The following is a 144179-nucleotide window of genomic DNA, read 5'->3' on the forward strand; positions in this document are numbered from 1 at the left end:
TGTGGCTGAACTGGGTCCCCAAACAAAGCGCTCACTCCCAAAAGGAAAGGGGAGAGCGCAGGACCGGGTTCCTTTAACAGAGAGTTACATAACCCCCTGCCTTTATCTTTGTGCCCGGCCCGGTGACGAAGGCCGCTCTTTTTAAAGCTGTTCCTTTCACTGCACCGTGGGCGGGGTGTGCTGCCATCGCCGGGCACCAAGCCTTCCTTTGGACTTGCACGAAATGGTATTCACCCCGGAGGGGTTTTTCTTTCATGTTTCCAAAACATGTTGATTTAGCTGAACAATTCACATAGGATTTTTTTTTTAAAGGCGTTCCTTTGTTTTTAAAGGTTGGGGTCAATGCACTTTTGAGCACTACGTTGGCACAATTAATTCCCGAGACTATTTATCCATGGGTAAAAGGCATATTTAAAGTCATCAGCAGGATAAGGGTAAAGTAGAAATGTCATTTCAAAGCTCTATACTAGACAAAGGTTATACACTCCAGGAAAAATATTTTCTCTTCAGAATGAAAATGAGTAGCATGTAAGAAAGTAATAACTTTCTAGACTGCTGTACCTCCATGCTATTCAATAAGTGTTTAAAACAGAGACATTTTTATCCTACCACAGGATACTTTATGCCTTTTTTTTTCTTTTTAGTTTCTGGCTGATCCCTTATATCCTTCCCATTCTCCTGATTTTCTTTTTATGAGATCATTAGGATTATTTTGTAAAGATGTTTAGCTAAATATATTAGCAACCCAAAATTCCCTGTTTCCTCAGAGGTGCATCTTTGAAGTAGACTAAATGCATGCTAGTCTAACACACTTTTGTCTTACAGTTTAATCCTCATATATAAGGTGCTTGCTCATATTTTATGTTACTTCCTTAGTGCTCTTTGTTTGCAATCTCTAAAATAAAGTTAAACAAATTTAAAGAAGCCCATCCAAGAGTTCCAGAGCAAAGCTCAAAACCCAACCCTTTTGTTTTACGTTTTTTGGCTCTTCCCACTTGTGTGCCACAAATTATAGCACACAAGGACAAGAGGTACTCCATATCAACTTTAGAGAACAACAGTCAAATAAATGAGAGAACAATTATGAGTTTTCATCATTCACAGAAAACAAAAATGGCAGCAATGCTTACAGAACCTTCTCTCCACTAGAGCTGCTTAACCACATTTCCACTTTCTTAGTCATGTGGAGATAATTATTTATATGAAAGACTATTTCACTTTACCTTGATATTAAGGTTAAAGTTTGGAAACAGAACTCCTTTTGATTTCCTGTTGTTTCATGTTCCTTGATAGGCAATCCATACTGATTTTTCACTGAGAAGTCATACCTTAATTCAATACATCCACAATCTCTGTACATGCATTTGGCTGCACTTCACAATATAAACACTCACCTCTTTCAGATCTCTCATTTCCAATTCCTACTCAGAGACTTACAGTTTTATCATGAATATTTGGCTGTACTTGTAGGAACCATAAAATATGTTATATATATTATACATATATTAAAAATACACATATATAAAATACACATTTATAACATAAAAAAAACTATGATAATATGGTTCAGTAGCTGTCTACCTTTTCATTTCACAAAAATACTGCATGTCAGTTTGTTTTTTTTTCTTTTTGCTTAGTCACAGTGTTAGTGTTGCAGTTCACATGCGATTCCAGAATTTATGAATGACTGCTGTTCTCTAAATAGATGTCCTGATCGTCCTCTCCCACATTAACAAACCTTCTAACACTAATGGAACACCATTAATGTGGAGTGATCAGTGTTTGACGCTGGGGTAAATTAAGGCACAATACACTTCCAGACTTCTGCATTCTTCTCCTGGAAAATAAGTGTTATGACAGCTGTATCACCCAGGAAACACCTGCATTTATATTTTACAGATAGGTGGTGTCACACAGGAAACAACAGTTAATCAGCAGTTTCAGGTCAGAATTCTCTGAGGACGTCCCCATAAGAAAGATGTAGGACCATTAGGAACACATAAAGTAGGAACACATTAACAATCCCATTAGGAGAAATACAGGTCATTAGTACTGTTGACTATCTTTACATGACAGACATCACAATAAATATTTCTCTGATGGTATATTTAATTGGAGAGACTGTCATTAGTAAAATTAAGACTTCCCTAACTTACATTTTTCTCCCCATTTAAATGATATGCAGTCTTTATCTGTAGCACTGAAAAGGTGAAAAGGGACACACTCATGTTTGGTTTTCTAATAGAGGTACCTGATGAAGATATGAGGTAGCTGGGTTCAAACTAATGATCACGAGCCTTTCTCCCTCTTTAATTATGAGGCATAATTAAACCATGGAAGTCACAGTCACAAAGTGAGCTAGAGCTCAGCAGCTCAAACAAATTCCAAAAGGGTCTGGCAAAGCCACAGACTCTTGGTCCACCAGTTTGACACAGTTGCAGGAGTGGCATTAGAAATTTCTAGCTCAGAAATCCCCTGAAGCACAGATTGCCAGGATGTCTATCAAGGCGGGATATTCCTTACTGCTGGCCACAAATGGAGGATGGGTGCTGAGGAGGATACAATCTTGAGCTGATGAGACATGGAGAATTGTGTCGTATCACTGACAGAAAAACTAAGGAACAAGATATATAATGAAGAAACATGGATTGTTTTTGAAATGTGGGATTCCTTTTTCAGGGAGCAGCCATGGTTGTAAGCCTCACATTAAAATGTCCTTTCTGCACCTTGCAATGCACACTTCAATTCCTAAACTGGTCAGTTTAGGAATCTATGGTGTTTCACTGAGCCACAGGGAAGCCAAGAAAGTAGAACCACCTCTGAGTAACCTTAGCCACAAATTTTGAAAGATGTGTGCTCCCTTACATCACCTGCTAAACACACATCTGCCCCCAGGCTACAAGTCAAAAAAGCTTCATCTCTCTGAATGAGCTTCACCAAGCAATGTGTTTGTGTTCCTAAATTTTGGGCTTGTGATTTACTTGGAACATAAATGAACAACAGCCATACTACACAGATTAATTTACCTTTAGTCTAATTTCAAACATTAATATGAATCTCAAGGAACTCAAGGAGAGTATTTCAAAGCATGTTAAAGCATGGCATCCATGTTTGCATTCAGATTCTAGAAAATTTGCTAAAAGGAGGCTCCCAATTGCAAAGACATGGACATAACAAAGGTATTTCCTATGTGAAATATATGGCAGTGCCACAAACACTATAACTGAACAAGAAGCCTCTAACAGACACATTTGGATGCAATTTATCACATCCTGCATGGTTTATGGGTTCCTAGACCAATAGAAAAAATGTCATACAGCAAAGGATAGGTCCCTGAGCAGGGTACTCCAAAACAGCAGTGGAATTCTTATGAAACTTTTCTACTTGGGTTAGTAAAAATATTTTTACAAAAGAAAGATACTTTAAAAATACATATCGGTAGATAGACAGATTTAATTCTTTGCCTAGGTTACATTAGCCCTTCTATATCTAGTTCTACTTTTATCCTTGTTTTTTTATTTTTTTAAATCTTCAAGCACTATTAGGAGGCTGAGTTTTAACCCACAGTTTAGGATGGAAATTAAAACATGCAGAAATCAAAGATGATGGAGGCTATTAGCATATTTGATGAAGGGGAATTAAGTAATCTTTTTCATCAAAAATGAAAGATTTAGGGTTCATGAGATTGAATATATCATCAGAATCTTTGATTAGTCCTAGAAAACATGAAAACAAAATCTTCAACTGACATTTTAGGGGAAATCCAGACTCAGATAGAGCATTCTGCTTCTGCAGTGAGAAATTTTCATATCTCACACAATATGTAGCCATACATATGAGCTTTATTTTGAAGCTACTGGTATCATGGTTCCTCAAAAGATACATTTCTGGAATAAAAATCTATTTAAGCCCATTTCTTAGTATAGACAGAATATCTGAATTAAGACTTCAAAGATATCTTCTATGCATAGAAACTTGAATTCTTTCAAACTGACTGGGAGAAACAATGTTTTAGTAAGCAGTCCAAAATGTACATTCTGAGAACATCAGGAAAGGGCAGCTCAGCTATCCCAGCTTCTTGAACAGAACACAAAAGGAAAGCTGGTGTTGAAATAAAGGAAACCAGTTGTTAAAACAACTGCAATCTAACTTTACAGAGCAGCTACAACAAAAATAACACTCTCTGCTCCTGGGTGAAGTTCTGGCTCTGCAGTATGCAGAGCAGTAGTAAACAGGAAAAAGGAAGCTAAATTGGGAAAGTGACCCAAGGACAACATGTATGTGTGTCCAGATCCAAATTAAGGACATGTCTGCTATGACCCTTCCAAAACTAGGAATGAATATCCTCACCACCCTCTTCTTTGCATAGTACCCTTCCAACTCTGCTAAAAATATCTCTCTTCATCAGGTGATAGCCTCATTTGAAAAAATGATGCTGCACCAAGTGTTTGGGCTACCCAACAGGCTTATGCATGTGTACCTGCTTGTAGGACATTCTTGGATTTACGTACCACAGAGAGATGCACCAGCCTTTAATTCTAAGTGTATGATCATCAGGTGACCTACTCAGCACCACTCACTCAAAAAACCAATGACTCCTAATTTATTTGCACCACACTGCTCCCTCAGGTGTTTCAAACCAGCATCAACTTCTCTGGGACATGTAAGGAAATGCAAATCGAGCGACCACAGTAAAACCAGAATCCGAAAATACGAAAATATAGAGGTGCATATATGACTGTCACCATATTGTGCTGCTACTATATTTTCTTTTGCATACTTTAAATAATTAATTATTTCAGGTAAATGTTAGAGGTCACTAATCTGATATCATCAGAAAGAGAAAAAAGATATCTCAATGGGATTCAATAAAAAAAAGCAACATAACTACATCAAAGAAAACCTAAAAGGATGGATTGGAAAAGGATGGGTATTGATTACACACCTACCTAAGAGTTAAAAAAGCTTGCCATTCTGGGAGAAGCTGGACCAGGTTTGCTTTGTAAATTTTGACAGAAAAGTAGTATAAACCTCTCTGGAAAATACCACTTATTAGCCAGTGAAAATGCTGACAGTAACAGTAAGCTGTCATCTGGAATATTTGTTGCAGGGAAGTCAATGTAACAAACATGGTAGATGTTTTCAGAACCTACAACCTGAAAATACATCTTGCCGAGATGCTGTGCTCTGAAAACACCCGTTTACCCCTGTAGCATGTATCACCGTGCAGAGACAGTAAAGAGAAAGTATTGCTGGGAGCTGGGTGGCAGTTCAGGCTTTTATATCACCTCCAGGGCTGTTCCCAGCCTCAGTTCCTCACCCCCTTGGGCACCAGTGAAATTCCCCAATAAACCAGCCTCCAAAACACAGCGTTATCTGCCAACACACAAACACACACAACAAGCAAATTAAGTGCCAAGAAATTCCTTCCTGACTAGAGCTGACACTTGAAACGTGTGAATTGCCTGTAAGAAATGCCAGGCAGCACCCAACCCTGCCTTCCCATTGCAGCAGACAGGGGGCAGATTCCAAGCTAAAAAGTTTCCAAGAGAACTGACCCCTGTGAGACAGAAGCACTCTGGAAATGGTCCAATTATGTCTCCCATAACCTTCTCACCAAATGCCCAAGCTCAGCAACCTTCAATGCAGCTACTCCCAATAATCCAAGATATTTGCTCTCCCAGGAAAGTTAATTAGTTTGGCCTCTAATTAGTCTGACCCCTTCTCAGGGCTGCCTTGCCAGCAGCTCCCCTCTCTGTTATTAAGGCAGCAGAGCCTGCTAGTGACAGGTCTTGGCTGATAAATGTGCGGGCAGTGCTGCACACAGGAGGGGTGTAATACTCCTCCTGGCTCCCACGTTCCTGGGGAGCCACTGGCCCTCACCCTGCCTGGTGATGCAGCCGTCACCGCCCTGGGGGCAATTACACACTGCTGGGAAAGTTCTCTGGCACAATCAATAACCCCTTTCTCCTTTCCATACAGCGCCTTAAAGGATCAGTCTGTTAAACTCAGTGAGACATCAGATCAGAACTGTGGTTTCTCACGATTTGAGTCCATGAGCACTTTTAAACTCGGCTTCTTGAAGCACAGGAAGCAACTTGTGTCAACAGCAGAGGACAAAAATTCTTCACCAAGCCGCTACTAAGAAAGTTGTCCTTCAGTTCTCTTCAAGGCAAAATCATTGATTCCATCCACTTCTAGGAAATCGTTTCAAAAGGCTACTTTTGCTAGTGTAGCTAAAATAGCTACATCCAATCTCAAACAAAAACAAAAACAAAACAACAAAAAAAAAAAAACCACAAAAGAAAGCCCAAACCAAACCAAATAAAAAGAAACCAAACAAAAAAAAAAGTGGAAAAAGGCAGTTTTTGACAGCAGCAGGCAATGTGATAGCTATTTTACTTGGTATTTTCCTGCCATCGTAAGTTTTCAGCCAATCCTCAAATTCAGACCACTCACCAGAAAGCATCTAAACTTCTGTTCCTCAAAAAAGTCTGGGCAGCTGGCTCTGCCCACATAGACACAAAAATCAAAATTGATTTAATTAATAAAACACTGAGATTTTTGGGGGGCCCTTCATTGCATGGAAGATTTCTATCCAGACATTTTTTCCTGAGAAAGTAATGTTTCTAAATAACATTGTTGCCTATTCCACAGAAATACCTATGAGCGTTAGAAAACATTTACATATACCTATAAATGCTTTTTTCAATGACTAAACCACAAAATACACTCTGTGATACAAATCTGGAAAAAATTAATACTCTTATCTATAGTATTTAACCTGTTCTTCCTGGGTATCCGTAGCATTTAACCTACTTTTGTGCACATAATTTGAAACTATACGCAGTATAGTTTCAATGCATGATCTTGTAAAAGATGATAAAACTCTGTCCTGATTACAAGAAAATTACATTTTGCATACAACATATAGCATTTAACCTAAATCCATCATTGATGAGTTCCATGTAAACCAAGACAATTACATAAAATAGTTGTTTACTACAGGGCACATGGTGAGGCTTACTTATGAACTAGGAAAAAACCAGAACAACAGACGCCTGATGGACTGAGGTCAGCAAAGAACAAGTGAAGGGAAACTGTGTGGGAAGAAGGGGAGCAGTGTTTTGCTCATCTGGTGACTGGAAAAAGGGAAGTGCAGCAAGAGTCCACTCAGCACTGAGCTCCTGAATCACAGGATGCAAACCCCGGATCAGGGTGACCTTGGCTGAAATGCGTCTCATGACCAGCAGCAGCTGTGGCTTACTAGTGGAGGACAGAGTTTCCTAGTGCAGAAGGGACTCTGGAGGCTGCCATCACTAGGTCACCACCAGGTGTTGCTGTGTGGAAGCAATGGAAACAGCAATCATCTTTCACTTATTGAAATGTCTTTGGCTCTCTCTGTCCCCAGACACACCTCATGGATGTTATTGAACATGGTGAAATGACTGGATCAGCTGGGCCTAAATCAGGCTGAAGTATGTTGCAATCATTTCTTTTTCTTCACCTTGTTTGATCATTTCTATAATTTCTATTAAAAAAAAAAAAACCAAAAAACTAACAGTGGCACCCAGAGCATAAATGTATTTGGAAATGTATAGGCAGAACTGTGCAGCCTTTGCATAAGAATCTGTCAGAAACACATAGTGCTTTGAAAGTGAACCTTCCCAAACCCATGCAGAAGAACAGGTTTTCCCACTCAAACTGATCTAATAATGCAATAGTAACCATCAGGCTTAGTATGGCCTCTGAAATGGAGTTCCCATAGCTCCTCAACCCATACTGCATTAGGAAAATCTGTCTATTTTCCTCTCAGTAAGTATTGATGCACCAGTTCAGCAGCATCTTGGAAGATACATCCAACTTCTCTTCATTCAGACACTGCTGCCTGAAAACACTCAGTTCTCCTGAAGCCTTCTTCCCTTGACCACCACATTCTTAACAGTTTGGGTGGAGGGAAAGGAGGTATCCCAAAAACAAGTATGGCAGAGCACAAATCGTAGGGAAAATTTGCAAGGTAGTATTGAAAAATACCAATTGATCAGACATTGGGCACTCTTGACAGAGCAGACTCTTGCTGTAACAAAGCAGCACAATGTCATAACAGTGATTTGCACAGCTTGAAGGGCGTGTGTCCATTGACAACATTTGCATTTGATCACAAGACAAACAGACTTCCAAACACAGAGCAGAAGAGGGGACATCAGGAAAGGCAGGGAGCAGACAATAGACCCTTGCATTGTTCCAGTGTTTCAGTAAAGGTAGAGGTTTTTTCTCCAGAGACAGTGTCTCCTCCTTGCAGTGCCACAGACAGATCTCAGCCACACCACACCTGTCTGGTGACATCTGGCTTCCCTTATGCTCCATAGGCTCAGGACATTAAAGGCACTCTCTCTCCAAACCAGACTTCTACAGAATCATGTGGAGGTTTGCCTTTTGGTACTGCATGCCTATTAAAAGCTCATATGAATGTCTGTAATGTATAAAGCAAATGGAGTACATTGTGCCATGTCCAATTATTGCAGGATTTTTCTGCATTTTGCAATTTCACTGTTGCAGGACATGAATTGAAAATTAATATGAAAGCTTTGAAAGGGGTGGAAGATTGTATGTAATATCCATTTGTGCATATGGACCATTCATATGCACATATTCAATATCATATTCACAATGTATTACATTCATTCATACTTCTGCTGATGGAAAATTTTAAAAATCCCATCATATAACTCAGATTGAATGACTTTATTTTTAAAAGGCTTGCAAAAACAGAATGCATACATGTGTTTCAGAACACACTATTTTTAAAAGCCACCTCACTTTGCTGGGAAAATAAGCAAAATCACTTTTTAGTGCATAGTGTTTTCAATATTCTACACATTCTGTGTGTGCAGTCACTTCTTATTTAATCAGCAAAGAATGAAGGAAGCATGCTATACTCTGCCACTCTACACAGCAATGTTCCTCTTTGGGTCTGTATTATGGAAATATATTGCTCAAACTGCCCTGGTAATAGTTTGTTTTCACATATAACAGTTCTAATGTAAGGCTAGAAATCAGAAAGAGTGGGATTTCTTGGAAAATAAAAGATTTCTTACATGTATCCATTAGTTGTTAGCATATCAGCCATGTATCTGGTGTTTGGGAGGTGCCGACCAAACATATCATGAATCACAATCACAGATTTGCCTGTGCTGGCAGGTGCTTTGCAAAGGTACACCTTGATGTGCTCAACTTGTACTTCCTGCCCCACAACCCTCATAGTCAAATCTGCTCCAGTATCACACGGGCAGGGCCTCATTCATCAGCCATCTAGGAATCTGCAGGAGAGCAGAAATGCAAACCAGTTGTTATCTGCAACAAGAGCTGTGATTATGAGCCAATCTTCATGCAGTCCTCCCAGCCCCCTCCAGACACCTAATGATATCCACTTGGTACAGCAAGGTTGGAAGGGAAATTCCAGGTGTTTATTGTAAACAGGCTGTTGACATGTTTATGACATAAATATTCATAAATTTCAGGTCAGACAGCATAACCCATGAGAGTGTTAAGGGCAGAGGAAGGGTTTATGTCAGCCCACCGCTCCTAGCTTTGTGCCTGGAGCAATCCAGCATGTGATAGCTACATTTCCATGTGATGTCCCCACACAGTGCTTCATAACCACTCCTCTCATGTGGTCTTACAGTTCCTCCTCACACACTGGCACCTGGTAACCTCTTGCAGTAACTCCTGTGGGACCCCACTGTCATCCTGCTGTTTTTCTGTCTGCTGTTCACTTTGAGCTTTCATTCTGTATGTCCCCTTTCCCTTCCTCTCCAGGGACTCCAAAGCTGCTGCTTCCTGCATGCACTTTGCTGGTCTCTTGTATCCCCTCCATACATAATCCTTTCCCAGGGAACCCATCATTGACTGGCATCTCTAAAGGTTCTAATAAGTCAGCTTGAAGAAGGTAAATCAGCAGAGGATTTTTTGCAAAATTATACACAGTGCAATTTGAACTGACAGTGGTCAGAAGAATAGAGACATACACCAGTGCTGTGCATATAACATATCCTCATACAGCACAGATACATAACTTCTCCAGAGCTATGCATTTTAAAGGACAAGCTGGAAACGAGTCCATTTCTCCTCAAGTGAAGAAAGGCTTCTATAGAGTTCATGACCTGGGAGGTCTTCTCAGATGAAACTCTCAAGCTCAGTTTAGTTTCTTGTATCTTTCAACACGAAACAGGCCACTGTAGCATCTTTTTAAAACGAACAAACATTTGATGATCCCTCCTCTTCCCCTTCACAGGTATTAGGTAGTCATACAAAGAGCATTTATTTTACCCTAGCCTGAGAAGCTGTTTAAAAGCTGTTTAAAACCTTGCTCTGCTGTCACTCTTAACTGATCAAAATGGAGCTGTTTGCTTACTCCCATGTAAATGCATGTACTGGAACAATATTCCTTGGTCTGGCTGGTCCCCTTACTAAAGTGAAATGCAGCATGCTGGCAATAAAAATCAAATGTGCTCTTCAATTCTGAACTGGTTTTTGTTACTTATCTTAGTTACTTGTCCCATTCTAGATTTTCTAACTAATTAAAGTAGATGCTAAATAAGACCTCTAGTACAGTTCCAATAATCCCACTTCAATTTCTCTCCTACAATTGTAATGCAGTAAATGGTATTAAAAGCAGTTTCAAGATTAATTAATCACATAAACCCTCTCTAGAAAATAAAACCAAATAGAAAAACAATTTGGGTAAGACTCATTTTGGACAGAGTCTTATCTGTGAACTCCTAATATTGCAGCCAGAGCATAACAGCATCTGTGCCGTTCTCCCACCCACAGCAATGAGCCTGGGGCTGTAGCATCAGCACAGAAATAGTAACAAGACTCTAAACAGCACTAGTTTGAAATGCTTCTCTGCCTTCTCCTTCACCCATCTATTTATTCTTCTCATTGCTCATCAGTCCTTGTCCAGTTTTATTCTATGGCATCAAGGTGGCTACTCCCCACTTTCTCATGCAGCACAGGAGTGCCAGACACAAATCTGTCTCCACAAGACTTTGTTCTGTAGCAGAGGTTTCTCCTACTTGAGCACTGGTGATGCTTGGATGGCAGAAATTCAGATTTACCAGCTGCTATTCTTTGAAGGCTGCTTTTCCAGTGATAAATATTTGGGCTGCCCTTCTCAACTGAGTTCTAGTTTGCGGAGGAATTTTAAAGTGATTTTGCACTATTTGGCCAATTAAGTTTAACAGAGATTTGCAAGGAGATTAACTCAGCATTTTGGAATTAATACTGTTTGCCACAGTTAAAATTTCTTTAAGCAGCTTAGTGTAACTCTATTTATACTTGCTTATGTTGGAAAAAGAAAGGTCTGGCTCATGTAGAGCAAGCATAAAGAGAATACCCTTGGGTTAAAATTCAAATCACGCTTCTTCCAACTTATTGGAAGAATAAGTTATTCCAACTTATTGGAATAATAATAATATCCAAATTACCTTTGGGATATCATCACGCTCTGATGATATCCCAAAGGTAATTTGATTTCGCTACATACAGGAGATAAACTGATAAATATTCAGTAGTGTGATGATGCTGTATGACAAGCCTGGGTTTTCTCTGAATTACAGCAGACTTCTAACAAGCAGATGACATTCTGCCTTTTATCACACCCCAACAGGTTGGTGCCTTGCTACATGCGGAGACAACATTCAACAGCTTTGCTCGCTACAGCTTCGACTTACTAGGAAGCCAGGTTTCCTCTGACACTGGTGTACTTTTACTGCAGGATTTGACAGGGACCACTCAGAGTGTTGATTACTGTAATTAGAGCCAAAGTCCCTAAAAGTCTACTTGGTGGCTGTCAAGAAAACGGGCCCCATCTTGTGGACATTTCCTGGAGCAAGTATGGTCTGGCTGTGAAGCTGTTAACCACGGTGCTGTTAATGCAGTGCTGAAAACAAACTGTGATAACCAGCTGCAGCAGATCTCGCCTAAACCAGAGTTATGTCTGGGCTGAGAAATGCAAAACTGACCTCATTTCCTTCTCTCAAGGCAAACCATCCTCCAGTTTCTGTAGGTATGAGGCATCCTGCCTCAATACAGCTTTTAAAGGAAGACCTGAAGGACACTTTTCCATACTACGTGCAAACTCTTTACCTGCTCACTGAAGAACGGGAATGAGAAAACAGAAGGGTGAGCAGAGATGAGGTCAGGGCATCCACCACCAGTGAGATCAACCAACCAACCAACCAACCAACCAACCAACCCAAGGAACAATTTCTCAGGCATCCCAGAGGCCGTGGCACATGTGGCCACATGCTGTGTGCAGCAGGAGAGCCTGGATGCCCAGAATAGCTGGAGACACCCTGTGCCACCCTGATAGCCCATGTCTCGGTGCCTTTGGAGAAGAGTACAAGCAGGCTTTCATGTCTCTCCTATAAAATCTGTTTACACAATGTGCAGCTGCATCCCACACATGCTATCCCACACCCACGACACCTGGATTATAGGGACAAGTGTCACCTGAAGAGGCTCCCCACTGAATGCTATTTTTAAGATGAGTAGTATTTGGGAAAACAGTTTCTATCCCACTTCAAACTGGTTTTAACACCAATAATGCAACCAGTATTTTTCACTTCAGGACAAACTACAGCAGACACTGCTTTTACAGCTCCCTCAAAATGCTATTTTCAAGGCCTTCATGACCCTTGTCCCTTGTCTCCTTCAAAGATGACAGTGTTTGGTGCTGCCTTCACAAAGCCATGACACTTGGAGAGTTTTTCTGAGTTTGTGTAGGCACAGGAGTGGTGCCAAGGGCCTGGAGCTCTCCTTGGCACACATGGAGACATTGTGGGACTGGGGCCTCAATGTTTGGCAGCATAAGATGTAGTTGTGGGGATAGCATCTGGGGACCCAGAGGTACCCTCTGGGGACATGGTAACAGATTTGTACTGAAAACACCAGGTCAGGTCATCATGGGCATTTTAGGGATCAGGAGAAGTTGGAGGCTGCAGGTGACGTTGGAACTCACCTTGTCCAATCTCCCACGGGCCAGGACAAGACCACACCATTCGAAGTTTCACTCACCCTGAAGGTGTTGAACCTCTCCAAAGAGGGAGATCCTGTCACTTCTCTGGGCAGGTTGCCCTAGAGAAGTTGTGAAACATCTCAGAGCTCCATGGTTCATTAGTGCCTGCTGCCTCCTCACCTTCTGCTGTGCCCTCCCAACATGACCTTCTCCTCTGCACCCATGGAGGGTGAAGATGGAGGGAGCCCCTCAGGCCAAACAACCCCAGCTCTCTCCCCCTGTCTCCACAGGAAAGGTGCTCCAGCCCTCTTACTATTTTGGTGGTCCCAAGGTTATTTTGGCCCACAACCTGCTTCTGATGCCTTCCTTCATTCCTGAGAACCATGAAGGGAGTCATTGGCTAGGTCTAGTAAATTATTTGTGTCAACACACTGCCAGCCACCATCTTCCCAGGGCAAGTCAGAAGCATTTCAGGACATGTGTGTCCTTTTTGCAGCGAATTAGGCTTGCTTAGTCCTAGGACTGTGATCTAGGCATGTCTGCACGCACCTGTTTTTCAGTCATCTCAGGCACATTCATCTCCTTTACCTTTGGAAAACATTCTGTTCCTAGTTTGTCTGGAAAATTTGTGCATCCATTTTCTATGCTGTCCCTAAGAATTAAAAAGCAAAAGCTTAAGTGCTTGAATGTAGTGAATCTAAAGGAAGACAAATCTAACAATTCCCTGCGTGACTAAGAACTGTCTAAGTGCAAGTATTACATAAATAATTAATGTCTTCAGTCCTAACTCTTCATCATGCACAACAAGCCAGTAGACCAGGCTTATTTGCCAGTACTGGAAGAGGAAAAGAGTCTCAATTCCAGCATTTTTTGGATGGCAAATAGCAGCAAGTCACACTGATGATGCATGTATTGTATTGTACCTTACAGTGTACATTTTAATGTACAGCAGTGACCTTGGTTGTGTAATCTTGTCGGTCCTTGAGTTTAAGAGATAACCACTTGTGTCATGGATTTCAAGGTCCCCACTACAACTGAAAAGAAAATTTACAATGTTCACATACCTTAGAATGCTCTTATTTACACAAATATACACACAAAATCCTTTCTTCTTCCACCTGAAAACTCATTGACTGCAAAGCAGAACCTCAGACTTGGGAAATAAGCAGCACAGATTCCCCTATTAGTTAAAGTTCACGGATATAAATATTTTCTGTCTGAAGTGGGGTCACAATATAATTTTTATGACTATGGCTCACAATTACCAAGAGATGGCTCACCATCTTCACCAGAGACGAAGGCAGCAAATAGTCTTAAGAGACAGTTCCCTGGCAAGGCAGGGCAAGGCAAGGCAACTGCTGCCAAATCCAAGCTTTCACTGTCAGGGTTCCATTCCATAAAGAGACAAGGTTCTCCAGATTTCTTATGGCACAGTAGTGATATTTCTTTACACACCCACACAAGATGATTGCATGTGGATCAGACTGTGTCTGGGTGTCTGGATAACAGAAGGCACAAGAAAGGGTACTGCAATGTCAGCTCTTTTGCAAGCAACAGAGTGCTAGAGGAGCTCCTGCTCATATCAGAAAGAATAATTATCAAAATCAGGACCTCACACACAGAAATGGCACCTTTCCTGTAATTAAACAGGACCAACTACTGACATATTGAATAAGGACTCTAAAATATTTAAATGCATTAATTCAGCTGGGCATGCAACTGTGAGGGACTGGACACTGCTGGAATTAGAAATGGTAGCTATACTTGTTCTTTTCTATATCTTTTCTGTCTTTGTCTCTTTCTTCTTCTAATTCCCTCTTCTTGGAGTTTTGAATAATTTAAAATTAGATGGGTTTGGAGTTTGGTAAGTTGAATAGACAAGTGAATAAGACTTTGTGAGATGTTTTATGTTGATAGAATGCTGCTCTAAACCTTTTGCCAAAGTTCTCTGATTTTCTATAGCTGCCAGTGAAGTTGTTTTTTATTATTTTGGCCTCTTAATAATATCTTGTTGGTATTTCTCCCATGCATCTAACTCAGAGTATATAAAAAAGCCCTTTTTGGAGGCTCATCAAGAAAGAATTGTTTGACATAGTCGGTGTGTGGAGGTGTGTGGACAGCCAGCATGCCGTGACCATATAGTTACACCGACAGGATAACAATGTGTGAAACTGCCAAACTGCCTGATATCAAAGGGAAAGTCATGTTAATGTAGCTAGCTAGCCTTAACTTATGGCAACATTAATGAGGTGACAGGGTGAGATACTGACAGATGTAGAAAATAAAAAGGGCAGTGGGTTCCTTAGAGAATCTCTGAGTAAACACTAATTGCCAAGTCATTACCAAGGCAATGAAATTCAAAAAACACACCAGGGCAGAGTGTATATGGGGATGTTTTATTTATATATATATATATATATATATATATATATATATATATATATATATATATAATGTTATTGGGAGGATTTGAGGGTGATAAAGGGGAAGAACTTAAGAGAGGAACAAGGATATAATGTGAAGCAAAAAATATAATCAGGATTGCATGAGCCCTGTGCCCGATCACCACAATTTCACCATGACATAAAACCCACTGTTTCTGCAGTGTTAGTGTCTAGGTTGCTTCCACAGGAGGGACTGTTTATGTTTTTCCTTGATGTTGATGAAGGAATACCAGAAATACCCTTCTGAATAGTGCCAAGGGAATACCTGGAGGGTGTCACTTAACAACGTCATTTCTTCCTAACTCCATAGTATAGCCAAATGTTTGTTTCATGCATGGGGAATTCTGCCTATTAGAGCTGAGAAAAATACTTTGTAGGTAATGAAAGAAAATGTCTGCAATGTCTGCAAAAAAATGTCTGCAAACCCAGGGCACTTCCATGTGAACACCTATGACCACCAAACGTCACACCAAAATAAAGCCTGAAATTATTCAAGTAAAGTCATGATGAAGTCATGCTTACTAGCAATGAAAAATGGATAAGCACTATCATGAGTATCAAGGTCATAATGTAAAATAATGCAGCAAATAAAAAGCAAGAAAACTTCAAAAGACTTTTTAATGCCTAATCATCCTTTAGTCTGACTTTTATTTTGCAATCTTCTGTAAATATTGTCAAAAATAATTTAAAGATATAAATTAAAGTGTTCCTATTTTAGTTTATGTCAACTTTCAAAATGAGATCATTTTCCCTTGACTGTTTTCTTCTCTCAAATTAAATCAATCACTGATCTTGAAGCCTACCATTTCTTTCTGCTATTGTCAAACGAACATTTTGATCCAATCAATCATATCCCTTCTAGCTTCTTCAATATAAGGTTTATCATCAGGTTTCATATCTTCTGGCTTCAGTTGTGCAAACCCATGAACTTGCCCAGGATAAACTTTAATTTTATATGGAACTTTACAATACTGTTTCAGCTTGTCCTCCAATAGGAAGATCTGAAAAAAAAAAAAAAAGTATTTTTCCATTACATTATGGGGTTTTTTTAAGTCTGCCAAATTTGCAGTTTCTCATAGAGAAAATGCCTCTTTTGGTGTAAGACTGATACTTTTTTTTTTAAGTATGGGTGAGTCTAAGAACCTCAACAGTTGTAGCAAAGATGGTTTGGTAAATCTCATTGCCATAAAGGAACGGGTGTGTTTCTGTTCAGACTCAGGCTTGTAACCTACACTTGAAGCTCTGATCCTGAGAGAGCATGGACCATAAACCTTAGTGACCATCAGTCCAAAACATTTTGGTAGGTTTAGTAACAGAGTTTAAGAAAACATGGAGGGTTTTTTTTTTCTTTTGTTAACTGAACATCAAATTTTGCTATTGCATAACATTTTGGTGATTAGCATGCATACAAAGTACTAACAATGTGTTCATGTACCCATATAGATTTGCTGGCACAGTTTGTGCTTATTTCCACTAAAAGTCAGAAAATAGAAGAATGAACACTTATTTTGCCCCAAAAGCTTACTTCCATCCATTGTGAAGATTAGAGAGAGTATTGTAATTTATTTCATGGTTTTTTTTGTCATTTTGGTTTGGGTTTTTTTATGAAGCCCTTTTTTTCAGTACAGAAAACTACATATTTGAGGGTTGTTTTTTGTTTCATGCAGAAATTTTTACTGATACAGTCTGCACAGAAAGAAAGCTTCAGGAGAAAAGGGAGTGGTTTCAATGTGTAATACATGACAGAAAAAATGCATTTGCCAAAAGTGTGCCCCTGGGAGAAAGGCACGTTCGCCATAAAACGAGGACAGGGGGTGAAGGATTTGTTTTCCTCTGCAGAGGAGACACATATGAGGTACAGATAAATATGCTGACTAATGCAGTTAGAAGTAAATGTTGAATGACTTCTGCATTCCCAGAGCACACTGCCAGTTCTCCAGTCAGACCCTACCTAAAAAACAAGCTGTGCTAGAGCTTGTATGTTATCCTTGTCACTGAAGAAAAAGAATTTATGCACAGAAGAGGGCACCAGTTTCCTACCCATATATTTATCCAGCCTCTCACGTATGCTTACAGTAGGAGTTATATCAGAACATAGATGGCAGCCAGGATTCAAAACATTTGAGTCTAAGAGTTGTTGTTGTCTCAGCTAAAGTTCATGGCCACTCTTTTGACACAGTTCATTTTGTCTTCCTGTGACAAAAGCAGTTAGTCATGAGACTAACTCAGTCATCAGAAAATTCAGTTACTAAGCTGAAAATACTTTGAGACTAACTCAGTCATCAGAAAAAGTTAGTCATCAGAAAATTCAGTTACTAAGCTGAAAATACTTTTTTTCCCCCATTCATTGTCCAAATTCAGTGGTTTAGCTACCTGATTTCTCACCCATAGCTGTAGCATACAAGTTTTTGAGATGCTTAGCTCATACCAATTTGGATATCCCTGCCCAGTTTCACACTCTGCTTATCTAGCCACTCCGAGACTGATGACTGTTCTTTACTGTATTTCTTATCTCAAAAAAGAAGATTTGAATAACCTAAACAAGATAGAGGGGAAGTTGAAATATAAACAGAACTGTCCAACCTAATATTTTGTATGTGAAAATGGTTTCTAACAAGGATTTCTGTGTAGGATAAATGAGCTATGGGAAAAGAAGTCTTTCCAGAACAACAGCTTACCTGATCTAAAGAAATCGTGTGGTCTTTCTCACCAAAAATGAAAAACGTGGGATTTAGTAAACGGTATCTTTCTTCAGAGTCTCTAACTATTCCTGTAATGTTTTGAGAAACAGTCCATTAGTGAGGTTAGCATTACTGTGAGATAAATGGCAAATTAAAAGAGAACATTGCTATTTAAATTTACTCATTAGGTACATTACTTAGATGAGGACACTGGCTATGGAGAATAAGCATTTGGAAAGCATGTTTCCCTGCTCTCCTAAAACAAGGAATGAATTTTTTTTTTGTTTACAATATCCTTAATATTTTTGTACCAATATAGCTTATGGCTGAAATAACCATAATTAAAATCTGCAACTCACCTTTGAGTTGAGCATTTATAGAAATTGTTACAAAGCAATAAGTAGAATTACAAACAATGCATAGTCATGTGAACCCAAGTAAGTTTTCATGTGTTCTACACTACCATAGAGGGACACCCCAGCGGCTAATTGAGGATTTTTCAGCATCAAGTGATGTACTGCCATTCCACCCCAGGAAAACCCAACGATACCAATCTTCTTTGCACCGCATTGTTCCTTTAGATACTTCAAGACAACATCAGCTTCCCTAAGACATATAAAGAAAAGTAAACTAAGGAATCTATTGCAGAGCCAATACTTGACAATTTAAGAAGTAAGTTAAAAGACATACATTGTATTTTTTCTGTGGCTGCACCCTCAATTGTTTAAAACAGAGTTTACTTTTAAAAGCACATTTCAGGCTAGAGCAGTGGCTTCTATTATTAAATGGGAGTTAACATCTCTGGTCCAAGTTTAGGGAAGCACAGGTGTAGGCACTTAAATACTTACCTGAATTTTCACCTGCTCCTTTGTTTTCAAAATTAGTAAATTTTTATTTGAATCACTTTGTCTAGGACAGGACAACTAAAGACAAGACATATCTGCAAGTAGAACAACATCTTGCATTATGGACTGTAGGAATAGATAAGCTTCACTGTACTATCTCTACAGAGTTCACCTATTTAGATAAAGATTTTTCCTGTCATTCCTGTTACATGAGTTAATAGTAAAATATCTTACCAAGCCTACATGCAAGAATGTTATGCTAAAATAGCATTTACTCGAATTACATTGTCAGTAACAACAATGTTTAAAAAAAAACTTTTGCATGAGGTGCAATGAAAAAAAACATGAAAAATATTTTTACTATTGTAGGTGAGAGCAAGTAATTTTTTTTTAAATTGCTGACTTCTGAGGTCTCAATAATTTTATCTTCTTCATTGCCTACAGAGTTTTAAATTAAGTTTAAACGCAGAGTTCATAAACTATTAATTGCATTTTCGAACATTAGGTAGAGTTGTATGGTCATTCAGGTTTGGTTAGGCTGACCAAAGAAAACCCAGTATGACAGTGACATGAGGAAGACATTATCTCCTAGGCCTGTGGCCATGCTCTCTCAGGTTTGGTTTGTTTGAAAGGAAACTAAGAAAGCCATGGATATGTTGGGTTCCATGTTCTCTGAAAGAGCAATGGATCTGGACTGGAATGTTCACCTACAAGTGATCCCTCAGAAGACAGCAAAGGCATGTCCTGAGATCTTAATTTTTTAAGACAGTGCCCACACATCTGCTCTTGTTTGGAGGGGGATTTTTTACAATTGTTAGTAATTTGTGTCTTAAAACATTTGGTCACAGTTTCTGGAGTTATATGGTCAAAATCTTTGCTGAGAGACATTGAAGATAGACTGTGGCTGCTGAATATCTGGACAGGGTCAGAAGAATACTTGTGGCTTGCAGGATGGTAGCTGAGTAATAGGGTGTCACCATTGCCTCACTATCACCTGAAGTTTTGAGCTGTGGTGAGAGATGCTGAAGAAACAGCAATGCCTCCCATGTTTCAGGGAAGCCTTGTTACAGGCACTGTTAGGTTATACAGATAATGATCCCTCTATTTCACACTGAAAAAACAAATTTATCAGATGTTTCTTAGGTTTTGGTCAGTTTAGCAAATTTTTATGTAGTGCTGCTCAGGAGAATCTCGTCAGTATCTGTCATAATCTGCAAGGCAGAGAGCAAGATGGGCATGTGACAACTGGCAGATAGCATCTGCAGTTGTAGAAGAATTTTCCTCTTTATCTTGAGGAACTGAGTGCAGAATCAGCACTTGTGGGTGAGTGCTGGGTATTTTGTAGCCTGTGAAACACTGTGAGCCTGCATGGCCAGTGTAACATAGTCAGAAAAGGGCTCAGGAACACAAGATGGGGACAATAAGCAGAGTGATGGGCAGAGCAGATGATCCTATTCAAATCTCAGACAAGGCAGTGCCCAGAACCACAGAAGAATCACCCAGAACAAGAAACTGTGGTTGTGCAACTAGCTTGCCCTGCTGTGAGGCGCCATTTCTAACATTTCATATAAATTCTCCTTGTTTGCTAGATGCTTCTTAAAGTTCAAGTACAAATATGTATCTTACTTGTCTACTTTCGTAGGATCATGATTTTTCAGCCAGTCAGGAAAGTCAGCCCAGTGATCAGTAGATGTCCAGGGTTTTGTCCCCTTGAAGAAGTCTGGGCAGATGGTTCTGTGTGAGATATGGAATTCAGTCAATTTTCATTAAAACTGTCTAAATGTCTCTTAATATCTTCTAGTACAGAGTACACATCTACATGTTCACTGTCTGAATCATGTTTTACTCGTCCTATTCTGGTAGTCAGCTAGCTAAAAGTATATGTCTTTGTATGGACAACAAAGACACAAATTGCTTCCTTATTATTTCCTTAGACACGCTTAATACAAACATAAAGGGATTAAACAAACCTCCTGATTCTATGTGTTACAAGGTAAAGCAAATGTTCAAAAGGTTTGGTTCTGAAAAGCTAATACAAATTAAAATAGATACCACTGTTTCTCTTTGGACCACCCATGTTGCTTCATAAGCACAAGCACAGGCGCTTCAAGACTCCTTGTGCCTTTGTGCTCAGCTAGCCATTTTCCTGAGTCAGTTTTAGCATCTTTGGTGGCTCCATGGAAATATTTTGTCCGTTTTCTTTTTTATTTGCTCAGGCTGAAGTGGTATGGTTGTCTTATGTCTGTTAGAAACATCATATGCTATGCCTGGCTTTGGGCTTGGTGGTCTATCAGTGCATTTAAGGGGAAGATAAGAAAGAAATTTGCTTACATATATCCATGACCTGCTATCAAATCGACTATGTATCTAATGTCTGGGAACTGCCATCCAAATACATCATGGACCACAATCACAGCTTTGTCCGTGGAAAAAGATGGTCTGCAAACATATGCCTTAAGGTAGTCAATTTGTACTTCATGGCCAAGGCACCCATAGTGAGACCTTTCTCCAGTATTATATAGAAAAGGATCAGCCATTTGAAAACCTAAAAAACAAGAAGAATATAGCAAGAATGTAAAAATAATTTGTTAATAAAAATCACTTAGGACAAAAAGACAAATATGGTCTTCCAAAAGTAGTTTAATAACTTCTGTAAATAACATTGACGTCCTTGTATGAAGAAAATAGAAAAAAGCAAAAGCAGCATTCCAGTGAAGAATGCCTCTTCATCTATTATGTTATTAAGCTGAGAATGAAGAGAAATACCAAAATCAAAGTGATCAAACTACAAACAACCTGGACATGTAGATCTTGACACTCATGTCACATTTGTTTTGCTGCCATGTGGCTCTGTGAGCACAGATGTGAAGCACTATGGCTTCCCGTGTCACTGTCTCCTGAGGTATGGGGCCACCACCCATGTCTTCATGGGGAATCCTGTGATGGTTCCTTTATTTGCAAGGAGCACAGCACTCAACTGCTGCATTGAAATGTAGTGTTCAGTGCTTCTCTTGGTGCTGGTGCCTGGTAGCTCGTCTGTAGCACCATCACAGCTCTTCTGCTCTTCTGCTCCTCTCTGAGGGCAGGAGGACTGGGCACAGTTAGTGAAGAGCTGCAGGATGGATTTGTAAACTAGATTCCAACGCCATGTGCCCCTATGCCCTTGAGAGGGATTGCAAGAAAATAAGTTTGTGTGCAAGCCTCATTCAGAATATTTGAGAGTATATGGTTTTGTCCTTCCTGCAAAAGTAGCAATTAGAGACAATGAGCCAGTAGATGTGCTAGACAGATTAAAGTCAAAAGTTGTTCTGACTCTCTGTGTCAGGAGCTTGGAATGGACTCTGTGCAAAAGGTAGATTGTGATCCTGTAATTAAAAGTGGTGTTACAATGCATCTATACAAGGAATCCAATTAAGTCTGCAGGGGCAGTGATAATAGTAGCACTTCCTAGCCATACACTGACTTTGTGCTGACTTTGAAACTGTCCTTGGGCGTGCAGTACACAGGCACATACACTATGACTGTCTCCATCATTTCTACATCAACCTGTTATTTTAGTTTGTGTTGTAACATGGACTTCATACAACTATCTAATCTTCATGGAAGAGCAGCAAATTCCCCTAAAAATACATGCCTTCCTCAGCCCTCCATTGACTAGTGCAGCAGAGGGCTGCATTTCACAGAGTGATGGGAAATCTTGCCTGGGCAATGCAGACACATTTGGAACCATGGTACAGACAGACTGAAGAACAGAGAGGTGGTGCCACAGAGACTCACCACTTGCTTGTGTCCTGCACAACACTTCCCAGTTTGCATGATTCACTCTGGCACAATAAAAGGATCCATATTTTATATGCATTTAGACTGCTTTATACCAAAATTTTATATGCATTTAAACTTATTAAATGCTCCTCAATGCATAGTGCAGAGACACTGTTCTTCCCCATCATCTCCCAAGCCTGGGGCTGCTGTCACCAGATCTGGCAGGGCCAGCACTGAGTTTGAGCAAATATGCTTGATTACAACCATAACCCTGGCTAATAGTGGTGTAGACATACAGGAACTGGGCAGACATGGCTACACTGCTCTAATCAAGCTCATTCAGATAAATCCACAAGATGGATGATCTCTCATCACCAGTAATCCTCTGTGCTGATAAATGAGAATTGACTACATGTGTAATTTTCATCCCACCTTTCTCAACATCTGTCAGGCTTGGTTCTAGGAAGCACAAAGTAGCCTAATCTTAAGACCTCCATTGTTTTGGCATTATATGAAAGGGAAGGTGTGTCACACATGGGAGATTATCTCCTAGTTTAAGCCCCCCCATAATGCTTGAAATGCCCGAAAATGCTTGAGGGAGGTCTGTTCATACAAAAATGCTTCCTACCTCTCTTTTTTGTAACCTGAGGTGAATGAGCTGGTTGAAGCACAGGAGGCTGCCTGGAGAAGCCACAGGCACTCCCAAAGATAGCTAACACTGCTGCCTTCTGAGATGGCAGCCACAGTCTTACTCCACTGTGGTGTTTTGTTGAGAAGGGCACAACCTGTGTCCCCTTCAAGGAAGTGTTGCTTAGGAGTCACTAAACTCTGCAAAAATTGTGAACCAGCCTACTCCCTATCCGTTGGTTGCTTCCCAGAAACCATTTCTTTGGCCTGTGCTGACTGAGGCCGGGCCAGCTGGCTCCTTTCCAGGCACCAGGCAGCAGAGAACGTTAGTAAATAGTCAGCCACACCTGAACTGCTTAGAAGTTTGATGGGATCCTGTTCAGTCAGGAGATTTATTTACTCCCGCCTGCTTTGTCCCACGCAATGTGGTGTGGCAAAGCAGCACGCCAGGATATTTCCTACTTTTCCAGTCTCACCTCATTCCCTCTTCCCACCAATTTCATCCACTACACTTTTCCTTTTCCTGCTTTCCCCATGGCACAGTTCCAAGCCGGCAGCATCTCACCTTTACGCCCCGCTCTGCATCACTGTGCTGCAGCACAGAGGGGATGCAGCGCCTGCTGGGAACAGGGAGAAAAGTTATGCTGCTCATGGGGAAAACCACAGATATTGATGAGTCTTGTGATATCCTACTGCTCCTTGAGAGAAAGGCTTCTTAGACCTTCTCCTTCTATCCAGTAGTTCTGCCCTTCTTTGGATGTCTTGATATAATTCAGCTTTCATGCAAGTAACTCAAAAACTGACGAGAGTTATTTACACAACACAAAGGTGGGCTCCACAAAAGGTGGTAGGACAGACCCGAACTACTGCATTTCTGGGAGCAGCAAATCACGTAGTTATATTCTGCTGAGTCTTAGTTTTCATCAGGAAAAAACAAATCTCTGCTTGAAAAGTGAGGTTAAAAATATTTTAAAATGCAATCAGGTTAAACAGAGGCAAAGATCCTGCTAAGGACAATCTCCGCTTCTCAGAAAGTGAGTATGAGCACGTGATCTTAAAGTGCTGTGCTCTTTGGCAGGACCTTGAACTACTGATGCCAAGATGTGACATCTCTGCCCTTTTCCCGGGTCGAGTGATAACATTTTAAGCTACAGCAGCATTTCATTTCAACACTAAGAGCTCAGTGGACCAAACAAGGAAAAGAATGGAAATTCATTATCATAAGGGTGAAAAAAAAATTATGGTCCTTTAATGTGAACTTGATACTTGATGAACATAAATTATCAGTGTCCTCAGAACTATCACTGTACCACAATTTGTTGCAAAGACTCAAAATGAAATTTAGTCTTTCTCAAAGTTGACAGCCTTTATCTCCATCTTATCTGCCCCTTGATATATGTCTTTATGCATTTTTTACTGAAACCAAAATAATAGTCTCTCTTTAAAGGAGTAGGTTTTGCTGGTTGTTTCATGCCTTTTCAAAGAGCTACATCTACTTGCTTAACAATTTCAGATTTTCCCTTTCAGCACAGGTAAAAGTAGTTATCCTTTTCTGCTGTCAACTCAGTCTGCATGGACCAGTTTGCCCTCACATACCTGGAGTGCAGGATCCTGTTTCAGCCCAGCTCACTTCTTCTGCTCAGTGAGACACCAGCTAGATTTCTCTAAACAGAAGAAGAAGAAAACCAGTTCTTGCTGACAGTTTTGCTCCTGGTGTTGCCCATCCAGTTTTCAGGTGCTCTTCAACTCTTCTGCAGATTTTGGGATTGGGAAGCGAGGAGGAGAGGCTTCACTCAAGAGTCATCCCGAACGGAAGGGGTGGGGACAGATCATGCACAGAGGCAGTCTGCAGCAGGCTCCACATCAGTTGCCTTTACTCTACCTTTCATTTATTTATTATCTAAGGAGTTGAGAAGGAAAGATGCACCCAAACACTGTAATACACTGTGATGTGTGTAATGCAGACAATGAAGACACTGCAAAGGTTTTAGACTTCAGTATTTATAACTGAGAAATTTAGCATCAGTTGTGTGTTTGCTGATGCATTTTCTTGAAGAATATTCATATACTTTCTTGACTATAAAAAATGTCATTAATGAAATTTGAGGTGAATTAAGATGAATCTGTCCTGGCAAACTTGCAGCTTAAAATACTTACTAAGTCTCCCTAGCACACATATTCAACATACTACAACCACACCCATAAGTATTCTCAACAAGTTGAAAAGTGTTCCAGGTTATTTGTGATTAGACTTGCATTTGACAAGCGAGAAAGACTGCAGTCTGTGGTGCCTCATTGAAATTTTCCATTCCTATTTCTACAACAACACTGTATGCAATGAACATTAACTTAGCCCTTGGTCTGACATACACTCCTTTTCTCTGTGTGTACACATGGTCTGGGGTGTGTGCATATTGGGGGGTATGCAAATGAGAGAGACAAAGAAAATTATAATGTAATTTCATGACAGAGGTCAGTAAAGAAATTTTTATTCTTGGTGTATATGACAAACAAGTTCCCCAGTCACCCAGCAGATGCCCAGAAGTACTCTGTGAGGTAGGGATCCTAATCCGAGGACTGTGTTAAATAGGTGATAGATGGACTCAGTTTGCCAAATTTCAGACATTTACAATGATGATGTCTTCATGTCAGCAAGGTGTCTGACTCCCACAGTGTCATCAATATTTAGAGTATGACTCACACTCCATGGGTGTCTTTTTTTGAATGAAAATAGGTAGTCCCCTAGATGACCCAACTAGTGCAATAAGATTGCTGTGCTGAGTGCATAATAACCCAGGCAAAAGGAGTCCTACCTCTCTGTGCTCTGGCAGCTGCACACAACTCAAAATTAAGGTTTGTCATGACCAGAAAGAGGATGTTTGTCCTGTTACACCCGTCAGCAGATTTGCACATCAGGATTGTACAAGAAACCATTAAAAAAATTGCTTGTGTTGCAAGGGAGGGAGTGGGGAGACTTGACTGAAATGATCCGGTTTGTACTTTGATATTCATGGCATCTTGCTTGCCCTTGTGTAACCCCTCCCAGGTGGGTATCTTGTACTTAGAGCCACAAGACTGAAGTATTGTCTTCCTGCCTTGCCCCCATGGAATGTGGATTCATCCAAGCTGCAGTCCCCTGGAATAGACTGGGTCAGCAGAAGTGTGTACCTGATCCCACATGCATCTCATGACTGTAAACCCTGTCCTGGTGCCCAGCCTTGCTCTCCTTTTACCTTTGTCTAGGGTAAAAGGAGAGCAAAGGACTCACTCTGCTCTAATGCAAGCCTTTGCCTGCTCATGGTGTTTATGTTCAACCTGCAAACCCTGTATCATTCAGATCTCCTGTACTTGATAAGACTTTTTCCCTGTCAGATACAATCACCTATGTAATGGACTCAGGACTATGCAGATCATTGCATCCATGAACTTCCTACAGTCTCAAGGAACTTATGTATTTAATTTTTTATGCCTGCTGTGAACATTTCTATTTTCAGGGTTAAAAAAAAAAGAAAGAAGACACATAACTGAGTTGGAATGAGCACAACAGATTTACTTGTTCAAACACACAATGGTGGAATTTCTCATTCACCTGAGGCACACAGCTGGTTTTTGTCTGGTTTGACTTCTTTTGCTCCTTAAGGCTTGCACCAATACTTCTGCAACTGCTCCTCCTGGTTTTATAGAAATGGGCATAGAATAAAGCCCAAAAGTTAATCCTCCCAGCTGCTGGCTGCAATTTTAGTTGTATGTCAATAAAAGAAACAAGATCCTAGGACATGCAAGGCTGCTGCCCTGAGGCAAAATAGAAAGGTATTCTCTCTGAGATGACTACTGATATCTAAAAACCCAGATAGGCAGGCACTCTGGTGGCATCTAGTGCAGAAGTGCAACAGTCAGGTGGAGAAACCAATGAGCAGGCTTAAACATGCCCAATCTACAGTCATCCCATACAGTATTTGGAGTGCTGCTGGTAATAACAGACTTTGAAGTTGAAATCATTGCAAATGTTGTATTTTATGTTGTGAAAAAGCCTGTTCAAAACATCTCTGTTGAGTGACAGGATTGCAGCCTGGAAGCTGCAGATGAGGCAAGAAGGACAGCAGGGCTCCCTCTCCTCTTACACAGTGCCAGCCAGCAGCAGCAGCCTTGTTCAGGGGCTACCCCTGCCCAGGTATCTTGTGAGGAACCGCTGGGGAGGCTCCTGGGAAGGGCCACAGCAGAGGCACAGTGGGATGGAGACAAAATGCAGCTCTGGGGAGCCAGCTGTAATGCCACTGGTGAGTCTGTACCCAAGATCTGCCTTCATAACAAGAGAAATCCTTTGGGATCTGGGTCTCTTCGAGAGGGGAGTGTGGAAACTCAGGGCACTGGGAATATTTCTCTGTCTGCTCTGGGGTGTCCTGACCCCCAGGGGAGCACTGACTTTGGCCCTCATTCATGGAGAAAGTTCCCTAGACTTCAAGATAGACTACAATCCACAAAAGTATAAAATAAGTTATAGAGAGTAGTGTAGGCATATCACTTAGTGAGAAATTTATATTTAGGGATTTTTAGTATGTTGTGGATGGAAGCAAGATGAAGGGCATAGGGTGTCATCCTGGGTTTCTTCTTCATACTTCTTCTTCCTTCTTCTTCTTGGGTTTGGGTGGCATTTTGTAATTGGGCAGAAAAGTCCACATTGTGGGATCTTTGGGATCAGTTATTGGGTTAAAAGGGAAAATAATCTAGGTGTCAGTTCTTAATTGGATAGTTTAGTCTCAAAGGAGCTTGTAACAAGAGATTGTTCGCCATTTTGTGCCTTCTAATGAAAAGCTGCCAAACTCACAGTAGTGAGACTGTTTTACTGAAAAGAAATAATAAACACCTGAGTCCAAACATGAACTGCCATCTCAAGTGCCTTCCATCCAGACCCAGAGGAACCGACAACTAGAACCACCACAGGGGCGCATAGCTATTCCTTCTAATAAAGCTTCACTGTGAGAACAGCCTTCCCAGTGAGCTTGTAATTTGGAGCTCCATTTGATGCATTTTCTTTTCTGAATGTTAACCCAATTCCTTTCCCTCCATCCAGTAAAGTGGTTTGTAGCTAAAGATATCTGCTGAGTCATCACGTGGGAGGGAAGAAATATTTTTTAACAAATCTGATTTAATACACCAGGTTTCTTTCTTGGGTGTCCAGTCAGTGTTTGAAAAAAGACCCTTGGAAATCAGGCCAGCTCTTTTTACTGTAAATCAAGGCTTGGCAGGAGGTTTACATGTACAGATACTTTCTTTATCATCAGTGAGAACGTCTTACACTTACAATTCTGTTCTTTACCATTTACCTAGCATGGTACTGTGGAGTTGGCAGCTGCCTTTGCCTAGACTACTACAAAAATTCTCCAAGAAATCCTCTGATTTGGTTAGTAGTGAACCATATCCCCACTCTTTCCCAAGCTTCCCCATGTGTCTAAGAAGAAAGGCTCTGAAGTCTGTCCTCTGTGGGAGTGAGTGACCTTATCTGCTCCATCTGGTGCATCGTTGGCAGGCACCACCGTGTTCCCTGCACTGATCAGAGCACCCGCTGCTCCTCACAGGGCTCCAGGACCAGGGTGATTGCTGCTTCTGCCCCATAAATCTTCGCATCTCTCACCAGGCTTCCACTCCCTTGTGATTTTATTTGCTGCTAAAAAATAATAGGCTCAATCTGTCATCATCTCTCCTTTTGGCCATCTACCCATTGCATCCACCCCTTCTTCCTCCTGTTCCACTCTGTTCCATTTATGTAAGTTACTTGAAGCCGCTGGTTTCAGTTGGTTTCTGGTTATCCCTTTCAATGTTCCAGGGTTTTTCTGGGGTAGGCTAGGGTCAGCTCTCAAAGCGTACAAGTACTTATCTATCTAAAATAAATATTATGACTTTCACCACAGGATGATCTGCAAATTATAGTTTTCCATAGGCATGTTGCTAGTTTGTGACGTAGAATTGGTTGACCCCACAGCTTCTGGGTTTCTTACGCCTGCCTTGGATTGATTATTACTTAAAAATAAATTGTTAATGTTTATTCTCAAATTTTCTATTTTTCCTAAAAGTGTTTGTGGGATTACAGAGGGTGTGCATTGTGAACTTTATAGAAATTGGGTGGAGTACTTTAGGTATGCCAAGCAATAACAGGAAATCTATTGTAATGTTGTGGGTGACATGCAAAGAGGGGTATTAAAATCACTTATCACTGGGCAGGTGTTTCTAGGTTATTCATTTGCTCTTCATTTTATTAAGGAACACTTCCAATGGACTTTCAATACAAAGCAAATTATTCCAAATAATAATAATCTCTATTAATAACAGTGTACAGGGATAATAGTACATTCTGGAGCAATGGCTCAAAACCAGGTACCCCAGATCAAAAGTGGCATCTGTTTTTCACTGAAGACTAAATGCAGCCATGAGCAAGACAATAGAATTAAGAGTACATGGACAACTGTGTGGACTAAGAACTGATTGCCTTCTCTAAAAAACTAAACATCTATTTTGTACATGATTTAAGAATATGTCTTTTGTCTTTCTCCTACCAAAAATTTTATCTTCTCTAAAGTAACAAAAATTTTAAATCCAGTAATTAAAAACAAAAAACACTTCTTTTTTTTTCCAGTTATCCTCCACTCAGAGTACTACTTTCAATGATGAATTAATTCAATGTGTTTAGTCTTTGAAATAGAATTTTATATCCAGTATTTTTCTCATAAAAATACATATATTTGATCAGTTTTATTCTAGGGCACAGGTCCTTCATTTTTTTTTTCCTTCTATTCCTTTATTTGGTATGTGCTGTCTCATACAAAACTCATTTAATGTTCATTTTCTATTTCAGAAACTTTCTGGGATTAATCATCTGGAAGGGAGTGATTTTGTTTCCTTGTATTTGAGGCCATATCTGCATGGAGATGTAAATACTGTTTCAGTCTTCAGTACAAATAAGCTGCCTGGACAAAAAGCTGCACCTTCTGCCCACAGAATTTATCTTCATTTTCAAAAGTGGTAACTTGCATGTATAGAAATCTGGCTTCTCCTCTGTAAACTCCGAGCATGCACTTGAACAGCTTCATTTAACTGGGATTTTCCAAACCATCCATTCTAAAGCCAAGAGGACCCCAAAATTTCCACCTGCATATGATCCCCTACAGGTTATACGTCTTTCAGATGAACTTTTAGGGTTTTTTTTTTCCCAACTGGAGAAAGGGAAACAATCAGGAACACGGATTGTTAACAATCCATGATTTCTACTGTCACTGACTATTGAACAAATCTGGCATAAATTGCTATGCTAAACAGTGTTTTAAACTCCAAAATTTTAAACAAGAGTGCCAGGAAAAAAACTTTTAGTTTTTTAGTTTTAAAGTTTGCTCTTTAAAAACATGACTTTAAAAGTCCTGTTTTGCAAATATGTCTATGCATTAGTAATCTTGGAATGTATCCAGACAGCTTTGGACTCTATCCCACAAAGTAACACAGACGCCCAAGTACAACATCAAAGCAACAAGTTTAAGGAAAGTATATTTAAGAGCTTCTAATTATATAACAAGATAATTAACATACATAATTCAGAGCAATCAAGGGGCTTTATTAAATATGTTTGCAGAGAGCACCTGTCTCACCCTTTTTCTAAAATGAGATAATGAACTTTGCCCTAGCAGAAAAAAAAATTACATTGTGGTGTAACCCTGCAAATGTTTAAGACTGTGCTAGAACTGTTCTAAGTCTGTGCCAGTTGACAAAATGAGTTTCTAAGACTCCCTGAGCTGCTGCAAACATGTAATGGGGCATCTCAGAAGACAAAAGGGGTCCAGGCAGGAAGGGGGCCAGCCCCCTGTGTGAATGCTGACCTGCAGTGCCGTGTGCAGGTACAGGAAGGCACACAGGCAATGTGCATCTCATGTGGGAGGGAGCACCTGGGCCAGGTAGGCCAGCCAGACTGCAGTCACTGCCCACCCTACCTGGCTCTGATGCTTGTGGCATCAAACATCATGGTTTGGAAGAGGTTCTCTTCCCCTGCTCACTGGGCCAGTTCAAGCATTTGCTAGCTCTGTGTGTGCCAAAGCAGGTGTGCCAAGAGTGAGCTCCCAGGCTTGCTCTTCCACAGCTTGGTTGTGAACTAGCGAGATCCAAACTGGATGCCACAGCAAGTAGAAAACATGAGCTTAAGCAGGAAATTCAAGGCCTGATCAGATTTACTCTAAAGGGCTGATATTGGCACTTCCAGACTTCACATTTTCCAGCACGTTGCTTCCTTCTGGTCTGAAATTGGATCTCAGTTTCCTCATAGACCCACAACAAGATCACAGAGAGCTGAGGTGTTATAAGCCATGAGACAAAATGTTTAGGCCCATCTTATTTAATCCTTTACAAGGTTCATCTCCAAGGTGCTTTGATTTTCGCTTTGTTCCCTGGAAGCTGCAGAGGTGATAGCCTGTCTTTACTTGACATGGCAGGTACCTTAAGGCAGGTTCCTTCCAAAGACCTGTCTTGGGCTGCAGCTTAGACCTCAGGACAAGCTCAGGTGTTCATTACAGCCTGTTCTCCTGGTTCAGGGGGAAAACCAACCCAAACCCAAAGCCTCAAGCTGAAATCAAATCCCCAGTCACCTTCCTCTTCAAAGGGAAATTAGTCATCTTCTCTGCAGAAGGAATTCACAGTGTGTCTCTACCATCACATACTTTCTCATGAGTGATAGACTGACATTCATGGGAAGCATTTGTCTGAATGTGCATACAAAATATAAAACTCAGATATAAAGCAGGTGGGATAATGTTGTGAGAGGAAGTCTTGGACAGAAAGAAGGACCCAGGACTTTCCATCTAAGACATGCCCTCAGTGTAGACCTGAAGATTTAACATAAATATGCTGGGTTAGATGTCTGTGCTCAAGCTACTGCTCCACCCTGCTCATTTGTGCAGAAACTGCCGTATCCACATGGCAATTTCTCTGCTTCTGTATTCTCTGGAAGATTCTGCCTTTGTACAGCCACTTCTGTTTTTATGTGAGCCAGAATCAGAAACCTGATTCCTCTTATTCCAATCAGATACCAGTACTATCAGCTATTCCAACACTCCCTCTCTGGTTTTAAGCAGAAATTGCTGCCTGCTGAAGATATCTTCTCCAGATATTTGTTCAAAAGTGTCACCAAAACTGAATTTTGACTATGTGGATTTTTCTGATGATGCATATTCATCCTAAAATAATCACATCTAGATAATTTCAATTCCTCAAGAGTTAAACCTCATGATTTAACTGGGCACAACCACTGCTGTATTTATTCAACAATTGTGAAAAGTTTATTCCTGTGAGAAAAAAGACATAAATGCCAATGTTTTCAAACTTAAACCTCTGAGAGCTAAATTAATTTCCAGGGACAATTACACATGTGAATTGAGAGAAAACAATATGCATGGCCTGACTCAGAAGAACAGCAATGAAACTATACATCCCTCAATGAAGTTGTAAATTATTTCTGTAAACAGAAAATCAGAAATTAAACAGGCTCTTCTTGGCGTGGCAATTAAGGCTCTTGGTTACCATGCAAGATGCTGTTATAATAAAGGTTTGTTAAGAGGCCTATTTTTGTTTCCTGCTTTGATGGGATAAAAAGGTTTTGTAAAGCTTGGGAAACAACTGGCTTCCCTAAATGCAATCTAGATCTTGCACGTTTCACCTGGGTACACTTCAAAGTAATTTTTGCTGTGTTTATGTTAATCTTTCAGGCAGCTGAACTACTGGCAGTTGTGTTGATTACTTCTGGAAACCTCCCAGAGAATCAGTGAACTTCTTTAAAAGGTTGTTAGGAATTCGTCATGTTCTCTAGGTATGGTGTCTTTCCAAGGAATTCTTCTTTCAATGCTCTCCCAACAACAGCTGAAAATCAACAGCTTTAACCTCCTCATCCCACTTGTAACTTTCTTTACTCTTGTACTAAATTACTTTCCATTAAATGGCTCTCTATTTATCTTAAATGAAAATTTTACAAAGAAGAAAATACTTTTTTCTGATTTTTATTATGAGAGCAAGAAATATATGGGGATTTCCAGTTTGTTATCTCCAGATTTAAAAGAAACACAAACATGACTGCGATGCTGAAGAACAAACCATGTTCAAGTCAAGCTCAGAAGAGCCAAGTCAGTACAGGTCCCAGTTCCACAACACACAGCACTTGCCCAAGGTCCCACTGATTTTATTCCCTGGGCTCCAAGGAGAGCTTTGATTTGTTCATGAGCACAGCACTAAATATATGTGGCAAATTTCTAAGTACAGTGGATCCAAGTGAGTGAGAACTTATAACTTTCAGCTTTCAACTTTCATTAAATATGGTCATAATAAATAACTGAAAATGAGTAGGCAAAGAATCTTATTAAACATCTGTGATTGTATATGATACTAAAGCATAGTTCATTATTGCTCTGCATGTTTTAAATATGTTTTTTCAAAAGCAAAAAGGGATTGTTAATGTCTTCCTTCTCGTGTGTCTTCAAGAAACAATCTAAATTCACACCTTTCATTGGTTGTGATAGCTGCTCTGGAATTGATTCCATATCCAAAACCTACAGGCCAATCTGAAGCATGCTGCAGGTCTAAGAATATTTCAGATATAGTCATTAAAGATGTGTGAACATAGCTGAATTGGAGTACTTAACATAAGTACACACTCTCAACCCCAAGTTTTGGACTGCAATCAGAAAATCTGTAGTAGAAAATCAAGCACAAGCACTTCTTGGTGCACAGATTTCCAGCTCACCAACATTAACAGATCCTTGTTGCTTAGATGATTGGAGAGTTCGGGGTCACCTCTCTTGGCCTCTAGGACTTTCTCCTGTCATTGCAAGGTGCAGGCTGCTGCTGAGAGCACACCAATTCACAGAGGCACGCTGCCCCGTAGGGCTGGGCTGGCATGCTGCTGGACCAGCTCCCATCCTTTGTGTCCAGGCTCACACAGCAGGCTCCTTGCATGAGACCATTTGGTGTGTCAGTGCTGAAGCACTCCCGTACCCCTTCCTGCCCCCTGCCCCCTTCCTGGTGGAGAGCTAAAGCATATCTCTTTCCTCTTGGCTTCAGACCACTTGATACTGCAGACAGGACATTTCAGCAGTTAGCATTTTGCATAGAATTTAGACCAAAAATTCATTGAATGTCTATATTTAGACAAAAAATTCACTGAATGTCATTGGAGTGACAGGTACCCCTACCTAAGTCCTCATCAATAAAGCCAAATAAGAAATTCATTATATGTTCTTCCCCACATCCCCCTGATGGGGGGGGATGGTTAAGGGCCAGTCCTTGGTATGGGAGCTGGGAATGGTCACCTCTGGGCCTCAAGGAGGGCAGCACTTTCTGCAGCTGAAGCAGAGGCCATCAGCCACTGTCACCCCTGGGCTCCCAGGGAAAACCCCAAGTCCCCACGTCTTTCTCCCAAACCACTCCAGCCCCAGCTGAACACAGGCAGTGACTGACCCAGCTCAAGGGACTCTGGCAGTCATGGGATGTGATCTGGAGACTATTCCAGTGATTATTCAGGAAGATATGGCAGCCTGAGACAAGACAGCAGCTTGGCAGCCCCTGGTGACTCAGTCATTCAGCTGCCACCAGTGCTAGTAGCAAGGTGCAGGGCAGCAGTGCAGGATGCTGCTGCAAATGTTGAAGGCTTTATACAGCTGGAAATGCCCAGTGGCCTCTCAAGCAGAAGTCTTCCTTAATCAGGTGGCAGCATTCAAGGCAATAAGTTTCCCCAAATGAGCAGCTCCTTGTTTGATGGCCCATCAAATTGTCGGGTGGCCCCAGCTTGGGGGCAAGCCACCATGGTCCCTGCCTGACTGGCCACTGCAGGCCCCAGAGATGTTCCTTCTCTGCCACCGTCTTCTCAGGGTCCCCAAAATCCTCCTGGGCCTGGAGTAGAGGTGCCCTCTGGTGGCACCCTTGGAGCTCTGTCACCTCTCTTCATCGGTCCTTGCTCCTGCTCCTCGTGTCCAGGTCCCCGTTGCCATGAGATTCTTTCAGTGCACATTGCATAATCTTGCTGCAGGTTGAGATAAGGCTGACTGACCTGTTGTTCCATGAATTCTCTTGTTTTGCCTTGAAAATTGTTGTGACACTTCCCTTTCCCCTGTTTTCAAGCATCTCTCCCTATTACCATTTTTTACTTCATAGGATCATGGAATGGTCTGGGTTGGAAGGCACTTTAAAGATCATCTTGTTCCAACCCCTCCACCATGGGCAGGGACACCTTTCACTAAACCAGGTTTCTCAGAGCCCCATCCAGCCTGGCCTTGAACAACACTTCCAAGGATGGAGCATCCACAGCTCCTCTGGGCAAATTCTTCTAGTCTTTCTCTTAGCCCCACTTACACTCCTCCCATCTTACCCTGCTCATCTTGGCCATGCTATTCACCATGATCCTTTCCACCATGATCCTTTCCACCATGCATCTCTCTGGCTCCTGGCTGGTCTTCCTGCACTCTTGCATGGTAGCACACCTACCCACAGAAGAAACTGTATTTGCCCAACTTCCCAACCCTCATTGGGAGTGAGTTTGAGGGAGAAAAAGAGTTGTCCATGAACCTTTGCTTTCATTGAAGCTACTGTGAGGTTGAGGCATCCCAAAGAACTCCCCGCTCTTTACTGTATGAAATTCTCCCCAACCTTTCCATAGAATCAGGATCAAGAACTTGGCTCAACATGACTAGAAACATAAGGAAAGCAGAAATAAATCAATCCCCTCAAGAATCCATAAATAATTTGAAGACCCCCTGATTTCCTTCCTGTAGAAGATCAGTAAAACAAGAGGTAAAAGGAGTTAGAACAAACTTGGAGATCCAGAGAAAAATGAAAGAGGAGAACACAGTTTATCATCATCAATATGTAAGACCTTACTGGAAATTTTGGTAAGAATTTTTGACAGCAGCTTCTGCTCTCAGGGCTGATGTGATAATGAATCAGAAAAGACAGGCTCTCTTTTCCACCTTAAACAGTGATAAACTCCATATTGATTTTTAAGGTGGGAGTTTTCCCACGTGTTCTCAATTGAAAAGTGCATATTCCAAACAAGGTTGTTCTCAGAAGCTGAAGGATGATCCTGAATGCAGCTGCTTAAATAGTCTTCAGACCCTCTGAGGACCAGGCCATCAGAATGAAATACCATGCACTGCCATTTCTCTGTGTGTTGTCATCTTTGTGAGATTACTTCTTCTTTAGCACCTCTAACCAGGCTGAGGCCCTGGCTGAGGCCCATGTTACACGACTACACTAAAAAATGAGTCTAAAAAAAAAGTGTAATTGATACACAAAGGGGAGTGAAGAGAATATACCTTTTGAGTAGTAAGCATGTTTGAAATTCCATGTCAGTCACCCAAGTGAAAATCTACTTCATTGAGCCAAGCATTTTTATTAGACAGCAAAAACATTGAATGGTTTCTTCACTGTGTTCTTTGACCCCTGCAGCACACACAGCAAATACATTCTTGCCATAGGGAAATGAGTAAAAGCTGGGGGGGTTGGCTGCCCCATGATGCACATTCTGTGTGCAAGCTACTGGGAAGCGAAAGTCACCACAGAAATCAGACAACCTCACAAAACAGAGGTCATTGACTCTGATCGCCCTGTAATAACTCTGACCTTTAGACCATGCCTCACAAACATTTGAGGAAAAGTAATGACAAAGTTACTACAAATCGAAGCCCTTCTGCACTCCTTTCCCAATCAGTGCTGCAGAAGTGCAGGCAGTGACACAGGTGTTTTTACAGAACGTGTAACTATAGTGACTATGTGTATCATTCTCCCTAGCAGATACGTTTTCTTTTTGGCAACTCTCGCGGTTTTAAATGAAGTGGAACTGAACCTTGCCCTGAGGAATTAAATTTAATTTGGTTGGCAGTCATAATGTTTAATATTGCCTGGAAGGTCAAGATAAAGGTTTCTGGGAAAATAAGATTGTTTCTTCTAAATACTGAGGATAATCCTAACTGCTGCCATCTGCAGGGATATTTTCACAGAATTTTAAAGACATGAGAACCAACATGTCCTCAGAAGCACTCATACGCAGTCACTTGATGATGGTAGTGTTTCACACCACACCCTCTATTACCCAGGAGATCAAAGTTCTAGAAGTAGGAAAAACAATCTTTCTAATCTAATGACACAAATATCTAACTATCTAAAAGATTCACTTGGACATGATGAAAGTGTTTTAGGTGAAGAACTGTATACTTCAAATGATAAGACAGTTACTAGGAATGGGATATTCTGAAAGACCAATACAGCCTTTTCTTTTTTTTTCTTGAATGCAGGAGGCCTCCATCAAGTAACCACAGCCACAGAGCTCTGGATCCCAAGTAGATTGAATAAATTTAAAAATTAAAAAAAAATAACAGCCATTGGCTCCATTCTCAGCATGAAGGCAGCATCCTAATCAAGCTGATGGGGCCTATATTTCAAATAGAAAATCCACCGCAACACGTGTGAAAAGATCCCTGCTGTGCTTAAGAGAAATAATTTGGTGAAGCACATTCTGCAGATCTTGAAAAGAGCCATGAGGTTCAGCAATGACTTCTTTACTCCATGGAAATGGCTTGTGTTAATTATCAAAGTATTGCCTAGGTTCTTAAAATCTAGACATATATAAACAACCTTGTTTGTCTTTTCAGTCAGACTCATTAAACAGTAGCATCATCTAGACTGGGTTTATTTACCTCATCTCTCACTTAAAATGCTAGTGGAAATAGGTTTTTTTCTTGGTTGAAATATTAATAATCCATAGAACAAACAGGAGATGCATAGCCAAGCATCTCCTCAGAAACAGTTTCTGAAATAAACAGGTCTGGAGCCTGTGTCATGGCTGTGTCGGATGATGCTCAGCCATTATGCCCATCCTTTAATTTATGTTTAGTGCAGTACTAAACATTTCATAGCACAAAACATGAACCACAAGTCACACATTCATTCAGGAAGTTAGACTCCTGCATTAGCTACTAATCATAGCCCAGGTTTAGTAAGAAGCAAGCACCAGCTGAAGGGAAACACGGTTCAGTAGTTCACATACTGAGGTGTCAGAGTCAGTATTTAGCACCAGGGCAGCAGCCTGGGCCAATCTCATGGTGCAGCAGCAAACACCATTGCATTCACAGTACATCTGAGAGTACTTCTCTCCATCTTCATTCCAGGAACCCATGGCCACAGCAGCTACCTGCTGGTTTGGGATGGTTCAGGAGATGTCACGGCAGAGCACCACTGGCCAGGAAGCACGTGCTCTAAAGCCTCTGCAGTGCACAGGGAAGATCCAGGCTGGTAGTGTTTTTCACCAAGACCTCTGTGCTTTCTGATTGTGTCAGGCCAATTTTCTGTGGGCCATACTTTGTGCTAACCACCAAAGAGCCTGTTTTGATGGCTTTTCTCCTGCCAGGCAAGCTCTGGGCCTCCCTAGTGATGGTGCATCATTTAGGTACCAGATACATGTTCACTCCAAATACTGCTTGGTTTGTCAAGAAAAGCTGACATCCACTTTATTTTACTTAAGATAACCCACTGTGTTTTCCACATTTCTGCAAGTTGCTGTTCATAACTAACTGAACCAATTTTGCAGTGCAAGTGAGGTGAACAGCTGAGGGAAAAAACTAGGACAACACTGAAAAAACCTCAAAACCGCTGGTTGAGAAAATAAATGCATTTTGAAGTGTTCATCTACAGAAAAATTGAAAAGCAGTAGCTTTTGCTGTTTGGTTTTTTCAATGCTCTGACCTTTCAAAATAACTAAGAGAGTAAGGGAATCATTTTTATGAAGCCATTTTAAAATGACAGGAAAGATGGAAATGTCAGTACAAATGTTGAATAGTTTTCATTTTGCAATTATTATTTTGTATTCTCTTAATAGAACTCTTGAATTAAAATGCATTATCTACACATTTAAGTCATGTAAAACCAAAACAAGACCATTTTGAAAAGAACCTTGTCTTTTTTTCTACTCTTACTATCCCCACTTATAAACACGCCTTTCCTTTTGCCATGACCTTCTGTCGTTTGGGGTTATATCTATTACTGTCTTCAGTTTACGCCTGTACAATTACCACATTTCCTCCATTATCTAGATAATAACTTATACGGATCAGAGACTTTGTTTTTTCAGCATATTTGTTCAGTGTCTGTTTGCAGTAATTCTTGACCTTGTCGAGAGTCAAAAGCTAACAATAGCCCTCTAATGTCCTTCTTTATCAAAAAATTAAAAGCTACATAAGCCATGAGTATTTCTTAAGCAAAAACCACCTACCATATTACTAAAAAGACAGGGCTTAATAACATGTTTGCCAAAAACACCAAGAAGGCCTGAGAGATGCTTAATTTAATTTACCCTACAATAACATACCACAGGTTTTTGGTTTTTTTACTGTTTAAATTATAATAGCCTGCTTCCAACTCACATTTACTGGTAAGCTGCTGTATAGCCTATACTGAAACACTAGGTATGAACAAAATTTTGGGATAAATTCTCTCTAAATGCTGAGAAGATGGTACATATGAAATGTTTGGTAAGTAATTTAAATGGCTGAACAGACAGATACACACAGGCATGAAATTATTCACTGGCAACAGACAGCAACTCCTTTCAAAAGCTTTAATTGAATTTCAAGAAGCCTACCATGAGAGACTGAAATTGAAGAATTATATACATTAATCTTGCCATGGTCTTTGAATGCAAATTATAATTTAGAGACTTTTATTGATATTTAATTTACATTTATCACAGCAGAGTAACCATGTTGTAATGAAGAATGGTTAAATGTTTGGAAAATAAAGAGTGGGAATTAGGAATATACTGGGAAATTGAAAGTCTCCGTTTCTTGGCTTTTTGTCCTGTTTTTTTCCATTGACTTTTCCTTGCTTTGGCAAAATTAGTATTGCAGCATTTCTCACATTCTTAGTACTACGCTGGCAGATTTTTAATAGGCCAAGATAATTTGCTGACACTGAGCAAAGTGAAACTCAAAAATGAGCTTATTTTAAAACAAACAGATTTTTGTTAAAAGTTATAAGCTGAAATTTTTCCACCTTGCCTTTCAGAGCAGAGGGACACAGAAGAGCTGAGTATGGTAGTCTAGCCCAAGTGTATTTGTTGCAGGACATTACTGTACTTTTTCAGCTATTGGAGAGCTATATGAAGCCTTCACTTTTTCCTTAATTTTTTTGGTTACACAGGCCAGTATCATACACTCCACCAGCTTGAAAAATGTAATTTTGAAGGAATGAACATGGTTGCACTTTAGGAAAATAGAGTTATAAAATCACAAATTGGGCACGTGCCACCTCTGCCCTCTAAGTTCAGACTTGAACTTCCAACCACTCTGCAGCTGACACGGAGCCTGAAGGCTGAATGCAAAGGATTTAATGACTGCCTGGACACAAAGGGTCATGTGCTAAAGAGAGCTGAGGGTTGCTGCGACTCATTGATCAACTATAGGGGTTGAAACAGCTGCCACAATGGAACGCTAAAACAAGGCACGCATACATTTCATCAGGATGGAATTCATCCCTACCCTGAGTAAAATTAAATTGTTTTCTTCCTTAACAGTATTCCTGCCAACTCAGCAGAGCCTGAGCGACAGCTCTGAGCGCACGTGGCAGAGTACAAAGTTTTAATGCATGCTGCCCCGGCTATGTAGGGCAGCAAGACATGGAAACATAAATGATTAAGCTAAGAGAGAATTTTGTGCTTTGCTGTGCGGTTTATAGCTCGGTTGAAAAGGCCCATCTCTGGAAGGGGCGGTGAGATGTGGCAAACAGCACAGGTAACGCTGAGGAAGAGCTCAGCTGTTTCCAGGGCTTACACATCCCTGATCCCTGGAACATTGATCCTCTCAAAATCTGGCCGACTTCACCTAGGGATGCAGCTTTTCTCTCCGGTTTGGAGTAGAACTTAAAACCAGTTTTGGCTACATTTTGTCCGACTTCCATGCTCTTCCCCTGCCCTCCCGCTGCCCTCGGCACGGACCTGCCTGAGCGGCGCTGGCAGGGCTGCAGGGACAAGTGCCGAGTCCTGAACTTGGGTCACAGCAACCCCAGGCAGCGCTACAGGCTGGGGGAAGAGTGTCTGAAAAGCTGCCCATGGGAACAGGGCCTGGAGATGCTGGTCAGCAGCCGGCTGAACATGAGCCAGGGTGTGTCCCACTGCCCAGTGGCATCCTGGCTTGGATCAGGAGCAGCAGGACCAGGGCAGTGATTGTCCCCCTGTACTCAGCATTGATGGGGCCACAACTCGAGTGCCGTCTCCAGCTCTGAGCCCCTCAATTCAGGACACTGAGGTGCTGGAAATTGTCCAGAGAGAAACAGCGAAGCCGGCGACTGGTCTGGAACACCAGTCTCCTGAGGAATGGCTGAGGCAGCCGGGGTTGTTTAGCCTGGAATAGAGGCTCAGGGGAGGACATTATCACTGTGCAACTGTGAAAAGTGCATATTATATGGCTCTACACAGATATTTACTATATGTATTTTGATGTATTGATTACTAGTACTGTATCAACATTTTAATAATATGATACATGTAGTCTTGTAGTTAAAAGGTATCTTTTGTAGTTAAAATAAGAATTATGTGAGATATCTTTTTAAGAAAAGTATGAAGCACTCGCACCAGATAGCAGCCACAAGACAGCTAAATCTTTCAGAGGAAAAGAATTTATTGTTCTCTTATGAGAAGAAACGGAATTCTTCCTGCTTAGCTAAAGATCGACGGTGCCTTAAGATTAAGAAGAAGTTTACGACGACCAAACCCAATCCTTTGTTTGAATAGAATTTATGCATCCTATAAGAGGTGTATGAATATTCAACAAGCTATTGCTCTTAAAAGTTAATCCTTTGTTAACAGGTGTCCTTTTTTGGGCTCGTGCTGCCCAAAAAAATGTACCCAGACATCCGTAACTCTTTGTCACTATTGTGTCATATTGTCCTAATTCAAATTGTCCAAATTATTATTACTCTAATTGTATTACTATTTTTATAACCATTTTATTACTATTAAACTTTTAAAATGAAAAAAAACCAAGTGATTGGCGTTTTTCACGCAACCACATGAAATGAGGTTGTAGCCGTGTCGGAGTCAACATCTTCTTCCCAGACAAATAGTGATAGGAGAGAGGCCATAGTCGCAAGATGCAGCAGGGAAGGCTCAGATTGGACATAATGAGGAATTTCTCCACAGAAAGATTGATTGGGCATTGGAATGGGCTGCCCAGGGAGGTGCTGGAGTCACTGTTCCTGGAGGTGTTTCAGGAAAAGTTGTATGTGGCGCTTAGCTGACATGGAGGTGTTGGTTCACGGGTTGGACCCGATGATCTCGGAGGTCTTTTCCAACCCAGCTGACCCAGTGTTTCTGTAGATGAGAGCGGAGCCGTCCCACAGCAGCGCCCCCCCACCCCGGCCCGGCCCTGCACATCCTGGGCCCCCAGCCCGGGCCTTCCAGCCCCATCCCGGGCCTCCCAGCCGGTGTTCCCGGCAGGCGGCGCTGTGGGCGGGCGGGCGGCGCTCCGTCCCCGCGCGGCCGCGCTCTGTGGCCGCGGGCTCGGCGGCGCGGCCGGTCCGTCCGCTCTGCGCGCGGCCCCGCCCCCCCGGTCACACCACCCGCCCGGCCGGCGCTGCGTCAGCCCGGCAAGATGGAGACCGCTGAGGAAGGTACGGCTCGCCCCGCCACCGCCGCCAGCCCCGGGCGGGGGCTCTGCCGGGGCAGCCTCGCAGGGTGGAGGGGCGCGGGGGAGGAGGAGGAGAATGTCGCTGGGCCCGCTGAGCGGGCTGGGGGCTGTTCACGCCCAGAGGGGCTTCTCGCACCGGGGCTGCAGGTGCCCGGGCCCCGCGCCCCCCCCGCCGTGACGGGCCCGCCGTGCCGCGGGGGCCGTGCGGGCCGGACCGAACCGGGCCGGACCGAGGGGGGCAGTGTGTGAGGCGGCGCGCACGGGTGCCCCTTACATAACCACGGGGAAAGGGGGGCGGTGCTGGCAACACCCGGAGCGGGGCTGGGACGGGCCCTACCGGGGCACCGGGGCCTACCGGAACCTCCCGCTGGCTGAGGAAGTGGGGCCCGGGGAGAAATGAGAGCCCGGGGCGGAGAGCAGCGCAGCAGCGGGGTGCGCACGCCGGGGCAGCGGGAGAAGGGCGCTGCCCACGGCTCCCTCCTGGCCAGCGGACCCGGTCGGACCCGGCCGGCCCTGGAGCCTAGGGAGCCTCACAGTTCCGCGTTTAGCTCAGTAGTAATAGCTGCTGCTTTCGCAAAGCTGGCTTTGTTACGTGCGCTGGGCAATCTGCTTGAAAAATTGAAATATGCAGGAGCTGACATGTTTTTCTGTCTAATACATAGTCACTTATCTAACTTTAAAAAGGCTAATACGTAGTCACTTATCTAACTTGAAAAAAAAAGAATTGTCAAACATATAGTCATGAGGTGGGTTTTGTGTGTGGTATCCATTTCTAAGGGTATTGCTTTATTTGAGATCAAGCATGGATATGTTTAGTCAGCACTTTCGTTATGCTTAGATAATCACAAAATCACAGCACTTTTAAGGTTGTAAGGGACCTCTGGAGTTCATGTACTCAAAGCCCCCTGCCAAGGCAGGGTCACCTAGAGCAGGTGACACAGGAATGTGTCCAGGTGGGTTTTGAATATCTCCAGAGAGGGAGAGGGACTATGTCGTTCAAGCAGATGTTGGGGAACTTCGACAGATCAGCGCTTCATATTGTAGGGTAAACCATACTAAATAAAGCATGTTTGTTGTGCTGTGTTTCCTGCACTATTTGAGCTTTGTTTATCATCTAAACAATGAGTGCAAATACATATTGCAGTACCAAGGCAGTTTGTGTTTTGGGTTTTGTTACTTTGGCATCATTTTGAATGAAGGTTTTTATCAGGTGCTTGAGAGGTTTTAAAAGAAAAAAAAAGGAAAAACATGAACCACTGGATGAAGTAAGACAGCACCTTTGTAGTAGTGTTCTTTGGGTTGTGCTGTAGGTATCCTTAATACCCATGATGACTGATGGTTTATCAAAATATTAGTATTTCTTAAATGTAACAACAAAGTGAAACTTTGATTGCTTTTCCTCTGGTTGCCCAGAAAAACTGGTTTTTTTGCGAGCTGTGAAGTGGACACTCAGAAATGACCTCCTGATTTTCCACCACTCCAGCAGCTGGTAAATCCATCTCGGTGGATTTAATTCAAACAGCGTAGTTGATAATTTGTTACAGGCTGTTACCAGTGGTAGACTTTGATCATACCTGACTTAAGTAGGTGAACAGACCAGCAAGACAAAGAAGAGGTTTCTAGTTCCATCTTAAGGCATTGTCGTCTTTAAGTAAACCTTTGTGTTAAATTCCATGCTTGACATTTTGACTTTTCTGGTTTTCTATACAAGCACACACAAAGGCACGTGTATATGCAGCCTTAGATATGCTATTGTGGCCTTATCAATGTTGCCCTCAAAAGCTCCCAGTGGCAGCATGAAAGTAACCGGTCTATATACTCACTTTCCATAAATACCACCAGAATGTTACAACTTCTTCTACAGTTTCAAACATCAGATCCTACTATTAGAACTTCACGGGGCTTGCCAGAACGCTGAAGAGACTTCCCAAGGTTAGAAAGCTCTGAGCAGCAGCAGCAAACACTGTGTTAGTGCCTTGAGGAAGAGGAAATATGATATTATTGTGTGTGCTTGAGCTTCTGCTGCAGAGTGTCAGGTGGACTTTGTGAGCTGGTGATTGTCTGGTAGCAATGTTCCGGCCCTTGTGGTTCTGATGCATGGCTGAAGTGTATGTGGAGCTGGGAACTGAGCTGTGTGGTGAGAGCTGAGATAAGAGAGGCACTCTGGGGTCAGCTCAGACCTAAGTGGGAGCTGCTTCCCCTCAGAGCGAATGTGAAAGTTGCCTCTGTGCAGCACCTGAAAGCACCAGATAGCAGGTTTTGCTGGAGAGGTAATTCTGGTTCTTTCTACATAAATCACTTTGTTGCTAAATAACGTAATCTTCACTTTTTGGTATTCCAGTGTTGGATTCAGTTGGAGAGATAATAGGCAGTGAATCATTCTCGGGGGGAACAGGAAAGAATTTATTATTCAAGGTCATTTTTTCCAAAACATGTGCCTGAAGAACAGGATGCAAAGTGTGGGTGCACATAGAGAAATAGTGACTCTTGCCCAGTGCAATTCTCTGACTATGGCTGTAGGTCATAAGGTGCATAGCTTAACACATTGACCCTCAGCAGAGTTTGTTGATTTGAAGCTATCAGTTGCTTAACAGTCCAAACAATTACACTCATAATATGTTTATTTAGATTTATAAAACAAGGGGAAATATCTAGAAATTATCATAGCTTTGAAAAAATAAAATTTAGATTTATTTTAGTAAGCTAACAGGCAGTCTTTTCTCAAGTAAAGAGCTCTTTTGCTCACAGTAATGCAAATTGCTTTTCCCAGAACTTTTGACAATAAGTGAAGAGTTTGCTGTGAGAGTCAACAGGCCATGAAATGGACAGATCCAGAGAGCTGTGGGCATCCTTCAGGGAACAGTGTGCTTTTAGCTTGCTTTCATTGGAGCCAGAGTGGCCTTAGAGCAGTGGTTTCATGTGCTCTCTCGTGCTTGTGAGGCTGAGCCAGCCTGCAAAGCTGCCCAGTGCTGCAGTGAAACAGCTCCCGTGGAAGGAATGCCGGAGGAGGTGGGCATGCCACAGCCAGTGGGTAGGGCAGGGCCTGCCTGTCAGCTGGAGTGACCTGTCCTGTGCAGCCATCTGGAAGTGCTCTCTGGGATAAAAGAATCGTTTGTTAAGAGAAGCAGCAGTTCTGATCATTCTTGTCAGCAGAGGAACCAGGCACTCCTGATGTTTGCAGCAATAGTGCCAGTCATTGCTGCTACATGTTGCAGTGATGGAAGCGCTCTTTATGTCTCTTTGTAGCATCACTGATGTGGTATTGAATACCTGCTTCTGTTAATTCTGGGCTTTCATGCTGCATGATGAATTCACTCAACATTTTCATAGACAGAAAATTGTTTGAATTTAATAATTTGAATTCTTATGCCTTATGTGTAGAAACTGTCCTAAAAGTCTATAAACTATGGATATGGTCATAATGGGACTTCTTTATAGAAAAAAAAAAAAAATCAGTCTTTGGTGCCTTTTGGAAGTTTTTGTAGAAAAGCATAAACTTTTGAAGATTTTGGCCAAGAACAAAGATAGGTGATTTAGATTTGGAATTGCATATTTGCAATACTCTCACATCAGCTGGTATTTTTCTGACAAAGGTCTCTGATATGCATGTGTTCCATTCTTGCACGTTTGCTGGATAGTGGCTGATTGAGAAATAATTAACAAAAGATAAAATCTCAAACTCACATATTCTATAAAAATGGGCATTTTTGTTCACTTCCTTAATAGAAGTAAAAGGAAGAGACAAGGAAAGATGCATCTGTCAATAAACAGATAAAACTTGATTTTCATTTCTATTTAATTGTGTGTTTAGAGCTCTGGCTAACGGAATGGTATTTAAAATAGACATCTGTTTTTACAGGGAAAGGTTTATGCTCACTTCTTTATACATAAAACCTCTTGCAACCTTTAATTGCAAGACAATGTCAAAAGTAGGGAATGAAGAAGGTGTAGGATGTATGGAAATATTACTGAAATTACAAAATAAGAAATAGAAAGTGACTTTTCTTACTAGACAGTAGGCTGTCTCCAAGTTGGGTAGCAAATTGTAAAATACCTGTGTCTGTTATATTGGATTTTTTTCCTTTCATCAAGAGTACCAAGGAAATATGTGTGTTAGGTTCAAGCAAAGTATTTAAGTAATTGTTGGACATCTTTAAACATCCAAACTGAGATGGAATTTTTGTGTTTCAAAGTATCCACATTCAGGAAAATTATCCTTAACAGTTTTTATGCTGTTTTAGTGATAACTCTTCAGGTAGAAAACACATCCTCCTGTAGTTTTACTGTGTGTATTTCCTAGAAATCCTAAAATTCTTTAAGACGTGTTTTGAGTTTGTGTAACATGATCAGGCAGATAATGTTCGTGTTGCTCTTGCTGGTGATCTCCCAGTCTCTGTCTTGCATCAGATGAAATCTCTTTCATCCTATTTCAATTTATCCTGGCTTCATTTTGCTACATGGTAAAGTTTCTAGCATGTAATTGTGTAATTTGTCTTGAAGGTGTAAGTTCTTTAAGCAGAAGTGTAATAAGCTTTTTGTCCTTGTCAGCAGATATATGCAGAGTCTGTCGGTCGGAAGGAACTCCCGAGAAACCCCTCTATCACCCTTGTGTGTGTACTGGCAGTATTAAATTCATTCATCAGGAATGGTGAGTTCTGTGCCTGTGTGTTTCTTAATTTTTTTTTTCCTCATGAAAACATATTAACATGTTTCTAAAAATACCTCAAGTCTTGATGTTAACTAGTGAAAAAAACAATATTCAGTGGAAGCACGTTTGGCATTTTGTGTTGTTTACATGATAATTTGTTACAATTCAGGAAAAATTTAGTAATTATATATGGAAAGAAAGCGCTGATAATTATTTGTAATTGGGACTGCAGTTCTGATTGTATGTCAGCTTTATGAACACTAAGCAGAAAAATCAGTATGTTGGGGCTTTTTTTACCCACTTATAGTCGTGAACAGAAAAAAATAAAAAAACCCCTAATGCTTTTTAGTCATTTTGAGGTGTGTTTGATGAGGAAGTGCTAAAGTAAAAGCTGTCTTTCTGGTCTATATGATAATTTCTGATATTTTAATAGTCCTTCTCTCACAAATACAGCAGTTGTAAATCTTAGCTGTGTGCATCCATATGTCATATCTTGAAGGATTTATAAGAGCCGTGGCACCGGTGGATGTCGGTGCCAGGCTGTCTGCTTTGATCAATAACGTGCTCAGAGAATGAGTGTTCTTTAGCAACGCTGGGACACATGTCAGTTTACCTTCTTCTACTGTTTGGCACTTGCTTCATGGCCTAAATGGACTTCAGAAACATGCTAATTTAAGTCCTGCTTCACAGTACAAATATCCTGATTTAGGTGTGAAAGCAGGGAATTGGTGTGTTTTCCTTAATGGAGGGATAGGGCCGAGAGATGTATAGTGTGTGTTAATGTGATCACTTTTTATTGCAGCTTAGTTCAGTGGCTTAAACACAGCAGAAAAGAATACTGTGAATTATGTAAGCACAGATTTGCTTTCACACCAAGTAAGTATGTTTTACTTGCTCCTATTTTTTTCAGAATTTTTCTCATATAATATCTATGAAGTGATTACTTTTTCATTCAGTGTGGTAGATCCAAATTTGTGGCGTAACTTCTGTTTTCTTGTTTTAAATGCAATTTCTATGCATGTTGTTGCAGACTGTGAATTGCTTAAATGATGAATAATTTGCTTCTTTCATAATCTTAAGTGAGACATAGAAGTATTATTCTGCACCTTTTTCTGACAGCCTCGGTCCCATTCTTTTGTTGCCAACATTACAGAGTGTTGCATGTTTTCAGCTTCATTGATAAATTTGAGTTTTTGGAAGTCTGAATGGTAAAGGGAAACAATTCGAATTTGAAAGGCAGTTTTCAGTTACCTTTAAAGGATCTACTGCAACACTAATACTTGGATTCTGTCAGTTTCAGTTGAAGTGATCCTGACAGGTAATAGAAATTATGATTATTCCACTTACATTTCAGTCAAGATACGCTAACTACCCAGTATTAAATTGACTTTTATCTTAGATACAACTAAATAGAATGATGAAGAATATTCATATAGTTCCCAGAGGATTCTTAATTATATTTTGGATGATTGTAGTAGGAATAGGTGAAGTGGCAGGCAGTATTATTTAGTGTTGTCAGTTTATTGCCTGTTGAGCAGGTAAAGTGGGTTTTATGCTACATTTTTCACTCTAAATTTACTGATTTATTCCTGCTCCCCTCTCACCTTTTTTGTGTGTGTTTGGGTTTTTTCCCCTCCTGGTTTTGTACTTTGGTGGAGAAAACTCAGGCCAAGGTGGTTTAGTTCATGTATTTTCTGTTCCAAAAATCCCTCAATGGACCTTCGTTCTATATGTTGAACCTTGGTACAATGTATTCCTGCCAAGAATTAATTAAACACAATAGACTGTGTCAGTGAAATGTGCAGTGAAATGTGCAATATTAACTCTGTCTTGGGAGGGCAGTAGTGTATTTTACATTGAACACAGCAGTGCTTTCCAGTTATTATACTTAAATACTTCAGTGACCTGTATGAGGATTGTTAGAGATCATCTGCTTGCAGGTTTTGTTTGTTACATATTTTTGTAAAGGTATTGTATTACTTCTGTATGGAACTTGCACAAACTAAAAGTGATATGCAGTTCTGAATCTCCCTACAAGCTAATTAGCCACTTTCAAAATTGCATACTGTGACCAGGTCCTCTACAGAATTTAGTGTGCAAGACCAGAAAATGGCATTTCAGTGATATATTAGTTGTTAAGAAAGAAGACTTTCTAGTTTTGTATGAAAAGAAAAAAGCAAATCAAAAAAATTTATAATGTTTTCCTTGGGATCTAGAAAAAGAGGATAAGCCATTCCAAACTAAATACATTTTATATGCATGTTATTCTTGATAAGAGGAAGCTTAGTTGCTGCCCTTATCAACAGAGGTGTTCCTGCAGAAGTTAATTCTTTACTGACACTGCTGTTGCCAGCACAGCTTGTAATGTACTTGCAGGTTATGGACGGGGGAGAAAACTTAATTGAGTTAATGTGGCTCAAAAAAATAACCATTTTTCATAGGACCTTTGAAATTGGTAATAAGCAATCTCGTTCTTCCTCATGCAATAGAGTGTGTCCTCCACATTCAGCCTCTAGTAAAGTTCTGCTTATCCTGTGCCACACACTTGTCACTCCCTTGAGTGAGCAGGCTCAGCTGATAAGGTTTCCTTCTCAGCTTTCCACATTGCAGTGTGCTTTTTTCTACCAGGCTTCACACAGAGGTAGCAGGTCAGGTACCCTGCACAGATTCCTCCTGCCCGTCCTACCCATGGGATCTTCTTTCATTGTTTCCCTCACACCCAACTGTAACTGCAGTTACAGTTTCCTTAATTTCTCATATCCCTCTTTCTTTGGAAGATAATGTGGCTGTCCAGTCTGGAAACTGGATCTGCTTGTGGGAGCTGGGAAGGAGTCACAGGTGCTGGAGAGAGAATGATAAGGCAGAAAAAAAAGGGGACTGAAGTGTGTGCCAGTCATCCCAAGCAAAGCTGGATCTGGCCTGTGACCATGCCAGGTGTAACACATTTTCAGATAAGTCGATTTCACCACAGGATGTGGTCAAATAAACACATGCATGGAATGAATATCTGTGCTCCAGCAGACAAGCACTAGTGGTGTAATAGAGTGTTAGTGCAGAAATACCAGCAGCTCCTCTCTTTTTTAGCTTGGTTTGCTTGCTGAGGCTGTTGCTGTCCTTCTGTCAAAAATGCTCCCTTACTAGTGGAACTTCTCGTGCATGGAGTATTCATCAGCTATTTCTAGTGCATTATTCTCTAAGTTCTGTAACATTTTGGGATTTTTTTAACATTTTTGGGATTTCACCTGAACTACTAGTTTAGTTATTGCTTGGAAAGAAGGAAAAAGGAGAAGATTCAACTTGTATTTTGGCTGGAGTACAAAGGAACAAATTTTTCTTTTGAATGATAGCATCATTCTCTAAATGTGTTTAGTCATGTTGGTAAATTACTTGATTTCAAATGCATTCTTTAAAGCTAAATTTTTATGTTTTAAATTTAATTACTTTTCTGCAGTTCTACAAGTTAAGAACTAATACAACTATGAAAAAAGTAGCTTTTGACATTTTTTGATTGTCAAGGTATTTGTTAATTTTTAATTTGTGAGTTTTCTTCCTGAGTTTTTAAAGACACATGCACTTTCTTTTGTCATCTGCAAGGATGTGCTTCTATTAATGCTACACTAAACGTAAGCTCCGACAATGAAAGAAGGTGAGGCCGTATTTCCTAAGAAAATACAGTTGTCAAAACTTCTCCATTCTGTAGGAGGTAATGTTAACATAAATACTGTCAAAACCACAAATGCAGAAGCAGACTAGGCTGATCTTTGTCTGAGGATTGGGATGGGTTCACTTCTGCCCTTCCTGTGCAGCTTCATTGCCAGTATGTGGTTCATTCAATGTCTCAAGCTTAGTTAAAACAGAGACTGTAAAACTAAAGGAACCCATATGAGTAGGGTGTTCCTTATCATGTAATTTGGATATTACATTATTGAAGGATATAATAAACTGATATCTCTACCTGTTTTGTTTTGATAAACTTTTAACACAGTAGTAAAAAAAAAAAACATAGCCTCAGCATTTCTAGAAAGGCTAATTTCAAGAAATAATCTTCTGGAACAAACTACTACATGCTGGCACAGAATTCAGTGTGTCTTCTGCCAGTTCTAGTGTGCAGAGTATACACACAGCTGAGAGTTGTATGAATGTTACTTCATATATTAGAGCTGTGCTTGCCTGAGAAGGAGTGAAGTTTTTCTCCTTTTACCTTAGTGGTCTGAAGCAAAGTCTGCATGTGTTTGAAGGGTGTAAAACACAGAAACATAGAGTGGTTTGGGTTGGAAGGGTGTTATGAAGATCATCTAGTCCAACCTAAAGAATAACTCACAAGCCCTGTTTTACCAAATCAGTGTTTCCACCCAGGAGCTATCAAGTATGTGGTTTTTACTTATGAGTTACACAGTCTTATTTCATGATCAGTGCATGAGGATGACTGAGGTGGCATATAAATGGCTTGCAAATGTAGTAATAAATAAAGAACCTGTGGGTGAGAGGGTTGCAAGTGTGATGATTCTGTGAAGTAAGCTAAATAGCAGCTTTTAAAGGTAGCCTTGGGGTTTTCCTACCTTATTTATGTCAGTGTAAGAGCATATTTTTTGTCATACCATCTGTTTTGGAGAAGTAAAATTAATAATTGTGTTCCTGGAAAAGTTAGGCTTACAGGAGAGGAGGGTAGAAGAAAACCCCACCTCCTTAAAACAACCTGCCAAACAAAAAAAACCCACCTAAATTTAGGATTCACAACTAAATTAGCAGTTACACTGCATAGCTGTGACCTAAGTATTCAAAAAGCTTTCTAGTAGTTTTTCTATAACCTGTACAGCTCAAAGAAGTTGAGCTAAACCTATGAAAAACTCACCCAAAGTCTGTTTGAATTTCATACTGTAATAGAAAAAAAAAGACTAGCTGTTGTTTCAATTGGTCTCTAGTAGAAAGATCTTTATTTGGAGGAACTGTGGTAAATAAAGTAGGAATTTGCTTTCTCAGACTGAGTTAGGGAAGGTTACTGGGGTGGAAAGTAAGGGATGGAGGTGCAGTGAGGAGGATGGATGCTGTGGTGGCAGGGGTCAGGGTCTCAGGCCTCAAAGTGGTGGTGGGGAGGGTGTGCAGGGAGCTGCAGTGTGGGCAGAAAATGGCACTGGGTGACAGACACAGGTGGGGAGATAAGTTATGAAAATCACTGGCAGCAAGCTGCAGTGGTGCAGGATGATTGCACACCAGGGGTTCCTGTCATGCTAGGAATTCCTGCATTTCATGCACCTCAGTGTTGCAGGACAGCAGGATTTTACCTTGTCATCATGATATAAAGCTTCTAGTGGAAAAAGCTGTACTTTTTTTAAGGTGTGCACAGGACAGTGCACAGAAAAACCAGCTTTCTTTCCACCATCAGCTTCTCAAATCATCAAAAATCACCAAATGGTTAAAATTTGGGGGATATAGCTTGTGTTCTCTGAGTAGTAGCTACATTGTGCTTTTATTTGAAAAAGCTCTGTTGTAACTCTAAAGCCTTTAGAAAAGTGAGCACACAAAAATGCCAACTTCTATAAGCACTTTCTGCTTTAAGTTAGGATGGACATTCTTTCTTATAGTTCTTTCTGTGTTTGGTAATTCCTGGAAGATGCATTTTTAAATTTCAAATCTTTCCAACTTAACAACTTGTCCCTAACAAATTAATCATTAATACAAAGTTAATGTTTTCTGTGTAGTCCTTGTTGCAAAGTGTTGATCAAAATACATTTTTTGAAAATGAGAATGTTCTCAAAGTATCTGCTGAATTGTCTGAGTGGTGCCATAAATATTTAACAGATGCACTCTAAATAGATATTCTTTTGCACCCTTGACAAAGCTTTTTTGTCTCTCCTGTGGCAGAAATTTTCCAGAATGTTTGTTCAGTGTGAGCTGAGATCATTAGTTAGACTTCGGCTGGCATTTTCTATAGTTCCAAATTGTGTACTAAATCTGTTTCTGTAACAAGAAAATTGTAAGAAAATGTCAAAATATGTTTGTATCATCCTTTCCGTTCACTGCTCTGTGTTCTCACAGCTACAGTCCCCTAGTGTTATACTTTCAGTCCTGTGTTTCATGAATTCCAGTTCCCTGCCAGATACCTGGCGTGTAACAAGCTTTGAAATTTCAAACCAGTTACTGCTTGTCTCAGGGGTCGTGTGCTGTTGTTACTTTGTGTCAGTTATAATCCACACGTTGCTGAAATGCACCGGTCTCTCCCCATTCCTGACTGCTTCTGGATGTTGATATTCTTTGTCTGTGTTCTTGACTTCTCTTTACAATCCAGAAACTGAAGGAAATAGCTCTGGAGAGAAAAGAATTTTTCTCCTGTAGAGGCTTCTCTGAGCCTAGTAAAAGGATGATTGGGAATGTAGGTGAAGGAGCTGCAGGTAGATAGCATAAAGCAGTATTTATTAGACTCTTAAAGGATTGCTCATGAGAGGAATTGAAAACTTCTCTCTATTTATTCTTATAAAAATTGAGTATCCTTGTGCAGTTAGAAGTATGTAAGGTTTTAAAAGATAGTCCATGATGTTAAACTCTTCAAGCACAGATGTTTCCAACATTACAAACATCCAAGCAGAAATGTCTTTGTGCAACTCCCAAATATAGTTTATCTTCTTTATTCAAATCTGTTATTGATGCTGTGCATTACCACTTCTTAGTATCCATGTAAGTGTGTAGAAGCTAAGTACATGTAATGAAATTTTTACATGTTTTCTAATTGTTTGCAAAAGAAAACCTCACCACTGTTTTTCTTGGCTTTTAGTAGGAATGGACTTATGCAACATATAGGTGTTGAGTTTTAAAAGTCAAGAAAATCTAGTATATGAGAATATCTGTGCAGGATCAGAGATTTGTATTGTGCTCTGTAATAGGAACGTCCCTAGAAGAAATTCTGCCTGAAATGAAGCAGATATTTGTTGAAAGTCAGTCATGGTGTGTAAATTTCAATGTCTGTGGGTATTCAATCAGTTCTCTCTAATTTTCCTCCCTGTGTGCTGCTTTTATTTTGCTGGGGTTTTTTGGTCTGTACTGTTGGATGTCAAGTAGGATCTAAATTATCTAGCACAAACAAATGGATAGTGTGTAAAATTGCTAATTTCCGTTATTCCTAGTGCCCTGTCCATGAACTCGGTTTATAAATAACAGACAGAGGAATCTTTGAGGTAGTGTTGAGTGAGAGTTATACTGATTTTAGAATCTGCTTTTTCTTGAGCTTATTTTTAGGTAATTGGAGTTTACAGTTAACAAATAAAGCTATTAAAAAAACTTCTCTTAGGTCAAAAATTGGCATGGAGCTTATTAATTTTCCCATTCCACTCAGTACTCACTGAAACAGATGTTATGTGAATTTTTCTTGTTGTTTGGAGTCGTCTCCGGAGAATATAAAATATGCTTATTCTTCTAGTAAGCTTTTGTGAGATGCAAACAGTTTGTAGTTGGCAGGACTTTACATAAATGCTTCTCTAAAGGGCAAACTGTTTCATAAGTGCCTTTTTCTACACAGTTTATTCCCCAGATATGCCTTCACGGCTTCCAATCCAAGACATCTTTGCTGGACTGGTTACAAGTATTGGCACAGCAATACGATACTGGTTTCATTATACACTTGTGGCCTTTGCATGGTTGGGAGTAGTACCTCTTACTGCATGTAAGTATTCATTTTCTGTACATAATGCTCTTATACACATGGAAATGTGCTGCTTCCTGCAACAAAGTTTTGTAAGACCATTATTGGCTATTAAAAAATAAAAATTCAAGGATGGTATTTCATTTATTTTCACTCAGAAATTCTACCTGTTTGATTCTTAAGCCAGTAGTGCAATTCAAAAATGTTAAGATATAGGAGAGAATGCATGAAAGAGCTTTTAAATGTCTAACTCCAATAAAATGCCTCTTCTCCATTATCTTCTTTAAAATCTAAATGGAAAGTTTTTATGCCATTTACTAATATTAGGATAGAAGAATTGTCCTATTTTTATTAATCATCTCTAAATGAAAGTGCAGGGGTTATGTGAAAAGTAAAATTCCTTTACAATTGTGGACAAATTGATTTGTGAAACTTTTAAATCTCAAAGTCATGTAAGTAGTAAAGGAATTCAGAAAAGAGAGCACACATTTAAATTACTGTAGGATACAGTTTGAAATTTACTTTCCAAATAGATATTTGCAGTGATACTTCTTGTGTCTTTAACCTGCTTCCATATTCTTCCTTGGGCATCCATTAGTGTGATCAGTGCTGGGCACAGATCTAGATGAATCTTGGCTCTAATCTAGCATGGCACTTCTTACACTTTGACTGCATACTTTTTAAAGATGTACAGCTGAAATACAGCCTTGTTCCACTTGGTTGTATATGATCTTGAGTTCTGTTCATGCACTGGAAGTTGAGATTTTCTTCCATGTCATAAATTTAGTTGGCCACCGGGTGACAAGAGGGTACCTGGGGGTCCTTTCCAAGTGAAGCTATAGCCAAAATTGAATTTGTATCAAGCTTCTGTTTATTCCCGCAGGTCGTATCTACAAGTGCTTGTTTACTGGCTCTGTGAGCTCACTACTGACACTGCCATTAGATATTCTGTCCACGTAAGTACTTCAGCAGTTTGATACAAAAACCTGGTTTAGTCAGGTTATCTTGAAAACAGGAACTTTGGAACTTAGTTTCCCTTTCATCCAGTTACACTTGCTGTCTTCTACCATCTTAATAGGCAACTGCCCATTACCCTTTGCACAACCAAACGAATGGACAACACCATTACAATAGAAATCATTTCACTTTGGAGTTCCATTATTCAGGATCTTTGGAGCTGGAAAACAGACTTTGCAAAGCAGGCCCTGGTTAATGAAAATTTGTATTTGATGTCAAGAAAACTTATGCTGCAAAATTACACTTAATAATTTAAAAAATCAACTTCCTATGGTTTAAATCAGATACATAGTAGAATATTAAGAAATGTATCACTAGTAATGTCACTTTGTTTTCTTTGTTGCATTTTTATATTTTGAATTTAATTTTATCCATTCTGAGTCTCTTATGTGAGAGGGATTATTTTTTTATCAGATTTCCTTCTAGCTGATACTTGAATTTTTAATGCTTCAATCACCATCTGCTATTGCACATTGTCTTTCCTTGTCCTTTTTAAATCGGTTTTGCCTGAAGAATCAATAAATACCAAACAACAAAATTCCAAGCTTACTTAAATTCAAGCCTCTTACTTTCTCCTTATCTTGAACATGAGGAACTGAAACTGAGTTTAAGTAGAATCAGCTGCATATCAAGCAAATTTGGAATGAATGTTCTCTGTGGTTCATCTAAATCATCTCAATTGGGCTATTTGATTTCAGAAATCAGGTCAAGTTGCATTTAACTTATTTTCATTATTGGAGAGAGATGCTTGTTTCAGTCTAATAACTGTATATTTCCTGTTATCTTTGTAGTGTATATTCTATTTTTATTTTTCGGAGAAGAATCTGTAACAACTGAACCTAGAGCACCTCATCTCTATTACAGTCTAGGGAGAAAATAAGAGACTCAAGTATTCGTCAGATTTTAATAGTGTGTGAAACTGTTTTGACATTTATTTCTTTGGCAGAGTCAATGACAGTAGCTTCTTGTGTCATCTTTTAATTTTGGACTTCATGTCCCCATGGTATTCATTGTGCTCTGCAGGCACAGGTTTGCAGCTTCAAGGGAGACCCGACTGATGCTTCTTTGGGGATGGCAGAGTACTATGACGCCATCTTTCTTACTTATTTTTAAGAACATATTGTAGTTTTCCAAGGAGGAACCTGAAATTAGGGATGAGAACTGCTTAAGATGATTTAAGTACCACTTGCATTGCATGAAACCCTACTTTTGGTTGGCTGACTGAACTTTGCTTTGCTGCTGCTATACAGTTATATATGATCTGATTGATTAAGATTTTTAAGGTACAGAGATAATATCTGAGGTAAAATGCTAGCTTAAATGCAGAGCAATTGAAGGGGAAACCCAGCAGTTCCATTCTTCTGGTTCAGGTAGCTCAGCAGATAAAATGCTTTATCTGGATGGACTGGTGGACTGGATAATATGCATTTTGCCATTTAAGTAAACCTCTTACTATATCAAACCATTTACTTAGTGACTATTGTATTTCCTTTGCTGTTCTGGAAGATTGTTTTTTCTGAGCTACTCTGTAGTGTTCCCAGCAAAATACTGTTTTCATTAGGTTTTGTTTTTTGTTTTCATTTTTAACAGGGAGAACTTACTGGCTGACTGTTTGCAGGGCTGTTTTGTGGTGACATGCACTCTGTGTGCATTTATCAGCCTTGTTTGGTTACGTGAACAGATCGTCCATGGAGGAGCACCACAGTGGTTGGAACAAAATCAACAGCAGCCGCTCAATGGTGTTGGTCAACAAAATGAGGTAAAACTCACTGCTCATTAGTTCACAGTTAATTTAGAAAATGTGGTTCTGGCAGTAAATACTTTATCAGAACACAACAGTAATGGTATTTTACTTCATGGTATCTTTATTTGTTAGCAGAAGTTGAGCACTTTTTGCTATATAAACTCGGTGACACCACTGTTATGTTTTTGAAGTTGTTTTATTGTGTAGCATTGCATAGATTTTTAGCTCTGTATTGGTACCATTTTTTAAGATAACTTTATGCACATAAAGCTGAATTCTCAGGCATAGTCAATGAAGATACAGCTGGCTTTTATTTTGTCTTTTTCATAAGTATGCTAGGAGTTCATGAGGTAACAATTCACTGTTCTCAAAGCAATTGGAAGTTTTGTTGACACCACTGAAGTTGGAGCTTCTGTGCCCTCCTCCCACTCCCCGCACACCACATGCACTCCTTCAGTGCTTTCAGGAGTCTCTTGGGTGAAGAAGTGATCATATAAGCCATCCATGCATAGGGAAAAAATAATTCAAAATGTTGTTTTCATTTTAGTAAATGTCAGTTTTTAAAAGACAGGGATTCTCATCTTGGTGACTGACTTGAGTTGGCCTTGAACTATCATCTTATATAATGATAGTTTCCGTGAGGGAGTTCCCTTCTATTAAGCACTGGTGAAACCACATCTGGAGTGCTGTATCCAGTTTTAGGGTCCCCTTGTACAAAAGAGGCATGGACAGACTGGGATGAGTGCAGTGGAGAGCCAGCAGAAATGATTAAAGGACTGGAACGTCTGACGTGATGAGAGGCTAAGAGAATTGGAATTATTTTGTTTGAAAGTGGGAATGCTCAGGGTGGACCTTACCAGTCTGTATGAATGCCTGATGGAGGGCTATGAAGAGGACAGAGCCAGGGCTGTCTTCCTGGTATTGAGTGACAGTACTGTAGGCAGTAGGCTTAAATTAAAATGCAGGAAATTTCATTTAGATTTAAAAAAAGGTGGGTTTTGCCTTTTTTTAAAATATACTACTACTGTGATCACCTACTGGAAGAGGTTGCTTAGAGAGGTCATAAAGTTTCCACTTCAGGAAAAGGTGGCTCAAAAGCCAAGCGGAAACAGCACTGACCCTGCCATACATAGCTGACCCTGCTTTGAGTAGTCAGATTGGCTAGATGATCTCTAGAGGCCCTTTCCTACCTCAGCTACTCTGTGAAGTTATCTGAATGTTTCTTTTCCTGTTTTCAGAGGTTTAGTGGTCCCAAGTGTAGTTCTTATCTAGAAAATATTTTATTGGCTTTTTTTAATACTGTTCAGTTTCATACATACACAGGATAAAAGCATGAAGAGTGCTTGATCAGTTTAACCAAGTACTAAATCCTGTTTCTGCAGGCTCAGGCTGCTGTAAATGGAGGTGTTGATAATGCTGTGCTTGATCAACCTGCTAACCCAGCTGCTGAGAATGTAGTTGTAGGTGAGAACCCTGAAATTCAAGAGGAACAAGTAGATGAAGAGGAGGAAGATAATGAAGATGAAGAGGATGCTGTAGTAGAAGATGCAGCAGATGCAAACAATGGAGCACAAGGTAACAGGTGACTCAAAACATTAATGTTCTAGTTCTTATTAAATATAAATTAATTGAATACCGAGCTGTTGTAGTTGAAGGAAGCTGTGTAAGTTCCCACTTTAGCTTATTTATCTTGCCTCTGCAATTTTCATGCATTTTGAGTGCTAAAGCAGCTGCTTGCTGAAAAGCTGTCAGCAGTTACAAGATGGATATTTTGCACTAAAGTCTTTTTGTTCATTTAGAACATAACATAGAGTGGTTACATCTTGTTTTGAGTGATCTAACAGCTGTAAAAATGGCCATTGTCTCTTCAGATGATATGAACTGGAATGCTTTGGAATGGGATCGAGCAGCAGAAGAACTTACTTGGGAGCGAGTGAGTAAGAATGATTTTCTTGAATTTAATAATTCAGGCTCATACTTGAAATTATTTGTAGTATTGCTGTGTTAAAATGCGTCTGGGATAGATTTGGAAATAATTCTTTTGTAAGAGCCTTTAGTGACCTAGAAAAGTTGTTACATTATAAACAAAATGTTATTATGTTACTTCTTAACCATTAAAGAAAGCGTTTTTTCAATTTTAAGTATAAGAGCAGCTTATAAGTATGTAGTAGCAGCATAAAACATGTTTTAGTAGTCTTTTCTGAAGTCTTCCACTTGATGAGGTATAGAACTGACTTGCAGCTTGCTTTGAGGACACTGGGCCAGATTAGGAGTGCAAAGATGTTGCGTTAGATGTAGTTTAATGTTTAATTTTTGTGTTCATGAAAGCATTAGACTAAAGAAAAGAGAAATGGAATGTGTTTCTCTAAAAATGATGGAGCATTTTAATGTAACATGTTTCTGTATTGTTTATGGATCACAAATTCCATAACTGGAGCATGACATGCATGTACACTCTAATCATGGAGTAGAGTAGAGACTTGAAAATTAGTTTTTTTGTAGCTGGTCTAGAGGTAGGTAACATCTTGAGTTCTAAGCTCACCACATGCAAAATCTGCCTGAAGGTAGGTGCAGCAGCTTCATGTGATTTATCAGCATCACTACTAGGCTGTGGTATAGTTGTTGGCTTGATTGCAGGATAGCAGAAATACAGTTTTCATCATGAGTGGCACATCTTGATATTTGTTTTGTATCTATTGAAAGCTTCTTAGTGTGTTTTGAAAGATATTTCATAAAAAAGGATGGACATAAATTCAGGTTCCTGAACCATTCTCTTGTTTATTTCAGGATGGAAGTGCTGTATTTCTGAACCAAATTTATTTGCTGGAAAGTGCTGATATGTTCCTAACTGATGATATTTTGTTGCTTTTCCCTGAATATAGAAGTCAGTTTCAGCATACTCTCATAACCACTTCCAGTGTTATGTGCTGACAGGGGCAATAGATGTGTAGTTGACATTTAGTATTGAAATGCAGGTAGCCTCTTTTATTATAATATAAAAATACCATGCAATTTTTCTGAATTTTCAAACATTTTTGCATCTTAGTTTGATTTGTAAAATATGTGCAACTCTAATACTTTGGAACTTAGTGCAAAGTCCTTGTACAAAAGAGCCTTGAACATGGAACTTTACAGTGGTACTTGTGGATTAGGAGTGTCTCAATTGAAATAGTAAGATACACTCAAAGTGGGGGAAAAGGAGATTTTTTTTTTTTTTTTATTGTGATGGATGCTTTATTTTTGACTGCTCTGTGGATGCTTCATATAACAGCTGTGCTGAGTGAGGAAGAATTTGTTTCTCATCTTCCCTAGCTGTAAAACAGTTCTGTTCAAAAGTAAATAGCATGCAGTGTAGCAAATTACCCTGTTAGTAGTTGCTTTTACGCATCGAGGGTAAAATACTAACTTTCCTCAGTGCAGTGTAAACTGATATTTATGCTGATGTTTACAAGTAGGATGAATATATATATATATAAAACTGATATTTACAAGTATGATGAAACAAAAATTTGCTCTTATATTTAAATATTAAGTTGATTAAACATGTACTTAAATAGCCATTCAATCACTACAATATTTTGTAAATACAAAATCTTTGTCAAAGTCTTCAAAGTCATTGAGAGAAACAGCTTATAAATTAATTGATTCTGTGATTGGTTTGACCAAACACATATAGATACATGTGTATTCAGATATTCCACATGTATATCACTGCCTTAGAGCACCTGAGTTTACTGTGTTGAATGAGAACTTAGTTTCTCTCTTTATTGGTAAGAATTTACATGCCAATACTGTTGGTTGAGCCATTAAAAAACTCTTGATTGCATTGGACAATAAAGGTTAATGTGAAAGAGGCTTACTTTAGATTCAGGTTAGATTTTCTGATAAGTAAAAATAACTTTCTTATCTTCACAGATGCTTGGACTTGATGGATCTCTGGTTTTCTTAGTAAGTGCAGTCTTGCTTTTAAAGAATTTCTACAGAAGGATTTTTTTAAGTATCTATTTTTTTAATATACATATTTGTATTTCAAGTCCTTATTTTCATATCATATATATATTTCTTAAAAGACATTTTTAATGATGTCATGTTCAAGCAAACTAGGATTTTAGGAGTTTCACAAATTAGTGGTGTGTGTGTGGCATAGAAGTGAATTTCTTAAAAGACATAGAAACCTTTGGATCACTTACTCCACTGCAAATAAAAACTAGACCTTTTAAAAAGCACACACTGAAAATACATATGTATTTTAACCTTATGTTTTGATCTTTGTTGTAATTAAAATGCAGTTCTCATTCAAATATATTTTTTTGTCCTAGTACCACCATAACACCACTACATCTAGTGTAGACTAGATTTTAAAATCTAAGCTCTTCAGTTGACTCTGTTTTCAAAATACTCTATCTTAGAATCATTCAGTTTGAAAAATACCTCAAAGATCATTAATGTCTCTTATTTAAATGTCATGCCTTAGGTTTACAATTATGTTATTAGTCATTTACCTTCAATATTAATATCAAAAGTAGTAAAAATCCAGTGTACTTGTGGCTGAGGTCACATCTTAGCTAAAAGTAATATAAAAAATGGAGTTGTGCTGTCATTTCTAGAGTCAGAGCTGTCAGTTTTGTTGATGCATTTGTTGTGGCAAAGACTAATTGTTAAAGGTGAACATATCTCATTTATAAAAAAAGTATCCACACACATTTCATGTAATTCTTTTTAAAGATGGAACTATTTGTATAGACTTTAAAATAAAAGCCTACTTTTACAAAATGTAAGCAAGAGTAAGTGCACTTATCTAGATAAATGTTCATGGATGTGACTGAGCTGCATGTTAGAGCACAAACTTCCTGGCTCTAACTTGAGATGTGCAAGTTCTGGTGATAATAGATTGTTGAAATAAGAGGCTGAGATACAAAAGTCAATATTTAAAAGACTGACGTTTATGTTCTATTTTCTTGTCATCTTCCTTCCTCTTCCCCTGTACTCCTTACAGGAACATGTCTTTTGGGTAGTGTCTTTAAATACCCTGTTCATACTTGTCTTTGGTGAGTATTGCTTGCTCTTAGGTTTTAAAATGATCCTCCTTTGTGAATTGGTAGTGCAGGTCTATTTTAAGGCTGTTCGAGGAAAATGAAGATGTGACCTCTAAAAACAGAACCAAAAATGAACTGGCAATATGGATAACAAGTATTTATTATTTTCTAGTTTTGTCATTTTAATTTCTTTAAGTGAATAGATTTAAAATAGGAAACCTAGCAGAATCTTAAACATGTCAACTAAAGCACAGAAAGTATTTATTTCTAATATTGTTAAATTAAAGGAGGAATCTCAGGGAATTAAATTTGCAAGGAAATGCAGTGCTTTGAGGAATAGGTAAGACTTTTTTTTTCTCTTCATAATTCTTACTGGATAGTTATACAAATTTTTCCATTAAGAATCTATTCTTAGAGCTCAGACTGAAAGGGAGGGAGGTATGCAAGAATGTAGCATTTTAGTGACAAATGAAGCATGGTATACGCTTCAAAAAATACCAGACAAAAATACCACAAAGTTTCATGTCCTCTGAATGACCAGTTTAGAAAACAATTTTGTTATGTTGCTTTGGTGTGTTTTCAGTGGTCTTTCTTGACAGAAGGGTTTGAGGTTGAAAAGCTGAAGTTGTACTGTAGATAAGTTTTTACTGGCAAAGTAAAGCTCATGACACTGAACCAGTAATTTGAGCACCTAGATACTGAAACAGAACAGCAAATCAAAAGCAAATAAACATAAGTACATTGTATGTTTAATTCATGAGAAGCTGTAACTGTTCTAAAATAAGAGGTGGAAAATACTTGAATTATTTCTTTCTGATAATTATTCTATTTTAATACGTAGTTATCAGAAGTTAATTGGATTTTTTTAGCTGCTGTAATACATTGGCTTTTTTACCAAGTAGATAATAACCATGGAATTTCTAAACCATAGATTAAAATTCAATAATAAGGAAGTAATAAGAATGCTTAATGAGGCTGTTGTATAGAAACATTTTCAGTAGCAGCTTTGCCAAGGGTAAACTCCCAAATAGAGAAGAGAATGACTTTCCTAAGTAAGCAGGAGGTCTGGGAATTTAATATGTGCCTCTCAAACCTATTTTTAGTATCTTTCCCATTAAGTAATACTGCTTAATTTGCAACTGCCAAATCTCTAGTAATTTGTAATTATAGTACTTGTGAGTTCAGATGTCACAGGAGGTACTTGATAAAACAGAAGGAAAGCATTTGTAATCTTAATTAGTGGTCCAGAAATTTTCCTTGGACAAATTAATTCATTTCAACTTAATTAATATTTTCTATAGCTCAGTCTAGTACTCACAGAGGAGTTTGTACTCCTTTGTGCTTTTTTTTTTTTAAGGAATCCATTAGAAAATGTTTTAAATAATGTTATTTTAAAATCATGAAAACTGCACTATATTCTCATAAAATGTCAAAAATGCAACTTTTAATTTATTAGTCTGATATCTGTAGGAGTTGTGAGTGTGATCTTTGTCATCTCACTTTTCTTTCTCTTGTTCTTACTGGACAGGGAGAGTTCAAGTCCTCCTCCCTTTATCTTTTACATGTTTGCTTTTCCCAATAACTGCTGATTTTCCTAAAAGAGACATAAATTAAAACTTTTCTTATCATTGATTAGGGTAATATGAATCCTGCTAAATCTTTTCCTGTAGTTTTTTGTTGGTTTGTTTGCTTCTTGGGTTTTGAAGTTGGAATTTTTTTTTATGTTGGTCATACAGAAATGAAGAGAGAGAAAATCATCACACTTTTCATTTGAGGGGATGTTTAGTCTGTAGTAGTTCCCAGGGTGGGCGGCCATGATGTAGTGAAGACAATATAGGTGAAAATAGAAGCTTGCCACCTCTGCAGCCCCTTCTCTTTATACTGATGCATTCTGTTCCTGTAAAAAAATGATTTGAATTCTGTAGTCCTTCATAACTTGGTTGGAAGACAACAGAGTGAGATAAAGTAGCTAAAAAATTGATTTTGTTGCAAATATGCAGGTTACTAAAAATGGGGAGGTGCTGTGTTTTCTAATGCATTTCCGCGGAAAACTCAGAATGGTAAGGAGTGAGTTCTCAGGAATAATGAACAGTTTTCAGTACATTAATTCAAAGTAAAAGACTTCTCAGTTGCTCCTCATCCCTTCACTGGATGTCATCTTTTTCCACCTCCTCTTCCCTCTGCAAATTTCTGCAGGGCTTCCATTTTTCACAATATTTTAAGTATTCTTAAGAATTAAAGCACTGGAACTGAAGCCTTGCTAAAGCAAGTCCCATCTCCCAGGCTGTAAAATGGCTACTGAAATCTTTTAGTGCACGGGAAAAAATGAATATACAGCATAGGTTCCTTCAGGAGTCTGAGACAGATGCCAGCCTAGTACATAACTGAGACATGGAATTAATTTACAGAGTGCAATGTGAAGTAAGAAGGAAAAGACTGTCCTCTTATTCTGTGTAGTTTTATATTGTTTTAGTCCTTAAGTGCAAATTCTGATCTGATTTCCAGTGTTTGTAAAATTATAGGAATGTAACACTTGCAAAACACTTGCATAGAAATTAATTTTTGGTTTTTTTTCATGAAATTTATGAGAAGTAGAATAATGCCATGTTACAATATTCATCCTGCAAATAAGGCTCCATTACCAGTTTTCATGGCCTTCTTTTCTCCTTTCTGCTTACATTATACAGCATTTTGTCCATACCACATTGGTCACTTCTCCATTGTTGGCCTGGGCTTTGAGGAATATGTAAGTACTGTTTTATAATTTCAAAATGAAAAATAAACTACCACTGTTTATTCAATCACAGTATTTTTGTAGCATCTTTCCATTTCTATTTGTGGTTGCAAAAGTAACTTTGAGTATGTCTTCTTACTAGTTCTTCAGCCTTTTTGAATATATGATTGAAAATGTTGTCCCACTCTTTTCCACTTCCTCCATTATTTACATCTCAAGTGAAGTTTTTACTATTTGTAAAAACTGTGTGTGTCTTCAGGGTTTTTTAACAGCCTCTTGTTCCTTGTGTACATTTTATACTTGTTTACTAAGTTTCATAATGGATGATACTGAGATGGGGAAACTAGGGGATGAATGAAACAGTGTAAGGTGGCACTTTTTGTTTCATATATTGAGGTTGTTTTGAATTTGAAGAAAGTAGTTGTAATGTAAATGTAAACATTATCTATTCTTGATGAAGTACAATGATAGTAGATTATTAAAATATGTAAAAACTAGAGAAACTTGGCATTCTTCTTGAAGAGTTGAAATTTGGAATTTATCTTAGTTACATAAAAAGGAGATGTAATCTTCTAAGAGACTGATAAACTTTCACCTGTTTTCCTCTTTGCTCCAGGTCCAAGCATCTCACTTTGAAGGCCTGATTACAACTATAGTGGGATATGTTCTTCTAGCAGTGACTCTAATTGTTTGTCATGTATCCTTTTGTCAGTACTTACTTGGTTCAGATTTATGTGTCAATAATTTTTTCTGACTGTGCTTTGTGGAGGTGCAGACGTTATGTAGGTGCACTTAACTTGCCATTTTTCTCTGCTCTTTTGGTGAAATTGGAAGGAAAGATCTGTTCTCTTGGAGATTTAGAAGTTGTCAGTGTGACTGCCTGCTTTCAAATACTGTAACATGCTTAACAACACAATCAAGGGCTTTTATGTTTGCTTGAAAGTCTGTCTGAGAAGAGTGTAGAATCATTTTTTCCTCACTATCTGTAGGCTTCTGCTGTGAACTGTAGTTGCAGCAGAGAGATTGTAAAAGGAGGTATGATGGGAAATTTATTCAAATATTTTTGATCCTGCCAGATTTTTGAATAAGAATTATTTTAGTTTCTTTGTTATGTCTCTGAACTACTGAGAGTTTGCCGCAAGAATTTCTTTCTCATTATTACTTCCTCAGAGAAAAGTACTTTCTCTTAGCTGTAGAAAATAAAGTGCTGGAAGGATTTATTTGGTCACAAGTAAGAAGGCTGCATTCAGGCTGCATGATTTTTTACATCAGCTTCAATTTGAAAGAATACACACTTTACCAGCTTTCTGTGCAAAAGTAAATGAAGTTAACATTGACTTTCCACATCGGTATACTGATGTGCAGTGCATGTGTAAAGCATTAGTAGATTAGCATATAGGTTTTGCCTCCTAAAAAAAAACCCAAAACAAACTCCCAAAGTGCAATTGCATCTAGCTTTTCTTGGAAAAGGTGAGAATTTGATTTAGACAGCAGTGAAGGGAAAGGTGGTATTTAAAGTAGGTCTTCAGTTTTTAAATTTACTTATTTGTAGCAGATGTTTTCAGAGACAACTATTTATTTCTCAAGAAAACTGCTGGTTGTTTAATTTAAGAAAGGTCCTATTATTAATTAATATTTATTTACTTTAGATGCATGTTTAGGGATGTTACTCAGCACACCAGATCATGACTACTGGAGTCACAGCCAGTTTTGGAAATAGAACCCTGATAGTACACATACTTACTATTTGATTTTTCTTTTATAGAATTTCCTATTGCTAAAATCAGCATAATATAATGTTTGATATTAGACTATTACAAAATGGTTTCCAGTGCTATTTTCTTGACAAAGCTATTCAGGGTTTGGCAGCTCTTGTTAAGTTTCAGCGATCACGTCGTTTACTAGGAGTTTGCTATATTGTTGTCAAGGTAATCCTAATTTTTTGTGTGCAGAAAAAAAAAACCCTCTCATTTTAAGCTGACATTATCATTTTCTTAGCAATTTTTGTTAAACTAGTGAGATATTATTTTCTGTCTTTTCCTAAAGGTTTCCTTGTTAGTGGTGGTTGAAATTGGTGTGTTTCCTCTCATCTGTGGCTGGTGGTTGGATATATGCTCCTTGGTAAGAACAGAAACAAATAATGATAAAATCTTTTGTAGCTGTTTATATTTGAAGCAGAAAAAAAAAGTTCTGATGAGAAGAGAGCTGATAATGTGAGTTTGACAGCGCTCTTCTGTTTTCATAAACAGCATTTCCAGAGGGAAATTTCTAGGGTTTTTTAGGTACTGCGTAATGCTAATTTTGGGTTTTTTTATGTTACTAAATACAAATTAACATGCTATTACTAAAATCACAAGATCCTAATCCTTTTTAGTGCTGTTACAAGACCACAGTGATAATGAGCTTACTTATAGGCAAACTTGTGCTCTGAATAAACCTCTTTATGTAGCCATCTTATGTGGAATGGTAATGACTTTGTATTTTAAGTTGTCCAGTCTCTTTCTGTTTCAAAAAAGATCTTTGCTGCACTTGTTTGGAATTGAGGACAGTTTTTCTGTCCCAAAAAATACTGAGTGATAAATTTGAAATTGACAAAATTAGTTTTTTCCAACCTTGGTAGAAATAGAATTTTACTTAGGAATTATTTGCTTCCATCATAGTGTCACTTTGTTTGAATTGATTTATAACTTATCTAGAATCTGTCAGTGATTGAGTTGACATATTTCTTCTTTCTGTCAGCATAAATAAATTGATCAGATATTGATCTTTATTTGCTGTTCTTATCATAAAAAATGCCTTTTTTCTATAAATGGTGTATTTATGTGTTAAAGCAAACATTTAAATTATGCTTAGTATATATATTTAACTAGAATAAACAAAATGAGTATGTGTGGATGTTTGCCAAACTTTATTCAAATTTGTTTACTACTTACCTTCTTCTAGGAGATGTTTGATGCCACTCTGAAAGACAGAGAATTGAGCTTTCAGTCTGCCCCAGGCACCACAATGTTTCTGCATTGGTTGGTTGGAATGGTTTACGTTTTCTATTTTGCATCCTTCATCCTTTTGCTAAGAGAGGTGAGTCTGTAAGAACAAGATTGGTATGTAACACAGTTTGATGCTTACATACAGAACTGTTAAATCTTTTATGTGTTGGTATTGCTGCTACCATTTTCTGTGTGTCTGAGCATTGCCTTCAAATTAATCCAAATATGTTTTAGTTGTTTAAGATCAATCAGTACTTGAAAATTAAGCTTGTATTTGCTTATTGGTTCTCTAGTTCCCTGTGATAATACTTTTTGTTCTATTTCTGTGCAATTTTGGTGAATCTTGTTCAACCAATATCCCTATTATGGTAAAGCTTATTTTCTGCAGCAGTGTTGTTCAAAATGAAAAATAAATGCAAAGATTATATTGTCCTCATATTTATTTTATTTCCTACTCCAGGTATTGAGACCTGGTGTCTTATGGTTTCTCAGGAATTTGAATGATCCAGACTTCAATCCTGTGCAGGAAATGATTCACTTGCCCATCTATAGACATCTCAGGAGGTTTATCTTATCAGTGGTAAGAACTTATCAGAAAGATTTCTTTATTTGGAAATAAAGCTTCATATGTACTGTGTATATAAAGAAGAACATTTTCACCATGGAAGTGAACTGGTAGTGGGACAGGTTGCCAGCAGAATCTGCATCTTTCAATGCTCAAACTCAACAAGATAAGGTTCTGAACAGCCTGATGTATCTGGGTCTGCTCAGAGCAGCGGTTTGAGGAGAGTTGGTTGTACTTCAGAGCTCTCTTCTAAACCAAGTACCTTATGCTAAGTCCCAAAAAATGTTTGTATATTCAGAAAACAAGTATTTGTTATAACGGATATTGTAAGTCGCATAACTTTCATGATGCCCTCAGTTACTGCAGTAAACATTGTGTGTCCAGTTCAGCCAAAGTAGTGCAGCAGAGAGAGTAATTTTCTAGACAGATTTTGGATTGGAGTCTGCTGCTGTAGCCAGTGGTGGCTGTTTCCAGATTACCACTGTAAGATAGTGAAAACTTTGAGAGTTTTTTCCCTTCAGTTGTTTGTCTGAGGTTTGCTGAGCGCTGCTGAGCATGCAGTGAAGGAAGGGTCGAAGACTGTCTTTGACATAAATGTTACATGAACTGTGTAAGCTGGCACACCAGAAACATTGTTTGATGTACTGTGTTGTTACACCTGAGCTGCTTTAAGCAGTGAAAGCTCAGAGAGATCCTGATTTGTTAGAGAGCCCTTCAGTATGAGTGGAGTTGACCTTTCCACCTTTCTGAGCATTCTGTCCTTAGATAATGGTAATTCTTCAGTTGCATGAAATTTCATGGTACATCAGGTGGCCCAAATACAAGCCAAGATCTACTGGTTGCTTATGATCTCACTTATGTTGTCACACGTAAGTGTTGAACAGGCAGTTACTTGAACTTCACCTTTTGACTTGCTCAGCTGATTAATTCAGAATTTTCACTAGCCTCATGCTAAGATGTGGGGTCCAGAATGGTAATCATTTACCATTTCAAAGAATAAATCACACCTTTCAAGCTCTGTTTATCTTTCTGTATTTTAAAGAGATGTCTCGTGTATGACATAAACTATTATTTTTCAGGAAGAAGGGGATTTTTTCTTTTTGACCTAGTTAAACACAACTCTTTTTTTCACACCTTTAGCCTATTTCATTTATATAAATTGTAAGAATGTGTTTAAAATGTACTTAATTTTTCATCAGGTTCCTTAAGGAAACAGTAATTATAAAAGTGCATTGTCTTCAGGCACTTGATGTCCCCTACTGAATTTTGGTCTTTCAGTCAATTTGAAATGTGAAGAAATAGGAACTGAGAGGTCTTTTGCTTCAGCAAGTTGCTTAAGAAGTCAGCCACTTAGAAAAGAGAGGAATACAAAATAAGCAATCCTGTTGTTGGGGAAGGGGAAGAAAGAACTCTCTGACATTGCTCTAGCTGACAGCAGGCTTATTCTGGTGCTTATTCAGCTGCAGTCCTGTTTGGCGAGGGCATCATAGTCAACTGGTCTGCCTAGGATGGATTTGATTTTCTTCATAGTGTCTTCAGATGTCCTTCTGCACCTGAATGGGCAGCTGGAACAGTGTTGCTAACACAGGCCTGTTGGCTGTGGCTGGACAGTGCTTGCTCAGCACCCAGGCATTTTCTTTGCTGCTCTGCCCTGCTCCCTCACCTCCAGTGAATAAGCTGTAGGCTGGAAGGAGGGTATCCCTGGAACAGCTGACCTGAACTGACCGAAGGGATATGACATCGTGCTCAGCAGTAAAAGCTGTGAGAAAGGAGGTTGGGAGGGGACGTTCATGGTTATGGTGTTTGCCTTCCTGACTTCCCAGGAAATTGTTGATTGCCTGTCTGCTGATGGGAAGTAGAGAGTGAATTCTTACTGTTTTGATTGCTTACTTGGTGCTTTCTCTATTAAATTGCCATTGTCTCAGTGCTGCCTGCCTTCTGTTTTGCCTTCCCCTTCAGCTGAAGAGGGGAATAAGCAAGCAGCTGGGAAGGTATTCAGCTGTTAGCCTGGGCTAGCCCACCACCCCAGGGAACATGTCAGAGATGAGTGGGAAACTAGGTTTGGTAGTTTCTACTTTTTGGACTAATTTGTTTATTTTATAATTGCAGATTGTGTTTGGATCAATTGTACTTCTCATGCTCTGGCTTCCTATACGCATTATTAAGTATCTCCTGCCTAACTTTCTTCCATATAATGTTATGCTCTACAGGTGAGCATTTATTTTTAAAAACATGGGGGTTTTTTTTAATGTTTGTATAACTGGAAGAAGTGTATTTGCTCTCTCTGAGCATTAAAGTGACACTTTTTGTTATGTTATTTTGTCTTCCATTAATCTAATCTTCATTGTTCTAAGAGAAGTAAAGGGTAAAGGACATGGCTACATCATACTATGTGACAAATTAAAAGCTGCTTGAAAAAAGAAGCATTTTGTATTCCTTCCATAAAGATAACTATTTGGGGCTTTATGCCCTCAAAACACTTCCCATTTCAACTTTCTGATAGTGAAGTTCCTTTTGTGTTTGCTTTTTTAACGCACTCATTCCTGATTTTCATTGCTTCAGGAGTAAAAGAATATCTGTAACTGCATTTTTTTAATGGTAGCAGTTTTTTCCTATTTCTGAATAATAATTCAAACAGCAATTATAGATGCAAATAGAGATGCATACTATATTCTTAGATATAATCTTTCTCAATGTTTTTTTCCTAAATTTGTTATAAGCCAAAGTGGCTAATCTCTCTGCTCAAGGTATTATATAGGGAAAAACCGTAACAAAAAATGAAGAATTTTCCTTTTTGGCATCCAATGTATTTTTGCATTGTAGTGGCATTAATAGGATTCAGTGTAAAATATTTCTATTGGAATGTTCCTTATGTTTGATTTTGTGCTCTTCCCATTGTTTCCAGTGACGCTCCAGTAAGTGAACTTTCCCTAGAGCTGCTTTTGCTTCAGGTGGTGCTTCCAGCTTTGTTAGAGCAAGGACATACAAGACAGTGGTTGAAAGGTCTTGTACGAGCATGGACTGTTACTGCTGGATACTTGCTGTAAGTACAGAAATCCAAAATCAGCGACTACCACTGTGCCCAGTTGGGCCTTTACACATGAGGGCAGCTTTCCAGAAGGTTATCCCAACAAGCAGGTTTAATAGTTTTCTACAGATAAAGACATTATGAAAAACTTCTATAGTGATTGCTTTCTTCTAAGCAGTAGATCTACATACTTCTGGACTAGCCTTTGACAAGTAATTCTTTTGGTACACCATTACAGCATTTGCTTAGTGAAAGAAATCTCTAAAAGTATGACTGACATCCTCTTCACTCCCTATTATATGAAAATAAGGATATAAATATCAGCAGTGTGTTTCCATGAATCATCTAAATAAAATTCATGTGCACTTCTTAGATTTCTTACTATAAGAAGGAAAAATAAAGAAAAATAATTTAGAACATTGAGCTGAAGAAGTAAGCAACTTAAATTAGTGGTTTTAAAGTTTCAAGTTCAGATTTTAGAGAAGGATAAAACCATTTCTTTGTCAAATAAAGTAAATTAATGTACTGCCAGGCAGAGTTCTAGCACTTGAAATTATTTTTTAGTTCATCACTTGTTTGCCAAATTAGTAAAGAAAAAAGTAAAGTTGATTTTGTTTCTGTACAGTTTTCAGTTTAACTTCAAAGGATATTGGCATTCTCCCACCATGTTGCACTCTTAGAATAAGGAATTATTCTTTGCCAAGTTATGTCTGAGAAAGTGAGTGAATGAATGAAAGATTTTTTTCTTCACTGTAACCCAAAATGTTTATTTTAGTTTCTCATAAGGAAACTCTGCTCACCCCCTCTTCTCCTGGTATACATTTTGAAGAAGATTTAATTATTTTCCAAGTTTTGATTATAGGTGTAGTGTAACACAGGAGTTTTAGAGATTATGATAGAAGTGGCTTTTCTTACTCCACTGTTGCAGCTCTTTAGGACAATTGCAAATTACCTCCTCAGCAATTTTAGTTTAGCACATATCAAAATCTTTTGCTCTGTGTTGTTCCCAAAAAGCAAACTGTTGGGTAAATTTCATTGCTAATAGAATATCCGCACATACCTTTCTGTGCTAAAGCTGAGGAAGATTAAATTCTAAATGTTCAGTTTTAATCAGACTCAAATTTTGCTAATTGTATGTGTGGAAAACATCAACAGAATAATTTTTAAGTAGATTGATTTTTTCCTAGGATTGCTATTCTTAAAAAGCTGTGAACAGGTTTGAGCAATTTAGAATCTTCTTGAAAGGCTCTGCCTGCCTCTGCAGTTTGATAGCACGTCCATAGCAATGCAGCACCATCCTTGTATGGTTTAGGTTTGAAGGTCCTTGTTTCCTATAGAGCTTGGTGATGGTAACATAAAAGCTGTCAGTAGAGCTGTGTGCTTATATGAACTGAAATATCCATGTAATTTTCCTTTCATGTGCGCAACACCTTTAATACCAGGTGGTGTTTTTAAAGCAGTCAAACAGATCTTCCCTTGTGATGGAATTCTAACTGCATCCACAGCAGCACTTTCCTTCTATATTGTGTTTATGATGATATTGAGTATGTTACCAAAAAAGGCTTATTTTACTTAATCAAGATTCTGCCAGCACTCCTGTATTAGTTTTGTACAACCTGTATGCATTCTGAGTAGGCCTATATTTCTGTAAGTTTCTCATTCATACCAAACAGCACAAAACTGAAATTTTGACTGTTGCAGGGATCTTCATTCTTACCTACTTGGTGATCAGGAAGAGAACGAAAACAATGCAAATCAGCAACCTAACAACCAGCATGCTCGCAATAATAACGCCATTCCAGTTGTGGGAGAAGGTCTCCATGCGGCCCATCAAGCCATACTTCAACAGGGAGGACCTGTGGGTTTCCAGCCTTATCGTAGGCCTTTAAAATTCCCACTCAGGGTATGTATACCTAACACATCAAAAGAAAAGAAAAAGACATTTGAGAAGTTTTCTTTTCTAAGAGAGATTTAGCCCATGTTGTCAGAATCACATGGTGGGTCCTGTTTTATATGGTTTGCAGCTTTCAAAATGTACAGTTGCAGTCATGCTCATACATATATAAGCCTGTAAGATCTTCAATTACAGTTTTATTTACAGATTCCATATATGTTGAGTATTATGTGTCAATTGACATCTTATTTTCTTTATACTAAGTAATGGAGAGAAAGACAATAAGCCCCTCTCAAACAGGTAGTTCAGGTGTGCCTCTAACAAGGCATGGCTTTCAAGGGGGCATGCTTTGGTCTTGTAGCTGAAGGGTATTCAGAACTATTTTGCTTTATTAAGAAAATAAACAGAGAACTTCTGTTGCTTCTGCATCTGTATTAAACATAGAAAGGCATTGTATAATGCTTGAAAGTTCTAAATCCTTAAAATTAGAAAGGAAATTTTATTGGCAAATACTTACATTTCTAGAATAATATACAGCTTAAACTTGATAGCTGTTTTGTTGTTAGTAGAACTCTGAGTTAAATATAAACTGCACCACAGCTCACTTAGTGTGGTTTCAGGTGTAGCTGAAGAATGGAAGTAATGGCTAACATTGGGTCAGTGTGGTATTGCATCTGAAGGTTCCTTCCTTTATACCCAAATGTCTCATCAAGGAAAGTCTGTTCCAGACTGAACTTTGTCTCAGCAATCTGTTGGGATAAGGTGCTAGCTTTCCCATGGCAAGCTTGCTTGTTGTGTGTCTTTGATAATTAGTGAAGCAGAACTTCATAGTGCCTGGTGCTTGAGAAATATTTTAAAAGTCAAGTACATGGCAATTCTCTGGTAAGGTGAAAACCTGGCTGAGGAGTAACCAGCTTCACTGTCAGCTTCTGGTCACAGAAACCTGAGAACATCTGGAAGAATTCCTTTTGAAACCACTGTCTTGCTCATATGGCATACAGAGCTAGAAATCTTTCAGGATTATATGGGAGTCATGCTGCTCAGTGCAGAAATTAGGAGATGGTCTTTTTTATGTGACAAAGCAAAGAACTTAAGTCATTCTGGATTCTATGTTATTTTTTAATGTTGGAACAGTTAATGGAAAGTCTTAGAAATACACAACACTGCAGGTGTTCTGCATGTACTGGGGTTAGGTTTCTTTTTGCTGATTTATTTATAGTGAAACATCAGTTAGTATTTGAACATCCTAGTTTAGCTGCCTTTCTAGGATGATGTATTTTTTTGTACTGGGATTTCTTGGGGTTTGGTTAAATAACTTTCTTACGCACTTCCCTTCCTTTTTTTTCCCTTTTTCAGATATTTCTTTTGATTGTTTTCATGTGCATAACATTACTGATTGCTAGTCTTATCTGCCTTACGTTACCAGGTGAGTCTATTACGGTAAACTATCATTAAAAACAACTCAGTATGTTCCCGTGGCCAACCATGGCAGATGTTTTGAAACCATTGTTTGAAATCAAAAGGCAAAAATATGGAAACTAGTCTAATTTTTAATAATTTGTCATCAAATTGTAATCTAAAAATCTAAACAACAGAGATTGCCATACCCTTTTTGTTGTAGAATAATTTTCTTCTGAGGACAGGGCTTCAAATGCTTCAATCTTGGTAGTATTGACTGGAAAATAATTGAAACTCTTGCACCTGTTTTACTGTTTTGAGAAGGAAAATACGTAGATTGTTTCCAGGTCTTCTACAGTATTTTCTTTAATTAAATATTCTGAAGGTGCCATTGTTGAGTACTGCGAGGAGCAGGGAGTTGGACTCCATGGTCCTTAGGAGTTCCTTCCAACTTGAGATACTCCATCCTTCTGTGATCTTGACTCATCACTAGGAGATTTTGTGAAGTGGCATGTACATCACTTTGAAATGTCCAAATAAGTACTTCAAGAACACTTGGTATTTTTAAAAATAATTTGGAGTAAATGAAGCCATGTCAACCAGCATAAATTTCATAACCTGTCTGCTGTAATACTATGTAATTTATTATCTTGTTCTATTAATGAAGAATTTCATAACCTGTCTGCTGTAATACCATATAATTTATTTCTTCAGTTAATGATCCTAAAGTCAATAATGTGTTAAGATCAAAGTTATAAATTCTGTGATTGTTTTAGAAGTAGGACATAAAATAATTCTACTGTAATACTAGGGAAATGAAAACACTATTAAAAAATGAACTGTAGAAAATCAGTGTCGCATTTTTGTCAGAGAACTTCAGAAGCCCCATCAGTAAGTCTTAAAAAATTACATAAGACAGTGAAACAACCCAAAGATAGCTCGTATAATTTAAGTTCAACCTTACACACTAATGCATGATTGCTGTTGCAGTTCTGAAGATCAGTATTTAGGCTCTGAACAGTGCTTTGTTTTGCTGTAGGTCAGGTCACATTGCTGTCCTAATGAAAATCTAGGTGGAAAAGAATTTCTATGTGTATATTTGGCATCATTTTTGAAGCCCTTTGCATAGTGCTTCACACCTTTACACATTACGAATATAGTACCAAAATAACTGTTTTATGAGGAATAATATTTATGCAGAGATATTTCAGGTAAATTTGCGAAGTACTTTTTTAATGAGCATCCTTTCCTAATAGATCCAGAAGCGTTGCTGTATGTAACAGTGCTTGTGTTTGCAGTGTTTGCTGGCCGGTGGTTAATGTCATTTTGGACGGGGACTGCCAAAATCCATGAGCTGTACACAGCTGCCTGTGGTCTCTATGTCTGCTGGCTGACTATCCGAGCTGTGACTGTGCTGGTGGCCTGGATGCCGCAGGGTCGTAGAGTCATTTTCCAGAAGGTCAAAGAATGGTCTCTCATGGTGAGTCTTGAGAAAAGGTTCTACTGAACTACCAAAAAATTAGCTAATGGCACTTGTTTTATTTTTTGCTTGGAGGCTTTACTCTGTCATATATACTACATTTTGCTTTTCAGACCATTTTGAAGCTTTTGCAGCTTATGTTCCCATTGCCTAGGCTAACTATTTTTGGAAGGCAATCAGTGTAAATATATTTGTGTGTATATATGTTTAAATATATGTATGTGTATGTTTTTCTGTTTTCCTTTAAAAGTGAATTTATTGCATTATTATGGCATATGTTACATGTTCTCAAAAACATTTACATTTTCACATAAACCTGGAAACTTAACTATTTACTTGTTTAGTTACATGAAATTATCAAATGGGAAAACCTAATAAAGCTGATAGATGATGATGATATCTCTACAAAGTAGCTTGATGCATATTTTCAGGAAGATCTTTATCAGCTGTTGAACTTGCATGGTTCAAATAAAGATATTTTCCTCAAAAATATTAATTATGAGGAGTTGGCATTCTCAGCATGAAAACAAATTCATACCCCAACTTTTTATCTTGGTGTTGATTTTGAGGATTTCTGTAGTAGATTTCTTGCTAGTTCCTTTAAACATCAATAGCATAAATGTATCTTGTTATGGACATTTTAATGTGTTTATTGAATTGTTACACTGTACATGTTCTTCATGTACTAACTACCATGTTTCCCAAATACCTCATCCATCATTTTGATTTTAGCTTCTTTAAGATCTTAGCTTCTTCAAGAAAATTCATAGCTAAAGCTCAATTTCTACTTGTTCTTTGCTGCTTCTTCTTCTTATGTTAATTAAGTCAGGCTACTTTGTATGATGCAGTTAAATTAGGAGAATTTTAGAATAAAGATTCAAATACTGTGTTCTGAGTCCTCCATTTTTAAGTCAAATATTCCATAATGACTGAATTTTTAAGGTTGGTTTTGTTCCAGAGAAAAAATTGGCAGCTTTGGAAATTTTTTTTTTAATTTCCCAGCATATGAGCGGGCATATGCAATATATTGAAGTGCCTTTGGACAGTATTCCCTATTGATAACAGTCAGTGTGACTTTGTGGTTTAGAACTATATGAATTCTAGTAGGCACAGTCATGATTTTTTCTGGAATTCCTTTTCCTATGGAATAGTACCCAATCTTGAAAACTTGCATTGCAAAACTATGTATGTAGTAAAAATTGTTTCTAGGGGTGTATATGTGTGAAATAGGGGTCTGTGTAGTTTTGGGGTTTATTTACCAGGGCTGTGTGTTTATGTTCTAATTACATTTTTTAATTTTAACTAAGAATCCTCTGGTAAATACATTAATTAAATGTCTTGGGTTTTTTAGATAATGAAGACATTGATAGTGGCTATACTGCTCGCTGGTGTGGTTCCGCTTTTGCTTGGTCTTTTGTTTGAACTGGTCATCGTCGCACCTTTGAGAGTTCCTTTGGATCAAACACCTCTCTTCTATCCCTGGCAGGTCAGTTGCTCCCACTCTTTTGCTGCTGTTGATGTAAGGAGTATGGCCTGCCTTGCTTCATGTGGCTTCAGTGCTTCAGAGCATTTTCCACAAATGTGTTTGTATGTGGCAGAGAAAAGGCAGCTAGTCTGGATGTGAGAATTATTTGAACCAAAAGGGTATGCTGAGGAATTTAAACTATGAAAAGCTGAACTGTTGTGAGATGACATCAGAGGTTGCATTTCAGTGATCAGCTATTTTTCCAGTAGCATAAGTGTAAAGTTATGTAAGAAGTTAGTGTATCTATATGTATGTGTGCACAGATGCACATACTCTAATCCTGCTGGAAAGCTTTCTGCATACAGTTATGCAGCAAGAGGTTCTGGTATTTTTTTTCCTTGTAAGACTTTAATTCAGTGATGAGGCACATTGTGAATGTAATTTTTAAATTATTTAGGATCGTGCTGATTTTGGCCTGAGTTGTCAAATCATTAATACAAAATTTTGAGGTAGTTATGTGTTATTACTCTTCAGTCACGTCTCACAGACCGAATGCAAATTTCTGTCCTCCAAGTTGGGAGATGAAATGAAGATGCAGGATTGAATGACAAATGCTTCCATCACCTAAGAAGTCATAACTCAAAGAAACCCATCTGAGGGAACCATAACTCAGGCATCTAGAATGCCATTACTAAATAAGAACAGAGTGTTCAGGGACAGTGACTTTCTAAGCTGCCCTAAGCTTTCATTTACTTTCAATGTCCAAATGTTTGAAAGCCCTAATGCAAAGGAGAATTTGGCTATAAATTTAATTATTCCATTATTTTAAAATCCAAGTATATTTTTGAGCCGAGCAGATGACCAGAAAATCAGGACATCATATAATTACAGTGGTAGATGATCATGATTTCCAAACAATTTTGGAAAGAATTTGTAATGCTAGAAATTATAAAAATTCTTTACTATTGCATAATAGTTCCTTAAAAGTTTTAAAAGAAGTATACTGATAAGCTTTATTTTCATGTAGCAGAACTTCTTCAAAATATAGGATAAGTGGGATTTGAGACTTGTTCTAAATGAACAAGGAACTATCAAAATTGAGACAAATTTCCATTTTTCCCAAAAGAGTTATGCAGAGGTTGCATTCTTAAATAAACATGAATCAACTTTAACACTGGTGCTTTTTTTATAACAATTTTTAAAATCCTTTAGAATTGACATTAACAAAAGTTGTCTTTTTAAATAACCAGTTCAAGAAAATGTATTTCCCCACCAGGTTAAGAAAGTTAATTTAGTCTGTGATGTCCCAAGCCTTACTAGTTCTTAGCTGGTTATTCCACTTTATCAGCCTATGTTTTGCATTCTATTTTTGGCAGGTTTTATTGAAAATCTCTTACAAATATCTGTAATCCAGAAAGGATGGACTTACAATGTGAAGTGTTTACTAGAAGCCAGTAGTTACAGTGTCCTAATTCCATACCATAATAAGTGCAGTTTATGTCAAAACAAAAATTTTCCACCAAAGAGTATGACTTTTTTTGTTAAGACCATTGTTTTGCTTTAAGCTTTCTTACATCAGGTAGGGTTTTGGGAATAATTAAACTTCAGAAGAACTTGTTTCCTAATGCATGTTATCATCTTTGTATCTTTTTTTATTTTTCTATAGAGAAAGGAAATTAATTTCCTTTTATGTAAGTTAGTTTTTAACCAGAATGTTAGTCAATTGCTTTAAGTCTAATGCTTTTATTTTGTATTTGCCTTTGGTTTAATAGAAGTAGTGATTTTCCTGGTCCCAGGGAGCTAAATTTACAGATGTCAGTTAATCTTGAGAGCATTCTCTTTTTCATAGGAATTTGCAGATGATGTCATCTCTTTGGATCAATGTCCCATGTAAATGGAAAAGTAATTATATTTTCACTTATAAGTAATATTAACACATTGCTCTTAAAGCTTTTGGTTGTCAGACTTTTTAAAGATATGTTGTTGCTAACACTATACATTTTTACAAAATTAGGACTGGGCTCTTGGAGTTCTGCATGCCAAAATAATTGCTGCCATAACACTGATGGGTCCCCAGTGGTGGCTGAAAACTGTTATTGAACAGGTAGGAAAAATTCTTCATGTGAATTATCTGCATAATACATTTTTTATGTTTCTAACTGTGTGTCAAAAAACAGTGTTACTCTTGCAGTAATGGGTAATTGAGTAGAATTCAACTAGTCTTGTAAAAACCTTTTAAATTGTATAGCCTAATCCATTAAGGTACACTTAACAGTGAAACAAAAAATCAGAAATCTGAATTCAAGAAAATGCTTTGTATACATATATGCGTTTTTCTCAGGTTTGTAATAAAATGAGAAAGAAACATGATTACTTCTTCAGATGAAGTGTATGTGTCCAAATACTTGTCCAAATATTGGGCAGTATTTACATCCACAAGTCAAGAACACAGAATGTTGCTTTCTCTGTAGCTGTAGGGATTACCCCATTCATAGATCACTAGAGATGAAAGAGACAATTTCTGTTCCCCTTTGATTATTAAGCAACACAGAACAGTTTCTCTGAGCAGTTTAGAGGCACATGGCCTGTAGCTTTGTTAGAAGTATTCTTTTTCTTGATTATAACTGTTAAATTCCATAGTTGTGATCTCAATGAAGTATCTCAGTTGTTTGTCAGAAGGTAATTTTTCAGCCCTGCATTGTATGTGGTGCCTGTGGTGCATGTCCCAACCTCTGTACACAAGGTGCCCCTCATGAGTAAGTCTAGCACATACTCCATTATTAAATCATTTCAGCTGCCACACTGCAGAAATACAGTCTTAGTCTGGGAGTATGTTTGATGCATACCACGGCTCCCTGTTCCATTCTGAATGCTCTCCATGGGCTGTTTACCCACCCTCCTGAGCCTTCCAGGCTGTGGCACAGAGGCCATTGTTTAGCTGTAGCTGCTAGCCATTCAAAACTGGTTTTTCCCCGTGCTTAATCTGGTTGTGTTTTGACCTTAGCTTCTGGTAGTAACTGGAGAAGCTTAAGAATTGTGGAGGCCTTTTTTTCAGGCACAGACACTATGTACAGAGGCTCTAGTCTGCCCCACCAAATAAAATAGGATCCTATTTTCTGCCCATTACAAAATGTAATAATTTATTCTATTAGCCTATACAGGCTCCTGTTCTAGTAAGTTAACAGCGCCAAGTGATCCCAGGTCACCCACAGAACCATTGTCCACGGCTCTATGAAATGATCTTTCAGAAGGTCTCTTGCATTTCTGCAACTGAATCTCAACTCTGTTCCAGTTTAAGTTGGTCTCTTAGGCATTGTTTAAATGATTTCCTGGAACCTTCATGATGTAAATTGGCAGAGTTTTTTCTTCTTCAGCTGTGGCCATGGAAACACTCATTTCCTTTCATAAGGAGAAAGCAAGGCTTTCTTAATTGATCTGTTCTAACTTGTTCCGTTTTAGGTATATGCAAATGGGATTCGTAACATTGACTTACACTTCATCATCCGTAAACTGGCAGCGCCCGTAATCTCTGTCCTCTTGCTTTCCCTGTGTGTGCCCTACATCATAGCTTCTGGTGTTGTACCTTTACTGGGTATGTATGCATTCAGAACACCTATTTGTCATCATCTCATGGTTTACAGCAGGGTAAATATGGTTGTGGAAATAAAACTTCAAGCTTTAGTTTATTAAAAAAACAAAAATAAAAAAAACCCACCACAAAAACGCAAACAAAAAGCTCCTGCTGACAAGTGTAAATGTTTAAAGACTTCCAAGAATCACACCATGTTCCAGGAATATTGTCCAAATGCTTCTTGAACTCTGTCAAGCTTGGTGCTGTGACCACTTCCCTGAGGAGCCTGTGCCAGTGCCCAACCACTCTCTGGGGGAAGAACCTTTTTCTAATACCCAGCCCAAGCCCTTCCCTAACACAGTTGAGGCTGCTCCATGGGTCCTGTCACTGGTCACCGCAGTGAAGAAATCAGTGTCTGCCCCTCCTCTTACTCAAGAAGAGGGGCAGACACTGATTTCTTCTCTATGCATTTTAGGTATCTAGCTAGTTTGGGAAAGGAATGATTAAATAATTTATTCTTTGGACTATTAGCCTTTGATTTTAGTCCCTCTAGGAGCTATACTGAGTTGAGGCCATCTTTTTCTGACTTGTCAGATTCTAAATAAAGCTTAGAACAGGTGAAAATCCTGGGTTTGTTTTGAGGTTTTAATAGTATTAAAATGTAAATTTTAAATATATAGGGTTTTTTCAGACTTTCCTATCTCCTAATAATTGAGGTAAATAATTTGATTAGAGCCAGGGTATATAAGCTTTTTCATCATGACTTGTCTTGTACTAGTTAGTTTTGATGTTAACACGTTCAAGAAGTCCCGTTTTATTCTTCAGTCTCACTTGAATGCTGACTTTTATTGCGTTGACTTTTCTGACCCAAGGAGAAGTCAGTAAGCAGATAAGCAGAAGTTAATAGGCAAAAAGAACTGATAAGCTCTTTTCTTTTTCTACTCTGGATTTTCACCCTGTTAATGGAAGACTTTCCACTTGTAGTGCTTTAGATTAAAAAGAACAGCAGCTGTCACATTGGATCTTTGAAGTAAATGGATGTGTCATTTATTTCACAGCCCTTCTACTGAAGTTACAGTATAACAAAAAGTATGGAAGCAAGAAGAGAAGCAGAAATATGTTAGTTCAGCAGTATTACAATGTCTAAGGATTGTGTCTTGTTTTGTAGGAGTTACAGCTGAAATGCAGAACCTCGTTCAGCGACGCATTTATCCTTTTCTGCTTATGGTGGTGGTTTTGATGGGAATTCTGTCCTTCCAAGTCCGCCAGTTCAAGCGCCTTTATGAACATATTAAAAATGACAAGTGAGTATATAGTAGTTTTTTTTTTTAATTTTTCACCTTTATATGTATCTATATATGTGAATACTTCAGGTCAAATTCAGGTGTTGTAAATATGTAGGACTAAAAGGGTTTTTAAGAAGTTTTATAGACATATGACGCCCTAAAACAGACAAAGTGTTCTTGGCAGATGTTTTATCTGTGGTTCAGGTAGATAAACACAGGAATAGACTGTCTTTATAAAGGGAAGACACTCCCCCATGTCCAACATGAGTGTGTTTTCCCACAAATGAAGCTGACTGTTGGTCTCACCTGTAGTCTTGAATAACAAGTGACTGTAATGAATTACAACATATGTGGAAGTTAAAATAATGTCTCAAGCTGCTGCTTATAAAACCATTTCTTCAACCTTTTCTGTATAACTGTTTTTCTTACTCTTTCTACTTATTAGTCCAGCTAACCTGTTAAAGAATGTTCAGTTGTTTTGATAGTTTGTCCTTACCAAATTTTGAGTGATTTTCTGATGATTTCAGTAATTATTACTCTGTATTACTCAGAAGCCTGATAAAAATAATAATTTTCCTATTATTTTCTGGTTATCTTGCTTAGTTGAACCTTTGATTTGTGTTATTAAATTATTTTTTGTGTTACCCTTATTTCCTTTTTTATGGATTAAGAAAATTAGCAATTCATCTAGCAACTACTTCATAGGTGTGTAGGGCCCTTGTACACACAGAACTAGCGTGCAAATAGGAAGCATGAAAAGGAATTTAGGTGGCAAAAAGCGTGGAATAGTGATATAGAGGAAGAAAGGAATAATGTGAAAGGTATGAAAACTGTTAAGCTGCTGTGATAGTTAATTTTCTTTCAATATCACACTAAAGGAATCCTGCAGCCCTTAAGCTTTCCATGGAGTAGCATCAGGATATTTTCTTTCCCTTTAAGAAAGCTTAAGGACCAGCTAAAGTTGTTCCTTTACAATTTATAGAATAACTTTTTATTGAAATGAAAACATTACTTTGGCAGCAAAGGAGATAGAGTGGATTTGTGTTACAAAATAGTATTCCCTTGTGTTAAATTCTGTTTTTACTGTGATCCCAGGTACCTTGTTGGACAACGACTTGTGAATTATGAACGGAAGTCTGGTAAACCAGGCACATCAACAACTCCACCTCAGTCTTCACAAGAATAGATGGTCATATTAAACATGTTGACCTTCCCTTTGCCTTTACATGTCCTTTTTTCATAGACTCTTCTCGTCTTTGGATATCTCTCCCAATAATACTCTCAGCAGTGTTTTGGCTTCTGTTGGTAGCATCAAGATAGCAGTTAAGGCTCTGTTTCTTATCTGCATTTTCTGATGTTGTAAATGCTGTCTGAGATCTGTATATGTGTATATAGAAGTGTCCTGACACCCTAAAACCTTGGATTAAAAAGAATGTGCATTGTACATCTTTAAAAAGTATATTAATTTATTAAATCTAGTTGTCACTTTATTTTGGACTGCTGTTCTGTTGACAATGTGCCACAAAGCAATAGTGCGAAGAGGCAAGATGTTTTTATAAAATTTGGAGCTTACTTTATGGTGTTCATAACAGTTCTTATTGTAGTAATACAGTATGATTTTTTCATGAGTGGAAAGGCCACGTAGAGAATATCAAAAGTAAATAACTGTCTTACAGTCAGCAATGAAGTTGCTGTGTTGAGAACATAATGAACTATGTATCTTGCTGTCCAGTCTTTTTTATTATTTTGTATAACACCAAAGCTGTTGTACATTTTTCTATTGCCTGATTGTTTTTCATGTGTCAGAGTTTGTAATATTGTACAGTTGCTGTTAAATCAAGAAAATATTTCCTCTTCTGAGAATTCAGATGTACTTGTTGAGGCTCAGCTGGATTTTTCTGTTTGGTTGAAGGGGGTAGGTGGGTGTTTGCTTTGGGATCAGGAATCCATTAACTGAAGCAGAAGGTAAAAATTTACTAAGGCTAGGTGATGGAAGTATTTAAAGGTACCGAGAAAAATTAAATAGGTTCACAACTTAAATTGTAGCCAATTTCTTATCAATATTAGAATTTTTCAGGATCTCAAGAAAAGGGATGAGCATTAACTGATGTGCTTGCACAGCACGAAGAGCATAGTGTGAGCAACATCCTGACCTGATCCTTAGTTAAACGGCCTGAAATCTTTTTTCTCTAAGTTACCAAAGTTGAAAATTGTAGTATGAATTTTATATTGCACAATTACTTTTAAAAAAACCAAACCCAACCAAAAAAAATTCTCTCAGAATTGGTCACTGTGAATTTTTACAGGAATAATGCTGAGGAAGTGATTTATCATGTACCATTTATGGCCTGAGGGGCAGGGAAATACATATGCTATTAAACAGGCAAGGAAAAGTTAGCAGATTTCTTTGCAAGAACACAGTCAAACAAGAGCCAACAAATCAAGTCTGTGTTATTTCTATATGTAGATAGTTCTTTTGCAGTAATATTTGGGGGTGGGGATTATGTAGATAAAGAAAACACATAACTGTATCTCAAAGCTTTAAGTAGCATCAAATCACATGCTTAGATTGCAGTATCTTTCCTGGACCAATGTGGAAAATGTGAATATCCATTGCTGTAATGAGAAAGTGAATAGAACATTTAACTTGCTATTCAGTACACTCTCCTTCAGTATTCTGTACTTTACCATGTGTGTATATAATTAATACTTGAGAATCTGGCAGGTGCTTTTAAAGTATCATCTCCTTTTATTGGTGTTGCATCTCTGATCTGACATGGTATGAGCTAATGTGGTCCAGGCTGTGATGGTGGTAGTTCATTCTTTGGTGTCTGGACTCATTTTCTAAGGCAGTGAGCACAAGCCAAATGCATCTGAATCTAGTGGCAGGAGGATTGGGCTGTCACTCTGAGATCCATACTATTTTACAGAATTACTGTTGTCCTGATGGTTTTGAACCATAAATATTACCCTTTGGAGTGATTTATTAGAAAATTTCCAGTGAAATGAAATCATAGAAAAATAGCCAAAATATTTTTTTCATTTACTGTTGCTGATTTAATGCTGAACTGAGTATATATTCGCCCCATATATTTTTGATGTGCATAAATATTGCATTTGATTATTTACAGTGGTGTACATTGTGGGACAGATATATTTTCACAATAATAAATTCACTGGTAACATACATTATTACTTATGCCAAGATTCTGTTTTTGACATACCTTTCACAAACTGTTCCAAAATGGTCTTGCCACTCAAATGTTGCGAGCACTACTGTGCATCATGCAGAATTTGCAGTAGTGTGGTACTTGTAACTGTGTTTTTATCCAGAAAAACTGGTCTTAATATTAAAATTTATTAAGGAAAAGCCTTTGTGCTGTTTCTGCTGGTATTTTACAAGTCATGAAAGAAAACAGCAAATCAGGTCAGTCATGCAATGCGAACTGCAGCTATTTTGAGGTAGCTTACAGTATCTGTAATTGCTTTTTTTTAAATGGAAAACTGGTTTCAAATCCAACTGTTGTGCCGGCATTTGCACTGCTTTACAGATCCCAGGTAAAGTTTGTTTCCAGAACTGTCCATTGTGAACTTCTCGGAAATCTCATCTCCTCATCTTATTTTTACACATTTTTGAAAGAATATGGAGGTTGTAGAGAACAGGAATTAAATAACAGTACTTTATAAATTGTTTTAAATTTCAGTGGTTTGCCTTATTGTGTGCTATGTACTCCCCTGGTATAGAAACTTGATAAGTAAGCTTGTAAGTGGCTGTTTCTGACACAGCTGATGAGCCCTGTACCAGTGGCTTCATCTGTGCTGGAGTGATGCAGAGTGGTGTGTGCTCCTGTTACTTTTCAAGTGGGAAAGTGAAAGTATGTGTGTATGTGTGTGAGTGTGTGTGTGCGCACTCTTCCACCACAATTTCTGTTGACCTTGGTCTTGACTGGGGGGGTTGGAGGTGTGTACTGGCTCAATTGTATCCCCTTCGTGTGTTGAGAATGTGATGCTGTTGTTAGTTCCACAAGCCTTCATCCAAGAACTGTCAGATGGCTCTGTAGCTATCTTGTGCATATTGAAAAAAGTTAATTGCAGAATAGCTTTGACTGTTTTTACACAGGTTATTTTATATTGATTAAAAATAGTTAAAACTCTGCATCTTTTCTGTCTGCCCCTTCTCTATTGAGTGAAGCCGAAGTTACTTGATTTTGTTTCTGAGGGCACTTCAGTGCCTGTAACTGCTTTGTCAGTGACTTCCTCAGTAAGATGCCAACTCCAGCCTATTACAGTACTCACATCACTTTTCTGCTGAGTGCATTAATTCTTTGCTTGCCTTCCCCTATGCTTGCGTAAAGGTCCTCATAAAAATCTTCACAGCAGCCACGCTGTTCTTCAGAGAGCTCTGTAAAAAGCTTCACAAAGGCCTGTACCTCACAAAGCACAAATGGCTGGGGTTTGATTGCCTGGCATGCTGATCAGCATCATTGTGTTTCCTTGGACGTCACTGTCTTTTTCTACATCCACATTGGAAAGGTTTTGTGGTGGGATCAGTGTTCTTGTTCTGTTTGCCTTGGGAATAATGGCCATGGTACAGCCTGGGCAATGAGTGAGGTTCTTGGCAGAAATGATGATACAAATAGTAAAAACATTAAACAAGGAATTGAATCTTGGTAGTGTTATGAAGTTCTGGGTGCAAAAGAAAAGAAGCCGTTTTCTGAAAAGAGATGAGGAAACAACTTTTATGAAGCATAATGGTAAGTTAGAGCTGTCTTTACTGTGGCATTTCAGTTCTTAATTAGTAGCTGTAACTAAAGAATTGCATAGTTAACAGCAATTTTTTAAAACTGTGCATCTGGTTTTAATTTCTTCATTAAGAAGTAACCATAAATTGAGAAATCATATGCAGAAATCAAAGTTACTCAATAATGGAAAATTTTTAAAGATTGTATTTCTAGAGGTCAAATACCATTTCAAAATAAACTGAATGTTTTGAGTTCAGTATAATACTGAGAGATGCAGCAATGGCAAAATTATTTCACAGCTCCGCATATCAGTTTTTCTGCTTATCTGCATACCTGCTATTATCTCTTACCTGTTGAGTACTGGCCAACACCAAAGCTGCAGAGGCATTTTCCCCTATATAAGGTGAAGTCAAACATCTGCAGGTGTCTACATCAGGCATGGGAAGAGTGGGTGGTATTTAACATTACTTGCCTTTCAAGGGCTGTTTGTGTTCCTGGAAAAAGACACTAGTTTTACTTAGAATTCCTTGTTGCGTACAAAACCAGAGAACAGTGCAAAGCTCTTTTATTTATATTGGATAGAGTTTCTGTATTAAACCCTAAATAGTGCAGAGCTGCACTGGTGTGCCACATTCAGCAGATACAAATTGCCTAAGTGGCTTGCTAGAGTTAGGTAAGGAATGTGATGCATCTAAAAAATACTGCTGGATTAGAATGGAGAGTCCATGGGATATTTTGACTAGTTGTTAGCAGGAGTCATGGAAGTAGGAAGCAGCAGAAATTCTAAGGTATGCTGCTTTATAGCAGCATTTCTGGCAGTGCTGCTACAAAGCAACAATTACATCCATGGATATACTTCTAAATGTTCTTTATATACAAGACTCTGTATTACACAGTGGGAGGAAATACTTCTAGGAAGCAGAATAGATTCATAGAAAGAGTATTTACAAGAGCATGTAGTGACAGGACAAGGGGGGAGTGGCTTCAAACTGAGAGAGAGTAGGTTTAATTAGATGTTAGGAAGACATTCTCTACTGTGAAGGGTGATGGGACACTGGAACAGATTGCCCAGAAAATATGTGGATGCGCCACCACTGGAAATGTGAAAGGCCAGGTTGGATGGAGCTCTGAGTAGTTTGGTGTAGTGTAAGTGCTTGTGCCTGTGGCAGGAGGGTTGGAACTAGGTGATTTCTGAGGTCCAAGCCAGGCCAGTCTATGATTCTATGAAAATACATTTAATTAAGTGCAGAAAAAAATTTCCACCTACATGCTGCTGTTTCCCATAATACAGTGTGGCAGCTTTATGCATGATTTCACTGCACTGGACCAAATTGCTGGAAGAATTCAGAGTATGACATCTACTTTTGGAGCATTTTAGGGATAGTTTTGAGTGTGTGCAAGGACCACAGATGAGAGATAATATGCATCTTGTTGTTAATCTGTTATCACTAGGCACCTTTGAGAAACTGCACTGTGAGATTGGTTTAATTGAATTCTATTCTCTGAGTTCCTGAAGGATAATGTTTCCTTCATGTTTTTCTTGCTATCGCATTCTTAAATGAGTAGATGCTTTAAAACAACTAAAGGATAGAAATGTATGTCATTATATGTCAGAAGTTACTGTTTTCTTTAGTTACAGGAATCTGCAAAGTATTTTGAGGTCAAATAATTAGCCTGTAGCTTATGCTAAGTGTTGCTGTTTTATGAAAGATTAAACAGTTAAAATGTGTGCTTATTGCTTTCCACAACCCACAATTTTATCTTTGTCCTGCATCGCCTTGCATGTTCATCAGCAGAGACATAATGTGGATTAAAAAGGCCTGGCTTCAAATAGGATTGTGTGCTTCTGCTTGGCCTGTTTTGAGCATGCAGCACCCAAGTTTCTTTGGAGCAATGGCTTGAGAAGGCTTTCTGAAGTGAGTAATCCTATTACCAAGTTGATTTGAGTGCTCAGGCTGTGTACAGTCCATTTTAGAAGGTACAGGAGGGGTATTGCTTTGACACCAAGAGATGTGCTGGCATCTTTACAGAGGATGCAAGTCAGGTTACCTCTGGTGCTGTTTTTATCTGCAGTGGAAAGAAGACTGTGGCAGAGAGGGCACTTTGGTTCCTCACATTCTGGAGCAGTGGGAGAGCCCACGCTGCCTCATGGTGTCAATTCGGACCAGCAGGTGCTGAGAAGCTGCTGCCACTGGCTGTGCTCTCTCCATGGTGCCAGATTCTCAGTGGTGCTGCTATCCTGAATGTCCAGCACTGTGGAGCCTGACCAGCAGAGGTTGATTGTGGCTAAGCTGTCCTTGGAAGCAGCAGCTTCCAAGGGAATTTTTGGGGATACATTGTCCTGTCTCTTTTTCAGCTCACTCAACATTTCTTCACATTTCATCCAAGCCAGGAAAGGAGGTGCAAGAATGCCAAAGACAAGATGAACATGCCACCCTAACACTGCTCACCCAGTAGAGCATCCTTGTGGCCAGGGGACATGAAGGGGCCAGCAGACTACAGGGAACCCAGGCACCTGCAGGAACCAGCTTTCCCAGCTATGGCTCTGCCAATTACATGGGGCTAAGATGTTCACAGAATCGATCAAGTTGGAAAAGATGTCTGAGATAAAGACCAGCCTATGACTGAACACCACCCTAGCACCTAGACCATGGCACAAAGTGCTACATGCAGTCTTTTCTTAAACACCACCTGGGATGGTAATTCTACCACCTCCCTGGATCAACCCTTCCACTGTCTAATCACCCCTTCTGTGAAGAAATTCTTCTTAATGTCCAGCCTAAATGTCTTAATGTCCCCTGCCACAGCTTAAAGATTGTGCCCTCTTACTTTGTCACTGGTTGCTTGGGAGAAGATGCCGACCCTCACTTGCCTACAGCCTCCTTTCAGGCAGCTGTAGAGAGCAATAAGGTTACCCCTGAGACTCTTCTTCTCCAGGCTAAACAACCCTACCTCCCCCAGCTGTTCCTCGTAGGACTTGTGCTCCAGGCTCTTGTCCAGCTTTGTCACCCTTCCCTGCAGCATGCTCCAGCACCCTCCAGTTCCTCCCTGAACTGAGAGGACACAGGATTCGAGCTGTAGCCTCAGCAGGGCCGTGTACAGGGGAAGAATCACTTCCCCCATCCTGCTGGCAACACTACTGCTGTTACATGCAGGATGCCGCGGGCCTTTTTGGCCACCTGGGCCCACTGCTGGCTCCTGTCCCGCCGCTGTGCCCTCCAGCCTACTGCGACCCACCCTGCAGGCTGCGTCTGTGACTGTACGAAAGTAAAGTTCGTAACTTTACATTCAGTCTCCTCATCCATGGTTTGGGCCTTTTCGAAAGTTTCTACAAAGAGCAGGTGCTGCTGTTGCCCTTTAAAGCTCGCCGCCATTAAGTTTTGCCCCGCCCCGGCCGGTCCCAGCGCGTTGCCGGGGCAGCGGGGCCGCGGAGCGGGGCAGGTGAGGGGCTGTATCCGGGCCTTCCCCGAGCCCCGGGGCGGCCTCCGCGGGGCGGGCCGGGGCTCTGGGGCCGTGGGCGGCTCTGGGGCTCCCTCCGGCCTGCGAGGGGCCGCGCTGGGGCCGTGGGCAGCCCTGGGGCTCCCTCCGGCCTGCGAGGGGCCGCGCTGGGGCCGTGGGCAGCCCTGGGGCTCCCTCCGGCCTGCGAGGGGCCGCTGCCCGCCGGCGGTGCCTCCCCGCAGCTCGGGGTGGACGGGCCGCGGGCACCCGGGGCTGGGCCGGTCCCATCTGTGTGCGGACACGCCTTGGCCTTGTTTCCTGAACACCTGGGGCTGGCTTGGGTTCGCGGAAGGAAAAAAGTAGAAAATTAGAGCTAACTAGAGGGAAGTGAAAGTGGTGAGCTCATCTTTGTCTCTAGCGAGAGTAACCCGTGGTGAAGGGGTGCAGAGCTGCCTGACCTAGCTGTGCTTTTCTTTGACCATTAGGTGTGTACATATGTGCAGGAGGTTCCCTCTGGACATCAACAAACCTTTTTTCCCTGTGAGGGTGACCGAGCACTGGCACAGGTTGCCCAGGGGAGTGTGGAGTCTCCATCCTTGGAGATTCTCGGAACACACCTGGACATGGATCTTTGGCACCCTGCTCAGAGATTGTGGAGCAGTTCAGACCAGCTGACCTCCAAGAAGTCTCTGGCCACCTCTGCCCTTCTGTGATTAATGGCTTACTGTAGAAAAGCAGCTCTTGCAATGCATTTTTTTTCTGATTTTATTTTTATTCTTTTATTTAACTACTTCGCAAGGGTACATGCACACACAGCTGTATTCCTTCCTCAGAGTTTTTCTGTTGTCCTGAAATCCTCAGCTTTTTTGCCTTCAGCTTCTGTTCCTTGGCTAGAGCTGCGTTTTTGAATCATTACTGAAAGTGTGTGACCAATGTGGTAATTAAATGTGCACTTTGAAGTCTGTTCCTGATGCAAATTGCCTGCATTGGAGTGATGAAGATGCTGTACCCTGCCTGCATTTCTCCATAAACAAAGCTCTAAGTATGGCTTGATCTTCAAAGGAGCCTTGAGCCACAGCAGTTCCATTGCTCTATCTCTGACTTTTAATTTTTTTCTTTTCCGCTGCAGGAAAATTAATGCGAGAAAGCCACCTGCCAGGTACTCTTATCTTTAAAAGGTCCAAAGGGATAGAGGATTCTCTTACATGACTCCTGATTACTTTCTTAATGCTGTTGCTTTTACTGCTCCTCCTTTCTGCAAACAACTAACCATCTTAGGCTCTTGTTGCTAAATCAACTTAAGCATGCCATAGTTTGTCCTGGAAATTATGAGAAGAGTTTCCACCAAATGTGCTCCATTGCTATGAGAGAAGACCCATACAATGGCCTATCTCTGTCCCTTCTTTTGGACCCTGGGGAACAGGATTCCTTGCAACAAATGAGTTAAATCCTGAATGAGACAGACACACCTGTAGAGCTGTATGAGCAAAGTGGGATATGTGCTTGCAGCACACATCAATGTTTTGTTTGTCACTGTAATTGTTTGAAGTAAAGTCTGTCATGAGCACAAATTAGTAACTTTTTGCTACAGCATTTTTGAATACATAAACACAGTACAGACTTGCTCATCTGCGTATTCTGGTATCTGTACAAAAATATCAAGATTTTCCTTGGCATGCAGTGGCAAGTTGTCAATGTAGATACCTTTCATGTTGGCATGTGTGGTGTGCCTTGTCTGGACTGCCCATTTTACAAATTTTCTTTGTGGTAGGTTTGAGGAGAAAAATCAGTTTAAAACTATCTGAAGTCACCTGTTAAAGCAGTAGTTGTCACCCATCTGTGATTGGTGCCCAAGCTGATGCGCTTTACTTGGTGTATCCATAAAGTTTTTTAGAGCCTAGAGCCACACAGGGCTTTGTCTGTTTACCCTTTGAAGTCTGTCAGCACCCCAGAAGCCCTGGCTGTCAAGTAGGACAGGAGAAAATCTGGGGACAGGCACTATTTACTCCCATGTGCACGCACAGCTTTTCATTCACTTTCTACATCTGTTTTATTTCTTTCAGGTCCTTGTGACTGGACACCATGCCTCTTCCAGAAACCATGTTCTGTGCTCAGCAGATCAAAATCCCCCCGGAGCTACCCGATATTCTGAAGCAATTTACTAAAGCTGCTATCAGGACTCAGCCTTTTGATGTTTTGCAGTGGGCAGCTGCGTAAGTATGGTGTTCACCTAACAACAGAGAGCTCTACATATGGACCCTCAAAACATCACTCTCCTCTTTATTGTATAGTGGACACAGCTTTGAATATTGCATCAGCATATACATTGCATATACACTTCTGTGTACTAATGCAGCATGTAAGCCTTTAAAAAATTTTATTTATTGTGTTTATTTTCTGTTTCCTTGAGGTTTAGGGCTGGCTTACTTCTGAAATAGCTGGATTTCCTTACAGAAAAATGCATCTTAATTTGATTTTTTTTATTAGTTTTTCTATCTGAAAGACCAACTCTTTTTCCTTTTGGTTTGTTTTGGTTTGGTTTTTCTTCTCTCATCTGAGATTCAGTTCTTGGAATTTAAAGGAAAGAATAGACATTAGCTTTCTAATTCTTAAGCCTGGTTAGGTTTCTCTTCTTTCTTCTTTCTGGGAAAAGTGCCTGAAAAATTGCACCTTTAAAGTGATAATCGGCATAATAAATCTCTTGCCATAAAGTTGATTTAGATGTTTAAATGTTTCTCCTTTAACAGTTTGTTTCTTGTACCTCAACTGCTCACTATAATTTTTTCCTGCCCTGTGGTTTGTGTGGGCAAGCTCTTGAAAGGTATCTGTGAGATGTTCTCAGCTGGGGGGATTGGAAAACGTCTGTACCGTGTGAGGGAAGGGAGGTTGTTAACACAGCCAGGCTGGAGTCCGGTTTGTCTGTTAGAAAGAAAATAATCTGAAGCTGAATTGTTACCACTGCAGTGTTGGAGAAAGCCAGCAGGACCACCTTGAAATGGTGTGGCGTTTCTTAGGAATGTGATGGAGGTGAGGTGCGGCTGCCTGTGTAACTGGAGCCTGCTGGGACTGGGGCTGCGGGAGCAGGGGCAGCCCCGAGCTCTGCTTGAGCTCTGCTGCAGCGCGGCTGCTGCGATCCGCCTGCTGCTGCCCATCGCAGCCCCTCTCTCTGGAGCATGCTCCCGACCAGGCAGAGCAAGGTCTGTCCCTGGGAGCCACGCAACGCAGAGCAAAGCTGTGGCTTCACACGTGCTGCTGCTGCTGCAGTGCTGGTGCCTGGGAATCATCAGATGAGGAACTGGATCTGGCTGAAAAATAGCCCGGGTGTTACCTGTGCATGCATACTGTGCATCTCTTTCTGTAGTCACACTAATTCAGTTCTGGAGTGCTGCCTGCTGTATTTTAGCAGGTATTTGCACAGCAGGGGATAGCCTGCACATGGACAGGGATGACCAGGGCAGATGAGGCAGGACAGGTGGAGAAACTTGTAAATTAGATGCACCTGAATAAAAACCGAGTTTTCCTTGCACAATTCAGTTTGTTGGCCAATTAAGGCAGAGGCAGTTCTTAAGGTTGACAGCCTTATAATTAAAAGGACGTGCATCCAATGCCCTTTGTGCTCTGCTCTTAAATTTTATTTTGTAGTGGACAGAAATAGCAGAAATACTGAGAAGAGAATTGCAGTGTGAATAGGAAGGTGTACATTTTGGGTAGTCCACAAGAGGAATGTTAAACAGATAAGTCCTCAGGTTCATCAACCAAAAGAACTGAATATAGCATGCACAAAATAAGTTAAATGCCTCAAGAATTATTAGAGTGTCATGAAAAGGGGCAAGTAAAGTCTAAAGATTGTGGGTTTTGGGCACAGGAATATGGGAGTTGTGCATGTAGGCAACTTACCCAATGCTGCTGCTCCTGTGGGGGAGCCTGCAGACTCTTACACTGAACTGTAAGAGAATTTACTTCTTTGCTGTTTGTAATGGCCATGGGCATTGAGGTGTGTTGCTCTTTCCATTCACTTAGGTATTTTTCAGCCTTATCTAAAGGTGAACCCCTTCCTGTGAAGGAGAGGCTTGAAATGCCATTAGCAACAGAGAAAAAAGATGCTGGTTTGACCCCAGGACTCCTTAAGGTCTTGCACAAACAGGTACAAGCCGTTCTTTATCAAATGCACAATGCTATTGAGGAATGCTGATGTGTTGGGGATGGCTGGGGAGAGAGACTGTCAAGTATTTGAAGTATTTTGGGGAGACACTGTGTTCTTAAATTTGTTCTGGTGTTTGGAGTTCTTATTGTGGTACCATGATTTTGTTCAAAGCTTTCTTCCAAAGGCATGGTGGCCATTGCAGAACTGAGGGAAAAATGGAAGCATTTGGGCTTGCCAGAGGAGCAGCTGGAAGCTATCCTGCAGTTGGACAGTTTTGGCGAGGAGGTGGAATGGATGAAGTTTCTGGCACTTGGGTGCAGCGTGCTTGGTGGGGTACGTTCACAGCAGCAGCCCTCATATCCAAACACAAGGGGTTGCCTAGGAGCCATATGCAAGATAGACCATAGAACACTTAATGCAGATGGATTTGGGGAATGGTGTTTGCTTTTGCATTTTACCATTTTGCTGGTAAAGTGGCTTGAGTGTTTACTTCCCTTGTGAATCACATTTTGGTCTGGGGAACTTAACCAGAAGGATGGCTAAGTCCTCAGTGGAAGAGCAAGTGTGTCTGCAGGGTGCTTGTCCTGTGTGAGAGAGGATGATGGAGGAATGATGCTGAATGGCATCAGTGTAAATGTCCATGAAGGAGAACTGAAGGGAGAAATTAAAGAAACAATTTTTAATTGATTGTGTAACCAATTAAATTTTCTCAGCAGCACCTAATATTACTACAGCTGCACTTAGTTCTTTTAATGTCAGTAATAAAATCTCAGCAGAGCATTTCAACAGAATGAAAGATTATAAAATGCATTAAGCTGATGTTCTTATAAAGTATAATACTTCTAATGATTTCTACAGTAGGGAAGAAGAGGTACTAAAAAGAAAATATATGTGAAATAATTTTTTGTGAATGTTGCAATATCTGGAAGGCCTGAATGTTAGCCTGGCCTGGCAATGCAACTGTGCAATTGTCTGTCTGTCTATCTATCCATCTGTCTTTCCATCTGTCTGTCTTTATTTCAAATTTGTATTTCTTGATTCCAGTCTTCCTCCCAAAATGATCTTGTCATTCGGGCTCTTTTCTTCATTTAAAAATAGTAACAGCAACATTACTTATCTAAAAGACTACAACCCCTCTCTCCTGCAAAAAAACCCCAAATAAAGCAAAACTAAAAATGGAGTCACAGGAACATCATTCTGATGGAGCTAGACAGACTAAATTTCACCATCTCACCATCCTTTTGGATAGTAAGTGAACGATTTGATTTCAGTACTACATAATGAAACCTAGATCCCAGTTTCCTGAACCAGAGAGAAAGACATACATGAGAAATGTACATTCATTTCCTGGAGCTGTAAATTGTGTTCACAGTCAGACAGGGTCATGGTTGAGATACAAGAGTAGATAAATACAAACTTCTTAAGAACACCAGTCTGAAGTATCCTTTTTGTAAAGCATCAATACATTTTTACAAAAGCCTTTACAAAAGGAGAAATGACCACACAGGTAGCCTGTTAAATTGTCTTTCAAATTTGGCAAAATGGATATGAATAACTTTGCTGTGTTGTGAGAGAGACTGTGGCAGTTTGGGGTGGCAGGACCAGAAAAGGCAGTAGAGGGGCAGCCAAATGCAAAATGTAGAGTTGGCCATCACAGCTGCTTCTCTTTTCCCTGAAAAGTCTTCCAGGGGAGAAGATACATTAAGTAAAACTGGTAAAGGATTGTAAGATGACACTTCTCTGGCCTGTGTTCTAGATCTTTAACAGATAATTTATTTATTTTAAGTATTGCTATTCTACTGTTAGGAAATACTTTCTTTTTACATAGACGTTGCTTGCTTGTTAATGAAAATGTATGAGTAAATTTTGAAAAAGTTGCAGTGAAAAATATTAAGACTTAGGTGGAAGAAAGCCTGTGTGGGTTTGGTTTTGTGCTTTTATATTTTGAATATATATGTTGCATGTGATTTTAGTTGTTTGTTTCTTTAATGGCATCCAATCAGTCTTTGAATGAAACTCAATGCTGAAATTTTCAACACTTTTCCCAATATAGCTCAGCATGCATAGGGCACTGGATTGTCAACACCATATTAAAGGAAGTATTTTTTCAAAGTATATTTGGAACTAATGATTTGAGGCATGTTTTTTAAAGGTAACTTGGATGTCATTGACCTTTGACTAAACTGAAATATTCTTTAAATGCCTTTGCCTCAGTGCTTTTTCTACTATCGATTAAAACGGAACTTGCATAGAGATGGGGGAAACAGTAAATATCAGCCAAAATATTATGTAATATAATATCATAATAAAATTACCAAACCTGTATTTATTTTCTGGGGGTTGTAAACTTATCTGTCGTAACTGCTGCTGAGAATTCATTTAGAGCCATTGAGGTAATATACACACACAAAAAGATCTTTTACAAAAAGATACAGTGATGTTGGAGCTTTTACAGTAGCAGAACAGAGCAATTTGGCCCTAATGGAGAGAGAGCTCAGATTACCCTATGCAATCTTTAACCATCACAAGATTCTGGTATTTCTTACTCCTGCCTCTACTAGAAATACATTATTGTTTCCATCCTTGGGCCTGCACTAGAGAGTAAATTTGGGGTTCAAAGCTAGGCAACGATGATAATGCCTTTACCCTCCCTTTTAATGGCTTACAGTGTGGATTTTGCCATGATATGCAAGGATGTTCATGGCTCTGATACTTTTCCTTTCGTTTCTTGCTGGAACCCTGCAGTCCTTACTGAGTTCAATGAAGCAGGCCTGTGAGATCCTAACAAGAGACCCAGAAGGTGGAGCAGCTCGAATTCCCTTCGAAACATTCTCGTTCCTTTATTTGTATTTGGCCAGTATTGATGGAGAGATATCAGAGACAGAAACTAATGCATTCCTCGAGGAAATTAAAGAAAAAGCGTAAGTAAAAATCTGTGCAAGGAATTTTAATGTATCAATTGCCTCTGGGTTCTCCAAAAGCCTTTTATTTCAGGTGAATAGTCCATTTTCTTTTGGGCATAGCCATGATGACAGGAGTAAGGATTGACTAAGATTGTATCAAAAATATACAGTTATTTTTTGTCAACTTCAGCGTTTACACTCTTAAAAGATAAATTGTTATTTATCCATCTTTCTCTGAAATACTGAAGTCTCTGCAGGGTGGTATAATTTTCCCTGTAGGAAGCTATTATATACAGGCTTGTAACATCTGCATAGTCCCGCTTCTGGAACCAGCAGCATTTTCTGGGCTGTTTCTTTGATTTAACAGATCATAAATCCCCTTTTTATTGCATTTCATATAGCCCTAAATTGTATCTTTACCAACACACTAGATTTACCATGTGAAAGTGCCATTTAAAATTTTTGGTTTATTCCTTTTCAGGGAAAAACACTCTGGCATGGTGCTGATCAGACACTTCCTGCCATACTCCTTCATATTTTATTGATCAACCTTACCAACCCTACTCTTCAGCATGAGGTGAGAAGAAAAATAAAAGAAGGAATAAATAAGTTCAAGAAAGTAATTTGTGTTCGAAGCACCATAATTTGCACATTTCAGAACAACATGATCCTCTTCTCTGGCGTTTCCTTTTCTTTGTCCTGCTTTTGAGATGGCCCTTCAGGGGATGTTCATTGAATAATACATGGTTATATTGTTTTCCAGCCTCTCAGATACTGATGGCCACCCCTAGGGAGCAACCCCTTCACTCATCTGCTGATATTGAGCAAAAGTTGTTTTGTTACCGAGCTTCCTACCTACATTTGATAACCGATTAAGTAAAACATGGAATTGAGTTAAGCCAGGGCAGATGTAACTGGAGCACTTCTCATTATGCTTCTGGTAGCTCTCACTTCATTTTGACTCTGGCACAAATACAGCTGGTCCTCAGACTACCTTGTCTGCCAGGACATGCTCTATTTAAACTGTTTTACCAGGCCCTACTGAAAGAACTTAATGAGAACCCTGTGGCTGAGCTGGTAGACAAAACCAATGCAAGGACTGCAGTGGTTCCATATTGTTTTCCCTCTAATTAGAAGCCTTTTAGAACTTAAATACCTTTTTTCATTTTTGGATAAACTTGTCTAAATAAAGATGTTTTAAAATATATTTTGTTTTCTGACAGGTAAAGCTACTGCATTTATCACACAGGTGAGGAATACCTTACACAGAGTTGTTTGGTTAAACTGCTGTAGTAGGTATAGAAGTCTAAATCCATCAAAACTAGACCAAATATTTACTGACAGATAGTCACACGTCATTGCAGAAACAACTGAGATATGAAAGAGGATACTAGAGGCTACAGTAAAACTGGAAAGATTCCCTTTGACTGAGAAGGCCACAACCAGGAGCAACATGAAGTGCCCTTTCTTGGCACATTGAACAAACAGAAGTATTTTAGGAAAGATGGATCTTGTTCTCTTATAGTTGTTTACTTTGTTGAGGCAAGAAGCTTGGCTGATGGTGACTGACCTTGCTGAAGTAACTGTGTGAGGAATTAACAGAACAGTACATCCTTAATATCTACCTGCATGTTTTAAGTCTGCTTTAGCAACCTCTATCACAAACACATGTATGTTAGTCAACAGGATGGGAAGTCTTCCTAGTTATTGCTAAAAGGAAATGTACCTGCTGTTTGAATATGGTAGTCAGCAATACTCCAAGTGTCCTTGGTGCCTCCCCCAAGCTTCTGTGGAGAGCTACATTCTCATCACCTTTGCCAGATTATATTGTTCTGAATTTTCTTTGCGCATGAGCTTGGGAACACTAACTTTTGTGTTATTGTCCATTTAACACCAGCTGCAGTTGAAGATGTTTTATCTTGGGGAACTCTGAAATCTGCCCTCTGATACATGCTGTAAGTAGGCAATGTCACCTAGAGGTAACAGTGTCAGGTAGGAGAGGGAGCTCTCTTCATGCCTTCCCTGTTTGTAACTGATCTGGACTCCAGGGATCAGCTCTGTTCTATATCCACTACTTACAGGCCAGGAAGGCCAGTAAGTACAGCCTCTCATAAATTTTATTCTTCAGCCTTGTCAGAATAACTCAAATACATGAGAGATCAATATAATTTATTAACAGATGTATAAATGTTACAGATTTACACATTATCTGAAATATACTGCTTCTATCCTGCCAAACTGTAGCACTTTTTTGTCTCCAAGCAGCACAGGTGTGATGCAATACCAATATTATGTGCATACCTTTACTGTCTTGGAAAAAACAGCAGTAACAATAGTTCTTGTAGAAGTTATGTTTTGAACAGCTGGCAAACAAAATCATCAGGTTCTTGTTCCTACTTTCTTCTTTTATGATTGTAATACTTGTCTTCATCCCTGAAACAAAAACATAAACATTGAGTGGGCTGTTAGGCTCAGCATGAAAGTCTGAAGAGAAAAAACAACTTGGAAAATGGAAAGCTCTCATTAAATGTAGTCTTCTAAGGAGAGAAAGTAAACTGCTCTTAGGCAGTTTATTTTCCATGCTGCTTTAATCAAGCCTTGTCATGCAGTGCCAGAGTGGCAATTAGTTTAGGATGAATGGCATCACGGTGTAATGAAGCCAGCTTTGAGACAAGCCATCATTGCCATCCCTGCAGTTATGTAATGCATTTACCCAAACACAAGGGGCAAGGCAGGATTTCTTCTGCACAACAGTCCCTATCATGTCTGCTCAAACACAGGTCCCACACACCTGTGCTCCTGCAGATGTAAATATCAACTCTGTTGATGGTATTACAAGCTGTGGCCTAGATTTATTTTCTTTTGCTAAACTGTATATCCAGATGTACTGAAGAGCAACAGCATTGTTTTGAAGCATCTAATGTAGAAAGGTTAATAATACTATTTATTAAGATCTAGAGCAAACTAGAGCAGAAATCATTGTTAGACATGACAGGCACTTAGTTGTGGATGAGAAACGTGCTGTCCCTTTGACCACACTGATCAAGGAGTAAAATCAACAGCCTGTTACAGTACTGTTGCAGCCCTGCAAGCACACTGCAGAAAGTGCCACCTTTCAAATGTGCCAGTAAATTCTGAAGTCTGGATCACAGTTTGTGATCTCACAGTATGTTCTGTTTAGTATTAGTAGCTTCATACCACTGACTTGTCATACTGCACATGAGGCTGGCTTAGCTTTTTAACGGGATGAGACATTCTCAACCTCTGCACTAAGTTCTCATAGAAAATGGCTACAGCTGCCTGACTGGGAAGCAGGAGTCAGCTGTCACTGTTTCTGCTCACCTCTCTCTTTTTCTCCGAGAGTCTCTGCCTCTCTCCCGACTCCTCCGCCGTTTACTGGGACTCCTGCTGGTGTCTCTCCTGTGTCTCGTGCACTCCGTGTCCTTGCTGCTTCCCCCAGACTGCCGCGAGTCCGCCGAAGCTGACCGCCTGTCCTCCCTTCTGAAAACAAACTCAAGTGACTTCCATCAATAAAAACAGTTTCACAGCCACTGCTTTCAGTACCAGTTCTGTAATATAGTGACATACTACTGATGTAAGACAGAAGACATATCTTTTATTAAGCCTATCTCTCTAAGAAATGCAATACCTCCCAAAAGAGGCCCAAAGTCCATGTGCACATCTCAGCACTCTAATCCAGTTATTTCCTATGAGCACTGCTCCTTAACACCTCTGCTTGTCAAACAGGAGGCAGTAGAAGGGGTTCACTTTGTTTTGCTTCAAATCTTTTAACTCTTCAAGCACCTGCCTTAAGCTGCAACCTACAGCTGGAGAACCTAAGTCGTGATCTGACAGAATCACAGAATTGTTAGGGTTGGAAGGGACCTCTGGAGATCTTCTAATCCACTCCCCTTGCCAAGGCAGGGTCACCTACAGCAGGTTACACAGGGACCTGTTTGGGTGGGTTTTGAATTTCTCTAATTCAAGAATTAGAGAGAATTACTCTAATTCTCTCCCTAAGACAGGGAGACTCCAGGATCTCCCTGGGCAGACTGTTCCAGTGCTCTGCCACCCATTCATCTTCATTTTAATGCTGTCACTTTCTAGTGTGTTTCCAAAACATTCTCCTCTCAAAAGACCTGCTGAAGAGGCACAAATAGGCAATCACTAGGTCATGACTCCATGTTTACTTCAGTGACAAACATGTGGAAGGGTGTGCAGTGTTGCTTGACACAGCAGAAATATGTATAGCTACAACACCCTCCCAATTAGCACAGCAGCATTTGCAGGGATAAGAACTGTAAAGCCTCCCCATATTTACTATGTTATGGAAACCTTTACTCTGAGGTGTAATATATCTAGCACATGTCATGTGGTAGGGAAGGGTAAAAAATTGTGTACTTGTATTTCCAAATGTCCTTCTGTACCCAGCTACAACATATATACACATTTGGGCACAGAGGGAGCACTATTCATCCCCCAGCTCCACCAGAAACTAGCTGTTCAGCTGAATCACTTGCAACTAACCTACTTACCTCTGAAAGAAAGATACTTTTTAATTTTTCTCCATCCTCCATGCAGGCAGAGTTTCTCAAGCAAGACTTAATAGAATTAGTATAAAATAAACCGTGCATATGACTCAGATAATGTTGATATGTGCTATTAGAAGAACGTGGTAAGATAAAATTACAACCTGCTTCATGCCTGAAGAAGCTGTCAGCTGTGGCATACCTTCCTGAAGACTTTGACTTCCCTCCTTCACATATCTCTGAATTATCCAACCTGTTCTCCTCCTGCCACTGATTGCTGAGTTCTTCCATATGCACACCAATCACATCCCGAATCACCTGGAGATTAAGATATATTAAAAACAAACATCTCATGGTAGTGCCTGAACTAGCACTAAACAAACTGTAAACATCTCAAAAAAACCCCCAACCTCACAAAAATCTCCCCCAAACCCTGTACATCAGATGTTTGAATGGGAAGTCTTATTTGCAGAAAAATGTTTCAGCATAAATTTAAATAGCACCATTTTATTATAGTAAGTTATATCTTGCTGGCATTTTCACATTCAAACCTTAGCAGTTAGAAATGTTCATTATTTGTAACTTGCTGCAACAAACCAAAATAATTTCTCTACAGTTTGCAACAATAAAGAAGCAGAGAAAGACCCATTATTTGTCTTTGAAAGCATATGTACTTGTTTATGCTGATATATAATAAGCACTTTTGTGCAAGAAAGCCTTTTTTGTCCCATCTCACCTCAGTGTAGGACTTCTTTGTTATGTGAACATTCTTAGCCCTGTATGACTGCCGCCGCCTTTTGTAATCTCGCATTTCAGCCAGAATTTCAAGATGGGACTTTGGACCTTTCTGACTATCATCTAGCAAAAAATTGGGAGTTAAACAAATGGTCATTAGCAGGATGTTAGCACCTGCAGGTGTGCAGGCCTCGTACATTCAGAAACATAAAATAATTGTGCTCTTTCTCAAGTTCCTCCTGTATTTAGTAACTATGGTGAATTTATCTCAAGCTTCCTCCCCCAACCTTCTTGCTGGCTGCTTACACACAAGTAAAAAGCCACCAAGCAAACGCTGTTATGTGATCTCGGTCTCCAAACAGTGATCCACACCAATATACAGGCTTGTGATTTGATCAAATGCCTTCTAAATACAAGTCATGTTTTCAAAGCCAGTATTACACTAAGACACAGAATGAGAAAGCCAGATTCTGTAATAAAGTTATTACCTGCATAGGTGCCAAGCACTGTCACACCTCCTAGGCACAGCAGGGCCTGCAGGGTGACACAAATGCTTTTGCTGCACTTGGAAGTTACAAACTGGCATGACTCAACAGGGATGAGAGGTTCCAGAACAACACCAAAGTATGTTTGCTCAAGAGCTCCACCTGGATGACTCCCAACCTCTCCTGTTCAGCTTTCACTGTTAAGCAATCTTTAATCTCACCACGTCTTACGGCAAATAACTGTTCCAGGCTGCACAGCACAGTGGCAACATTAGGCAACCTGGAGACAGCTGCAGCAAAGACAGAAGATCTATCCACTGAGATACCCATAACACATGTGCAAAGGGCAGAGCACTGAGATTTTCCAAGAAGGTAAACATCATAAAGGACAACAAACTAGCATTTTGTGATCCCAGATCTTTGTTGTAGCTTTTAAGAACAGCATGCTCTCCACAAAAAAAAAAAAAAACAAAAAACCCCACAATCAATTCTGTTTGGCTATCAACAAAACTCATGTAATTGGACAAAGTGAAAGTTCTGAGCCATAAATTCAACAACAGATCATTCTTCAAACCTTGGGTGATTTTTGCTGCTAAATCCACGAAGAGATCACTGTCATTTTCCGTAATCTGGGATCTGGACCTCTGTTTCTTTGTCTCCTCCACAACGTAATCATAAAGAGCAAGGCGGTCAGCTTGGGTCAGGTCACAGGTGAAACGCTTGTGGTTTTGAGGAACTTCTATGGGCAGCAGTGAGTAAGAACCTGGAGGTTGGACAGAGAGCTGTTACTTGTAAAGTAGTAAAATAGCAAGAAGCTCAACAAACAAATAATGCAGTAAACTCCCAGGCTGTTTTCATCCTTCCCCTATGTATCTGTAAGAAGTTTCAAGTTTCTTAATTTGAAAAGATGAAAACTGCTCAAAGATCCCTCCCAAGCCCCCCTCAGGCTGTAAAACCCCTCTTGATTGCTTACACAGATACAGTTTTCATATGCCACAAAGGAATCATACTAGATTAGATCAAAGCAACCTCTGTAATTTCCCATGGGTTTCAGCTCTTGGCTTACAAGCTAAATCAAGAGAGGCTGCAGCTCTATCTTGTGGGTTTATCTTGCTCCCAAAATGTTACATAAAGTGCTAGCTGCACAATACCTGTTCTGCTAACTGGAATGAAAGGTTCTAGGAGACTAGATATCCAAGCACTGTGAAAATCAGTCTCACTCACACTGCCACCTTCTCTACAGAGCTTTTATAAGAGACTGACACAGGAATTTATAGCTGAAAGGACTACAAAGGCACTTTCAAAGTGCTCCAGATCAGATAACTGACTTAAAGCTATGGAAACAAACACTCTGCCTGAACACTCTTCGTTCCCATCCCCCAGTTAAAACACACATGCCTCCAAACAAACGAATCCATTCTCAATCCATTGCAACAGCAGTTAAGTGACTTCCACAAAGATACAGGATGCAATCCTCTAGGACATTGCCAGCAAAACACCATTTGAGTCAAAAACTTTCAGTTTTCCTGCAACCACTGATCTGACCTCCATAATCCTGCCTCTTCCAACACAATCCCACGCATCTCCAGGCAGACAGCAGAGCCAACACATACAAAGGATGTATGCAACAACAGCAAACCTAAAGCTTCTCCAGATTATTCAGCTCTTAATGGAAGCTGGGCAATCTTTCACATCCTGCTATCACTAAAGACACCAAAAAAGAGGAAGAGAAACCACAGTAACTCTCAAACAAACCTAAAATACAAGATTTCAGCATTACTGTACTTGGAACCTAAATCAGAACTGTTCTAACATGAACAAATGAATTTAAACACAAAAGCTAGAAGTCTCTTTTTAAAATGCACTGTTCTTACAGGTCACAGAAGTCCATAAAAATGCACTGATAATTACATGCTTGCGATTTTAGAAGAATTACACAACTTGTGATTGAGACAAATTTTTGTTTTCAACAATGCAGCTATGCTAATATTCTAAATATGGTTACAATTGAAAAAAAGGAAAACAAATAAAGAAAATCTCTTCCTTTGAGACAGTAAGTCAAAAGGAAATTTACAATGAAAAATTATTTTTCTTTTGTTTCTGTTGCCAAACGCTTTACAAATCTCACAACAGGCCAATTGTCACAATGAGAACCACCGATCCAGTTTTAGTGTTATCCTCAGGGAAAGGCAAGCTTGCAGGGCAGTTTGGGCAGTGAACACTGGCATCTAGTGGCTCACTGGCGCACCTTTGCAATGAACCACTCCTCAAAGGGTTTATCTGCTGCTTCTCTACTTGGATGTGGGTGTGTCAAATTTATGAGTTCCCACGTCCCTTCAGAGGAAATGCACCTGGCATGCTCAAAGCACAGTGCTCATCCCAGGACATCCTCCTTCCAAGCAACTGTCCATTAAGGCTCTATTTGCTATGCCAGAGAAACAAAGAAACCATGAAAAGCTGTCCAAGCAAGTGCTGCTGTATTTCACTGTCAGAAAAGTTTGAGTGTTACTTTTCCTTCTGCCTATATATGTTTAACAAACCAAAGTCTACAGAGAGCAAGTGTTCTTTCAGGTGTTGCAGTAATTTCTTAACCATACACTAAATCTCAACAGATTCCACAGGGAGCCCTATTTTTCTGCTTGATCTAAATCTGAACCTTCAAAGACTCCATCCTAGTCTGGTCCCCTGTCTGGTCACAAAACCCAGTGAAAAATGAAATGTAAAGGAATTAGTGAGCCTGGAGCAGTGACAAAGGACAACATCACATTTGCAAATGTGCCAGCATAGTTCTTATACAACTTAGTTCAGTCTTGAAACAGTCCGACATAGTAACCAGCTTGTTGCTTGGTTTTTTCAGTCCTGAAGGCAGTAAGAGATATGAGCACAACAAACTCAAAGTCTCTCATCTAGTTGCTCCAAGTGTAGAACCTAATCATGCTCCAAGACGTGCAGGGGAAGGGATATTAAAAATAAATGAAGTGAAATTCCTCACAGCAGTTCTCAGTGGAATGAAGGAAGCAGCAAGGAGGGAGACAAGGGCAGCTCTCCACAGGACGCTGGTGAAATCACATCAGTATCTGCTTGCTCCTTACCTTCACTGTAGCCTGCACCTTCCTTCACACTTTGGAGTCTAGCCTGCTTAACAATGTAAAACTGTAGATCTTTATCTGCAGGCAGAGAAGAAAATAAAATCATACCACTTTTACATCAAGTTCTTGGGTACTTGATTGGGTTACTCTTTATTCCCTAACCTTTATTATGAGACTTATGGTGTGGTACAAAACATCATAGTTTCATTCATTTGAACTAAAAATGTAATTTTCATCTATTATATATTTGAAATCAGGGGAGAAAATTAAGGAGAAATATGTACTTCTGGGTTACAAGGATATGGAAAAAGAAATGCATGTATATTGCTCTCTGTACCACTGCTTTATCTCTAAATTCTACAGACAGTCTCCCCACCTTCTAAGCATTCATTTTCTGCATTTGATGCAAGAGTGAGGACTGAGAACACAGGAAGAAACTCCTAAGAGGGCAAAACAGATCCTCATTGGATTTTAAGACAAAAATATAGAAGTAATACAGAGTAGAATTACACAGTGATACAAGCATAAAACCAGTAAGTTAAGGCAAATTGCAAATTACAATTTGAGAAAACTAACGTACTGATTGAAACACTCAAGACTTTCAGGAGGTCTTGGGGAGTTTACAGCTACCGCGAGGACCCGGCCTCCTTAGTCCCCCATCTCTGTCCTTCCCCGGGATCTCCCCGCGGCCCCTCATCCCCTGCACTCCCCGGGGGTCCCTCCTCAGCCCCAGCCGCGTGTGCCGCCGCTGCCGCTCACCCATGGCGATGCTGGGAACCTTCAGGTTTCCGTAGAAAAAGCTGGAGTCGTACATCTCGGCCTGCGGGACCAAAGGGCTCGGTCAAGGCCCGGCCCGGCGCCGCCGAGCGGCGCTAGCAGCCCAGGGCAGCAGCGCCATTCCCGAGCCCGCTTCCCGAGCCGCGCTCCCACCTCCTCCTCGGCGGAGTATCCCATCCTGCGGAGCCGGCAGGACGCCGCGTGCCTCTCCAGCGACGCGCGGGGGACACGGTGATGGACATCGTAGGGGCACAGCACCCACTCCACCTGCGAGGGGGCACGGGTGGGTCAGCCCCGGCCCGCCGGCCCCGCCGCCCTGCCCCGCGCAGCCCCCGCCGCCTCACCGGGTCCCCGCCGAGCCACACGGCGCTGCGAGCCGCCATCGCTGCAACGGGCGCCGCCATGGCCGCGCCGCGCAGCCCCGTGACCGAGAGGGGCGGCCCCGGCACCGCCTTCGCTGAGGGCGCTCCCGCCTCGGAGGGGCGGCACCCGGCCCGGGGTGCGGAGGGGTCAGAGTCAAGCTTTGCCTTTTATTTTTTAAAAATTAGTGTCTGGTAGCTGGTCAGTTACGATTAATCAGTTGCCTTGTCAGCATCGGATGCTTGGTTAGTGTTAAAAATGCATATTTTATGATTGGCTTTTCGCAAATATTAAAATGAATACTATGTGTGTTGTGTTAGAAAGTAATGCTGCATTCATTCTCTCAAGTAGTGTGTTAAATATAGTTTTAGGTTATAAAAAATGTTAAAATAGAAACTATGCTATGTAGGATACTTTTTTTTTAAAGGAAGGACTTGCAGCGAGGTAGCAGCCACAGGACACCTAAATCTTTCAGGCAAAAAGGATTTATTGCCCTCTTATCAGAAGAAACAAACTTCTTCCCACCTCGAAGGCGCTGTCAGGATTCAGAGGAAGAAGTTGACGATGACCAGACAGAATCCTGTGTTTGAATGGAATTTATGCATCATGTATGAATATGCAACAGGTTATTGTTTTTAAGGGTTAATCCTTTGTTAATGAGTGTCCTTTTTCGGGCTCATGCTGCCCAGAAAAAGGTACCCAGACATCCGTAACTCTTTGTCTTTATTGTCTCATATTGTCCTAATTCAAATTGTCCAAATTATTATTATTCTAATTGTATTACTATTTTTATAACTATTTTCTTACTATTAAACTTTTAAAAATTTAAAAACAAGTGATTGGTGTTTTTCACAGTTAGAATTTTAGGGAGTGGGGAAGACAATCCCAAGTGGGATGGGCTGTCCGGACGAGAGGCACCAGGAGCAAAGTGAGGTGGCTGAGCTGTAACTGGGGGCTGTAATCCCGGCAGTGGGCGATCCGCGACCTCCGACTCACTGGCCACTCAGAACGGACCCCAGGCTCAGATGGAGAGCAGGACCGCCCCGCGGACTGATTAGCATGAGCAGCGAGAGACACAGCCAGCAGATGGGGATTGAGTAGCAATGAACACAAAAGTTACGTAATTTGCAACCAACGACTGCTAATGCTCCTGCTTGCTGAAATGTGTAAACAGGGTGAACTTCCGGCGCTCGGCAAGGCAGCGGCGCGCGGGTCACTCCCAGCTGACTGCCGGGCGAGACGGGAGCAAGCAGCGGGAATGCCGCGGTGCCTCAGGGCCGCGGACGCCGCCTGCCGGCGGGAGGCCGCGGGAACACCCCCGCCCTGCTCCGGGGGACAGCGGGCTTTGCCTCCCCTGCACAGGCCGGGGTGCCCGCCCGCCTCATGAGGGCTGCTCGCCTGGGCCCCCAGAGCCGCCAAAGCGCTCCCGTGATCGTGACGGGGCAGGAGGAACATCAGCCCCCCTGTCGCCATCCAGGCCCTGAGGCCTGATTCTCTCTTGGAACATGTGAAAAACGCCAAAAACGCCAATCACTTGGTTTTGTTGGTTTTTTTTTTTTAATTTTAAAAGTTTAATAGCAATAAAATGGTTATAAAAATAGTAATACAATTAGAGTAGTAATAATTTGGACAATTTGAATTAGGACGATATGAGACAATAGAGACAAAGAGTTATGGATGTCCAGGTACCTTTTTCTGGGCAGCATGAGCCCGAAAAAGGACACCTGTTAACAAAGGATTAACCCTTAAAAACAACAACTTGTTGCATAGTCATACACTTCATACATGATACATAAATTCCATTCAAATACAGGATTCTGTCCAGTCATCGTCAACTTCTTCCTCTGAATCCTGACAGCGCCTTCGAGGTGGGAAGAAGTTTGTTTCTTCTGATAAGAGGGCAATAAATCCTTTTTGTCTGAAAGATTTAGGTGTCCTGTGGCTGCTACCTCGCTGCAAGTCCTTCCTTTAAAAAAAAAGTATCCTACATAGCATAGTTTCTATTTTAACATTTTTTTATAACCTAAAACTATATTTAACACACTACTTGAGAGAATTAATACAGCATTACTTTCTAACACAACACACATAGTATTCATTTTAATATTTGCGAAAAGCCAATCATAAAATATGCGTCTTTCACAGAACATGAGGAATGTGGTGCGAGATGACAGCAGACCCTCCAGCAGGCCACAGCCAAAGGACCGTGAGAGGATCCCCAAGCAGCAGGACATGCAGTGCACAACCAGGATGGGTTTGTGTCCCTGTGGAGCACAGGGATGTTGTCAGTGCGGGAGCAGCTGCATGCCTGCACAGGGATACCCCAGGGTCCTGCCCCATACTTGGCCTTAATTCTGAGAGCATTTCACTGTGGGACTGAGGGAGCAATAGGGCTCAATCAGACTGTAAGGCAGGATGAGGAAAGAAGGACTATGTTAAGGGATAGATTTCACATGATTGACATCTGTGCTTGCCTATTTGCTGTCTCTGAAAAGCACACGACTGGATGGAAGAGCGGGTCTATCAAGGCAGGGTGGGGGAGAGGCAGCATGACAGATGCAGCTGCCAGAATGACTTCTGTACATCTGCTTTTCGTTAGCAGATTACAGCCCTTCCCTGCACAGTGAATTTGAGACTCAGCTGGGATCTCTGAGAGATTTGGTGCCTCTAACTACATTTGCCTGGGGATCTTTGACATCACATGATACAGAATACTTGTTGTGAAGACTCTTCCCAGCTGCACTTGCATTTTCATCCATGCTGTGCTGCAGTACACTCGCTAGCATTAACACATTTTATCAAAAGAGGACTGAGAAAAGCTGTGCAAAACTGTTATGACCATCTTCACTGGAAAAAAAACATTTATTCAAAATTATGAAAGTCAAATTCAACAAAGTATCCAAGCAGATTTGTTTTATGACTAAAGATTAAACAAAAAATTGATTTTGTTTGTTTATAAATTAAATTGGTAGTAATTGGGGTAGATGTTTTGTTCAGCTAAACAACAATATTTTGAATGATTCAAAATTATTTTAGGGGCTTCTTTTCCTCTAAAAAACCCCAGTTCCTGTTATCATGGTACAATTGTGGCTACAGACTTTCCAGGAGCAAACTGACTGGATGGGAGAAAAAGATCATCAGCTTACAAAAGTTCGTAGCACCACTTTTTCTTCCAGGCAAAGTCACACTTAGGCTGGCTTCCCATCAAGCACAGAGTGGGATTGTCACAGTCTTTCAGCTAAAACTCTTCCCCAGCTGTTGTCTCCAGTCTGTGGCACACCCTCTTCTCCTGCACCCAGCACTGTGCTGCTGCTGCCCAACAGCGCTGTGACTTTGTCATCAAACATTAACACGTGGTTAATAATGTAAGCTTAACACTCTCAGTCTCATGGTCCCTTCTGAGAAGGAGAGAGGAAAGTGCGCAGCTGCATTTCCCCAGGCAGGAATGCTGCCTCTCTGCAGCATCTTGCAGCAGGGGTGCTTGAAGACAGTGCAGCGCCTTTGCAGAGCTGCAATTCATGGCAAGGAGTGTGGTGCTTTTGTAGGTGCTCTTTCTGGACAGCACTGATCTATGGAGAAAGGCTCTGTGGAAATCAGCCCCAAATATCCTCATAGTGCAGCAGAACAGTCCTAAACTGCTGGACAAGCAGAAGGTACAACAGGGAATTGGTGCATACATGAAGGCAACATAAAAACCATACAGCGCTTCTGGAGAACTCCTTAAATGTACCACCTTGTGCCTTCCTTTAGATTGAATTTATACTGCTAGATACTCCAGCTGTTGGCACATCAGGAACCACCTAGTTTAGGATCATACCCTGGGGCACAAAGCTTAACCTAGGTTGAATGATCCCAAGCCAACAAAGTCACTTGGTACCTCCAAGAGTGCCAGGTTGAAACCACACTGAAATCACACTGCTCTTAAGGTCCAAACCTTCCTGATGGATATGCAGGAGTGGGAGGCTCCTCCTGAGCAGCAAACCCCTTCCCCACACAGCTGACACAGGGAGGAGCATCCCACGGCTTGTGTTAGATTTTTCCTCCAGCAGCCAGATATTTATTTAGAAGTATACTGAATTTTTCTCTAACATGAAAGAAAGACATTTTTCATGTTTAGCATTCCTTCTATTCCTTAGATTCAAAGCACTACTTAACAGTTTGATTGTGTTCACTGTTACCCCTAGAAACAAGGGAAAAAATGTGAAAGCTCAATTTATTAATTTTTCAAAACATGCTTTGGGTAAAGAGAAATAAAACAAGCTTTGTAACAGTTTTCTCAGTCCTTACCACATTCGGCATGCACACTTCTGGATGGGAAAAGAGCCATGGAGCCAGGCAAAACAAGCTGTAGGATGAATAGAAACCTCATGGGACTACCCAAAAGCCAAAATGGAAGCAGCCTGGCTTGTGGGCCCAGGCAGCCCATGCAGGCCTGGGAGATAGAAAAGACAGCTCCTGACCTCCAACTGTGACAGATTTTTGCTGGTTCCAGCCCAACACCCTTGGCAAATCTACAACAAGATCTGTGCATCTTTGTGAAGGATATGGAGTAGGCAGCCAGCACCTGGCAGACCACAGTCTCTCCTGCAGCAGGGAATGACTCTCCCAGGATGTATGGCATGCAGATCCCTAGGGCAGTTCAAACTGCAGCTGCTTCCTTAACACTCACCCCTTGGCCTGCAGGAGCAGGGGGTGTTGGACAGGAAGGCTGGGGGTCCCACCCTGCTGCTAAGATTGACTGTACTCACCTCAGAGCACCTCTGGCACCTGCCACCTCTTCTCCCTTGCCCCTGGAGCCCGCATGTCAACCTCATCTTCTCCAGGGAAAGAGTTGTGATATCCAGGCTGGTAGCATCAGTGTCACTCTGCAAAAATGAGAGAGATTTGGTGAAGATGAAGCACACTTGAATTTCAGACACTTAAATTTCATTATTTTAGGGTCACTGTTGGTTTTACTCTCTTCTACCTTAGACTTCAGCAAAGATGCCACATTCAAAATCTGTAGCCTCAATTCAGCTGAACCAGCTTTTTTATCTATAGGGACACGAGGTGAGCTTCTCTAGCACATAAGAATCAATTTATAGAAGTATCATTTATGCCATAGGCATATTTTCCAAAATTGCCTTTACCAGACCACTGACAAGAGTTTAATTTTCATCTTTTGCTGTCCAAGTTCTAATTTTCTTGCCTTCCAGCTCATCCAAAAGTCCAGTGTGGAGGAGTACAGGTGCTGATGGCAACCAGAGAAACCAGAGAATGCTCAGACCTCGCTGTTTTCTCTGCTGGGGGAGTGCAGCTGATTTATTGCTGCAGCTGTGTAGCACTCAGAGCCTGCTGCAACTCCTTAGCTCGTGGATGTTTATTCCTTTGTAACTTAGTCCAGTTCACAATTACAGCCTGTGGTGTATTTTATGAACTGCAGTGCACTGGACAATTCCAAATTGATTTACAGGCAGCAACTCTAGCATCTATTAATGCCTTATTGATTCTTCTCCCTGTATCTTTTTGTGATCTCTCATGGATTCATCGGATTTAGATCAGTTTAATCAGGCTGGTATCATTCTCATCTTTCAAGATAAAGCATGGTGTTCTCACTTGATGGAGCTGGGAGTTCACTGTTAAACAACCAGAAGTAAATCCAATGCCCTCTTGCACACTCAAGTTTTAACATGTATTTTGAAGCCTTAATGGGTTTTTCTTTTTAAGCCCTTCACAGTTTATGCCCTGCAACCCTTGATTCTTTGCCTGCTCCCTTCTCTGCCCTTCCCTTGCTGTGAGCTTTCCAGCAAGCTAGTACCTGCCACCTGGCTGGAGCTAAGGTTTTTCCCTTGCCTTTTCCTCCTTGGTTGTTAATGGTCTGGTGGGCATCATTATTTATTTAATTAATTTTTCATTAACACCTGTTGTGATTAAACATAATCCCTGTGAAGAACAAAAGCCTCTTCCATACTTTTTGTCACAAATACTGCTGAGAAGGAAACTGGCTAAACTGAAATGTGGCCTTGACTGTGGAAAGGGGCAGTTTCTGGCAGGTGACTCAGACCCTGCTTTTGCTTAGCTGTGCCAGTGCCCTGCTTGCCACAGATGTGGAGATCCTTCCAGCACAGGGCTCCTTGTGTTCTTTGCCAGGAAGCACAGAAGAGCCTGTGCTTTTCTTTTAAAAGCATGCTATTGATTTCTGATTGATGCCTGCTTGAAATGCCACACAAGGGAGCTGAAACAGCACAGACCTTGCCACGCTCTCAGCACTTGCACTGCTCGGGAAGCTTTAGAGCAACACAGAAGTCCTGTGCCAACTGCGTGTTTCAGCTGGTGCTACAGTTTCCCTTGCATTTATCATGTGGGCATGTCTTAATTGTACCTCATTTTGCACTGGTCTAGGGACCAGTCTAGGGCCTCTGTTGAGGCCCAGTGTAGCCCTCAAGGTGAATCCTTGGCATGAGGCTGATGCTCAGTGTTTGGACACAAGGATCAAACCACCTACTTTTGCTGTAACTGCAGACTTGTGCAGCCTTAGAGGTCACTTCAAAAATGTGGCCTCTCATGTTCAGCACTGTTAGTGCAGTGAATAATGATAGCTGTCCCTGGATGCTGCCGTTTCGTCTCGTATGTGAAACAAAGAATATTACTTTTACCTGAAGCAACATTTCAAAGGAGGAACTTATGCACAACAATTTCCTTGGAAACGAGTCAGCAGATGCAAGGACAGGCCAGGTGTTATAACAAGCTTAATATTCTGGGTGTGGATCTGCAAGTGCTGCCTACAAGCATCCTTCCTCTTCCAGGAGGATTAGTGTAGGGGATTATGGAGAATCTTTGAAGAGATTGGCATATGCTCAAATGGTCACACACTGCAGCTTACCAAGCTCATGGGGGCAGGGAGGAGAAAGCAAGTGCAGGGGAGAAACAGATCCTGCTCAGTAATTGCCAATGGGGAGAGTACACTGTGGCTTTAGCTCTCACAGGGACTCATAATTCAAGATCAGCATATTTGCTGAGCTCATCAGTGATAGTGTTTCATCAGCACAACTCCCAGTATGTATCCTAGTGTCATCACATTTGGAAGTTCATCTCTCATCTGAGACACAAAGCAGAAGTGCTGCTTGCTTGTGATCAGAAGTGGTCCTCAAGCACTTGTGAATGCCTCAATTACAATGTCAAATTCAACCCCTTGGCCAGTTTCTCCCAGCTCTGCACACACACAAGTCATTACGGTTTTTCACTTAAAGTCCTGCACTCACCACAGACACTGTGGTTTCCACATCCCACTGTTCCCTGGTACAGGCTTCTTTCCATCCTGTTACTTCTGTGCAAGCTTTCCCCCATTTCCTCCCCAGTCAGACCTGTGGTTTGGCAGGCATCCCCACCCATTATGTCAGAAGCTGCACAATCCCAGGTCTTTCTGACTCTGCTACTGATACCCAAAACCTTCACTGAAAACCATTTTGCTTACCAGTGTGTCTGCAGATCTGACCCATCCTGTTTGTCCCCAGCACACACTTTGTCTGTCACAAGCTCAGCCTTGCAGGGCAAAGAGCAGCCTGGCTGCAGTGCCAGGAAAAGCACCCACCCTCACCCACTTCTCCAGGTGCATCTTCCATCCCAGTGCACACAGCAGCCTGGCACATACTTCCCTGCAAGTGTGCATGAAGAATTAGGTTATTTTCTTTGAGCACTTGTTTATTCCACTTTCCAGACTTCCAGGCAGAGCTTTGCAGTGCTGCTCTCTGTGCCTGTCAAACTGCTGAGCAGTGAAGTGCCTCACCTCAGATCTGTCTCTTGCCCACCAGAGCAGAAGCAGTACAGAAGCACTAATAGAACATATCTTACTTAGGAGGCAAACAGCTCCACTCCCATCAGCAAAAAGCTGTTAGCAAAGCCAAAGCATGTCAATAATCAGAGTCCACCTAATAAACACACAGAGGCATAAGCTGTGTAAAAAGAGCTGGTTTAAAACCACATGGTTTAAGCTGCAAAGTGCAATGTTTTCCTATCTGTAGCTGAGCCTACAGGCAGTGCTGATGCCTCTCACACCTCCAGCACATGTGGAGAACACAGCCTGGTGGGTGGGCAGCAGATCTTACCTGTACATATTGCACAAGGCAATGCCTGGCAGAGTGAGCTGAGTGAAGATGACACACACATGGCTGTGAATTACAAAACTCCCTGGAAGGATGCTGGGCACCAGGATTACTCTGGTCTATTCCTGGCTCCGGCAGCAGACTCTTAATGGGTACAGCCATGATTAGAAACAGGATAAGCAGGAGCTGAAAGGGCTCCCTCTGAAGATCTTCATGGCCGCTTCTGGGGAGCAACCATGGGGGATTTGAGGCTGTTCTGTAAGCCATACCTCCCACCCTAAACCTGTCCTGCTAAAGAGAGAGAAGAAGGCTATTTACACACCTTATAGGAATGGAGATGCAGCCAGGAAAGTCAGAATACCTCAGCTCAGTCTTGCCTTTCCCTGTCTGTAGGTGGCTGCATAGGGAACCAGATGAGAAGTTGAGTAGAAACACTGATTTGGAAACAGATACTAGTGCAAGGTATAGTAGCATCATCTCCGCTCTGAAGGTTCCTCACTCAGTATTGGAAAAAAAAAGGCCAACTGCTACTGTGTACCAATGAAAAAAGCAACATCATCCAAACCAGGCTTTATTTTCTGCTTGCAGACATGTACCCCAGAGCTGAAGATTCAGGATCCCATTCCCTGATACCTAGGTTTCCCCCTGGCTCCTCATGGCGTTGCTCAGGTGCAATTACCCAGGCAGGAGCTGCAGGGTGCGATTCAGAGAGCTCCCTGACTACCTCCTGTCACCTCAGCCTGGGATCTCAGGGGCAGCAAGTTGTAAACACGCAATTCCTAATAAAAGCCTTTAGCTGTGGCTGCTCTTGCCCACAGAAAGTGAGCCTCTTTGGCTGCATTGCTGCATTTGTTTTAGCACAGGAGCCAGCGGTGCAGCAGCATGCTCCGGGTGGCACCTGGGGTTTGTCACTGCTCACAGCCTCGTCACGCTGATAAATGAGAAGGCCATCAACAGTTTAACCCAGTAAGTGATACTTGGCATAAAAGATCCAAGTGCCAATCGATCCTTTCTTAGGAATCCGCCCTAGAACAGGGCAGCTGCAGAGCTGAAAGGCGTGGGGCACCAGCGCTGCTCCTGGCAAGGGGCAGAGCCGCGGCAGGCAGGAGGCGGCGGTACCCACCAGGCACCCCGGGAGGCCTTCCCGGGAAAGCAGTTTTGTTACGCACCGAGAGACTGGCCGCGGAGGTTTTGGGATATAGGAGCAGCTTTGGAAGCTCTTCATTGCCGGGGCCCGACACCAGGTGGTGCTGTGGAAAGCGGCGGAGTCCCGTACACGGGCCGGCACCGGAACACCGAGGGGCTCCCTGTCCCCACACAGACACAGTCCACAGCTTTGCCGTGCGACCCTGGCTCTTCCTTGTCGCATCCACGCCTGCTGCAGGTAGCGACTGGGGACCTTCCTCCCCGCTGCCGGGGATGGCACAGCAGCACGGACGCAGGGATATTACAATAATGGAACGACTGCACGAAGCCTTTCCTTAGCTCCTAGAGCGGGCTGGTGGCTTTACATCACCTGGGGAAGCCCTACACTCCTCCCGTAATAAACCTGGAGCACACCCTTCACGCTGCCTTTTCCCAATTTTATTTGGGGATTTTCTGCATCAACGCCACGAGGAATCCTGTGAACCTTCTCTCCCCCATCGGCAGCTCAGTTCTCTCGCGTTCTCCCCTGTCCCGGAGCTCGCATCGGCTCCAGGACCGGGCAAGGATAGCAGAGGCCAGGGCTGCAGGCTGGTGCCTGTGATCCATCTGCAAAGGGTGGGCAGGGGAGACAGAGCAACTCTCCGAGCCCCCTGCCAACCCAAGCCGTGCACTGCTCCGCTCCCAGCCAAAGTGGAAAAGCTTCCAGGCTGATGTTTTACCTGCATTTTTCCTTCCTGGGGCTATGAAATAAAGATACAAGAAAATTTCAACTGTGCGAGCCTGTGGCGAGGTCAGACTGAAGGCACCACAAAACAGGCAGAGCTGTTGCACTCACACAAAGCCCACAGCAATAACATGCCACGAGCAGTTCTGCAAAACCCCTGTTTCCTGCAGCCAGCAGGAGGGCTTCGTGCTTTGGAAGGCAACATCTCAAATTAAGATTGCTCCTATGCTTCCCAATGGTGTGGCCTATTGCAACTCTGGTGCAAAACCACAGATATTAGAACTTGTCAGCTATTCCTTGATGTTTGCCCATCCCAATCTGACATAAGAATTGTTTTAAACCCAGGAGATTGCACAGGATTCTCTTCATTATGACAAAATGACAGGGGAAGCAAGACAGGGTTCCTCCAACCTGACATTGCCCTTCTGCTTCTGAACTATTGCTTCCAAAATCCTCCCCCCAGCAGCAATTCCCCATTCCACCATTCTATAACTCTTGCTCAGAGTCTGAAATTACATATAAAAAAACAACCCACAACACAATTTCCAGAAGCAAAAGAGGCCTTCAGGTTCATCTGTCTGGAGATATATTTCAAGAGGCTTCTAAGAATTTTCTAATATCTCTTCATTCCCCTTATACTTCTCCAGCCTCACTCATGACCTGCATGAACAAAAATTTTTAAATTAAAGAAAATTCCCCAAGGAAGTGAGATAGATATTTTTATATTACATGCACATATATATATAAAAATTATATATTATTTATGTATACATTTGAAAGGTCAACAGTGTTTATATATACATATTTATATGCATGAATATATGCATAGATATGCATAAAAGGTCAACAGTATGATTAAACAAAGCATCTACATTTTTAGCTTTTTTTCCTATTCCTTTTTTCTATTTTTAGATTTTTTTTTCATTACCCTCTTCTGCAGGTTTTATAGGCTTACCTGCAGAAATCCTCCAGCTTTGGAGAAAATCCCCACAGAGGCTTTTTCCACCAAGCCTGGTAAATTCAACAACATTCTTCATCATGGAATGTTTTTCATCTAATTGTGGGGGGATGAGTGGGGTGGGACGTGGACATTGTACACATGACACCACTGCAGATTATAGTATGATCTTGTACAAACTACCCTAATTGAATGAACTAAAGGGCTTGTGTGAAACCAATCAGGGAAAGAAAAAAAAGTGAGTGGATAACAGATGGCCCACAGATAGGGGAAGCTATGAAACGAGCTCAACTGGACTAAGTCATTAGAGGCTTCCAAACAAACAGGCAAAAATAGCTGCTGCTAAATACTGGAATCAATATCAAAGATACAATTGTATCTATAAATGACACAATGTTTCTGCTAAAAGCAAGGCTAAAAAGTACAACTTCCTTCTTGGACAAATTTACTACAAGTGCCTTTATGAAAAGTATGCATTCCTGTTCAAGCACCAATAGTGAGCTTTTGTAACATATTAGTGTGACCTGTCAGCACAGGTGTGAAAACAAGAAATGCTTGGTTTGTTCTTACTAGAAGGTAGGAAAATCTGGTTGCAGTTCATCTTACTTGTATTCCTGTGTGCACACCTCATCTGAAGATTAAGGCCCTGATCTAGCAAAGCAGAAATGCACACTCAGCTCCCAGCAGATCTGGCTTTATAGTTCAAATCACTGGGAAGAATCACACACTAACAGCAGATGCTGGAGCACATCCGGGTGCAGCCCACCAAGTTCTCATGTCCCAGGGTTCTCAGGAGAGCTTTGAGCTGCATGGGCAACCAAGAACAAAAGCAGGACTCAGCTATGACTGATTGTGGTGGTGAACACAACTTTTAGATGAAGTTTGTCATCACAGTTTTTCCCTCCTACTGCCAATGTAGGACAGTCAGTGCAAAATGCCAAGTCTTGAATTCTCTTCTTGTTGAAATTTTTACCAGTTTCTTAAGGATGTGAGGTAAATGTCCTATTCAGTATATCACTGGTTTTACCTCCTTCCCACAAATATACCAGGGGCAGAATTTGAAATTGAGAAACTGGAGGAGCAGAGAGCAAAACATTTATGAAATTTTGTCAAGACTAGTAAAAAACACTGCCCTTGGGCAGGAGTAATTAATTTCAGGAATACAAATCAGGACCAAATAGGAAGTTTTGGAGAATGGATTCTGGGGTTTATAGTGGACCATGAGCTGAACACAAGCCTGTGGCAGACTGCTGTGCAATACAGGACCATGCAAATTGGAGATGAGTGAACAAGACCAACAAGTAATCCTGCAAATATTTCTTGCACTCTGTTGAGCATTTTTAAGGCCTCTGCAGAAGATATATGCCTAGACTGAACACTGTCTTTCAAAAACAAAATGAATCTGGAATAAACTGAAGGCAGAGAGGCTGTGGAAACTCCAGTGCTAGAAACTTGTAAGTACAATTTAGCTCAATACTAAACTTTTATCAGTAATGTTTTTTTCTGTACTCAGGAAGATGATATCATGTAGTTCATGATGCTCCATGGCCAACCAAGAGGGTGACAACATTCCAAGCTATGCATGGAAATTCTTGCTTTTAGCTGGCAGTCAGAGCACAGTGTCTTTGTAGCTCTGTGTTTCAGCTTCAGCACAGTGTTATCCAGGTAACTAGCACCACTGTGCTTATTTTAAGGGAGTCAGAGAATCCCTTAACTGCAAAAGAAAAAATCCCAAGTCAGGTTAAAAAGGAAAGTGGCAAAAAAAAGTCTTGTAGAAATTTGAGAGTAGCATCAGGGAATAAACTTCCAGAGGGGGTGGGCTGGGGGGGAAAGCAATGCTTTAAATCACTTGGGTGGAATTTTTTTTAAATGAAAAGCCTTTAGAGGATAACAGAACACTTGTGGTTGACCACTGTCTGTTTTCCTTTCTCTATTTCACATGTGATTTGTTACAATAAGGAAGATGTTGTGCTGTCTTCTGTGCAGGCATTGATGACAGGATTCCTCGATCCTCTGCAAAATACTGTAAGTGAAATGCATGAAGCAGCAACATGGATTAGCCAATGAGATCATGCCCTTGGGGAAGGGTCATGGGAGATGAGGGACATGCCTACCTCACCATGCATTGCTAAAGAAGACTGCCACAAAACCATCAAAATGGTTTCTTAACAACATGCCAGCCAAGTCACCCACTGATAGGCTTAGCCTTACCCTTCTAATCTTCATAGCAGGAAAGAAAATATGACAACAATTAATATTACTTGACAAGTGGAGAGGAATCCAGAGACACAGCAGGGTGTGCTGACAGCAGTGAGGAAGGTGGGCAGCAGAGCTGGGATCAGAATTCAGTCTGACCCAAGTGAAACTCCCCTGGGGGGCATTGCCTCAGGTGCAGGAGGGTTACACCTGCCTTTGCAGCTCTGAGTAAAGCCACCATGAGTGCCTGTAAAAAAAACATGCTTTCTCAGTTCTTGGTCAACATTTACCACCAACATAGACAATAAATATCCTTATCACTTTTGCAAATGAGTCATTCATTGCATACAGAGTTGAAATGCTGTCACAGTCTATTCCTCCCATGCTGCTCCACACAGAGTGGCACTCTGGCTATCTCACACTGAAAAGGAGATATTTTGGTAGCAAATGAGACTGGGTGAACTGACTTAGGGAAATGAGAAAACCAGTCCGAGAAGAAAGCAAAATATTGCACAGTACAAGTAGTACTCAGATCTTGTCTCCTACGTGTTTAGCAGTACAAATAACTTTCAAGTTATGAAAGAGAGGAACAAGTCAATGTAAGAAAGAGTATTTTTATCCCTTGTTCATACATACATGCATAGAAAGAATGAGATACAACATCACCATGTAGTACAAAGTAAATTGCAGTAGATATTTCAGAGGAAACAGAGATTGGTATTATACCTACCAATCATACACTTTTATGAAAAGACCATGGAGGAAACAACTGTTTCACCATACATCATGCTCATCTTAACTCTTTGTTTTCTTTTGAATGCACATAGTTTAAGCTACTATGTATGTTGCTTTGTGTACTTTTCACTGGTCATGTTGGAAGGAAACTTGCCCTGGAATTATTATCTCATCTGTAAATAGTACAAGAAATACAAATTTTTTTGCACTTTTAAAGCTGCAGCGATCAAAGTGATGGCTTTTTATAAATTGCTGCTTTAATGGCTTACCTATTTCAAAATACATTTAACTTTTTGCTATCTAAGTTTTGAAACTCCTTACTTGCCAGCTGAAAATAAAGCAGACTGTGGGTTGAGGCAGGTGGCAGATGGACAGAGAGGAAGAACTGCCATCCCTCAACAGGCTACACCCACGCTTGCTAGGGAATCAGTTTCCTCAAAGCACAGTCCTAATTTAGGTTAGCTGGCAGCAATTCAGTTTTGAAGAAGTCTTATGATACCCAATGTTAAAAGAAAGAGTCAATAAGATGTGTTGCTGCATCTCATGCACCTCTAGAACAGCAAAAAAACTTACAATGCATGATAGATTAACAAAAAACTCTGTGAAAAATAAAGACACTGATTTTCTCTCCTCACATGTCCTATGTTTTAAGCTATGTACATTCAGAGCTAGTAGAAAATCCCACAGAATAATTTTTATTTTCACATGATAGCTGCATGAGATACTTAGTATGGTGGAAATACCATTTACTGAAGTCACATTTTCCTGGGGGGGAGGAAAGAAGAATGTCCAAGTAATCTCTTTTAAAAGAATAAAACAATAAGTAAACAGGGTGGACTTTTGAGTGATGAAAGATGGGGATTCCCAAGGGGTATTGTAATTGGTGCTATCTACAACAGCAGCAATAAATAGAGTTTCTTCTTCCATGTCATAAACTATTTGGTTAGACATCTGGGAAAGAAATTTTGTTGTGTATATGTGCCCTATATCCCAAAATACACAAGGAAGCGCTCATGGTTCTTGTGGGACTTGACTGCACAGTTTTCACACAGGCAGGAAAACAAGGGATTGAACTGAAGGACACGAGGCTGAGCCATAAACATCACTGCTGAACAGGGGCTATGGTTTTGTCTGCCACTGAAAGCCCTGAAAGACACCATTCTCACTGGCTCACTCTTTGTCCTTTCCAAGGGAGGCTTCATTCAGCTGGTGTCAAGCTGGGGTGACAGTCTAGCAAAGTGCAATTGCAAATTTAAAACCTGGCAAATAAAACGTCAGGTCACACATAACAAAATTCTACTGCCACTGGCCTGTTAGCAATAAAGAATGCAGACTGTTGAGCCTCCAAAAGCATTAGCACCATAAACAAACAAAAAGCATGACTTCTCTTAGACATTTATCCTGCAGTAAAGCTGGTACAACTAAATGATGATAATTATTTGCTAATGACAGTTTTTGGACTACTAGTAAGGTCAATATTTTAGGGGCTTCTATCTGTCCAGTCAGAGGGCAGAAACGACAGGCACTTCTGGTGAGTTGCTCATTTCTCTGTGCTCAGTGAGGTTGCTGGCTGTAAATAACTGTTTCATATTAAGGGAAAGGAAAACCTTCTGGGATTTACAGAGACTCATCACAGCAGTGTTCACTGGCAATCACAGTGAGTTATGGGAGCTGCCCTACACTTCCTAAAGTGAAAGCTGCTTCAACTTTACAAGAAAATAAGACTTATTAGCTAAATCTAAAAAAAAAAAAAAAGAGCACTGGATCCTCCCAGGCAATTTTCAGTTCTGCTCTAGGAATACCATAGCCTGTGACTGACTGCTCCCATGCAACTGACTGCATTGGCAGTGCATACAGATTAAGAAATGCACTCATATACAGCAAATTATAGGAGTAGCACCTTAGACTTTAAATTCTCCAAGACAGGATGCCCTTTTTAGCAGGAGTTATATACAATATATAATAAAAATTCGAGGCATATTATAAAATATGCCTACTCATTATTATTATGATCACATTACAGTATTAATAATAATTTACTTTATGCCAAAATTTCCCCAGAAAGCATCTAAGTTGTTAAAGTTCCTAGGAAATTTTATTTTGCCATTCTAATTCCTGGCACAAAAATAGAACACTAAAACCCTGCTAAAAAACAAATCAAAACAAAAAAACACAGAAAACACCCTCAACACACTAGCATTCTTCATCCTCTTACTAAAAGGTACTTTCTTGAGGAAGCTTAATTATTTAGCAGGCAGTTTAATTCACCTCATCAACCCACTCTGCTTGGTCTTTCCTCTGCAGCTGGTTGCTCAGGGCTGCTGTGCCTGCTCCCAAACTGCCAGCTCCACACAGCCTCAGTATCCACAGCATCTGGAGCTATGATTTTCCCTGCTCAGTGCCAGCCAGCAGCCCTGCAAAGCTCCTGCAGGGTTTCTAGCACATCACTCATCCGAAGCGCTGCCAGGCATTGGACAGGTACAAGTGGGGGGCTGCTCCTGTCGTTTGGATGCAGCCACGTGGTTCTGGGTGGTGGGAGGGGAGAAGGGTGTGCCTGCACGCTCCTCTGTCACCTCAGCTCAGGAAACAGGACTTGAGCTGTGTTAGTGGCTTCACAGATGCTGCTTGTGGGTCTCAGTGCACAGCAGCACTCCCTCCTTTCACCTCATCACGTATGAGCACACAAACCCTCACCGGAGCCCTCAGCTTCCCAGATGTCCAAATGTGGGACAACTTCCCAAACATCCAGACCAAAGGATTACATTTAGGCAAGCATTTTGAGCCCCCCACCCCCAAGCATGGAGTAAAAGGATGGATTAGGCAAAGGATTGCCTTTCAAAGAGAAACTGTGGTTTGAAACAGGGTAAATATTGAGACTCCAAATTAATACCCAAGCTGGACATAAAGCATTTTCTAACCCGCTGCACTGTATTCTATTCCTAAACACACTGCAAAAATTATAGAGAGGAAAAAATGCATGAAAGGGCCATTATAGACTGTTAAGCATAGTTTAACAAGACAGTATTATGCCTAAAAGACAACCAGAGTCCTATGAAATAATCAAGGGAGACATTAGCAACACCAGAAAGAAAACTTGCTGCTGTGGAAATTGGTGATTAGCAATATGGCAATACTGCAGCAGTTCAACCAAACAATCCAATTTGACTGTCAGTCTGCTGGTTGTGACCATTTTCAGGATGTGCCTGGTTGTAATAACTGGGGTTTTTTTAACACTGTAAGTTAAATCCTAATCACTCTTAATATTGGTAAAGAAATATACCTCAAATAATAAAAATACATTGTTAAAATGCTTAAGATTAATTAGTTACATTTTCAATAGTATCCTAAATTAAGTCTTTTATGTTATTTTTACATAAAAGCATGTTAGCCAACGGTGATCAGAACATTTGTTCAAGCTTAGTAAATAACAAGTGGGCTTGATTAAAGTGAAGATTTCAGCAAGTACTTTTTAATCAGAAACTTCATGTCAATTGTTTAAATACATCAAAGATCAGGAGAAATGGAGATTTACTGATTAGCTTATTAGCAGCATTCAAACCTTGCCTGTGCTGGTGTTACAAGCTTTGCTTTGGTAGATTAAAAAAATGCTTGACTCCTAATCCAGACATTATTTTTTTCAAGGAACTTTCAGGAAAGGGGGGCTTGTAACTAGTGGATAGGTTTTATCTGTATTTCTGAAAAGAAGATGAATTTATTGTACAACCTGAGGAGGGCATTATCCTGTAAGTTGCTTCACTTTCCTCAAAGACACTGGACAAACCTTTTATTTACAGTGGGGGTTATTTCCTCAATATCTGTAAACAAAAGAAATCTTCAGTAGATCACTCAAGCACTTTGGAGCATAATGATACGAAACTAAACTTAAAACAGATAAAAATATGTAATTTTGCTTCTGGAGCAAGTATATTTTTCTGACGTGGCTCCATTTGCTGATATTGGCCCCAGGTGTCAGCCCAAAATTAAAGTAAACTCACTGTATCACTGGCAATATGGCCACCTCTATTTTTAGGCTGACTGTGTGCACAGCCAGCATTCTCAGTTAGCCATACAAGGCAGCCTCCATTCCAGCTGCTGAATTAATTAAAATTGCACACGTACCACAGCAAGATAGAGTTCATCCACCTCTAACCACGGCCAGGCCACTGGGGCTGCTGAGTGGCTGCCCATCTGATGTGGGGTGGCCATCCATAGCATGTTACATGGGAGGCTGCACCTCTGGGTTTGTCTCTGAGCTTGTGCCATAATCAGGCAAAGGTTTTTTAAATACTCTGAGGACTGTTTTTCAGACACGCTCTTCTCTACAATTAATGGGTTCAGACAGCTCCATCTGTAATGAGCATATTCTCATTAGAGTATTGTCTCAAGGTGCACTCTGCAAATTTACTTTTCTGATGCAGTGAAAAACTTGAAGTGAAATCAAAAAGTGAGCTATCACAGTAATATTTAGACATTTCTAGTGTTGCCATCAGAAAGCCCTCTAGCAATAATAGGGAGGATCACAGAAGGGCTGAGACTGAAAGGGACCTCTGGGGATAATTTCATCCAACATTTCCCCACCCCTATCAAGACAGGATCAGCTAGACACAGCTGGCCAGGACTATTTCCAAGCAGCTTTTGAATATCTCCAGGAACTCCACCACCTCTTTGGGCAACCTCTGCCAGCACTCAGCTACCCTCACAGTTAAAATGTGTTTTCTGATCTTCAGAGGAAACATACAGTGTTTCAATTTTTATGCTTTGCTCTGACTCTCTCACCAGGCACCACTGTAAAATGTCTCAGTTCATCTTCTTAACAACTTTCCTCCAGGTATTTACATACACATATTGATAAGTTCAGCCATGAGCCTTATCCCCTCCAGGCTAAAGAGGCCCAGCTCCCTCAGCCTTTCCTAAGAGATGCTCTAGCCCATCATCTTTGTACCTGGACCTTATATGGACTTTCTCCAATGCACCAATGTCTCATCCCTCTTACACTGAGGGGCTCAGACCAACAGTGTGCCAGGTGTGGCCTCACCAGTGCTGAGCAGATGAGAAGAATCACCTCCCTTGGTGTGCAGAGGAGAGTGGCCAGAGGGTTGGAGGAGTTTCAGCACTCCCTCCATGGCACCCCCAGTCATAGCACAGGCAGCAGAACTGCTCTAGGTGATGGTCAGATCAGCACGTGGCTGCCTCTGTCCCCTGCTGCACAGAGGTGCCTGTTTGCATGGCATTTCATTTCACCATTTCATCCCCATAGTCTGGCATGGTTTAGAGTCAGAGGGAACAGATTCTTTGCCTGAAGGCATACCTGGCTCCTCATCAGCTTTGAAGGCAGGGAATGCATCTCCCAGTTTTAAGAGCTTAGATGGGGGCAGGAATATTCCTTAAGTGATAGTAGTCATGAACTTCCATCCTTCCCATTGTCCAGCAGTTACACTTACCTCAATATTAGTGGTGGATACTGCTGCAGTTGCAGTCTAGGGTTCTTCACACTACTGAGAAGAGCCTTTCTTTTTTTTTTTCCCATAAAAATACTCATCTATCTCCTTTTTTGGCTTCTCTGATGCTGCACAGCTTGCTTACTCCCACCTGTAACTCCTCCATTTGGTTTGCATATCTTCCAAGATAACACACATCTGGCAGGACAGCAGACCATCTCTCATGCATTAGAGAGAAGCTACAGGTACTCTCCACAGCCCAGGGTTTGGAGGCCTTCATCTGCTATCCAGAGTCTGCCTCAGGCCACTGCCCTGGCAGGAACAGCTGCTCCAACACCTGCCAGGCAGGCTACCCTGTGACACATCACTGCCATAGCTGAGACTGTCACAACCCTATAAATCCCAGAGAAGCCCTCTCCCTTGTGGCCTGCTGCACAAACTGCTGCCTGGGAGCTATGCTCCAAATCAGAACCCTTATATAGTCCTCACCTGAGCCCTGACTAAATGTGCTTCACCCTTCTAAGGGTGGGTAGCTGGCACAAAAGCTCCAGGCATGCTGGGTCAAGGGCAGCTGATCATGATCATTGAAAGCTGCCAGAGCTTCCTTGAGCCCACCCCTTCCCTTGCTCTTGTTTGACGCCAGCAGGCACTCTGTAGTTTCCCAGTGTTTCCCAGGTGTATCCAATGATCCTGGATACACCTTGATCCTTGTCCCTGGAAGATCCAGAAGCTCCCAAAGCAGAATGCAGAGACTGCTGCCCAAACTATTGGCTGCACCCAAGTATGTATTTAATCCGTGAATAACATTCCATTTTATTGCATCTATATATGTATAAATTTCAGGCTCCCTTTGTATTTGAGATGTTAGCAGCTTAAATCACAGATTGGTCTCCCTGATGTGTTTGACTGCTTATTGTTGGAGCTGTGCATAAAGAATTCTGGAGAGTATGTCTGAGCTCCAAGATGGCTGAGTATGCAAAAGGTGAAACTCTAGGAAGTTTAGGCATAGAGGTATCAGAATAGCTGCATGGTATTAAACAAGGAGTCCACCTGAGAGTGTCCCTCCCTGGATACCTAGGAGCTTCCCCAGTCTCCAAGGGTCTGTGTAGCAGAGACGGACTCCTTAACTCCCTTTATGACCCCTCTGCCAAACCACAGATTCAGGCTGAGGTGAGTTAGGATTTACTCATAAATTCAGCTTCTTTGAACATGTGAATTACTCAGGGTTTACTGACAGCCATTAAACCCAAGTGAGTGAAATAGCTCAAAGTTAAACAGCTAAAAGAGCTATCCTTAGGGTATTTAATTAAAAATAGGCTCCTGACCAAAGGTATTTCATCAGATTATCTTTCATGAAAGCATTACTGTGAAAGGATATAATTGCTTGGGAAAGACATCACATAGCATGTTCTTCTATTATAAAAACCCATTTTCTTCACATTCCAGGTATTCTGTCAAGAAAAAAAGGACCATACCTGTGTATGTTTCTTTCTCTCTATGTAGTGTTTTAAGATTATTTGACAAGAATTTGCAAAAAACATTTTTTACTTCTTTATTAAAGCAAAAGTCAAGATCCTGCCTCTCATGGGAGGCAGTTTTGACCAGGCTAACATTGAATCATCAGTCATTTTCTTGAAAACAGGGTTAAAAAAACCAACTCTAACTTATTTTGCATGTCAGAGTTTTTTTGATTTTTATTAAGCTTTCTTAACTAAAACATTAAAAGCTCCATAGAGATGGACCCAAGGCTGCAACAGGGGAAGGTGTAAGGAATCTTTCCCCTGATGAGGAATAAGTATCTGAGACAACATGGGATGAGCTGACAGCAGCTTCTTTTTTGGTGCACCTTTTCTATTCCACATGTAGGTTTCAATGTTGAAGGGATACAAGTAATTGGAAGGGTCTTTGATTACTGCTTATCTAAGGTCTTCTGCAAATTCCCTGGTGTCAGACTATCACCATACTCAGCCCTTCCTCATAAGAGGCTCTCCAGCTGAGACAAGATCCTGAGAGGGCATGAAGAACATGCAAATTCTGAGCTGGCCTTGCCCTCTGCTATTCAAGGCAGGATACTCATCCTGTAGCAAAGAAACACAAATGCCAGGGGATTCAGGAAAACAAGCAGTGAGCAGGACCACAAGTGACTTATTTAATCTCTTTTTGGCTGGAACTGGGGAACTAGAGCACAAGTCTTCTAAGCAGCAGCTGAGGGAGCTGGGGATGTTTTGCCTGGAGGAAAGGAGGCTCAGGAGGGACCTTGTTGCTCTCTGCAACTGCCTGAAAGGAGGCTGTAGCCAGGTGGGGGTTGGTCTCTTCTGAAAATTAACAAAGGACAGAATGAGGGGGAACTGCCTTGAGATGCACCAGAAGAGTTTTAGAGTGATTATTAGGAAAAACATAATTCACGGAAAGGGCAGTCAGGCATAGAAACAGGCTGCCCAGGGATGTGGTGAAATCACCATTCCTAGAAGCATTCAAACAAATGTGTAAATATGGTGCCTGGGGACATGGTTTAGTGGTGGGCTTGCAGTCCTGGTTAATGCTTGAACTTGATGATCTTTGAGCTCTCTTCCAACCTAAAGGATTCTATGGAACCTGCATACCTGGACTATTAATTAACATACAGTTAATTAATACCTCTGAAGCATGTTTAAACTCTTTGTGGTCTAGAATTATTTAGTTTCTTCTCTATGCTACATCAGCATTCCAGGGACTGCTTTACTTTTATTTGATGCACAATTCAAGGCAAATTGTTCTCTCATTGTACCAGGTGCCATTGACCAGGCTGCACCTCTGGATGCCATGGGTTCTACCACTGCAGTGGTGGGATGTCACCGACATTTTTTCATAAAAATCCTTTCTTTGGGATTTTTCCTCTTCTGGGAAGCTGAGGTCCCAGAAAGAGAATGTAAACAATTATTATCTGCTGCTGTGGAATGCAGCAGGTGCATCTGTGATTGGTCTTCTGTGAGTGTTTGGATTTACTGACCACTCACAGGAGAGCTTTCTTGCTTTCTGCCTGGACACAGAACTTTGTTGATTCGATTCCTATTCTATTCTTAGCTGAGCAGCTTCTGAACTTTTCTCTCTATTCCTTTTAGTATAGTCTTGGTGTATTATATATCATAAATTAATAAATCCAGCCTTCTGATCATGAAGCAAGATTCTCGTCTATCTCTCTCACCCTGAGGAACCCTTGCAAAGCCATGTAACAGTGGGATGACTTGTGGATGACTCCAGACTCTTCCAACTGCCATACACTTGTTGAACAGTTCAAAGGAAAATCAGGCAACTAGGTTTAGACAAGAAGGGATGAGCATTTCAAAGGAGCATTGTACTGACCTCTCCCCTGGTGCCGACACCTGTTTGTGTCAGCACCTAATTGCCCCCTTTCTTTGCACTATCAGCCTGATAAAAGTCATGGTTTGTTTACTTGTTCTTCTATAACTTTCTTTTTGATCAAATAAACAAACAAAAAACAGAGCCATCCCTGTTACTCATTTGCCTAAAAATATTAACAAAGCTGTATCTTTTTTAAGTCAAACAACTCTCACATGGAGAACTGGCTCACCATCTGGATTTGAAAAGAAATGTCAGGATTGCTTTTCCATTTTTTCTGACACCTCAGTTTTTACTGTCTCTTCCACCTTCACTGCCTGTGGAAGCTGAATCATGGGTCATGGTCGCTGCACTGATGAGCAGTTCCATCCCCTCTACCACTACCTTATTCGCCAGTGAAACTTGATGCAATTTTTCATAGTGGAAAAGGCAATCAGTAACCCAGTTGAAGAGGGGAGAATTTTAACCTCCTGGGGAGCATGTCATTTGAGACAATATTTTTGCCAGACAAATAATTAACCTCTATGGAGCATGGAAAGCACAGGTTGTATGCAGTGAAGCCTTGCTCAAATATCAGATTTTTTTTTTTTTTTACATCCCTTGGCTCTTAGCACATTTTATTATGTTGAGCCCTCTAATTGTGCTGTTCTGAGACCAGTGGGACATCAGGGCTAACACAGCCTTGCCCTAACACAGCCTGTGCTGTGAAGAAATAAGATGTCAAGATCTTAGGAGTACAATGTGGCAAAAGATCCCATTGTGTAGCAGCACACCCCTCCAGTTAGGCCAAGACTGACCTGATCAGAAGAAAGAGACCAATATACATTGATTGGAAAAAAGGTAATGAAGGTGGAATATTTAACACTATGACAGTGTCCTAAAATGCTGCTCACAATCAGAGTTGTGGCTGAACTGCCCTGCTGGTAAGAGGCCAGATATCCTGGGTGCAGCTTCACAACACTCCTGAAGTGGTCTATGCCCACAAGTCATAATGCAAATCTGTTCATAAGTGATTTAGGTATTTTGTTAAAACCCCTCTGACTCTGCGGGAGCGCTTGATACTCTTTTGCTATCCTCAAAGCACTGAATACTGACACCAAAAGCAATCACCTTGGCTGGATGCTATGGTTAAGGCATACAACCCTTACAGTAAGCACACTCTGCTTGCCCTCCAGAGAGCAGTCCAGTGGGCAGCCTTGCCACCAGGCCTCCCTCCTCTTCGTATCAGTAGCTCTGAGTTCAGCTGTGTTGCATTAACCTTGGCTTAATCCATCACCATCACCTGATAACAACAGAGCTGTTATCAAATGCTCAGTGTGGTCCTCTTTCTTCTGGAAAGAGATTTTTACTTTCTTAACTGGCCCCTTGGTGGATATAATTCTGTAAGGGCCTGGAATAATATGTTCTTTGCTAAATTTTCTATATAATAACCTTGGCAACATTGCATCAGATCAATGTCAGTTTCCCTCAGTTATCCCCCCAAAACAGTTCCTTTGGGCAAACTCTGTCTTTTGTCATTCAGCATTTGACAACAGTAACTTTATTCACCCCACTGAGAAGGAAATACTTTGTTTACTCCATATAAAACAAACATCCCAGAGAATTATTTCTACATTAAGCATTAGGAAAGATGGTAATGAAAGATCTTGTTTCACTGGGCAGCTAATTGCACTTGCTGGGGATGACAGCTTAAAGAGTAATGTAAACAAACCCAGTGATGCAGCAATTCCCCTCAGGACATGCCTTGTGTTATTCTGTAGTAAATAAAGTCAGCTGAGACCCTCTTGGCCAAAATGTCATTAATGACATTAACAAAATGCCAACGCTTGCTGATTTATACAAAGTATGGGGACTCTTCAGAACTAGAGAAAATGTTCCCTGTAAATGTGAAGTCCAACAAAACTGCAGTTTTGTACAGTTTTTTCAAGTAATTTTGTCATTCACACATGCTAGCTTAAAACAAACAAAAGAAATTTCATGATTTCACACCTGATTCAGCTCCTGGACTCAGAATATAACTGTCTACACTGGATCAATAGACATCACACTAGAAGGTTGCTAGAAGATAAAAAAATAACCTTTTAAAAGAAAATTAAATTCCATTTGCCTCTTCAGGGAATATTTAGTTTCGCCATCTCTTGTTCACTCACAGCTCACATGTGTAATCTTTAGCACATTTTCTCTCTTAATGAATTCTGACCAGCTCAGACCAACAGTAGTGCTCAAATAAGACAGTGTCCAATTGTACAAGAAATATGTAACTATCCCTCTTTTGTGCCAATGGGTTCTGCAGCCTTGGTAGAGCTTTAATGTTCAGGCTAGCTGCTGACAAGCTGGGTAGGGCTTTTATTCCTGAATTTTGTGTGACCAAAATGCAGTAGCTCTATCTGGGCCAGGCGTAGGATCCATCTAATGCTGTCAGTGGACAGTTAGGGAGTTCATCAACATTTAGGGTTGCTCCAAGACAGTATGTAATTTTTAATGCTGACATAGCCTATGCTGTTTGCTTCCCTAAGTTAAATAAAAAATATCCCATCTCCCTCTGCTCTATTATCAATCATGTGTAGCCACAAGCAATCTAGAAGGATTTGCCACACCTCTCATTGGAGCTGATTTGTGTGCACTACATGGCAGTAGCAGAAATGTTGCAGATGCCCTGTCCTCAGTAAAACATACATATTTGCAAGCAGAGAAAACTGAACCTCAGAGCAAATTTCCAAGACTTTAAATTCCTGCTCTAGCCCTGTATCCCATCCCAATTTGACAGGTTCCACTAGGTCGTGCACAGCACCACACTGTTTCAGGTCTGGAGTAATTGAGTGGCAAAGGTGTGGGCAAGCCACTGGCCAAGCAGACTCCAGGATTCCATGTTTCCACGTTCTGCCACCTCAGTGGTAGGAAGTCTTTTTGGGGTATCAAGCTGATCAAAGCTTTGTGTCTCTTTTTGAAAAACCTGTGGATCCTGATCCAATACATTTTTTATTCACATTCATTGAACTTCTTTGTGACTTCATGCCAAAGCTTACTTGTTTCTGCTGTGCATCCACAGGGCTCAGTTCTTCCCAGATTTTTTTACTCGCCTCTACACTGACCACTGGGTACTTGGCCATAGTGCTCCCACAGTTAATCATACCAGACATCACTAAACCCCCATCTGACCTGCAACATCTATGGCAATTTCACTGGTTGCTACATATTTTCCTCATAAAAAAAAATTGCTTTTCTGTTCAGCTTCTACAGCTCAAAGCAGGGAATCTGCTCTTCTTTTTTCAATTTTCTTTGAATGTCATTTACCCATGATTCTGTTAGGAATAAAGCATAGTTAAATGAATTTCTTTTGTCTCTGGTTAATATAAGCAGAATTAATATAATTGAGATGGGAGTACCAAATCCAACCTGCCTTTCAATTTCTTTCAATTAAGTTTCATTAAAATTACCCTGTGTCATTGGGAACAGTTATGTCAGGTTTATACGCTAAGAAAGGAGCCAGCTTCAAATGACAATTTCCTACCACATGAAAACAATAACATTTCTGTAACTACTAAGCATCTTTATTATCATTCATGCAATCTTCTTATAGATGCAAATTTCTTTATATCATTCTGGAATAAATAAATACATTATTCCTGAACAAAACCCTTGGGTGCACCCCTTTCTTTGTGCACAATTTGCTTATAATGTTTTAGTTTATAAAGATATACATCTTGGTGTTCAAATGAGAGACTATTTTTGGCTCACAGGCAGGAATTGCACATCACTTAATTCTGCTCTAATAATATTTGAATCATTTAGGGAAATAGTTATCTTGACAAAAACTATGCAGATCTTGTCCTGTTGTGGTGTGAGGAATTCCTTTCCAGAGATGTCAAAGTCATCAGAAGATGTGTAATTAGTAGCATTGATCTTTTTTGTTCTTCATGTTGCTTATACTTTAATAAAAATCTTTGCAAGAGCTCTCCTTAACCTGTTAACAAAAGTTATAGGCAATAAGATCGTATGCATGCAAAATGAGTGCTCATTCTATTGTTTTTTCTGGTTTTATCCCCTGAATCCTATTTCCTCTGAACTTTGTGATTTTTAATTTTGTTTACTGCTGTGGTAAATTTTCTCTTTTAATTACTTTCTCTCTACACAGCACAAAGACATCACTGAAAAGCTCAATACAGAGAAGCTTTGCAAGCTATTCTAGGATAAAAACTCTGAAGATGATCCAAAATCCAGTGAAGTCTGTGAAAAACCTCCCTCCCCCTGTCCTTTGGAATCTGTCCCAAATGAGGTGCTGCACTTTTGTGCTCGGCTCCCCACTCTCCCCAAGGGAAACAACAGTGTCTACCTGGCTCCAGCTTTTGTTCCTCACACAAAGCACTGGAGAAGAGATGGCAGCAGCTCAGCTTCTCACTGAAACAGTCTAAACAATGAGGCCAACATGTTTATGCAGGAGTGTACAGGAGTGTTTATATGCCAGCCCTGTTCTTAGAGACTCTCACTGTAGGAAAATGAGAAAATAAAGTACTTAACTGTGCAAGTAATTTCAGCTGGAGCCCATTATCCATCTGCTAATACAGTGCAGCCTGGAAGCTTTGTCAATGACAGATTAAGGTCAAACAAATGATCATTCCTACACTATACACTCCTCTTCCTAAATGTATTTTTCTTTTATCACGTTGTGAAATTCTGATCAAAAAGCCTATAATAATATTATATTAGCACAAATTTCTTGCAGTGAAGCTATAGCAAGTTTCTTGAGTAACATTTGGGTCCAGTAAGCCAGACAGTATATTTAAGACAGGTACTCTGGACTCAAGAGCTTGCAGGCCCAAAAGGCAAAACACTGGAAGAACTGCATAAAGAAGGTGCTGTTGTTTCCTTTTACAGGGGCAGAACTAAAGCAGAGGGCTTGTGGGAATGGGGTATGCAAGGATTGCAGGCACAGAAATAATAGTGGCAACTTTAAAGCCTGCATCCGGTGTCAGGGTGAGACTGAAAATCCCCCATGATGTGCCTAAAAATATTTTCCCCCAAACTTCAGTTTGTGCTGAATTTTTTTTACAGAAGCACTGCTTTAAAAGATTTTTCAAGATCAGCTGTCTTTAAAGATAAAGCTGTTCAGACAGAAAATCCTAACCTGCACAGCTGTGCACACACACAGACTACATGCAACTAAAGACAAGGTCTTAGTGTGAAGTGTTAAGCAAATCAATCTATAGGGACTGCTTGTTCTGCAGCCCAAAATATAACACATCAGAGACAGGAAGGTAATTAGCAGTATTTAATTTTATGCCTGCAAAGTTACACAAGGATAATTTAGGTATGTTTTGGATTCAGCCACGGGTCTTAAGCGCTAAATAAATAAGCCTCGTTCACTCAGGCACATTGCTCAAGTGTTTTAAATCTTTGCACAAGTTTTCTTGTCTTTTACCATTGCTCTGACCAGGAGAAAAATGCCCTTTCTTCAAAGTCAGACTCAGAATATGTAAATTGAGAATGATAACACTGACTTTTTTTTTTTTAAGAGCATTTTATTATCTACTGATGAGAGCATTGCCTGGACGCTGGGTACCATTATGTAAACTGCAGATGTCTCACCAATTCTTGTGTAACAGAGTGAGAGGGGTGGTGCCTGCTTGCCTCCTCCCCAAGAAGCTGCTTTGCACAGGGGATAAGACTTTACTCAGCCTGTCCCACAGCAGCTGAGCCCTGGCAGTGCCCCATCTCTGCTGCACACAACACAGGTAGGAAAAGCTGTGGCATGTCACTGCCTCATCAGGGACCACAGCAGAATGCCAAGCACATGAGGAATCATGATTAAAAAAATGTTTACAGCAACACTTTTGAATGGGAGGCAGGCTGTTAAAAACTGGAATGTGCTGCAAGTAAAGGCAGTCAGGAAGAAATTCAGATTATTTTAAGATAGTCCAGAAACTACTTTACTATTCTTCTCTACTTAACTTTCATATTTCCGGGCTAAAAAAAAAAAATAAATGTAGAAGTGAAATCTGACTTTTTAAAGAGAATGCTACACTGTGAAATAAATTTTTTCACATACTTAAAAAGCTTTTTCAAAGGAGATGCACAGAGATGTGTCTACTAATTTAGAGCACACCGCAGGAGGTGCCAATTCACAGCAGGCAAACAATTTTATTTTATTTAGGTACCTAATACATGTGCCTATTTACCTTCACTTTTCTCTTAAGAATTTCACAGGTACTCTCTGTCCAGCATAGGTATGTTTCAGCTGCAGTAGTGAATGATCAGCATTTTTGAAAAAAGGATCAAGGACTTTGAAAAGAAGAAATCAAGGCTCTCTGAAAACCAGAAACACACAGCTGGTGATCACTAGTCAGCTTGGTTCAAAGGGCTGAAATATGATATGGCTGGAAAAAAAGAATTCGTCATAATATTTGCAGAATAACCACATTCAGAGATGACACCAGTTGTTTTAACACGCTACAAGAGCACAATTGTTCTGGTTTTTTTCCCTTCTTGAATGTAACAAAATGAATTAGTTAAAAAAAAAAAAAAACAAAACCAAAGTCATAGAAGCACCCTTCCTAAAATCCAAGGAAGTTTTCCTAAGTGTCATGAATTTTTAAGTAACAGAACAGGGTTCATTTAATGGGAAAATGTTAAACCAGCTTAAATACATCAGGCACCAAGTGGCTGAAGCTCTGTCATGGAAAGATTGATATAGATTACAAACCGCAGAAACTTCTCTCTTAAAAAGAGGCTTAAAAAGCCGCTCCACTAACGAGAGGCTTCTTATATGAAATCAGTTTATTATGTCCTTGAGCCACATATGAAAAACTTCCAGTGCAGGAATGAAATTTAAAAGCACATGCAGAAAAGTAGCCAAGAATTTGGTTGATTATGGACTGGATTGTCCATTATTTCTGAAAGATTATTTTGACTGTATCAGAATAATAGGGCAATAAAATGTGGGAGTGCCTCTTGTACTACTAATATGTTCCTCCCATGTTAGGTATGCACTTCACAGCTTCCTCACATATTTTGAGGTTCCAAAACACTGATCCCAAACTAGAAACTTTCAAATTAGGCAAAGTTTTTACTAATTATTTGCTAGCTTGTGAAGTCATTGAGATATTATTGCACTGAATCCCTCAGCAAGCATTGGAAAAGTGGGATCTGTATCCCAGATTGCAGAGAAATTAGCTCAGATTGGTGATGAACCTGGGGACTGCTCCAAATTTGTGCATTTGGTAGAAAATGCATGACAGTGGATTCACAGATTTCAAGGCCTGCCACACTCAAACTTGCAAAGATCCTGTACTCAGCAACATAAATCACTAGATTATCTAAAAAATCATCAGCTATGCAAAGCAATAGATTCACCATTACTTTTACTCATCTTTTTAGTTTAGAAGTGACATTTAGAGCTAAGCAGATGATTTCAGGAGCTCTGACTTTCAGCCAAATGGGAACACCATGAGACATCAGGACAAAAACACGACAGTTGGTTACTCAGGATCATGGCCTATTCTTGTTATTCATAACATGTTTTCCCACCAGCACATATCTTGTTCTCAAAAGTTACTCCCAGTGGATCTCAAAGCACTTCCAAGCCCTTTAATGTGTCTCTCAGCAGCAGCCTTTGCTAACACTTCCACTGTAACCCTTTAGTTGTGTCAGCAGCTGCCCTGGCAATGTAAACCTGGAAGGTGATCCCTATTCCATAGTCTCTGGCCTGGGCACATTGTTGGCACTGATCCTCCTCAGGCTCTCCAGAGGAATGAGGGACTTTGCTCACACCATGTCTCACTTCCCAACCAGACCAGAGGAGCACCACCAGAGCAATGTGCCCCTGCTCCACATTTGTAATTAGCTCAAAATGCTGATGTAATATCTAAATGTAATTTAGACAGCATGTAGCTATTGACTTAATGAAAAGTTCAAATTCCTTTTCTCTCATACCCTGCTGGGAGTCACTGCCTGGTGTCGTTTTGAGCTGCAGTGCTGGGTAGGGGAGGCCTCCTTACTCAGCCTGCCCCTCCTGCTCTTCCTTCATCCCTGAAGGAAGCAAACCCACCTGTTGCACGAAACCTGGTGATTCTGCTGGGAATTTGCACCATCTGTGCTGAGCTGACACCACCCCGCAGGAAGAAACACTGCCTCTTTTGCAGCACTGATGCTGGTGCACTTGGCACACACACACCCGAAAATGACTCACTGCAAAACCTTCAAATGGGCAAATTATGTGTTGAACTTGGCTGTCACAGCTCTCAGCTGTGTTTCTTGCAGAGATGAAGTGGTTTTTAAAGTGTTATTAATACATTTGTCTTACCCAACTAGGGATTTACTAGGCAGAGGTAAATAAAATGGGGTGAAGAGCACACAGGATGTCACTAGGAAGAATTCTGAATCCCAGGAAACACGTGCTGCTGTCACCCCAGGAGAGAAGGAGGATAAGCACACACCAGTGAGGTGATGTGGCTCTCCCCTCTGGTGCACATGCTCTGCTCCTCTCAGTGCCCCTCACCCAGGCCAGCCCCCAGCCTTCCTCCCCGTCCCCAGAGGGATGGTGTGGGCCTCACCCCTCAGCCTCCCAGCTGTGAATCACATGGAGAACTCATTCACTCTGCTCACTTTACGAGTGTCAGGACCCTGCTATTCAAATATTTACCACTACCTTGTGTGGTATAAAACCAGTGGCACATACCTTTGATCCAAGCTATATTCATGAAACGAGACTCTGGTCATTTTGTACCTTTGCTTCTTGTTACAGAAGTCATGCCAATGGCATCAGCAAAGGATTTTCTCCCCAGAAAAATGTTGGTGCTTGCACACATAAAAACAACTGAATCTCACCAAAATTGCTAGTAACAAGGCTCATTTAAATGACAATATTTTTTAGCTGTTTAAAGGGCATTTCATTAACTTTCACAACTATAATTGTAAACCCTGATTATTTTACAGAAGCACAGGAGCGAGTTTTGGCTCTGACACAAGGAAAAGTTCATAGGTTCCAAAGTTCGGTTTGATATGGGTAAGCAAAAATATAGATTTGTGAAACTAAATGTTAGATCTCCATGGGGGTTTTTTTCAGTATTGGAAAATGTATTTTTAATTTAGCTAAGAACAAGAGAGAAGTGCAACAGAAGGGGGTTTAAATTGAATGCCATGTCACCATTTTTGATGGCAAAAACTTATCTGTTGCAGTTAGCAAATTGTACAGCAAGACCTTATAGCTGTGCTGACAGTTTTTTTGTAACTAGAATGGTTTTCCCTCTCTCAGTAACCTTACTTGAATGTACTTACCTTTACAACAAAAACTAGCAGCAATTTATCTTTTATAAACGTGATGTATCCTCTTATTTCCAAACCAACATTTTCAGCAGTTTTCAATCTAACACAGCTCAATATAGAGGTCCCTGCAGGTAAGTCTCTTTGCTGGGTGATAAGCAAGATGCCATTTTTATAAACCAATCAACAAAAAAATTAAATCAGCTTGCTAGCAAGTTCTCAATTCTATCTTAATATTTTATAAATAAAATCCCCCCTGGAAATTTCTAGGAAGCATCAAGGTTTATTTTTCTTGTTTGTATTCTGAAATGTCATTTTTTTCCAGATCAATTAGTTCACACTGAACCCTTGTACCAATTATGCTTCATTATGTTGCTTGTAATGCTAATGTGCTAACTAGTGTAATGAAACTTTCACGAGCAATATAACTAACTGTTATATTGCAAATATAAGTCCTAATTAAGGCAAAGCATGTGCCCTTCCAGGCTGCCAAAATACCATCTCAAGACTTCTGATCTGAGAGTTATCATCTGCCTCAGCTGCATTCCCCAGCTTGTGCTTCCCCTCATCGACGGGCCCCATGTGGGGCAGTACATGATCAGGATGATCAGTGCCTCCAGGCAGGACATGCCTCCTCCAGGCACCAGTGAGAGAGGAGATACCTGACTTGACTCCTCTGCCAGGAGAAGAAATATGCAGCATGAGAGGGAGTCAGATCATGTGCTAAGTTAAAGGAAACACCTGTCTTCTTCCAGTGCTGATTACTAAATTAGGCAGCATATCTGTATTTTCTGTGCCATGTGTGCTGAAAATGGAAAAAACCTCTGCTTTGGCCACGTGCTTTAATGTGAGGGTGAGGGCCGATCAGTGCAAAACATTCAAGTTTTGTAGTTAACTTTCCTCTCCTCAACGTTTAGGAGCCCAAATTAATGAGTACAAAACTGATGCAATTGGAGGGCCATCTGGTCAGGGCTTCAGTAACAAATTCCCTGTCTGTGGTGCAAGCACACTGTACAGCTCGTGGGCTGCAGCAGCACCTGCCACCATGCCTGGAGTCCCCTTCAAACAGGACTGCATGGACATGGAGCAGAGTCAAGTGTAAAGCTCTCTCTATTCTAGAGAGCCGCCTCCTCTGGCCCTGTCCCTTCCCTACACTCTCCTCTGGGAAAGCAAGATGCTCTTTCTTTTCTTCTTCTTTTCATGAGGAAAGTGCCTATTTTCATCTTTTCCACAACCACCCACAGAATAGATGATAATTTTCCTTCACTTAGTGTGCAAGTTCCTTCATGAATGTGAGACAGACTGTAGTGAAGCAAACCAGAGAAATCTAAGTACAAGTTAACTTTGAGAGCAAACATGGTATTTAAGGAAAATTTCCTCATGAGATGTTAATGCTGTTGTAAGTGCAAATAAACAGAGGGAGCAAATGCAGTTATCTACAGCTGTACATAAGACAAAACTCCAAAACCTAAAATGATTGAAGATGTCTTTGACCAAGACTTAACATTGCCCTAATAATTGAAGCAAGAACTTTTAACTTGGTTACAACACTTATGGCATATAAATAAGTCTTCAGATTTCCATGATTCCTGAAAATATGCGGTCTTTTTGATTTTTTAGGCTTCAAAAGTTTGCAATTCATGTCATTAATTTAGCCATCGAAGTCCAACCACAAATTTTAAATTGGAAGATGTTGACCTTGACCTCGTTATTTCAATTTCACCAGCTGAAAAGCTGAGATAACAATATTTACCTATCTCAGTGTCTTCTGATTGTTAATTGCTGCTTCTGAAGTGGCTTGACTATGGAAATGTCATCCCTTGATGCCATCATTTTTACAGGGGAAGTTAAAAAATGTACTTGTTGCTGGACATGTGAGAAGCAATCAAAAGGAAATCGCGTTGGACCCATGGGATGTTTCCAAAGAAAATACAACCACACAGAAATATCTGTGTCCTTTACTGGGTCAGGAACAGACTTTACACAGAGTTGTAAAGAAAATGCAGGCAATGAGAACATCACAGGAAGGAGATGCTGCCCTCTCCTTTTGGCACTGCTTGTTAACTGGCCCTGTAAAGGGGGTCAGCAGGACCCTCCATGCCTGCCCTCTGTGGCAGAACATGCTCTGAGTAGGGACAGCTCTTCAGTTCCATATTCTGTATGCACACAGGGGGTGTGGGCACTAACAGAGCTGAAATGGAACTGCAGAGGATTTACCACCACAATGCAGTCAGAGTTAGCTACTGACTTACCCCACTAATTCCTTCTCCAGCAAATTAATGGGAACGTATTTTCTTAAGTGAAAGAATTCTGATAAAAAGGGATGAAACAGAGGGAGCAGGATATTTTAAATTGCTTAAATGACTATCACATGGGAGGTGTGATTTCTAAAGGGGAATGTTTTACAGATAATCTACTTTCACTTGAACATCTCCTGGGATGAGTCCCATGATGTTTGTGATTTGTGAAAATCACATTATGAAAACACCAAGAAACAATGGAACCATTGGGCTAGATAAGCATCTGTTTATTTTAACTTGGCAGTATGGCAATTTTAATGATTTCAGGATAATATTAAATAATCTCATGGGAGAATATTGCATTTCTGCAAAGATGAAAATGAGTATGATCCTATTAGAGACAAGGAAACCTAATAGATAATGCACACAATAGGGAAACAATAATAGCCCCACAGTTATTCTGTGGGTTTCTAAAATGTTTTCAAACCACACACATCTTATCGGGATACTAATTCTTTCAATCACTTAAATACATGCACAAAGCTTTTTCCAGAATATGTAAGTATATTTGTCTTTCAATGAAAGCCTCTGGTTGTTCACATGTTTACATAGTCTGGTGAAATACCATTTAACACCAGAGACCAATTATCTCAGGATGGGGTGGGAGAGGAAAAATAAGAAATCCTCATAGCATGACTCATTGCACATACAAGGACTCACATTTCCAAATACAGGGTGTTATTATTTTGATACTGTATAAAGAAACAAATACAATCTCCGAAATCCCCTACTAAGGCAATAAGCTGGATTTGTATCCACATGGTCTTTCTGGAGCCCACTTTGTATCTCAGTATCCTGGTTTATATTTAAGAGCATAGAAGAAACAGGTGGAGAAAAATTCAATGCACTGATTATAATAATTTTTTGTCCTAAAGTGCTACTTGTAATTTTCTGGCCAGTGTTCATTATATTCTAAAAAGAGAAATAGTTCCAAGATGACCATTTGTGGCCCTTGATGGAGCTACACCACATGGACTCAGATGGATTTCTCTAATGGTCCCAGTTGGTAACCATACCCTATTCTCCATTTGTCTAATTATGTAGGTATATGGATAAGCCATTTGAACCACAAGTCATTTAAAGCATTTGAGTAATGCCAAAATATGACATCTGTATGTTTGATATATTATACAATGCCCTGGTGCATTTGAGTAGTCTGCAATTCAATTTCAGCATCTATAAAATGGCTATGACATTCACCTTTACAGCATGAGATGAGATGGTTTGCTGAAATTTTTCATTCAATGC

At 40.4% G+C, this 144179-nt stretch overlaps 4 protein-coding genes across 7 annotated transcripts; 2 read left to right on the forward strand and 2 right to left on the reverse strand.

The window, feature by feature from the left end:
• Nucleotides 1-16286: 16286 nt before the first annotated feature.
• On the reverse strand, nucleotides 16287-21528 carry LOC128942700 (carboxymethylenebutenolidase homolog). The gene is made up of 5 exons (XM_054285321.1): nucleotides 21323-21528; nucleotides 20618-20725; nucleotides 18610-18752; nucleotides 18144-18235; nucleotides 16287-16466 (listed from the first exon to the last, which is right to left on the reverse strand). The coding sequence occupies exons 1-5, from the start codon at nucleotides 21526-21528 to the stop codon at nucleotides 16287-16289; spliced, it is 729 nt and encodes a 242-aa protein (XP_054141296.1).
• Nucleotides 21529-42986: 21458 nt separating this feature from the next.
• On the forward strand, nucleotides 42987-87252 carry MARCHF6 (membrane associated ring-CH-type finger 6). 2 transcript variants are annotated; one of them, XM_054285017.1, is made up of 26 exons: nucleotides 42987-43051; nucleotides 47620-47716; nucleotides 48519-48592; nucleotides 55227-55370; nucleotides 56233-56305; nucleotides 57957-58125; nucleotides 59493-59685; nucleotides 59982-60043; nucleotides 62026-62058; nucleotides 63107-63158; nucleotides 65834-65892; nucleotides 66497-66577; nucleotides 67740-67808; nucleotides 67927-68001; nucleotides 68824-68958; nucleotides 69328-69447; nucleotides 71542-71642; nucleotides 72338-72475; nucleotides 74162-74363; nucleotides 75711-75780; nucleotides 77051-77232; nucleotides 78584-78718; nucleotides 80712-80801; nucleotides 82157-82289; nucleotides 83437-83572; nucleotides 84650-87252. In XM_054285017.1, the coding sequence occupies exons 1-26, from the start codon at nucleotides 43033-43035 to the stop codon at nucleotides 84738-84740; spliced, it is 2733 nt and encodes a 910-aa protein (XP_054140992.1). In that variant the 5' UTR covers nucleotides 42987-43032; the 3' UTR covers nucleotides 84741-87252. The 2 variants fall into 2 exon arrangements, with proteins under 2 accessions (XP_054140992.1, XP_054140991.1); XM_054285016.1 differs by having other exon boundaries at nucleotides 43009-43051; nucleotides 47617-47716.
• Nucleotides 87253-93800: 6548 nt separating this feature from the next.
• ROPN1L (rhophilin associated tail protein 1 like) lies at nucleotides 93801-100694 on the forward strand. Of its 2 annotated transcripts, XR_008483630.1 has the most exons (7): nucleotides 93801-93947; nucleotides 95755-95878; nucleotides 96050-96211; nucleotides 98624-98799; nucleotides 99263-99358; nucleotides 100005-100030; nucleotides 100146-100694. XR_008483630.1 is itself a non-coding variant. In XM_054285196.1 (5 exons), the coding sequence occupies exons 1-5, from the start codon at nucleotides 93817-93819 to the stop codon at nucleotides 99324-99326; spliced, it is 657 nt and encodes a 218-aa protein (XP_054141171.1). In that variant the 5' UTR covers nucleotides 93801-93816; the 3' UTR covers nucleotides 99327-99433. The 2 variants fall into 2 exon arrangements, 1 of the variants encoding a protein (XP_054141171.1); XM_054285196.1 differs by lacking the exons at nucleotides 100005-100030; nucleotides 100146-100694 and having other exon boundaries at nucleotides 99263-99433.
• A 252-nt stretch (nucleotides 100695-100946) lies between these two features.
• SNRNP48 (small nuclear ribonucleoprotein U11/U12 subunit 48) lies at nucleotides 100947-108800 on the reverse strand. 2 transcript variants are annotated; one of them, XM_054285194.1, is made up of 9 exons: nucleotides 108741-108800; nucleotides 108550-108663; nucleotides 108379-108439; nucleotides 107623-107697; nucleotides 105105-105293; nucleotides 104047-104168; nucleotides 103513-103628; nucleotides 102124-102279; nucleotides 100947-101214 (listed from the first exon to the last, which is right to left on the reverse strand). In XM_054285194.1, exons 1-9 carry the CDS (start codon nucleotides 108798-108800, stop codon nucleotides 101175-101177), a joined length of 933 nt encoding a protein of 310 aa, XP_054141169.1. In that variant the 3' UTR covers nucleotides 100947-101174. The 2 variants fall into 2 exon arrangements, with proteins under 2 accessions (XP_054141169.1, XP_054141170.1); XM_054285195.1 differs by having other exon boundaries at nucleotides 100959-101214; nucleotides 102124-102282; nucleotides 108741-108779.
• Between the last annotated feature and the right edge of the window lie 35379 nt (nucleotides 108801-144179).

The sequence above is a fragment of the Melozone crissalis genome, unplaced genomic scaffold (genome assembly GCF_028551555.1).
Source record: "Melozone crissalis strain CALT ecotype California unplaced genomic scaffold, PUWL_Pcris_2 ptg000042l_1, whole genome shotgun sequence".
Lineage (NCBI taxonomy): Eukaryota > Metazoa > Chordata > Aves > Passeriformes > Passerellidae > Melozone > Melozone crissalis.

What these genes read in the sequence shown, in the direction of transcription:
- LOC128942700 (XM_054285321.1), bottom strand. Translation starts at nt 21,528, where the DNA reads ATGGCTGATCCTTTTCTATATAATACTGGAGAAAGGTCTCACTATGGG. An exon ending in ATAGCAGGTCATGGATATAT is followed by an intron (nt 20,726 to 21,322) that starts GTAAGCAAATTT and finishes TATCTCACACAG; the next exon opens with AACCATCTGCCCAGACTTCT. An exon ending in ACACGATTTCTTTAGATCAG is followed by an intron (nt 16,467 to 18,143) that starts GTAAGCTGTTGT and finishes TTTTTTTTTCAG; the next exon opens with ATCTTCCTATTGGAGGACAA.
- MARCHF6 (XM_054285016.1), top strand. An exon ending in CCTGTTCATACTTGTCTTTG is followed by an intron (nt 63,159 to 65,833) that starts GTGAGTATTGCT and finishes TACATTATACAG; the next exon opens with CATTTTGTCCATACCACATT. An exon ending in TATCTGCCTTACGTTACCAG is followed by an intron (nt 75,781 to 77,050) that starts GTGAGTCTATTA and finishes TTGTGTTTGCAG; the next exon opens with TGTTTGCTGGCCGGTGGTTA.
- ROPN1L (XM_054285196.1), top strand. Translation starts at nt 93,817, where the DNA reads ATGCCTCTTCCAGAAACCATGTTCTGTGCTCAGCAGATCAAAATCCCC. An exon ending in TTAAGGTCTTGCACAAACAG is followed by an intron (nt 95,879 to 96,049) that starts GTACAAGCCGTT and finishes TTTTGTTCAAAG; the next exon opens with CTTTCTTCCAAAGGCATGGT. An exon ending in GAGGAAATTAAAGAAAAAGC is followed by an intron (nt 98,800 to 99,262) that starts GTAAGTAAAAAT and finishes ATTCCTTTTCAG; the next exon opens with GGAAAAACACTCTGGCATGG.
- SNRNP48 (XM_054285194.1), bottom strand. Translation starts at nt 108,800, where the DNA reads ATGGCGGCGCCCGTTGCAGCGATGGCGGCTCGCAGCGCCGTGTGGCTC. An exon ending in TGTGGCTCGGCGGGGACCCG is followed by an intron (nt 108,664 to 108,740) that starts GTGAGGCGGCGG and finishes GCCCCCTCGCAG; the next exon opens with GTGGAGTGGGTGCTGTGCCC. An exon ending in GGTTCCCAGCATCGCCATGG is followed by an intron (nt 107,698 to 108,378) that starts GTGAGCGGCAGC and finishes CTCTGCCTGCAG; the next exon opens with ATAAAGATCTACAGTTTTAC.